This window comes from Pleurodeles waltl, chromosome 1_2 (genome assembly GCF_031143425.1).
Source record: "Pleurodeles waltl isolate 20211129_DDA chromosome 1_2, aPleWal1.hap1.20221129, whole genome shotgun sequence".
NCBI classification, from domain to species: domain Eukaryota; kingdom Metazoa; phylum Chordata; class Amphibia; order Caudata; family Salamandridae; genus Pleurodeles; species Pleurodeles waltl.
The window spans coordinates 584,914,373-585,058,551 of NC_090437.1; positions in this window are offsets into that span (position 1 = coordinate 584,914,373).

Sequence of the window (144,179 nt, forward strand, 5' to 3'; positions counted from 1 at the left end):
GATCATTGCCTGAATTACTGACTGATGCACCAAACAAATGTGGATGTAAACATGGCAATGTGGTGGTCATAATGTTTTCCATGTCTTAACTGGATGTCAGCCAACTCATCTCTGTGCAATGAGAATTTTTTAAGCCCCATTGTGGAATTGCAATTGCTCTGAAAACTGTGGAGTGCCAGTAGGCTTCATTACATGGATTCAGTCTAATTGGCAAGGTGTGCCCAGCTGAACAAACACACTAGTCTGCACATGGATTGGCCTTTAAATGCCAAACCCATGCCCAGTAAATCCCTTATGTCCCATTTCTGGAACACATTCAAACACTGGAAGGTAAATAGTAATGTTGCAGCACTGTGTAAAAGTTGACATGCAGTAATGCACATGATGTTGGGCTAAATGAGACTATGTAGCACCAACATTGTTAACCTGCATCATGGTGCAAGGGTCTCTGCATTATATGCTGCAAAGTTCTTGTTCAGATGACTACTCCAGCATTAATATTCACACTACTGAGATGGATCGTGTAATTTAAAATGTGTGCAAAAGAAGGAAGCCCTGGGATTATGTGTGCACAGAAACATTTTTCAGTAAGATGCAACATGTTTTTGGCTTCAAGTGTGAACCAAAATGTATAAGCCACATGGCAATACATTTGCCTGAAGGTAATTGGTTGGTATGTACCCGAGTCATGTTTTGCAGAGATAAATGACAACCCCCTATCCATGTATTGGCTACCTGACACCAAGTAAGTGAAGTCAGCAATGTGTGCTGCCTTGTGTGACTCCCGATGGGGTATGCAAAGCAGAGGCACATTTCCTGTATCATCTTAACCTCTTTTATGTATGTTGATGAACAGTTCTCAGCCCACTTGCATGATGCAATCCCAACACACACACATGTTCAATTTCTGGACCATGTGGCCTAGTTAAAATCAGCACATCATCATGTGTGTAAATCATTGTTCTGTATGATATGGCTGTAATCTTGTTGTGACAACATTCCATATTGTACACCTACACAGGTGGCACCTGACTCAGTTTTCCATGCTCAAGTAGAGGATGTCTTTATAGTGATGGTATGTTGTTCCTATATCCATCTCAAAATCTGAAATTAGTCTGGAAAGGCACATATGAGTTTGTTACAATGTCACCCTTTTTCACACTCATAATGTACTTATACAGATTGAGCTAAGACTGTTTTCATGTTACTAGCCTAAATAACATGCCAGCTGAAGATGAAGATGTCAAAACATTTGAGGTGCGTGGGAGTCGTTATTGCCATGTCCAGTATGTCTATAAGGCATACAAAAGGTGGGCAAGATGTATGAGCAAGCAAGATTTATGAGAAAGTAAAGTCATTGGGGTCCTGCAATATCCATGGCAAATTGGAGACACCAGGCACTACATCAGCCAAGAAACCATCCAAGGGTGTACAAAGCCAGCAGCGGCCACCTCAACAAGAGGCTGCAGCGGTTACACCGGCAGCCACACAGCCCCCAATTACATGTGCCAGGAGGTGCAGAAGATGCAGGGACTTTGTCTTCCATTAATGCATACTGAGGGAGTTGAGGAAGATAACAAGCTGGATGGCTACCAGCAGGAACAGGCCAGCCTGCATGAACAAGTTGTGAACATGGAGGAGGCCATGGTGCAGGTTTTCCAACTTCTGTAGACTGTCTTTTTGGACATTAGCCTTTCATTCTTTACATTTGCTGTTTGTATTTATAGTTACGTATAGTGTAAGTTAGTGATTAGGATAGGTTTATTATAGTTAAGTTTTCACTTTTATATATTTTAATAGATTGTTGTTTCAAAATCCGTTTTATGCTTTATTTCTTTTTAGTGAGAGGGGGTTTGATGTGTAGTGTTTCTAAAAAATGAGAAAAGAAAATTTCAAAAAAGATATATTTGTTTATCTTTACATGTGTAGTTAGTATATGTTAAGGTGTAGATGCTGTTTGCATTGTGCCAATCTATGTGTATTTAGGGGGTAGAGGATTGATGTTTAACATGTTAATTGTGTTTTATGTTTAAGTCAGTTTAGGTTAAGATAAGTTAGTATAAGGTGGTTTTACAGGTAGTAAGTGTAGCATTGGTAGGTGTAGGTAGTTTAGGATAGGTTTAGATTGTGAATGGTAGTGTAAAGTTTAGTTAGTGTAGGATAGGAAGTTGTAGTTTGTTTAGATAAATGTTATTAGATTAAAATGTTTTGAAAGTATATGTTTCTTTGTGACATCTATGGATAAGAGTAAGTGTACCTTACATTTGATTGACTTAAGGACTCTTTACCATTCTCTAGGCACTATAAGTGATCACCTTTGTGTGATTTCACACGCAGCCCAACACAGATAGTCACCTAGCACTGTGTCAAAGAGATACAGCATGTATAGTCGGGAAGGTTTTGTCAGCTCAAATTACAGATTCCTGGCTGTGTTGGGACACACGCTGGTGCCTTCCACTACCACACACACCCTTGCACCATTGTGCAAGTGGGTCATTGTTGTTGGCTGGTTATAAATAATGAATGTGTCCACACCCACTTGAGGAACCTCCATCATCATTGACATTGACTACTTGCTAAGTATGGCAATTCATGCATGTCACTTTGTTAAACTACTTGTAAAGTTTCAAAAACATAGGTCAACTATTTCCTCTTCCCCTGTGGAGGTGTTGCTTTGTTTCTCGTTCTGTGCTCTTGATCCTTTGCAGTACTATGTGTGTATATTGTACAATAGATATCATACGTGGTTACACGCACACTAAAAACACGTGAAGCCTCTCATTGGCAGTGGAACACATTTTCCCTACTTGTCCTAGTGTAGCTTTTAACACCATTTAACAGTTGACACAGAACCCCAATAATAATTCCTTGCATTTCATGCATACTAACATTCAAGGTATTGGACTTCCCCTGTACATCCTTGTGTGGCATAGATATGATGCAAATTCAGGAGTCTGGGCATGGGTATCTGCCTAGTATTAGTGCAACCATGATAATTGTTGTACTTTAGGGTCTCTTTAGTGTGAGCATTAGATATATGTGGATGAGTGGAACAGTGTTATTGGCTCACATGCCTCTCAGACACCTTTTGTAGCACGCAGGCATTTGTGTGTTTATTAAGGGCTTTTCACTTTGTGTCAGTCAAGTAACTGAATCCTACTGTCACACCCTGATGTTCCATTGGCAGACAAGACATTCTACATAATGCCATCACAGTGGATGTACTTGTTGGTGCATATCCAAAGAGAGCAGGTGATAGTGACCTTAGTTCACTCTCCTTGAGATGCTTAGAAGTAGGACCTGTTATTACACATCCACCATGCTTTAAGTAGTCCTCTCTGCAACAGACATATGACACTCTGGTTTATAAGAGTGAATTTATTTCCAAATGTGGGTGGGTCAGCATGAGCACTTTTTCAGTGTTTTGGGCACCAACAACAACATTGATTGTGAGCAAAGGATGTCCAGACAGAGTCCATTTGGGAGACATGTCATTTGATATGAAAAGGTGGATTTCAGTGAGGAGGTACAAATTGCCATTCTGGAATGTAGGCTGCTTCAACAGTCCACAAGTAGATAATAATAACAGGTGCACAAACAAGAAGGTAAAGTACTGGGTGACAAAGGAGGTGGGATGATGATAGACACAGGAGCACTGGTAAACTGCCCCTGCCAGCATTTGTCTGTACCAGCAATGAAGACAGCACAGCACTGACTAGGGTCTGATGGCTTCTCAACAAAGCAACAATGCCATGATGGAGGGCACCCATTGTTGCTATATAGGTGTCTATCTTGTGCTTCATAGATCCCATGATCCTAATAATGGTCCCCAGTGTGATGGCAACCTCACTAAAGTCAGATGTTGAGGACTGTTGTTCTTGCCTCACAACACTGGCAATGTCAGCTGGGGTGTCATTCATACTATGGAGTCAAGGGTAGGTGCCTTTAATTGCCTCAGATGTATCCTTATTAGTACTGAGCCACCTACAGACTCCTACTAGGATGCCTGCTATGGCCTCCATCCCAGCCCACATCTCATCAACCTTTTGGTAATGGACCGCTACAACTCACCATTGGAAGACAACTTCAGGGTCCTCGGAGTCCACAGATGGACTTAAACTGACAGATGAGGGCATGTCCTGAGGGTGGCCATGCCTCTGGTGACTCTGCATTGCTGTCACACCTTGCCATGACCGGAGAAGGAGATTCTATGGATTTGAGAAATGTTAGAAAGGTGTCATCATCCTTCCGGGGCAGGATGTCACCACCAACAGGTTAGACATCAAGGACAGGCTGTTGGACAAAAGGGAATTGCTTGTCTCCCTGTAATAAATTTGGAATATGTTAAGGATGATCTATGTTAATAATTTGTCTGACAAACAGACTTTATTTTAATTCACTTTGTGTTACACATAGATGCTTTGAAAATGTGTCACTTCAAGTTAATGAGGCCAAATTACACTGTTGTTGCCTTTCACATAGCAATAGCTTTACATTGTTCACACAACCACTATATGACAAGGAGTCCTTTTTGTGTCATACCACACATTGCAACCCAGTTATGCAGCTCGGTGGCCTTCCCTGCCTGACAAGCTGAGTACAGATAAGGGCCCCAATTACCATGGTGCTTAGCTTATATTTTCTTGGTTGTATTGATGCTGAGAACATTGCACAATGTCACCAGGGTGCCTGGATTCCCTATAGGTATCACTTAGTCGACAGCTCCAGAAAAAGTGATGGTATTTTGTCATCTCTTTTAATTTGGTCCTGCACTCTGCCTTTCACACAGTAGACAACTTCAATCTTCCTTGTTGTGTTGTCTTGCATGCAATTTCTACATTTATGTGGCTGAGGGGTCATATTTGACATACATCCACACAACTCCACACAGAAAGCAACCTTGCTACACTGCAGGAATATGTTAGGCCATGCACTTACAAGAGTTAACTTATTTGTGTGAAATGTTGTAGTCGTCAGGCACACACATTCATCTTCAGAGTCCAGAACAATAGGTACCATCAACCATCTCTGAAGGAGATAGGCACAGTCACACTTAGAAATGTGCAGCTACTGAAGTTCACTCCACTTCCTCATTACCCACGTTGCTTATCTGCAGAATAGCACACATCCCTTCACTCAGACCCACTCGCTTGTACCTGTACATGGATCCTCTGGCAGTAATCATTCAGACCCAGGGATTCAATGTACTACTGAACACTGATGACACTCAAATCACACATTGACTCTCAGGAGATAACAACACCACCAACATTAGTTACACTATGATATTGTCCAGCATGCCTACCTGTATGTGAGAGCTATGCCTCATGTTGAAACTCACATGATATTTGAGATAAAGTTCATTAACATGTACCTACCCTGGTTGTTCACATGACTAGACCAATATACCTCACCATACAACCATCCCCAAAGCCTACCTATCATCCTGGACACCTTGCTCACCCTGTCACCTCACAATTCTGTTTCACATCCTCCTGCTTTAACATATGTGGCATAGTCAGACTTTTCTTCTAGTGGCTCCCTCCTGACATCTACTGCAACAACACCCAGGTCCACATCACATGTAAAATGTCCTCTTCTAAGGCATCCCTTCACAGCTATCACACAAGTGTGAAACTATCAAACAGAGCATAGTGTGTCCATCACTCAGTCTACCTTGCAACATACACATCACACCTCACCTCCTTTGGATTCAATGGCTCCACATTCAGACACACTGCTAGATCAATGTGCTCAGCTACTACACTAGCAGGTGTCCATCAAGCTCACAGCCATCTATTCTTCCAACAAACACTCATGGACCTCTGATGTGCATCACTTTCATCCACTCTCACCCCCAATAATGATTTGTATAAGAAAGGAGGTAGGGTTTCCTCTAGCATGGGAGGCAGCACCTGTGACAGCTTACTGAGCACATCAGGACAGCTGTGTGCAGTATGTTTTCATACTAATGACTGTACACATGGCTCTTCACATGATCTGAAGTCCAATGCTTTCCCTAGTGTTGCACAGCCTGGAGTAAGAATAGTACATTTACCCCTCCAAAGTCCAACTCTTTTCCTACTGTTGGACAGACAGGAGTGGGAATAGTAAATGTATTCCCTCTAAAATTTAATGATTTCCCGACTGTTGCACCAACTGGAGAGTGAATAGTAAATATCATCCCTCCGAAGTCCAATGGTTTTCCAAAAGTTACACAGACTGGAGTGGGGATAGTATAGTTTTGCAATTGATTTGTTACTATTTTTTGTTTATCTTTAATATATACATATATATATATATATACATACATACATACAAGAGAGAGTTGTCCTGAACAAAAGTGCACTCCCAACTAGTCATTATAGAATGTAGCAGAGTCTGCAACTTACAGAGAAGTCTTTGGCATTTTCATTATTTCAGGCCTTGTATTCTCAAACATCTCTGGACACGTGTTTCTCAGTCAATCCCTTCATGAGCAGAGAAAAAACATTTCCTTCCTTTTTCAAAGGCCAACTGCCTGGCTGCTCAGCAGATATAATTGCAGGCACCTGATATCAGTTGAATACCAGTTTTGTCCCAGTGGACCTCAAGTGAGCTGCAAAGTGCATCCTGGTATAGGTAGTCCTGCACATTTTAAAATGATATCCCAGGTGGGTTGCTGAAGCCAAACAAAATAATAAAACACACTTCATTACCCCTGTGGGCAAATTCAAAGTGAGAAAATTGTTTTTGCTGCCAATGTTCCAACCTGCTGCTCTGAAAGTGACCATCCATACAGTCACACAAAGAACTGCTCCTTTATGCAGTGGTGCTGCCTTCACGGCTGGACAGGCCATTCAATTTATACAAGATGGAGTTGTCCTGAACAAAAGCGCACTCACAACTGGTTATTATGGAATGTAGCAAAGTCAGCAGCTTACAGAGAATTATTTGGCATTTTAATTATTTCAAGCCTTGTATTCTCAAACATCTCTGGACACGTGTTTCTAGGTTAATTCCTTCATCAGCAGAGAACAAACATTTCCTTCCTTTTTCAAAGGCCAACTGCCTGGCTGCTCTGCAGATTTAATTGCAGGCACCTGATATCAGCTGAATGCCAGTTTTGTCCCTGTGGACCTCATGTGAGCTGCAAAGTGCATCCTGGTAAAGGTAGTCCTGCACATTTTAAAATTGTATCTCACTCACAGACCCATTCAGATACTCACACACCCACTCACAGACCCACTCAGACCCTCATGCCCACTCACAGACCTACTCAGGCACTCATGCACCTACTCACAGACCCACTCAGACCCTCATGGTCTCACTCACCTGCCCACCCAGACACTGATGCATCCACTCACAGACCCACACAGGCACTGACACACCCACTCTCACAACCTAGACAGATACACTCACACCAAGAGACACCCTCTCACACCTATTCTCACACTCAGAGACACACCCTTCTGCAATGTTCGGTGCAAATTTGGGTGGTTATGGGGGTGGGTGGTTATGACATACTTTTGGACAAATTTAAAAGAAAAATGTTTTTATCAATTAAAAATGGTGAGAACTCCTTACAGCATGAACCTTAAACTTTAAAAAAAAATGCAGTAGGGAAATGACTGCAGATACACCTGGGCTAGAACCCTAAACTTTCAGTGTGTGGATCTGTGACCTTAACCATGATGCCACCAGCGGCTTCCTCACTGCCCTTGCTCTCTCTTCCATCCCATTATGGGATGGAATAGCATGAAAGAGAGAGAGAGAGAGAGAGAGAGAGAGAGAGAGAGAGAGAGAGAGAGAGAGAGAGAGAGAGAGAGAGAGGACTGTGGGGGAGCCTAAAGACCCCTGCAGTCCTAGCCAGTTCCCCACAACCTGTGGGCATCAGCATTGCTCCCACAAGCAATGATCTGATTCACATAGGAGGTCCCTGCATGTGGAAGCAATGTTTTTATCTGTCTTCCCTGCACATGTATTTGAATGCATAGCAGACAGATGAAAACTCCACTTTCTGCAAGGGAGAGCTGTTTGACAGCTCTTTCTTTCAGAAACGGACTTTCTTTCCTATTGCTTGCTGGTAGCTGTCAAAGCTCCCACCAAGCAAAAGCAAACATCTATGTCCCAGGGGTTGGCAGCCACTGGACATAGCAGGTCTTAGGGAGTGGTGGTCCCCCAGGCCATCTGTGGCTTCTCGAGGTGGGCTGCCTAACTCCCATCCATATCTGCATTTAGCCCCAGGGAAGTGGTGGTCCCCAGGGCTGTGGGGGTCTGAAATGGACACCCTTACTTTTTTTGAAATAGAGGTGTGCCCCGGGGAGGTGGTGGTCCCTGGGGCTGCGGGGTGGGGCAAGCCGCCTGTATTTGTTTTCAACAAGTGCCCTTGGGAGGTGGTGGTCCCCAAGGCTGCGTGGGTGAAGCTCCTCCCCCACATTTGATTTGATTACAGCCCTGGAAAGGTGGTGGTGCCCAGGACTGTGGGAGAGTGGAGGGCTCTCCAGATTGAAAATAAATATGCCCTTGGGCCTGGTCCACCCAGGGCCTCCTGCGAAACAAGCGTGGGAGCCAGTGTTTTTTTTTTTTTTTAATATTGATGGTTCCATGGATCCGCTGTGACTCCAGCTGAAATAAAAAAAAAAAGCTTTTTTACTCTGGGGGAGCCTCTGAGACCCCAGCACCAGAGTTAGGGGATCAGGGTGACTCTACCCTGTTTTCTTTCTTACTTTTTTCTGGGACTTGCCAAGTCTTGAGATGGCTGCCAGCACTTCCTTGTTGAAGTGCTTGCAGCCAAATAGATCTCAGCATGAGATCGGGAGGGTTTGTGTTAGACCTGGCATCCTTGGTGTGGTTTTCTCTGTCTTTTTGCCTCTGCTTCTTGTGTTTTTGACTGTGTGCTGGACTTTGTTTTTGCTGGTTTTGGTTCTCTGAGCACTTTACCACTGTTGACCATTGCTAAAGTGCAAGTGCCCTCTGTGTAAACTGTATGTGTATTTGGCTTTCCCATGATTGGTAAATGTGATTAACTGGTAAGTCCTTTGCAAAGTGCACTAGAAGTGCCTGGGCCTTTAAATCAAATGCTACTAGTGGGCCTGCAGCACTGATTGCGCCACCCACATGAGTAGCCCTGTAAACGTGGCTCAGACCTACCACTGCAGTGTCTGTGGGTGCAGTTGTAAACTGCCAGTTTAACCTGGCAAGTGTTCCCACTTGATAGTCCAAAACTGTCCCTTTTTGTACATGTAAAGCACCCTTAAGTTAGGCCCGATGTAGCCCCATGGGCAGGGGGCAGTGTATGATAAAGATAGGATATGTAGTGATGTGTTTTACATGTCCTGACAATGAAATACTGCCAAATTCAGTTTTCACTGTTCCAAGGCATATCTCTCTCATAGGTTGACATGGGCAATGCCTTCTGGATCAAGCGGAACCTCTGCCAAGAAAAGCTGAAGAGGTAGAGGAGGGGTACTGCCTCGTTGCCTGTGAATGTGCTTTGCTGGGTGGGGGCTGCAGTTGTGTTTCTGCCTTTGAGAGGACAAAGACTTGACTTTGCTGTGTTTTCCTGCTTGTGAAGTGTCTCCAAGGGCTTGAACTGAGTTTGCCCCTTGTTCTGAAGTCTCAGGACCATCAAAGACTTCCTCTGCCAGCACCTGGACTCTCTTGCTGAGACTCATACCCTAACAAGTGGTGCCTAATCCAGACCCTGGGCCCTTGAAATTAGAAGCTGGTGGAACCAACGCTGAAATCCACATACAGGACCTGTACAGGAGAAAAATCGATATAGCACCTGGTTCGTGGCTGAAAAAGTGACGCACCACCTGCATCGCAGCTGAGAAATCGATGCAACACCCGTGTGTGTCTGCCAAAATCGATGCATCACCCATGCAGGTCGGCTTTTGCCATGATTTCAGATGCATTGTTGGTGGGTGTCAAAATCACAGTAAACCTGCATGGACCCGAGGTTGCCCATCCAGAAATCAATGCATCGCTCTTCTGCGGAAGAGAAAAATGATGCATCGCCAACCCGACCGGAGAAGAAACGACACACGGCCACACTTGCGAGTAAGGAATCGATGCACTGCTGACTTTTCAATGCACGCTCACCCATGCAACTTTATTTTTGATGCAAACCAGGTACTTTGTGTAACACCAATGTTTCAATTGGCTTCTATGGAGTAAGATTCTATTATTTAAAACATTCATATCTTTGCTTGTGTATGTTGGATTTTTTCTCGTTTTGGTCTTTTATGACTTAGATAAATATCGCCAATTTTTCTAAACTTGTGTTGTGTTCATTTTGTAGTCTTTTCACTACCCGACCAGAGAAGAAACAACACAGGGCCTCACTTGCAAGTAAGAAATTGACGCATCACTGACTTTTCAGACGCACTCTCTCCCATGTACCTTTATTTTTGATGCAAACCAGGTACTTTGTGTAAAAACAAAGCATCCATTGATTTCTATGGATTAAGACTTTTTAAATTAAAAACTCATATCTTTGCTTGTGAATATTGGATTTTTGATGTTTTGGTTGTGTGTGATTTAGATAAATAATGGCTATTTTTCTAAACTGGTTTTCTGTCCCATTTGTAGTGTTTTCACTTTATTACTGTGTGTGTTGGTACAAATGCTTTACACATTGCCGTTGAGATGAACCTGACTGCTTCTGCCAAGCTACCAAATGGTGAGCAGTGGTTGTCCTAGGATTGTAACTCCCTTACTCTGGCTAGAGTGAGGGTCCCTGCTTGGACAGAGTGCAAACTGACTGCCAACCAAAGACCCCTTTTCTAACAGTTTGCAAAGCCTTTGCATCCTTGTTATACAAATTTGAATTTTCTTTAATTTGTCTAAAACTACTGAAAGGATTAGCACCAAATAACAAAAAGGTTGCTTTCTGGACTAAGAGCTACCTTTCTGCCAAATTAAGTGCAATTCTGTACAGTGGTTTGGGCGCTATCGCTGTTCAAAATCCCTATGAAAAAATAAATGGTGAAAAAGAGTGTTGGAACTCCCCGTTTTCTCTGCCACCGCTGGACAGATCACCCCGACATTTTGGAGACCGACACTGAAGTGAGCATTGTGTTTTCTTGGTCAATTTTCTGAAGAATCATCATTCAGTGCCAAAGTTATTAGCAAAACAAAACACGTTTTTTCTATAGAAACTAGGGCCAGACTACAACTACCTAGTGGTAGTACTATAACACCCACAGCAAGGATAATATCCTGTAGCAGGTGGAAGGCCCCAAAGTGTGGTGGGTGCAGAAGGTGTAGATGTGGGTGTAACGATCTGTTGTGTACCAATGTGTCTCTAATGTGTTTTTTGCCCTGTTTATAGGAAAAGGGGGGAATATTCCAATCATTTCGCTCTTTGCATAGGATATTCTAGTTTTTAGAGATACTTGTCTTGATTTTGTTTGTGATTGGTGAAAAGGTAGTTACAAATTATAGCCTGTTAGGTTTCTCTCTTGGGTGTACCTCGAATGGTGAATTGCTATTATTGTTGAATGATCGTTTCCTCACCCCTTTTCTGATTTTCTAGGGGTATTTTAGAGCTGTGGGTTTCTCCAGTCTTGGGCATCTGCCTTTACATTAAATATGTAGATGTTGTGGTTTAGCCACAGATATTGCCCGAAACGGAGGATTTCCCAAAGTAATCTAGACCAAACTTATTGGCCAGTGTCTCAAATACTTGTGTTATAAACTTTCCCTTTCTCATCTCTTTGTCAAGGTTTATGAATGTAACTCTGTTTTGACTGGTAGCATGAGTGAATTTAAAAAAAGCATCACGATTATTTATGCAAACGGTAAACTCGAGAGCGGTGGTTTTGCACCTACTCCAGATAATTAACACACCCTCTTACATACTTTTGCCACAATCTGATGTTATTCCTCTATGAATTGTTCTCAGTATGGATGTTGTTATGTTGTAACTGGACATCGAAGTTCGCTGGAATGTATGCGCTCCCTCATAACACTGTCCTATTCAAAGAAGTTTTCAATATGGACTACTCTTGTGCACTCTGTGACAAAGTGAGTGAGTGTGATCGTGTCAACCTCTGTGTCTGTAAGTATGGATTCATTAGCCTCAATTAATACTTTGATACAAAACCAGTTCCTTTTCTCCTTTTAACATAAACTGTTTAATAATAGGAATAAATCAGATGTTCTTCACTACTGCTCCGGATTCCCTAAGAATTGTGCGGCTGGCTTTCAATCGCCCGATCTTTAGTTTTAATTATATTGGACTCTGATGGGAAGTTTAACACTGTTTAGTTATAATTCTTTTGATTTCGCAATTAATTTTACAAGGTGCATGCGTTAGAAGGTGGAGGAGGACGGTTTGTATATGAGTGGCGTGGGTGAATCAATCGGCTTCATGAAGGTTCTTCTTTAGGGGTTTTAAATCTATTTTTAATCAAAGGAGACAGATGTAACTGATAAAAAATATGTTTGCCATATGCTACTGAATCTGGAGTTTTAATAATGTGCAATAAAAACGGTAAACACGGAATCCAATCAAGGTAAAATGTGCTTTAAAATATACTATTTTATTTGAAATACTTTTTTTGCAGAATTGCTTTAGTTTTAGGATGCAGTTTGAAGTTTGGAACATCTCATCAATTAATTTTCAATGATAATTGTCATGTTCTTATTGACTTTCGGCAAAGATTCATATGAGAAGCATTAGACAGCATGCATATTTAAAAAAATATCATTCTGAAACTAGCAGGCCTTCAAAATGAGCCACACATACAGTCGCAAAGTGCTTGTATCTAGCCTGAGAATAAATGAGTGTGTTGGGATGGATCAATTTGTTTGCCGATTACAGAACAGGATAACATTGTTTTATGAGTTGTCACGTGCAGAAGATTGGATTAAATCTGACAAACCATTCCATTCATACTTTTTTCATGGCACAATTTTCTCTGTTGTAAAAATAGAAGTAGTTGAATAATTTTAAGTTTATATAAAAACATTTAAACTTTAGAAAAATGTATTTATTTATTCTTTTACATTACTTTCAGATGCAAGGAAAGGAGAGCCAAATCCACCGACATCATCTGCGGCGTTCCCCAGGGCTCCTCCCTCAGCCCGACACTGTTCAATGTCTACATGGCCCCCCTCGCACAAATGACCCGCCAATACGACCTCAACATAATCTCCTACGCCGATGACACACAGCTCATCCTCTCCCTCACCACAGACCCACACACCGCCAAAACCAACCTCCACGAGGGCATGAAGGCCATCGCCGAAAGGATGAGAAACAGCCGGCTGAAGCTGAATTTGGACCAGACGGAGGTCCTCATCCTCGGACCCACCCCCTCAGCCTGGGACAACTCGAGGTGGCCGACCACACTGGGAACCCCTCCAACTCCCACCCACCATGCACGCAATCTAGGATTCATCCTCGACTCCTCCCTCTCCATGTCCAAACAGCTCAAACACCCTCCGCATGCTCCGCAGGATCTACAAGTGGATCCCGACCGAAACAAGAAGAACCGTGACACAGGCCCTCGTCAGCAGCAAGCTAGACTACGGCAACGCACTATACACAGGCATCCCTGCCAAACACCTATGACGCCTCCAGCGCATCCAAAATGCCTCCGCCCGACTGATCCTCAACGTACCCCGCTGCAACCACATATCCTACCACCTGAGAGACCTTCACTGGCTCCCCGTAGACAGGAGGATCACTTTCAAGCTACTCACCCACGCACACAAGGCCCTCCACAACACCGGACCTGCCTACCTAAACAGCAGGATCAGCTTCTACACCCCCACCCGCCAGCTCCGCTCCTCTAACCTCGCCCTGGCCGCCGTCCCCTGCATCCAGCGAAAGACCTCCAGCGGCAGATCCTTCTCCTACCTCGCAGCCAAGACCTGGAACTCCCTCCCCACCAACCTACACCAGACCCAAGACCTACTCGCCTTCAGAAGACTCCTCAAAACTTCGGTCTTCGATCAGTAGCAGCACGCTTCCCCCCTCCCCCAGCGCCTTGAAACCCTCATGGGTACGTAGTGTGCTTTATAAATTATATGATTGATTGATTGAAATCAATGCCAGAAAGGAAAGCAATTACTAGAAAGTGCATGGACTGAAAATATGAATTTGAGATTTACTAAATGTTATTCTCATGCATGCTGTGGGAGAGCTACTACAAAAGATGATGATGTAATTCATGTAAGGGAATATAACCACCCCTGAAACAGAAGTAAGGGAGGTATTGCAGGATGTAAGAAAGGCAAGCACTAGCTCCTACCAGGAACCCAAAACCAAAATTGTAACGGATATATTGCTTAAAGTATCCTACACTTCAAACACCAATTACCACCTATACCCACTACAAAAAAAAACATTAAATGCATGAACTAAAAAAGCAACTTGAGATACTCCACCTGCCCCTAAAGGTACCACAAAAAAAAAAGAGCAGTTAACAATGAACCAAAATGACTAACCTTTCTGTTTGTATGACACCCTAAACAATGATAAGCAAATCCTAATATTATCTACCTTAAATCACTTACTAAAACAAAGCCATTGTCAAACCTGGATGATGAATGGCACCTTCAAAATGTGTCCCAAACCATTCACACAGATACGGACTATACATGAGGAATATCAAAACACAAATATCCCTTTTATATATGCCCTAATTCCAAGTAAAGAAAGGAACACTTACTACAGCCTCTTAATCCACATTAAACATAAAACAAATAACTACAACCCACAAATAATAATCATGAACTTTGAACAAGCCATGAAGAAAGCTGATTAAAAAAAATACCCCCACACAGCCATGCAACGTTGTTGCTATCATTTCAACCAAAGCACATGAAGACACATCCAACAATCTGTACTAAGAACTTAGCTTGATTAGGAGTTGGGCGGTTGAAGTGCTACAACTCTAATACAACGGAGGTGAGGCAGCTGTCAAGCCAGCGGCCTCACCATCGCCATATTACAATGTTTCTATCAGGCTGACCGATGGAAATGTCCTATTACAATGTTTCCATCTGTCAGACTGGTGGGAACAGTGCAGTGGCATTTGGCTCCCTTAGGGAGCCGATGGCCTATGCCATCGCACACAGCACCTTCGGAATGCACACTGTCTGCCAAACCAGATTTACTAGTTCCAAAGTCAGATTCTACCAACCACATCAAATTGCTCATCAATCATGGTGAAATTGACACAACTGTAGTCATATATCACAAATTATTCATGAACATCAAAAAGGTAAAAAAGTAAAGGCAGGACAATGTGCAGCAAAGCAAGCAACTGGACTTTATTTACAACACTCCAATAATGGAGTAAAGGGCAATGGTCATTCCTTAGTAGAAAGTGTGCTAAACACGCTTCTGTGCCCCACAACTTGCCTCACAAATCACTGCCACAGGAACTTCTACCCAAAAGGATCATCTAGTGGGCATTCTAGGCACCTCAATGACCACCCCTGGGTGGGGTCGGGATTTGTATGAGTGGGTTTGGAAAATGGGGAGGGTCATCAGGAAGGATTAGGGGCTGGGAGGTTGAGGAAGTGCTTGTGTCAGCTGTGGATTTGGGTGTTGTTGGTGCGGGAGTTTGTGGGTCTGAAGTAGGTTTGTGTTTTTTGTGTCTGTTGCATGTGTGAGTGTGAGTATTTGTGTATCTTAGTGGGCTGTGATGTGGATGTGATGGTAATGTGGGAGTGGTATACATGTCTGTGTGGGTGGGGTTGTATCTGAAGGTATGTTGTGAGTGGTGGCTGTGGGCATAGTGGTGGTGTCTGGGGGGATGGTGGCTGAAGTGGCAGTGTCTGGGGTGTTAGGGTGGGGTTGAGGTATGTGGTGGATATGGTTGTTGTGTCTGTGGGTGTTGGGGGTGGTGTCCGGGTGTATGGTGGATATGGTGGATGTGTTTGTGCGTGTTGTAGTAGTGTCTGGGGATAGGGTGGATGTGTGGTGGTGGTGGATGTGAGTGGGTGAGTGACTGTTGAGTGCTTGCATGCTTGTGTGTCTTGTGGAGTTTGTGTTTATGTGTGCGGCTTGTGTTGTTGAGGTATGTGCATGCGAATATGTGTTTGTGCTTTGGACAGGTATGGGAATAGGGAAGTTGGATGGGAAAGAAGGTGGTAGGCGGAGGATTGTCGGGGTGGAAAGCTGCCATGAAGGAGGAGGCCAGAGCCTGAAAAGATCTCTGTAGACCATATTTAGCGCTGTGAATGCCTTCCAGGTATGCAACTATCTATTGGAGCTGGGTGCTCTGTACCAGGTTGACATTCAGAATAGAGGTGGTGAACAACGAAATAGCAGCTGTAGTTTCTGAGTGTTTCGCCACCACTTGAGAGTGTCCACTGGAAGTCGACTCAGAAGAAGATTGTGTGGAGCTGGTCTCCACTTTAGTACTCCGTTCACCCTCTGGGCCACTGGGTCCCTCCATGTCTGATGTTTTGTGACCACATGTACTTTGGCTAGCTGCTTCCCCACTGATGTCGACCCTGTCCCCTCTGCTTGCCTGTGATGATGCTTAAATGATAAATACAGATAGGGTCAGTCCGTGTATCTGAACACACTTAAACAACAGCTTTGATTACAAATCATTACCATAATGTACAGTAGCCCTAGCCACAAAGTCCTACAAAGTGTCTCCAACATTTGTACCACCACATGCATGCTTGCTACATGAAATGTTCACTTTGCACACAGGAATATCAGAATCACAGACAACTTCAATTGCATGAGTGAAGTTGTCCAATCTCAATATCCATGGATCAAGTAGGAGACCTTGTCACCGTGAATGTTTTGGCTCTTGTAGCACCCCTCACTGATCTGTTGGCATCAAATATAATAGCAATGCCAAGGACATTCTCACAGATTCCACACAAGGTCCCGCAGTCAGCAAGTGTTCTTATACACAATACCATGGCATGATGAAATGATGGGCAAATAATCCAGCAATGTTGCATCAAAAAGTACAGTAGTCTGAAGAGGGTTACACGGAGAAACCCATGTCACATTGATAAAGCTCACCAATGGTAACTTCACAATATATACATTGTATAAATAATGTAATTAAAGTTGCACTAATGTTGCTTTGCTAGATAACACATCTTGCACAGAAAAGTACACTGGAGACATTCTGGTCAAAATGTTTGGGAGATTTGTCTACAAATAAACACAGCATAATGAATCTGCTAGGCCTAGGGAAATCACCTGTTTCGATTGGTACTGCTGAGAACACTCTTCTAACATTGCATAATTAAAAGGCAATAGTCCATTTAATGTTGTTGTGGCTCATGGAATCTCCAATATCTGAAGAGGGCCTTTAACATGTTTCTCAATGGGAAAGCACTTCTCTGTACATTTTTGTCATGCAAACACAGATTCCATTGAATTACTGAGTGTACATACTCACAATTGATTCCAACATTTCTGCATGTCACATCCTGATGCATGTCAACAGTCAGGTAATGAACCTTCAACAATTCACATGTGCTAAGCACTTGGCAAAAAAAAAAAAACATCAATGGCATGGAAGTGCACATTGTGAGTAAGTACTGTATGTTCCCTGTCATGTCCTTCATTACTTCTGCAATTGTTCATGATAAATGACATAGAATAATGGGTTAAGGTATGTGTGACGCAAAAATGTTGACACACTTCTGTCTGCGGTACCACATGAACTGTATACCCATCATATGAAACTATTTTCATAGAGATTTTGGCATGCACACATATGTGATGGAATCAGACATCATCCCATGAAGACAGGTAGATCACGTATAAAGCAGTAGTGCAAATAATACTACTAAAGTCCAAGGTACACATGCCAACATGTAGGTACAAATACTGATGCCAACAGTGATGTTACCCTAATCATGTAACCTTCATTATCCCATGAACACTGGTAGATCATGTAAGAAGCAGTAGTAGAAATTATACTTCAAATGTGCAAGATACACATGCTAACAAGTAGGCCCAAATACTTATGCCAACAGTGATGTTACCCAAATCGTTTAACTGTACATTTCCTGCTCACCAAGGGAAAATATTACTCAGAGACTGAACACAAAGGACAATGTATGCTATGTCACATGTATGATGGCCACCACCACATGAGAGACAGTAGTGAGGCACCAGCACTCTTGCCACATTGAAGACAAGTGGTCTGCTGGGTACAGATGCCCATATACTCTCTTGAGCTGACACATGGCTTAGTACAGTGATTATTACCTCATAGTGTTTGATACTGGGGCTGACATACTGAACACAAGTGGACTGTTGGGTACAAATGACACCCACAACATGAAACAACATGAGATGATTGACCACTGCACTCAGCCATGTGCCTGCCCAAGAGAATATAATGGTAGTGGACAGTACTTTATTCTGTCCTGGCACATTACCATGCACCAACTATTATACTTACACAAGCAACAACTCATCTTGTGCATCACACATTGGCCAGCACCAATATTCATGGTGAGATGGTTGCCTTTAACTCATCAACCTGGCAATTTCATGGATATGAATCTGCCCAAGACTCATCCTGTGTAGCTGTTGTGCTCCACTCAAATGCCCATCAAGCTCAGGGTATGCTACCACCAGCAAGCAAGGCATCAGAGGTGTCAGGGTCAGGCATGCACCACACCCACGTTGGGAGGACAGCCCCAGCTAGACGTCTGTCATTTTCCAGTTCCAGCATCTCTGGCTCTTTAACACATATTTAGGTAACACCTAGCTCAAGCATTTTGAAATTGTCAACATGCAGCATGTGTAAAGCACACATGTTGATAAGTACAAGGGCATAAATACACACTTTAGGAGTTATCTGCTGACTATCCTCAAACCTGGCCATGCACTACACTGACTAAGCAAGTCCACTGACATCATGCAGCCCGGGGCCAAGCAACATGTACTGTGAAGTGAGCCACTAGGAAACACAGCACACCATTGTGACCTTCTGAAGGGTAAACTACTTGTGCATGACAGTTCAGACACCTTTACAACCAGGCACATGGACTCGCTGCATAGGTCCATACAGGCGACTTCCATGGTACAGACTTCACCGTAAGACTTAGGTAACAATGAAAAAGCTGGCATGGATATCACTGAAAGCTTCTTCTCTGTGGAGGTGTGGAAATTTGGTCTACATAATGGAATCTCATAGCACATCTCAGTGGGTTTGTGTGGTATTTACTGGTATCACAGGACACACCTCTTACCAATGTGGGGCACTTCTACAGAGATGACCTTCAACATGCTGAGGTATGTTTGGTCTCATTGGTTGCATGTAACAAAGCTAGTGATTCACATGCCATTATCCCCCCTGCATTAACCAACTATCTACACTGTGATTCCTGGAAATGTGACAACAGATGTGTGGGAGTAAGGGGCCTGTCATTAACCAATGACAAATTGATAATGAGGGTCAATGGAAATGAGCACCAGGTCAGGTGATTACCTCAGTTCCTATTCCTAATGTAGTCAATATAAAACCATTCAGGCCAAATATTGCTTCTGAAGACTCATTTTGTTCCCATTCAAGGATCAGAAGGTCTACAGGGAGTGGTCCCAGTGTCTCAGTCGGATAGCCACAGTTACTGTGCACCAGCCTGCGCTATGTTTCATACTGTGAAAATGCTTTGGCCACTCTTTCTCTCTGCAGACAGACCATACATGAATGACACATTTCCATTACTTCCATGCATGACAGTTCATCCTGTGGCCATCCTATATATGAGCTCAGGGTTGTGTGGCACTCTGAAGTTCTCAGTGAGTTTTACATTGGCCTCATTTCACAGTGGGATTAGTGATTTGTGGGACTTTCCACATTGCTAACAACATACTCAAATTACTTAAACAGCAGAGATACACAGCTCATGTTGTAATGCAGATACATTTACTGTGTTTTTACCATCATCAGATCAGCAGAGTTATCATTGATTGGCTGTAAAGTTTACTTGCATTGATATATAAATGTAACACAAGGAGGATCTAGGGTGTTTCACACATCACAAATCACACAACAAAATGGTAATTTGAAATACTCAGAGTAAAGGGCTCCACAATCCACAACCTGTACATCATTTGCATAGACCACAGATTGTGACAACAGGTACCCAAATAACTCACTAGGACACAGAGACACATTTTAGCTTGTGAAGGAGGAAAGGATGGTCTTGAACATAGTCAAATATAGATGTGAGATAGTTACCTGTTCCTCTGGTGAGCCATAGAGTTGGCCTTATAGGAGAATGACCTCTTCAACAACTTTGTACAGCTCCTCTGGAGAGAAGTCAGGGACCCTTTCACTTGCTTGACCTGGCATGATTTCTCCCAGAGGTGGCACACAGCAGCTGAAGTGGTGGAGGTGTTGATGGAAGCAGTGTCAGAAGGCAAGTGGTTATTTTCTAAACCATGGCTTACATATATGCCACATACATGGTCATCACGGTCAACGAGCACAGCTACTGGCCCACAACGATCACAGTCAAAACGTTAGCCTATGTCTGTGTCCACCACAGCTGGAAATGCCCACCGCGCTGTTGACTTCTACAGGCGGAGGGATATTCCTAAAGTCCAATGAACAAGGTCAGACATCCACCATTTTGGCAGTTGAAACTACAGTTTTGGTGTCTGTTAAATGTGTCACAACAACAATTAATGTGTAGTAACATCTCAACAGATGTAAAGCTCCCTTGATATGTAGATGTTTCTATACAATCATCAGTGTAATGCGTTGCTGGTCACAGATGTCATAAAACCATGGTGCGCTGTACCCCGCAGATGGTGGTATTTTTGTTGGTTGGACCATACTTTATAATATCAAGAGGCACAAGAGGAGCAGGTAGGTGTGCTATGTATATTGCTGAAACATGCCTGGAAAACCATGGGGATTATTGCTGGACCTTGATTAGTAGACACTTTTGATGTGTAATGGGTGTGGTGGATTTCTAGTCAGTAATGTTTTGTTACATGACTTTGGTCGTACTCGTCAGATATGTTTTTTCTGGATACAGTGATTGATGCTCCAACTCATTTCATTCCACAAAGAGGTACCCTGGGAGAGGAAGGATACAACAATCTCCAGTCTACTGCCCATTTCCAGACTTCCAGACCATGGAAGAACGTGACACAATAAAGTAGTTCTGTCTGAATAAGCAAACATACAAGATCTATGTCAACAGTTGGAGCCAGATCTCATGCCTCTAAACAACAATCCAACCTGTATACCACCCATTGTGAGACTCATGGCAGTATTACACTTTGTGGCCACAGGGTCATTTCAATATACAGTAGCTATATCTGGTGTTATGTCACAACCTATGTTCAGTGGTGTTTTAAAAGATGTGGCATCAGTAATGATGAAACACATTGACAGCTATATCAGGTTCCCCAGACATGAGGATTTAGCCATTGTGAAGGTTGGCGTCTATGGATTTTGTCACCTCCCATATGTTGTAGGAGCCATTGATGGCACCCATATTGCATAGGTGCCACCACATGCCAGGGAACAAGTCTATCACAATAGGAAGCACTTCCATTTGACCAATATGCAAGTTGTCTCCTTGTCAGTTTTATACATTTCAAACATCTGTGCCTAGTTCCCAGGTTCAGCCCATGATTCCTTTGTTATGCGGAACAGTACCATACCCCAGTTGATGTCAAAACTGCAACCAGAGAGGGCCTGGTTTGTTAGTGAGTTTCATCTGTTGTGATATTATGTGTGCAGTTTCATGGGCTACAATCAGGAAGTGCATGAGTCATTTTGGCACTTATGTCTCATTACAAAACAGGAGACTGAGCATATTCCAACTGTCCTTGGTTGATAACACTGCCGAGAAATCCAACTATGCCAGGGGAAGTCTGAGCCAATGAGGATCATGGAAGAACACCACACCCAATTGAGCAGACTTTTGGGGTCCTGAATTCCAGATTTCGCTGTCTGAATAAGACTAGGGGAGACCTCCTCCACTACCCCGGGAAAATGTGTCAAATCGCTGTGGCATGCTGCATAACATCACACTGCAGAGGAACATCCTTTATGTCCCAGAGGAAAGGGAGCCTGCAGTGCCACTGGGTGAGAATTGGGAAATGGCAAATTAAGCTGATATTGGTGAAGAGGAAGGAACTGACTTGCGACAAGATATTATCAACAGCCGCTGACTTTGACTGTACAATTAACTATTTTGTGAGGATGTGAGGAGTATGTTTGTTCGGAAAGTGTGGAAGCTGAATCCCTGGCAAATCCTGACAAAGTGTGTCTGATGTGGAAACTTTTGACACAACCACATTTTGGAGATGTTCCTTTGTGTGCATGAAATTTATAACATGAACTGTGTTATCCAGATGTTTGCTATCTGAAATGTGTCATATGTATGGTTTCATAACTATGCTTCTTGTTTTTGCATTTGTTCAGGTACCTTCACCATGACATCTTCACTGGATCTTCACTGGGACTTTTCCGAGTTATGACATTGGCTGGTATATGATGCTGTTTGGACAGGACAGCTTGCACAGTGAGAGGATGGAAGTTTTGAAGACTCCATTGGACTTGTTCCTTGTTGTGCGGTGACCCTGATGCATCATGTGTGTCATCATGTGGTGAGAAAATATGTAGTCCGAGGCCTAATTCATGTCAGTCTCCCTTCACATTGGCTTAACACTCTTTTTGTATGAACTATATGTAGTTGTTGATGTGGTTCATCATTGTAGGCCAAAGTGTCTGTGGTACACCAATGACATCAATGACATTTGCTTGTGTCAAACCACCAGATGCAGAAGCACTGGATTGTAATGACCCTGTGATCAGAAACTGTTAAACCTCCATCTGTGTTCGTCCTGCATTGTATGATGTTGAATTCCTTTTGTGAGGTAGGCAATATGGTTCCAGCTTATGACATCAACCAATTTCTTGTTTGCCTATTCTACAGGACAATGTCTGATATATCCCTTCCTTCTATGGTCTGGAGGTCCGTACCTGTAAATTAGATCATTTACAAGTATGATTCATTCATGTATGATTTGCTATGATTCAGACATGTTGACAGCCTATTAGCTGAATAATGTAATACCATGTATTCTTTGACAAGCCACTTGTATGTATATGTTTGTGTGAATGGTTGTAATCCTGAGATGGACACTGTGTACAAGCAACATATCCCTGCTTCCACAAGTAGCTTGTTTTTTCCTTGTATGATTCACATGCTCTCGCAAATCTACATTGTTAAATGTGAAATTTAAGACAGTAGACAATGAGTTTGCGACTGATGAATTTATTATAGTACTAATTGTGAAAACAAACTTGTGACAAAAAGTAACATAATTGAAAAGTGAAGGGGCTCAGTCTTGGTGAATGAAATCATAGGAGTAGATGCCACATTGTTGGAAGTCCAAGGTCCAGAGTACTGCTCCCATCAGAAATGGAATGGGGTTCAGGATCAGTCTACAAAGTGAATGTGTGACACACAAAGGAGAACATTAAGGATGAGGGTTTTTTGCTGGCAGTGATGGGTGTCTTGCCATCCCCACCTCCTGGATTTTTACATGGATGTCCCCGCTTGCGAGGATGGGGGGTTCAGCAGCAGCAGAGGCAGGGGTGTCTGAGGAAGGCTGGTCGTCTGACAGAGCCTCCCTTCCTGTGTCTGCCACCGATGTATTTGGGCTTGATGTTGTTGGCTCTAAGGAAGAGGTAGATGTTGGGGAAAAAGCCCTGCTCAGGGTTCTATGGATATCCCTCAGTACCCTTGTTAGGCTGCCGATGTTAAAATGAAGGTCCTCCATATGTTGGTTCATGTCCCTCTGCAGATGATTGATTTCCCTGAAGTTCGGTTAGCACGTGGCCCATCATGCCTTGAGACTCCTGTTAGACCCCAAGACTTGGCTAATGGTATCCTGGTTGTAAGTGGCCCTAGTGGCCTTACTCTGCTGGCCCACAGCATCCCTCCCACAGACCCTACCTCCATGAGCCTGTGCTCTTGGCCCAGGGTGCACTCTGCAACTGGGTCCTGGACCCTCAGTGTCAGGATTGTTGATTTGCATCTCAGGATCTAGAACTGTGGGATACAAGATGGTAGAAACTCTGCTAGGTATACAGGTTGGGGGGCACATTGTTGTCTGTGATGTAGATGCAACTGGGGTAGAAGGTGTTGTTGTGGGCTCAATGAGACGCGTTGTTGCCATCTGATTAGGCTGCCCAGATGAGCCAGGACCTTCATTCAGGTCCACATGTCCAGGAGTGACTTCATCACCGAGGGCTTCATCCAGAGGTGGTTTGAGAGTGCTTGGTGGACAATGTCTGGCCAGATGCTGGGCCAGCTTGATCTGTTGAGAAACAGAGTACAATGTTATTGGTTGAAGTATGGAATCTACATCCACAGGTTTTGTGTCACTGTAAGTATACATAATCTTAAGTGGTAGGTTTGCTGATTGTGCTATGTTACCATGATATTGAAGTTGATGACATGATGTGTGAAGCTTGCAGAAACTATTAGACTCATCAGCTCATTAGATGTGCTGATCGGTTGCACTTTAGATGAGCGAATTAACATGACATCTTAGAAAGAGTTAAGCCAACACAGTGGAGAGGAGACATTTATATTTGACCATTCCAGGGTGTAGTTATGTGAGGTACAGGCGAACACACAACTTTGTTGCATATGTAGAGGTAGCCATTGTCATAGTTTGACTCTTGCTCTAGGCAAGACTGCTGGTTTATGGATGACAGTACTTATGTTTGTAGGTGACTATGCCAGTCCTACAACATGTTGCAACTGTTGTCCCAACCCTCCCAGCTCACAAGCAGCACCTCCCCAAAAACCCAAACAGTAAGAGGTGATTTGTGGCAGCCTTTACACATGGACTCAAGAGTGTGACATCTCAGGGAGTGTTGTGGTTAAAGGGAGAATACCCTTTTCTCACATGAACAACATGTTTTAATCAAACACAGGCAATGGAGGAGATGCAGTAATGTTTTCAATAGGTTTTATTAACAAAACTGCAATCTACGATAAGTTGCATGGGCTGCATTGATAAGAATAATGGATAATGCAAGAAACAGAATTGTGAACATGGGAGTCATTAATACAATCTTGCAATAACAAAATGACGTGAGATATGAAATATGTGTTCTATTACCCTAACATGATGAACCTAATCTCTAACCTAAAGAGAGATAGGTATGCTAAACTTAATCTGCCAATGCCATGTTCATGAGAAGAGCCCCCCCAACCCTTGTTACCTTGGAATGAGGTCTCTAGCTCAGACTCCTTAAGGACACGAAGACTGGGTCAGCGTCACAGTGATGTGCAGCATGGATAGTGTCAATGGCATCTGGTAGGAATCCCTCTGAATATCTCTGTATGTGAGGTGCATTTATACAGATATGCTCTGACTCCTGACGTTGGGACGTTCCCAAACAATAAATAACAAGACATTCTTGGAGCGGCAATCACACAAACAATTCCTTGAAATCCCAAAGAGGGAAAGTACCTAATGTGAATACCTACACATTATCTATCTTCTGGCGCTGATAGTGACGCCGCAGCAGAGTGGCACTGATTGCACAAAACTAAAACATTGTCCTAACTAAAAACAATGAGCGATCTTAGAAAATATATTAAAATAATTGAGCTAAAACAGAGCAAGCTGAGTCGGGTAAAAGTCACTGGATGACTGGGGCACAGGTCTGTAAGCCAGAAGGTTAAGCTAACTCCTGCTTTCCATTAAACCAATACAGGATTCACTACACTATCATATGGGCAGTGCTGAGTCAATGTGTTAACATCCACTACCAATCTGATGAAGCAGCTTAATACCTTAGGAATACTTGATGTGCAAACTTGGGCAGGTGTAATTCCTGTCCTCAAAAGTTTTATTTTGGGATGCCAGGACATGAGCAAGTTAGGTAGAGAACAACACCTCTCCGTTGAGCATGATATATAAATTGTTCATGCTAGCGCGTCCTTTTATGACTAATTTACTCACTTTGGGACTCGTTTTAGGCCAATGAATCTTTTGACCCTGATTGAAGACACCTTAGGAAGAGATAGCTAATCAGCATGTCAATCAATATGTCAATAATGTCAGCAAAATTCACAGTAATACGACAATTTAGATTAATCAAAGACATTTAATAGAACTTGCAAACCACCATGACCTTTCAGTCATGAATAACCACACCAGTTTAATATGATTTTGTGAAGTTTGTGAAGTTTATTCCCTATTCTACTAGCAAGTTTATTAATCTCAAAGCCAAGAAACACATTAGCATAGTCACAATATGGCAACTCTGATAAGATTTAATCAAAGCATGAATCACGAATATTAGAACATAACACAGCGTCAACATAGATTTTCTTCGGCAGAGTATCATCACGTTATTCAACAAAGCATAGATTCAGTCATTTGTCTATTTGCGTCAGTATAATGAATCCCTCTTCTAACCCCGAATTAGCATTGGCATGTTGGGCTTCATGCAAAACAATTTAGTAACACCAATTTGGAAAACATCTAACTATGGTCTCTGTCAAAAGAAGCAGTTGGTACCAAGAAAGGAAAAGCAAACAGACAATCACAATATCATTGTCATATAGTTACCCTCCGTATTGGGTCAGCACTCAGGTTCAGTCTTCGTCCTCGGGACATCAGTTGATTCGCCATCAGAATTCAGCAATCGGGTAAAAAGGGGCACTTCCCTCATAAGGAGGTAAAATGTAAACGGGCAAAATAAAGACAAGAATGGTTTTAAGAACCAAAAAGCAAAGTCTCTATGCAGAGTGACAAAGTGTCTGTATCATAGCAAATCACATCTACATCTAACTAACTAACTCATTTCCTTGTGTCAAGGGTTTTTATCCCTTTTTCATTGTACATTCCCCTAAAATTTGGTTGGTTTGGTTGCACCCCACTATCTCCCTCCAATAGAATTTCGATTACTTCATCAAATTTGTCACCCTATAACAGTTCTCACGTATTTTATTGGTCCTTCTGATTGACGTCTTTAGCGGGTGGAATGTCCGGTATGATTTCATACTCTCGTGGTCCTTTGCACATCTTCAGTCAGTGGCTCCATTGTCCGTACCGGTTCAGGCGACCTTGTACCTGGTATTAATCTACACTGTTGCATTCAGCTAAAATGTTTCTACAAGCAAGTCGAATTTCATGAGAACGGATCTACTACAGTTACATTCAGCTTCTAGTTTGGAGAAAAACAAGAGTTCATGTCCTTCAGCAAGTCAGCACACTGCACGTTAGAAAAACACATTTAATATGAAAACCAGGCAGCCAGGCCTCGACTCATGCTAACTAAGGCCTAATGATTTATTAGCAAAACTTTAGCATATAGGCTTTTATTATTAGTGCAAAATTATATTCTATCAACATTATTAGTCAGTTTCATTAGTCATTGTATATAGTGACGGCGACTCCCCGTGGGCACATTTCAAGCGCACGTTTTAGCAAAACATAATAATACATTTTCTATGCGGCATTATTACACATTAGTTCATAATCATTTCATGTTAAGATTGATTATATAAGCTACGCTCTCTCAGTCCCTCCTCTGATGACACTTGTCATCACACAAAACCCTTCCCTTCTCAACCTTTCATTTTTCTCAATATATGCATTTCAACATCATCCCCCGTGTGATTTTTCCCAAATTTCTTTGAACATTTTCTCCTTTTCTTTTTCTTCATTTCTTTTGTTTCGTTTTGCCAAATTTCTTTTAATTCTTTCATTAACTTTACATGATAACCATAATTCCAATAAACACATCAGGACAATCAATAGACCCCCTAATATTTTTGCAAGAACCCCGTTCCAAATACTACTAAACCAATTCCCTACTTTTGTAATTCATTTCCCAACTCTTTCCCAAACTCCAGGTTCCTTCAAATCTGCACTATCTCTTGTTAGGTTAGGTTAGTAAACATACCTCTAATCTTTCTACTATTGTCAGCAATGAACGCACAACAATGGCACTCATTAAGCATCTCACAGACTCCGCCACTCTTTGCTAAAAGAATGTCTAAAGCAAGCCGGTTTTGAAGAGTCATAGCTCTTTCTGCAGCAAGTTCAGTATCCATCAGGAGTATAGCCCCTGTGAAGATCGTCAGCATGTTATCCACAATAGTAGACAACTTTTGAATCTTTATGGATATATTTAAGATAACTCCTACTGAAGGAATTATGGCTCCAAATATGTTACCTATGACACCAGCCGCTGTCTCTCTCTTTTGTCTAGTATGTTGTAATTCAGACATTTTAGGAATTTGCAATCTGGTAGATCTTTGGGAAAACTATTCCAAAATTACATGTCCCATACCATCCTTTAGGAAGATGGTAATAGCATTAAGCCCACATATGTAATAGATTCCAGGGATCGCTGGATCCTGTCCATTTAACATGAATGTCCATTTACTCTGAAACAAAAACACATGCCTGCATTCACACGTTCCCACAAATAAAGTGTCGTGCTCAGATTTTGGCCTATATATACAAAGCCTACCTACATGTAATGCATCTATTGCTAATTTACCCTCTGTCTTTATTGCGGTATAAGCATAATCATTTGCAAGCGTGCGTTTTTCGAATCCCTTTTCTAGCCTTTCCTTTAATGGTTTCCGTCTATCATCAGTGTGATCTAAGAAGCTCTTTTCTACAGGTTTTAGTAAGCAAGTTAGATTTTTGCGATGCGCATAAGCTGTCCCAAATGAAAGTGTTGGCTCAAAGAAACCCCTAACTAATTTTATGCTGTGTTCTTTAGCTAATTTATTTAGAAACTCAATCACGGGCACAAAGGAAAACACTACATCTAAGTTAGAATAGAAGTATTGCACATGTTCTTGATCATAGAATCTCGTTAACAGCAAACTACAGCTTATCCCGTATGTTAGTGGCAGACTATGGTAAGTAACCCCTTCTTGTACTGACAAAGGAATCCTTGTGCACACATAACAATTCTTTGCATCCATTGTGTCAACATACTCATTCAGCAAGCGATAGAAGACATTAGTAGATAATTCCCCTTTTGGATTAGTTCCCTCATGCAAGTATTTTGCATCCTGCTCAAACTTCTCCCATGGTGTTAATGTAGCAGTCTCAGGATTTGAAGCATTGTTAGTCACTTTCTTATCCACAAATGGCATTCCCACAATCACACCTATAATTATTATTGCACACACAATAGCCAGAATAGCACTCAACCAACCACACATTCTACCCTTATTACTATTAACTCTAGTGTAACTCATTATCTGTAAAGAATCAGATAGCAGAATAATACAAAACAAACAATCAATTTGAGGACGATATAAAAGCTCTCTTTTTAAAAAAAGAAATTCTCTGTGCAAAAGTCTCTCTCTCTCTGCGAGTATTTACAGTGTTTCCCTCACTCCAGAACCCCTTTGACAAATCAGGTTAACAGCTTGTCATAATTGTTTTTTCAAAAAGTCAATCCAGGTTATCAGTATCACATCCGGTAATTTATCAGTCTCTTTTCTCAGCTTCTCAGCTTTCAATTTTAATTTCAACTTAACACAGTCTCTTTCTAAAGTTGAATTCAGGTGCCGTAGTATTGACCTGGTACCTCCCGATCAAAACAGAACGCCAAGAATTCTTGTTGCCATTCAGCTGATGTTGCATACGCCCATTCAGGACCTGTGTACCTTCTGTTTGCAACTCTCTTTCTTTTAAGTTTACGTTCACTTTGCAACTCTCCTTCACTGAGATCCTCTTTTCGGGTTGTGTCAACTTCTTCCTCTATTGTTTCACTAGGGACCACTTTCTCTCTTGCAGCTTGTGGCTTTGGCCAGTTATCTCCTTTATGTGTTTTCTTCTTGCTTGGCCTTTCAGAATGTTGAACAGCACCCTCCTCTTGTGCTATGGTGCTTTCTCTTGATGGCCCTGCAAGCGGCTCAGGAGGAGTCGGAACACTTTGACCTCCTTCTGCCTCTTCTCCCTCGCCTTCAGGGTGTTACGGGCTCAACTTCAAACCCTAATCCGTCTGCTTCTGGGAGAACCTCTCTTTGTGACGGTTCCCCTGTTACCTCAACTGAGATAGGCTCACTGTCACTCCTCTGGAACTCGCTTTGAGTGACTAAGCCGTCCTCAGCGGGCTCTCCTTCAGTCTCAGTTCCCCTTTGAATACTCTCCGGCCCTGAGACTTCCTTCTCTGTAGCTGTTGTTTTGGACACTTCAAGTTCCTCATCAGTTGGACACGTCACCTTCTTTGTGTGACTGGCATGTATCCAATTCGGAAGGCCTGCACATTTCACAGCAGTAGTTGTTGTCAGTATTACTTGATATGGCCCCTTCCAACACGGCTCCAAACATGACTTCCTCACATGTTTTTTGACAACCACCCAATCACCGGCTTTCAGGGTGTGACCTGGATCACTTATCGGTGGCAATGTGGTAGCCTCCACCTGATGAGAGAAAGAGCGGACTACATCAGTCAGACCCTTGCAGTAGTCCAACACCATATCATCTGTGATATCCACAAGAGCATTTGCAGGCACTGCGGGCAATCGCATAGCTCGACCCATTAGAATTTTGTGTGGAGATAGTCCTGTCTTCTTATCAGGTGTGTTTCTCATTGACATCAGTACTAAGGGTAATGCATCTGGCCATTTCAGATTGGTATCTGCGCACATTTTTGCCATTCTGGACTTCAAGGTACCATTCTTCTGCTCCACTAGTCCTGATGCTTCAGGGCGATAACTACAATGCAGCTTTTGCTCAATGTTTAATGCAGCACAGAAGAGCTTAATCACCTCATTGTCGAAGTGTCTGCCCCTATCTGATTCTAAAGAGATCGGGAATCTGAAACGTGGTATTAACTCCCTAAGCAACAGCTTTGCTACTGTGAAGCTGTCATTTCTATGTGTAGGATAAGCTTCAATCCAGTGACTAAAAATGCACACAATCACCAACACATACCTCAGTCCTCCACACACAGGCATTTCAAAGAAGTCCATCTGCATCCTGCTAAATGGACCACCAACTCTCCCAACGTGGCTCATATTCACCACAGTCCCTTTCCCTGCATTCATCTGTTGACAGATGATGCACCTGTGACAGATAACCTCTGCAGCTTGTCTGAATTTTGGATTGAACCAATCGATTTTGAACAACCTGATCATTGTGTCTCTCCCTACACGGGCTTGGCCATGATAAAACCTCACAAACTGTGACAGAAGACTGTTTGGCAAAATCATTTTTCCCTCCTCTGAGACCCATAAGTCATCAGCTCTCTGTACACATTGCATTCTTTGCCAGGAACGTTTTGCCTCTTTGCTGGCACGTCCCTGCAGTGATCTTAGCTCATCTAATGTGTCAACCACTCGTAATGCAAAGTTTAAGCATGTTTCATTCTCAGTTTCAGGTAACAATTCCCATTGATCTCGGAACGATATACAGTTCAATGCACAAAACCTTACTACTTGATCTGCATATCCGTTTCCCACTGACACAAAGTCTTGTGACTTAACATGAGCATTGCATTTCACCACGCCAATTTCAAGAGGTAACTGAATTGCATGCAACAAATCCTTAATCTTTTCGCCATTTTTCACTGGTGAACCAGAAGAGGTCATGAAACCCCTTTGTGACCATAACTGGCCAAAATCATGTACAATTCCAAATCCGTATCTGCTGTCAGTATGGATATTGACTTTCAAGTTTTCAGCTGCGTGGCAGGCCTTGGTAAGGGCAATTAATTCAGCCACTTGAGCAGAGTACACTCTTTCGTGGCAGGAAGCTTCTAAAATACCGGTGATTGTACACACGGCATATCCAGCTCTCAGTACTCCTACTGAGTCTCTCAAGCATGAACCATCGACAAACATAATGTAGTCAATTTCTTCGAATTGGGTATCTTTGATGTCAGGTCTTGGTTTGGTGCATAGTTCTGTTACCTCAAGACAATCATGTTCTATTTCCTCAGTATTATCAATGTCTGCATTTTCAATAGGAAGTAAAGTTGCTGGGTTCAATACAGTACATCTCTTAAGGGAAACATTAGGTGACCCCAGTATAATTGTCTCGTATTTTGTCAACCTCGCATTTGCCACATGCTGCGTCTTGGTTCGGGTCAACAGAATTTCAACTGAATGAGGGACCATTACTGTTAAGGGATGTCCCATCATTATGCCTTCACACTGATTGAGGCTTTGACCAACTGCTGCAACTGCACGCAAACAACCCGGTAAGGCTGCTGCGACTGGGTCCAAAGTAGCTGAAAAATATGCTACTGGGTGGTTTGCACCACAATGGACCTGTGTCAGGACAGACAAAGAATAAGCATCACGTTCATGACAAAACAATAGGAAAGGCTTTGTGTAATCAGGTATACCTAAAGCTGGTGCCCTGCACATGCTTTCCCTCAATTCCATGTATGCCTCCATCTCTTTCTCGAGCATGGTTATGGTACCCGGGTCATTCTGAATTTCCTTAATTGTCAATTTCACCAATGGTTTAGAGATAATCAAGAAGTTGGGAATCCACTGACGACAGTAGCCCACTATTCCCAAAAACATTCTGACATCTCTCTTGGTTGTCGGGGGATTCATCTGCAGTATGGCTGTCACTCGTTCTTTGGATATTTTTCTTGACCCTTTCTCAATCAGGTGACCTAATTATTTCGCCTCTCTCTGACAGTATTGCAGCTTCTTTGGGGACACTTTATGTCCATTCTTTCCCAGATGATTCAGTAAGGCAATTGTGTCATACCTGCAGTCATCTTTTGTTCTGGACGCAATTAGCAAATCATCAATGTACTGTACTAGAGTTGAACTGAAAGGCAGTTCTAATGATTCCAAATCCTTCTTCAATATCTGATTGAAGATGGAAGGTGACTCAGAAAACCCTTGAGGAATTCTGCACCAACTGTACACCTTATCCAGGAATTTGAAACTGAAGAGAAATTGGCTGTCCTCATGGAGAGGCACCGAAAAGAATGCTTGAGACAGGTCCACAACTGTGAACCACTCTGCATCACACAGAACCTGAAACATGATCACAGCTGGATTTGGCATTATGGGGCAGCATTTTACCACAATCTCATTTATTTTCCTCAAGTCTTGCACAATTCGAACTTTCCCACAAGGTTTTTTCAAACCCATTATTGGTGAACTACACGGGCTACTCAGCACTTCTTTCAAAACCCCTTGCTTCACAAAGTCTGCAATTATTTGCGCTACTTGAATGAGGATATCTTGTGCCATGTGGTATTGCAGTACCTGAGTAAACACTGCATTCAGCTTTACCTGTACTTTGACCGGTTCTACTCCCTTTATCAATCCCACTTCTTTTCCTGTCAGGTCCCACACCTTCTCTGTCACTGTTCCCTGCAGCTCAGGTGGTAGGTCTGTTACTGTAAGCATTGGGAATAGGGTTATCAAAGGGTATTCCTCATTTGCAATATCCATCTCTAACTCTGGAAACTGACCATCGTCCCCTTCATCATCACTGTCTGCACTTCAATCCCTTCATTGGAACAGGTAATCGAACATCTTGTTTTGCACAATAAGTCTCTTCCCAGTAGGGATACGGGACTCGAATCACAGACTACAAATTTATGTAATCCCTGGAAGTTGCCAATTTCAACTTGGACCGGGTCTGTAATCAGATTTGTCAGGAACTGATTTGCTACTCCTACCACTCTTATGGTACGCCCTGAAAGTGGCAATTTCGGAACTTCTGCACTTCTGACTGTAGAGCGTGTAGCTCCTGTATCGACTAGGAATGAAACCTTATGAACCATCACCTTTCCCTTTACATAGGCACCCCTCTGATCTACCTCTAGGGACGCTGCAAGCCTGCACTCCTCACTGTCTGAACAATCATCCGACCATTCATCGTTTATTCCATCCTCACCACACAATGGGAACTGTTGTTCTGTGCTATTTTGACTCATCGTTTGGCCTGTGACCTGTTGAGGAAGCATCACCTGTTGCTGTCCCATTGGAGCTAATGGTATTTGCATTTGCTGTCTAGGCACCATGGGAACCTGCTGTTGTACCTGCTGCATTTGTGCCGGTTGAACACGCGGCATTTGCATTTGCTGCATGGGCTGTAACCCCTGCATCTGAACCATGTTATTCTGGAAGTTCTGATTTTGGCAACTCATCTTTGGACCCCTCACAGTTTGGAATGTACTGACATCATTGCTTTGTTGAACAACACCATCCTGCACCACCATCGGGCATTCCCGCTTCCAATGCCCCACGCCCCCACACGCGTGACATGGTGACATCTTTTTCATCCCCTGCACATCATTTTGAACCACAACAGTATTCAAGTCTGGACCACGGTTCACAAAACCTCCTCGACCTCTCGTTGTGCCTGAAACATGCCATTCCCGTGCGGTTGCTGTTGTACCACCTTCTGTATTCCATTTCCCTGCATCCCTGCTTGCGCTGCCTTAATCAGCATCACCTTCTCTTTCAATTTTCTCTGCTTCAACTCAATTTCGTCACTACAGTATTTTGCATACTGCAACACCTCATCAATCGGCTTTGCTTGCCAACAGATCAAATGATTCTTAATCATCTGGCTAATCTCTGGTCTCAGCCCTTCAACAAACCTGAACACAAGATGATTCATGTCTTTCGGCTCAATGATCTCAGTGCCACTGTAATGTTTGAATGCTTTCAACAATCTCTCATAGTAAGCATGAATTGACTCTTTGGCTTCCTGTGATGTCCGATCGATTTTCTGCCAATCAGTCACTTTTGGCGGCACTTTCTGCTTCAAAAACTCAATCACTTTGTGATAATACCTCATCACTTCTGCAGGTGGTGCTCCAGTCACCTTATCCCTTGCCGGCTCCTCTGTCGGCCAGTCCACACCCCTCTTGCACTCAAGCCAAAAGTCAGGTGGAACTATTATTTCAAACAGGGTATTTAAGTCCTACCAGAGACATTTCGCAAGCTTCACAAACCTGTCCGTCTGCTGATACCACTCTATCAGCTTCTCCCTCAACCTGGGATAGTCATTTGTGAATGACAGGATGTCACCCCTAGACCACGGTACATGAACTAGAACCCCTCCGGCTGTTTCTCTCATTGGTAACATTTTGATTGTCCCCGTGTCCGGTGCGGCTTTAGCTTGTTTTGGTTCCGGACCCTCACCTTTCTCTTAATCTCTCTTCTTTGCCCATCTGCCTTCAATATCTATGCCATATTTATCTGCCAGGTTTGCCAACCTCTGATGCACCTTGCCCACTTCTTTAGTGATTTTTGGGCACAGATACCTCAATTCTGCTTCAGTGTTGGACTCTAATCTGTTCACCCCCATTGTTCCTTCCACTAGTTCCATGGCTTCCACACCCAGTCTCACAAAATGTAGGTATTCATCCCTCTCTGACCTCTCTATGGTCACTGCAGTAGTCTGCGGAGTGTTGAGCTTGTCTAACCACTCATTCAACTGTTGCGCTGTTAAGCCTTGCAACAAAATATTTCCTGACTGCATCATTGGTGTCTGTGTCGTATTTGTGCTCATTACCTGTGTAGTTAGCGTTCCTAACCCTGCTTGCCTCATTGTCTCCAAAGGAACCCCAATCTGACTAAAGTCTAACAAAGATCCGGGTCCTTCCGCTGCCTGTGTCATTCCTTGGTAAGTTCCTGCAAAACCCTCCTCATATCGCCTTTTGGGTCATTACTCCCTGATCGCATACGCCAGGCTTACATTGCGCATACAGCGGTACTGGTGGACCAACGGTAATTGGCAATGATATGGCGGCTGGTGACTGTCCAAGTCCCAAACCCTGTGGAGCATTAACTCCCATAGCTTGATTCATCATTGGTGCTGTAGATACTGGCTGTGGACCTGCAACTGATGTGTAACTCAGAACCAGCTGTTGCTGCAGCTGGGACAGCAATTGCAGGGTTGGCTCAATCTGCACTAACTTTGTTCTCGTATATATCAGATCAGGCGGCACCATCAGACCCGTATTTGTCTCTAGTACTGGGACATCTGGATAAATCCTTTGAATCTGTGGTGGCTGCAACTGTATCTGTGTCTCTGGCGCAGTGGGTACACTGACACCATTCTGTATCAAAACTGTATAATTTGTCTGCACTGTACTTGAGACGCCCTTACTCTGTGCTGATTCTTCAGAACTCACACTAGTGCTCTGCGCGTTATCATTTATGGCATATGGTGGCGGGCGATCATGTAACAACTGATTAAGAAACTCTTCATCGTCTGAGTCATCTTCATCTACCCAAGATCTCTGAGTCTCCTTTGGCTTACTAGAGCCCTTGTCTGTCTTACAGGTGGCTTTCTTTCCCTGTGTCTCATCTTCTTGTGTTATTGGCGGGAACAATTTAAGTCCATCAACTATTCCCCTTCTCCACATTTTGATCTCATTATCCCATCTAGCCTCAGCTAAAGTCTTTTCTGCTCTTTTCATTCTCCTTTCAAATTTCTGCTGTCTTTGTTTTATGGCCATTAAATCCCAAATTGCTAACGCCTCGTACTGAGCTGGTCTCGGAGGCGGTTTTTACACACTTAACATCCACCTCAAGTTCTCTAAAATTCTTATATTAAACGTTCCATACTCTGGAAACGCTAAACATCCCTCCTTCTCTGTTAATTTGTGCCACTGCTTCATCCAAAGACATGGCGCAACTCCCTTTTCCTCCATTACAATATAAGCTGGAGTACCCTCAGGTGGTGTAGGCTCCCCCTCACTCACCATAATATATGTATCTCCCTTCAAAGCACTCTTTAGAGCCTTGAAAACCTTCATTTTTGTGTCTTTTATTTTTCTTTAGAATATAATCAGGAAGTGACTTTAATTCCCAGAACACTCTTCACCCACCTTTCTCAACCTATTGCCTCTTACGGACGGCTGCCAATCCGTGCGCGACCCCTCTCAGTAACTGGCCTATCCCAGCGCGGCACCACTGGCGCCACACTCACACACACTGCAGCTGACAAAGTCTTGCGGCTTGTCCTCTTCACACACAAACTCATGCAATATATTGCGAGCATCTTTAACAACAATAACTTAAATTTGCCGGTTTAATACAGGAAGGGTAACACTATCGCTTCAGAACTTTACAGAGATTTCACTTGAAGCCTTGGCCGCTACTCTCTCCTTCTCATCTCCCGCACTCCCAAGCAGAATTCGACCCGCAAATCCTACTCTCGACTTGTCAATGGTTTGTTCTAGTGCACTTTAGAACTTGCCAAATCTCCATCGAAGGTTTCAATCACACAATTTGACTCAAACTCGACTTGTCAACCACGCCCGATTGACCTATTAAACCGCACAAATTACAACATAAACCCAAGTGTCTCCTACACTTGTCAATATACTCCGGAGTCTTAGACCACGACGGGTCTGTACATCACCAACAACCACGTGGATAATTTTGAGCACAAAGTGCCACACTCACATGAAGCTCGCCGACGTCCCTACTCTCATACTGCAGAGTACGTCCACTCCTATTAAAACAACATTTACTTGCCCAAATTCCACACAAACTTAATAAATCATCTGCAATATGTATAAGCTGAGCAAGTGAAAATTCTACACCGCACATGCTAGAACGCCGAGAATATACCCAACTCACTTAGGTAGGCTCTGAGATTCCGGGAAAGTCATGGGGAATTTAGAAACACATCATACCTCCAATTTGCATTATCTCGAAAAACAATTCAAAACAATAATCCTCCATCCTAAGGCCCCAAAGGGCCTAAACCGTCGCTCTGCTACCAGAACTGCTAACGCGTCCCTTCATGACTAATTTATTCACTTTGAGACTCGTCTTAGGCCAATGAATCTTTTGACTCTGATTGAAGACACCTTAGGACGAGATAGCTAATCAGCATGTCAATCAATATGTCAATAATGTCATAAAAATTCACAGTAATACGACAATTTAGATTAATCAAAGACATTTAATAGAACTCACAAACCACCATGACCTTTCAGTCATGAATAACCACACCAGTTTAATATGATTTTGTGAACTTTATTCCCTATTGATTACAATTCTACTAGCAAGTTTATTAATATCAAAACCAAGAAACACATTAGCATAGTCACAATATGGCAACTCTGATAAGATTTAATCAAAGCAAGAATCACGAATATTAGAACATAACACGGCGTCAACATAGATTTTCTTTAGCAGAGTATCATCAAGTTATTCAACAAAGCATAGATTCAGTCATTTGTCTATTTGCGTCAGTATAATGAATCCCTCTTCTAACCTCGAATTAGCATTGGCATGTTGGGCTTCATGCAAAACAATTTAGTAACACCAATTTGGAAAACATCTAACTATGGTCTCTGTCAAAAGAAGCAGTTGGTACCTAGAAAAGAAAAGCAAACAGACAATCACAATATCATTGTCATATAGTTACCCTCCGTATTGGGTCAGCACTCAGGTTCAGTCTTCGTCCTCAGGACATCAGTTGATTCGCCATCAGAATTCAGCAATTGGGTAAAAAGGGGCACTTCCCTCATAAGGAGGTAAAGTGTAAACGGGCAATATGAAGGCAAGAATGGTTTTAAGAACCAAACAGCAAAGTCTCTATGCAGACTGACAAAGTGTCTGGATCAAAGCAAATCGCATCAACATCTCCCTAACTAACTCATTTCCTTGTGTGAAGGGTTTTTATCCCTTTTTCATTGTACATTCCCCTAAAATTTGGTTGGATCAGGGGTTGCACCCCACTATCTCCCTCCAATAGAATTTTGATTACTTCATCAAATTTGTCACCCTATAACAGTTCTCACGTATTTTATTGGTCCTTATGATTGACGTCTTTAGCGGGTTGAATGTCCGGTATGATTTCATACTCTTGTGGTCCTTTGCACATCTTCAGTCAGTGGCTCCATTGTCTGTATCGGTTCAGGTGACCTTGTACCTGGTATTAATCTACACTGTTGCATTCAGCTAAAATGTTTCTACAAGCAAGTCGAATTTCATGAGAACAGATCTACTACAGTTACATTCAGCTTCTTGTTTGGAGAAAAACAAGAGTTCATGTCCTTCAGCAAGTCAGCACACTGCACGTTAGAAAAGCACATTTAATATGAAAACCAGGCAGCCAGGCCTCCACTCATGCTAACTAAGGCCTAATGATTTATTAGCAAAACTTTAGCATATAGGCTTTTATTATTATTGCAAAATTATATTCTATCATAATATTTCAACATTATTAGTCAGTTTCATTAGTCATTGTATATAGTGGCGGCCACTCCCCGTGGGCACATTTCAAGCGCACGTTTTAGCAAAACATATTAATACATTTTCTATGCGGCATTATTACACATTAGTTCATAATCATTTCATGTTAATATTGATTATATAAGCTACGCTCTCTCACTCACTTCCATGTGAGTGAAAATCATTTGAGAGATGACACACAGGTGTATTTGGGCAAGTACAGAAAGCCCTGTTGATTTGAGGTACAGAAACAGGGCATCAATGTAGTTGTAGTCATGTCACTTGCTGAATCCCCACACTACACAAATGCTAAACTACCAGGGTAGGGTACATCATTTGAGAGATCCCACACAGGTGTATTTGGAGAAGTGCAGAAAGGTCTTTTGGTTTGAGTTACAGAAACAGGGCCTGCGGGTAGTTGTAATCACATCACTTGCTGACTCACCACACTACACAAATGGTAAATTCCCAGTGGAGGGAACATAATCTGAGAGATGGCACATAGTTGTATTTAGACATTTGCAGGCAGGCCTGTTGGTTTGAGGTACAGACACAGGGCCTCCAGGTATCTGTGGTCATGCCTCTTGCTAACTCCCCACATTACAAAAATGCTCAACTCCCAGGGGAGGGTACATCATTTGAGAGATGGCACACAGGTGTATTTGGATAAGTGCACAAAGGCATGTTGGCTTGAGGTACCGAAACAGGGGCTCCTGGTAGTTGTAGTCATGTCACTATCTATAATTCCTAACACTTGATAAATGTTTAATCTTACATAACTGTTGCCACACTGCAGTTAGGTTGGACCTATTTACATGTTGACACAGACCATGGGACCTGGGATGACCTTTTGATACTGAAACACTTACAGACTTCCAACACATGGCCTGTAAAACGATTGATCCATGTGATGTTCTGTATGACAATGCACGTTAACAAGCTTACACCTCTGCAACTCTGGGTATTGTATGTTGGTAAAGTAGATGAACAACACAATGGAAAAAGGTGAGTGGTGGCATTACAGACATTGAAGATTTGTGACCATTTTTGTGTTGGAACTTACCAGACTCTACTCCCCCAGCTATTACTGGGAGGCCCTCAGGGTGTAGGATGGCCAAGACCCATGCAGCTTGAAGATAGCCATTGTTTTGGTGGTCAGCAGTTCAAGCTGTATACATTGCAACATGGAGGTCTGGAGACCGCCGACACAGCAGTGGTTTTTGGACCACAGCATTGGCGGTCTGGTTGTCTGATGGCCAAACTCATAAACAGGCCCAGAGTGTTATGGAGCTGCAGATCTTCTTCCTCCATATCCAATTAGTTAAAATAATATTCCACCAAAATGGGAAAGAGACTTTAAAATGCAAAAATAAAACAAATCCAATAGACATCCGATGAAGTAATCCAAAGTATCAAGGAACAATAAAACACCTGAACATGTGTTTCAAAAAACGCTCATGGAAACCCATCAACAAAAGCAATGTCTTAAAAAATGGTAACTCTTAGTGCACATAGGACACATTTTTTGACAAACACCATTACAGTAAACAATTTTTTTTACCTGCAATACCCATTAGAATCCCCAAAACACATGCAAATTAGACTTTATCATCATAAAATGTTACATAACACAATGTAACATAACATATTGACACATTACTAAAACAGTGTATGAAAACCTAAAATTACAAAATAGTCAAAAATACTACCATTAATACAAGTAATTTTACAAAACCCCCACAAACAACACTATAACTACACTGCCTACACCCCCTCTCAAAACTCTAAAAAGATATTTTACAAAGAGCTTAACTATTCTGGCACAGGGCAGCGCCTTACTGCAACCTGGGTCCCAGAAAATAGACTAAAACTGACACAAATAGACCACAAAATAGAGTGTTAAACAGTTGAAACAAACTAGAAAATGTACAACATGCAATACTATTTAAATATGATTTACATTGTTTATTCAATATTAAAAATGTAGTAACATTGTTTTATTTATGAATAAATAAATGTGCTTAGTAGAAATATATATGTTTAAAATGTAACAATATACATTAAATACACTTTGAAAAAAATAATATTAAAAGATATGTTGTTATTATCATTCTGCTTTTATTTATTTTATGTTATTTATCATTCTGTGACAGTATGTAAATACTAATATTGTTTATTACAAATATGCAACTTACTATTTTTTTAACTATCCTGCTAAACACCAACACACTAAAATGATTAAAATAAATAATCACACCCCAAAGCATATACCGGTTTGAAGAAACTGTTGGACACTAAAGGGGTTACATTTACTATTCCACTCCAATCCATACCAATTTGGGGAAGGTGCTGGACACTAAAGGGGATTCATTTACTATTCCCGCTTCACTTTAAACGTATTTGGAGAAGATGTTGGACACTAAACTGGTGACATTCACTATTTACACTCCAGTATAAACCAATTTGAGGAAGGTGTTGTACAGTAAAGGTGTGACATTTACTAATCCCAATCCAATGTAAACAAATTTGGGTAAGGTGATGGACACTAAAGGGGTGACATTTACTATTCCCATTCTAATATAAACCAATTTCCTGAAGGTGTTGGACAGTAGAGGGGTAACAGTTACTATCCCTACTCTAATTTAAACCAATTTAGGTAAGGTGTTGGACTTTAAAGGAGGAACAGTTACTATTTCCACTCAAATCTAAAACATTTTATGCCAGATGCTGGACACTACATATTTTATATCCTCAAACAAGACTCCATACTCACACAAAAAATGCAATCTAATAAAAAACTTAAAAACACAACAATGCAAAGTAAAAACCTATATATTTATTAGTATTTACTACTATTCCAAAACTTTGAACCATGATATAAAAGTTTAAGAAATGAAAGTAACTCAAATTAAATATTACTGTTTTATCCTAAAATTAACTAATTTTGGAAAATGTATTCCTAAAAAGTGAAACTATTCCAATAATAAACATATTAAAATGTCATTATTAAAGTGTTATCTCATTCTTTATAAATAAAGCAATAACATATAGATACACAGCAAAATATGGATTTCTACATCATAAAAATGCATAATGCTACTTGTTTTTCGATAGTAAACAAAAGAGAATGTGTTTAATTATTCCTTCAGTGGCAGTGTGTTTTGCTGTGTTAAGATACATAGGACCTTATAACGGGTTTGGCGGACGGTTTAGGCCGTGTGCCAACCTTCCACTGTGGAGGTTCTGCCATAGTGGCTACCTTCCCGCCAGGCCCATCAAGAGTTTCCCACTAGGCCAGCGGGCGGAAACCTCTGTTTCCACCCACTGGCCTAGCGGGAAACAGCCTACAACATTGTCTCCAGGTTATAATCGAGCCAGCGGCAATGCTATAGGATGCAGGGTTCACCAGCACCCTTCCAATGTTCACTTTCTGCAAAGCAGATAGTGAACATTGCAAGGGTGCTGGCCAAGGTGACCCATGCACTGCCCATGTCAAGTGCATGGTCAGTGCAGGCCCCCCCTGGAGTCCCCTGCATTCATTCTACCACCATGAAAAGGCTGGCAGAGAATGAGGTCGTCATCCCCAGAGCAGCGCTACCCTGGCAGATTAGGACTGCCGCAACCCCAGACAACAGGGGCTGAGGATGCTGGCAGTGCGGAAGGTCCCACTGTGGCATGACCGCTGTGGTCAAAATGTGGCGCTCGGACCACCTCATTGGCGGCGGTCCAACCACCGTCCACAGGTTTGGTGGTCAACTGACTAGCAGACTTGTGATGAGGCCCATAGTCCCTCTGTAGAGATTCAGGTCATAATTTAGATAGTGGAGGAGGAGTTACACAGCGGTGATGGATATCCCGTCTGCCGAAATCTAAATCCCAAAGGAAATAATGGGATGTAGATTTTGGTGAATGGGATACCTCTCATTGTTGTGATGGAGTAACCCTCCCTCCAATATCTAAATCAGGCTCTAAATGTTTTAATGCTTTACCCTGCAATGTTCAGGTAACACAGAACCTATGCTGCCATAATATTGTTCAAATTGTGGTTACCTTTCATGATGATGATGCTAAATATACAAATAGCTACAGTGCTTTAGTGTTTTCATGATCTAATTACATTGTTACAGTAAGAGACTAATCATGTTGTGTCAAGAAAGCCCGATTGAATCTGGACATCCCATTGTATAACATCTATAATTTCCAGACATATGTAATACACAAATTATGTAAATTTGTTCCTGGATGAAACATCAGTCTTTTGAAAAAGTGTCTTGAATCCATTGATATTTGTGCACTAAATATACCCAAACATGTACTTCTCGTTTATGTATATATAGTCTCTGAAAAAAATCAATGATGTCATGTGAGAGATTTTCAGAGAAGTCCTCAATGTTGCCATGTAACGGGTCATGAATGCTGTTATCTGTAAGGTCATAAGAAGTGTATGTTTAGTTTAGCTAACTGTAACTGGTAAGGTAAGATAAACGTTTATCATTTCAACTTAAAACCATAACAATGTGGAAAATATTATAAAATACATTTGCAACCTTAATAAGTCAACATTGGCAACTTTATTTATTTACATACTTCCTTTACTTATTCATATACTCGTTCTTAATACATGTAAAACACAATATGATAACTCAATTGAGCTGCCTAATCCCCCATAACAATTCATTTGCATCTTAAAAACATTACTCATCCTAATTGTACATAGAAACATCTCTTAATACCATTGGGTACCTCATATCAAGCACTTAAACTAAAAAACGTAATCTTATAATATCACCCAATCTTCCCAGTGCCCTACCCTTTTCTTAATATGCTTCAATAAGTATTACACTTCATCTCATTCTTTAAACAGCACGGACACAGCTGACACTCCACGTTGTTGGGTCAGATGTTCTACCACTCTTCCAATACCCTATGATGTTATTAAACTACAAATATCTAAAAATGGCTACATACATAAAGTTTTAAATACTTGAAATCTGTCCTCTTCAAGGCATTATCTTCAGGTGTTGCCAAAATGTTACAAATAACTAAGGATTTGGCCCACTTAAACATACAACAGTTGAGCTCTAAAGATTCCTAGTCCCTAGCGTGCAAACACCGGTAGCCTCCCAATCACAGTCAGCTGTGATTGGGAGGCTAGATTTGTTAGTAAGGTGCAAATGTCTAAAAAGTGTGGCATGCATAAAAGTTGAATACTTAGAGAAGGTGTGCCGACCTAGTCAGAACTTTGACTGCTTCCTTTGAAAATTTCAAAAATCTTATGGAATACTGTCGAAGATAGAAAGACGGGGGTTGAAGCAATTAATGGTTTCTAAAGACTTTACAAGTAACAAAAGAGAATGTTGGATGACAAGTAAATCATGCTGAATAGCAGTTTACTGTCAACCAACCAGGGATCCCTCAAATCCAGTGGCCACTTGACTACCATTGTTGTAGTTCTGCTCGAGAATATACAGGGACTTAGTGGTTAATTACGAGTTTGGTGGTCTGACTGAGAGACAGCCATGGTGGCGGCCGCCAAAAGACCACCATGTTGGTGGTCAAATAGACAGCTGTATTATCATTTACTCAGCCAAGTCTGCCAAAAGACATCCAAAATCCCAACTCTAACAGGACTCTGGAGGGTAGGAAAGAGGCCCCGGTCCCACCAGCCCAATACCAACCAACAAAGCTATTACAACTCAAAAATCGCCCTGGGGGTTCTCCAATGGAGGTGAGATCCGCTGTGCTTGGTGGTCCCCAGAGTAATACAAAACACCTCAATGGATAGATTTGAAAACAACACAGTTAACAGACATACACACACTCAACCCACCCACCAACACAGTATAAAACACACCCCTTCACACACTACAATCCTTTGCCTCAACAACACAGAACGCAACAACTGTAGTGCAAGCAATAGGATAGGAACAACTCCACCTGACATAAGCCACACATCCCACATCCGTACTAAATCTCCCAAACACATATTTGCACACTATCACGCACTTTACTACATGCCCCCCACTCATCACACAGCACTTACAAATTCATTTCTACTCATTCCCTCACTTTATATACAACATGTCACCACAAAACACCCACAATTCACTGATGAGGAGTTAAAGATTATGGTAGACAAAATCTTTAGAGTAGAGCGACATATATTTGGAGACCAAGTCCAGCAGACCACTATTGCTAGGAAAATGGAAATGTGGCATAGAATAGTCAACAGAGTGAATTCTGTAGGCAGCTACCCACTCACAAGGGATAACATCAAGAAGAGGTGGAATGACCTCAGGGGGAAGGTCCGTTCCCTGGCATGCAGGTACCAGCTGGCAGTACACTAGACTGGTGGTAGTCCCCCACCTCCATCACATAGTTCACATCATGGGAGGAGAAGGTCTTGGACATTCTGCATCCTGGGGGCTCCCCCAGAAATACCTGGGGAAATCGGGTAAGTAACAACTACAAAATGTGTCCCCTAAATGTATTGTCATGCATGCCCACTGCTCACTTTTGCCCACCTTCAATGTCACCCCACTTAAAAGCCCAGTGTCCACCTTTCCAGAGACCCCTGTCTGGCCTCCAACATTTTAATGAGACCCACATGGGGGGATAACATACCACTAAACCGGCTGTACCTAAGGGATTGACAACACCACAAATCCCAGCAGACACAATGCCACTATCACCAATACCAGAACACAGTACCTGTTGAAATAATTGAAATATTTAACAACTCCACATTGGAGTGTACCAACCTGAGGGGCATTGAAATGCATACTGAGTGGGTAGGACAGGCCATGACAGCAATGCTAAGGCCAATATGCACTGGGAATGTCATTTCACTCAGCCACAACTGTATACTCACCTACTATGATCCTCCTTCCTCTACTCAGCTACAGAACTGTACTCACCTGAAGGGATCCCATCTGTATACTGTGTGGGGAAGACAGGCAAAGACAGCAAAGCTAAGGTCAGAAGGCACTGTGTACCCAAAGTAAAATACCTGCCCAATGTACATCTGTACACACATCCTTCCACATCAACTAATAATAACAATTAATGTACCTGAGAGGATGAATTATGAATGCGGTTTACAGTAGTCTGTGATGTGGCAAATCAAGTAGCTCCATATTGAATAAATAAGCCAAGATTAAAAAAGTGTGGACAATAAGGACAGCCCAACCTGAGTGCAAAATCACTGACAGACAAACAAAGGTACCAAGATAGCGCATCGGAATTGTGAGTGGCAGTATACAAATATACAACGTACTGACCGCTTATTGTAAAGTAACATGTTAAATCATCATGGCCCTGGGTCAGCAAGCATGACAGTCTACTATGTCATCATGCCCAGCTATTGATTTCACTGCACTGCTGAAATAATAGGAGTCCATGGACAGTTACCCAAGCACCAAGTTACTCACACAACCTGTAGCAAGATAACCTGACATAGGATTTATCATCACCTCAAATGTCAGGCCCATACAGTTGATAGCAGGTGTGCCTCACACATAAAGGGAGAAAACCATAGCCAATATGTATCTGCCATGTAACAAATGTCACTGTAAACTGTTGGAGGTACATGTCACACTACAAACTGTAACATACTGTCCATCACTTCATCAGGTCTATCTGCGATTGGGAACATGGAGATCCCTCCAGAGACTAGCACAACCCCCCCCTGGATGATTCCCTCAGTGAGGATCCAACTCCTGGATGTGTGGATGCTGAGGACAGTGCTGGCCCATCTGGGGAACCTGGTCAGACAACACAAGTCAGCCTCACACTGACCACAACGACTCCTCCCAGCCCTGTTGCATCAACATCTAAGGCAACTATTCATCCTCAAGCCTATGTCCCAAGAACACCAAGTCTTGTGAGCATTCCAACAGTCACAAAGCTTGACGGGCCAGGTACCTGTTGAACTCAGGGTGATCAAGCAGATGCAGGGTGATTACCACCATGAATACTTACAACAGTGGGAGGCCAACAATGCCACCTTGGCCTCCCTAACAGGGGTGCTGAGGAACATCAACAACACTCTGAGCAGGGAAAGGGGACAACAACATACCCCTTTCACTGCCCCCTAACATCAGCCCCTTCAACATCTGGGGCACCCAGTGGAAGGGAGGCCCTGCCAGGAGGAGAACCCACATCAGACACCCCAGCCTCTGTAGCTAAAGAGCCCCAGCAAGCAGGCATGTCCACCCAAGCATCCAGGACTTTTGGATGCCAAGACCTCAACCACTGCCAGGAAGTAACCTCTTTCTGATGGAACTCCTTTGTGTGCCACAGAATCACTCTGTTGACTGTTCTACATATACTTTCTGTTTCCCAGGATAGTAGGAAACTGGGCTTTAGACTTAATATGCTGTGGCAATTGCCCTAATGTCTATATCCACCATGACTGGTCCCTTCACTGTTTGTGTTTGTTGTTTCTCATTCGTTTGTATCTTTGACTCAAGAACAAATGTAAACAAACATAATGAGCACTCTATGTCCGATAGTGATTGTTTTGGAATGTTTTGGGAGTACAATGTGAAACGCATGTGATGTTAATGAGGTACATAGTAGAATGTCAATGTAAGGAAGGACAGATCACTGGCTAGGTCAGGCTGAGTATCATTACCAGCACAAAAACACATGTGGCCTGTCACCCAAAAACTATTTATTTGCAATGTACAGCCTATAGGCTGCAAATATGTCTGGAGTGTATTAGCCAAGAATGACTGAACATTGATTGACCTGTATAGATATCCCAAGGTAGTGTCCACCTGACCATAGTAAAAAGGGCTATGTCAGATGCAGTACCACATGATAGACAAACATATAGGTAGACACTGGCCCGAGCTTCACCCTTATCCCATACCAAAACCATGTCAATCCAAATTGACATACCCCATGACACGGACAGGGGGCAGTACACCTGTCCCTAGTCTGAGACCAATACTATTATAATGATTAGTCGTTCACTGCCATGTCACTCACCTATGTCAGTGTTATGGCACACCCACTGTGACTTGCAATGAAAAAACACATCAACAGCTACATACAGGGGCATATAGTAGTATTGTCAACATAATGTGAAGGGAAAATACAAGGATTAGCCACAAGGACATGTCACAAGGGCACATCACCACACACATGAGACCATTGGATAAACATACCAGGCCAAATAGGTCCATTCTCAAGTTCAAGAAACTCCCCTCTCAATCGTCCCCCATCCTGGGCTTGGTAACCACACAAACCAAATTTGTACTAAACAGTACCTGAATTCATTTCATGGCCCATTCATATGTCAAACCAGCCACTTCCACCTGCCAATCACACAACTCAGAATTGTCCATTTTAGGATGGCATGGGGATGAGACCTGGAAGGAAAAAAGTCACATGCAAGGAGTTTGGGCAAGCAAAGGCATTCATTAAACTCAAAGATCAGTTATATCTTCTGTAGTATCACTGACAGTGCAATATCACTGCACAGCTTTAAGGAGATGCTCAAGAGAGGGACATCTTCAAGTCTGATGTAGCCAGAAAACCTTTGCTCCAAGATGCATTGCACAAAATGCCCTATCTCACGGTAAGATACATACCCATCACAACATATCATATCATGACCTGTGCAGAACCCCATGGAGTCAGAGTAATCACCGAACATTAGGTACTTACATTCAGGTGAAGTACTGATTAATGAGATCTGCCCACATGCCTCCACCTTCATCCTCATCACTGTCATCCTCACTTGGCATTTCTGTATTGTCACCTGGTGGCACTGCCAGCTCCCCCTCATCAGGAGTGTATGAGATGTTCTTCCTCAGGGCAAGGTTGTGGACCATGCAGCAGGCCACAATGATCTTACAAACTTTTGCGGGTGAGTAGAGGAGGGCTTTGCCTGTGTTGTCAATGCTATGGAATCTCGTCTTCAGGAGCCCTAAAGCCCGCTCCACAAAATGACGTGTTCTCTCTTATTCCTCGCTGAAGCAGACTTCCCCTCGTGTAGCTGGATTTCTCAATGGTGTCAACAACCAGCGATGATTTGGGTACACAGAATCCCCTGTAAGACAAGGCAACGTGTTTGCAACCATGAATACAGAGCAAAGTGTCACTAACAGCAGACATGATACATACATACACACATGACATATATGACTTACCAACTAGCCAGTCCCTCTCTGCGTACAGTCCTGTCATCAGCTGTGGAATAGTGCTGGTCTGCATGATGAAGGAAACATGGAGTGAACCCGGGTACCGAGCACAGACTTGGGAAATGTAGAGGTCCACCAAACACACTACTTGGACATTTGAATGGATGGGTTTCCTGTTTCAATAGACCTGTTTAGTGAGAACTGGTGGAACCAAGGCTACTTGGGTACCATCAGTGGCTCCAACAACATGTGGGATGTGTGCCAAACCATAGAATTCTGCTTTCACTTATGCAAAATCCTCATGTTGAAGAAACCAAATGTAGCTGTCCAGGTTTTTAAACAGTGCTGAGAGGACATTGTTCAAGACCAAACTGAACATAGGCTGGGACATCCCAGCAGATAAGGCCACTGTATTTTGAAGGACCCTGTGGCCAGGGAGTGCAACACTTACATGACTTGTACAATGGGTGGTATGCTATTTGGGTGATGGATGGCTGGCATCAGATCTGCCTCTAACTGATGACATAGATCCTTGATCGTCTGTCTATCCAGGTGGTAGATCTGAATAATTAATCTCTCCTTCCATGGTCTGCAAGTCAGCAGGTGGACGGTACACAGTAGGTTGTCTTATCCGTCTCCTCCCAGGGTTACTATGTGGGTCATAAAACAAACAAAGCATTCACTCACTGTGTCCTTACATGTAAAGTGTGATACATGATATAGCATGTTATGTGTGTCACTGTAAACGTTATGTGCAAACACTCCAGGGCTAAGCCTTGCACTTCCTGGGATGTTTATGCCCTCATAATTAACATATATATTTGGCAATCATCCTTAAGGACAGGAATCTCATGGTCAGATGACTACCTGAACTGCCTGTGATTTAATGTACAACCTCCTAGGTCACACATATGGGAGAGGGTGGTGGCTGTACCTACAAGCATGTTGTCACATCAGCAAGACTACATTCCAATATGGTTGGCAATAGGATTGACTTACATGACATGATTAGGACAGTACTCACTATCCCCCATAACATCACTTATTTTATTAGTGACGCATCAAAATATTTCGTGTAATTGCCTTAAATGGCTCAGAAATGGCAGGTGAATGACTCACTTCACTGGTCATTAGGAATTGCCCACACCGGCCAGCGGAAGCCGCCATGGCAGTAGGCGGATACTACTGTGGCGGACACTGCCATATGATAACATTGCTGCCTGCGGCGTTCTTGATCCAATGGCAGTGTCTGCCGGTGGTGATGGTCGTCTATGTGGCAGGTGTCACCACCATTTCCTGCAGATTCCCTCACTTGACTCCTAACACTGCTGCAGCAAGACCACCATGACCTGAGCTGCTGTGTACCACCTCTGGGAGCAATCAAGCCACACCCAACAGGTGATAGGGCCCCTGGTGAAGCAGGTCGTACCCCTGTATGAACAGCTCTATAGTGCACCAAAGGAGCAGGTAAGGGCACCATGTGCACACTTAACATCTACCTCTACCTATCTCAGCTTTTGTCAGCTTTTGTTAGTCTGTGTTTAAGGCCAGTTAGTCAGATCTAGTACTATACTATGGTGTACCCTCAATATGTTTGACCAGCAGTGAGCACATATGTCAGTGTGAGGTGTCTAGCTACAGGTTGAATGTGACTTTGAACACAGGAACCACTCCAGCAAATGTTACAGTCCAAATATGAGTAGGATGTGGGCCACTGTCCTCTGTCATGTGTTTAGTAATATGTGTAGGTTAACGCCTGCAACCCAGGGTAAAGTTTCCTCTGTGATGCATGGGAGTCCATCATACATGTAACATCACTTACATGGCAAATGTATTAGCAGCTGAAGCAAGGGACTTCCCCTTTTTAAGTGGGGAATGTGCATTGTCATGGGTGATGTGTCATCATTGTAGCCAACATGCCTTGTGGCTACATGCCTACATCTCATCCATTTCCCAGACAGTTCATAACTATGTATGAGATGTAGGCATGTGTTAGCCATGGAGATGGCATGATATCCCAATGCTCTCACATATGTGCCCATGGGGTCCTGTTGTAGTCAGGATACCACCGCATTGGTTGTCCATTTACTGTGATGTCCCAGACAGACAAAAGCATTCATGTCTCATAGTATGTTGTTAGTCATGTGTAACACCAGTAGGCCTGACAGATATGACAGGTAGGGGAACGGTGTTGATCCACTTGATGTTGGTTAGTACTCTTGATGTGGTATGATGTTTGTTGGACCCCAGCACTTGTGTGTTGTTTGGGCATTGTGCCTTGACTGTATGAATGCATCCTAGATTGACTGGTGTGATGTTAGCATGACATGTGTGTTAAGTCAGGGATTTCCGACAGACAAATGCCATGCTTATCATGTATGTGAAGTAGGTAGTGATATTTTTTTATCTTTGTAACACGATATGGTGTGCTCCTGATAGTGATTGCAAGGTCTGTGTCCCTCCTTCCTGCACGGTACAGATACACTCGGAAGTACTGTTGAACATGTGTTGGAGAAATTTGAGGGGCCTATCCTGGGCCTTAATAGATCATTTAGGTGTGTATTCAGGCGACATCTCTGAATGAGAAATGGGACCTGATTTCCATGTAGTTTGTTAAAACTTCAGATGTGTGCCACATCTGTGTGAGCCCTGAAAATATCAGCCTTGACCTATTTTGATAAGGTGTGACTTGTGGAGCTGTAAGTTGTTGTGTTGTGTCCCTAGTGAAATGGATTGTTCCATTTCACCTAATCCAGGCCTGGCATGATTTAAGCATTGTTGATTGCCTTTGCTTAGCACCGTCAGTTGTCCATGAGACATCATATCAGTGCAATTTAGATATGTGTATAGGCAAGTGTCATTTTAATTTTAGGGTACCTTACAGAGTGATCCTTAGTTTGGCTACTGGTTTCATGTGGTGTGCTGGATGTTGCACAAGTCTGCTGTAGAGTGGTCACTTAGTTGTGGTGTGTTTGGTGTATTAGGCAGACGTTATTCATACCATGGTAGTTATGTGACACCAAAAATGATAATGTGTGTATTTTGGAATTCCAGATGGCATGCATATTTTTGTATTGGCACATGATGGTGGCACTTTGCTGTCACTTCATGCGGGTGGTCAGGTGACACAATATATGTTTGTTCCTCTCTGATTTGTTATTGCACTGCCTTCATGTTCGTAACCTTACTTTTTTACTTTTTCTAGCAGCATCAGGTCCACAAGCAAAGGAGACTTAGCTGCACTAAGTTGGGAAGCATCTGACCATGGGACCTCAGGTCACAAAATCACTGACTGCTAGGGATCCAGTGACCCAGAGGGTGCGGGAATGCCAAGGGGCAGACCGGATCAACATCTTCGTATACAGATTCTTTCACCAGTGGCCACTCCCTAGTGGTGGCTGACTTATTAGGGACCATCCCTGCACCACCTGTGTCTGCCATCCCCATTCTATCACCACCCTCTCTGGTGCTCCCCACCCAGTTGGCTGTGCTCGCTCACCCAAGAGGGTGGGAGTTAGACCTGGCATCCTTGGCGTAGTCTCCCCTGTCTTTTTTTCCTCTGCTTCCCATGTTTTGACTGTGTGCCGGACTCTGTTTTTGCTGTTTTTGATACTCTGGGCACTTTACCACTGTTGACCAGTGCTAAGGTGCAAGTGCTCCTGTGTAAATTGTATGTGTAATTAGCTTTTCCATGATTGGCATATTTGATTTACTAGTAGGTTCCCTAGTAAAGTGCAGTAGAGGTGCCCAGGACCTGTACATCAAATGCTATAAGTGGGCTTGCAGCACTGGTTGTGCCACCCACATTAGTGGCCCTGTAAACATGGCTGAGACCTGCCCTGCCACTGCAGTGCCGGTGTGTGCAGTTTTAAACTGCCAATTCGACCTGGCAAGCGTACCTACTTGCCAGGCCCACACCTTCCCTTTTTAAGCATGTAAGGTGCCCCTAAGGTAGGCCCTAAGTAGCCCCAGGGGCAGAGTGCATTGTATGTTAAAGGTGGAACATGTCCTGATGTGTTTTACATGTCCTAACAGTGAAATACTGCCAAATACGTTTTTCACTGTTGCAAGGCCTAACTGTCTCATAGGTTAACATGGGGGGTTCATTTAAATATCCTTAGAGTGCAGTTTCCCTATGAGAGCAGATAGAAATTTGGAGTTTGGGGTCTCTAAACTCACAATTTAAAAATACATATTTTAGTGGAGGTGATATATAGATTGATAGTTTGAAAATGACACTTGTTAAAACCATTCTGTGACTCTACCAGTTTGTGTATTCCCTGTGTGGGTCAGACTGACAGTTGGGCTGTTTGTGAATCCCCTCTAGACAGTGACAGAAAGGGAACTGGGGTGTAGCCTGTATGTCCTGAGGAGCCATCTGAACTAGAGTGGAGGGATGAGTTGTCGCCTACACCTGAATGGGTTGTGCCTGCCCTCGTGCAATGCAGTCCTCAACCCCCTGGGGTGTTTCTGGGGCCTGGTCTTGGCAAAGCAGGATCTTGTGAACAACAAAGACTTTCCTTGAAGTTTGCCTACTTCAACTGCACAAAGGGGTATAAATAGTGGACTTAAAACCACATATTTTTAGATCACCTCTGGACCAAGAGAAACCCCTGAAAAGGAAAAGAGCTGAAGAACTGGAGGAGGAGTACTGCCCCTTTGTCCGTGACTGTGCTTTGCTGTGTTGGCCTGCAGTTGCTGCTTCTGCCTGAGACAGGACAAAGACTGGATTTTGTGGTATATTCTTGCTTGCAAAAAAACTCTTGAACTGAGCTTGCCTCCTATTTTGAAGAATCAGGGCCATCAAAGACTTCCTCTGCCAGCACCTGGACTCTCTGCTGAGACTCCTGCCAGCCAAGTGGTGCCCTATCCAGTCCCTGGGCCCTTGAAAGGTGAAGCTGTTAGATAAAGGATGGAAATCAACGCACAGAAAACCGTGCAGGGAAAAGTTTGATGCATCACTTGCAACGCAACTGAAAAATGACTTGCCACCCTCTTTGCGGCTGAAATTGATTCCCCACTTGCATCGTGGCTGGTAGATCGATGCATTGCGGATGGAGAAATAACTCAACACCCACTTGCAGCTGCTGATAATGACGCAAACCCCACGCAATGTGGTTTTCCAACATCCTGCAACCGGATTTCTCAATCATCATCACTGGGCATCAAAGTGATCGTGAACCTGCATGGATCCGAGGTACTCCGTCCAGAAATTGATCCATTGCTCCCTTGCAGAGGGAGAAAAACTATGCATCGAATACCCGATACACGGCCTCACTTGCGAGCAAGGAATTGACACATCACTGACTTTTCCGACGCACGCTCGCCCGTGAAGCTTTATTTTTGATGCAAACCAGCTACGTTGTGTGCCTACAACATTTCCATTGTTTTCTATTGAGTAAGATTCTTTTTACTTTAAAAATTCATTTCATAACTTTTGTATGTTGTATTTTTGTTGTTTTGGTCTTGTTTGATTTAGATAAATGTTACCTACTTTTGTAAACTGATGTGGTGAACATTTTGTAGTATTTTCACTGTATTACACTATGTGTTGGTACAAATACTTTACACATTGCCTTTGAGACAAGCCTGACTGATTGTACCAAGCTACTAAGGGGCTGAGTAGGGTTTGTCTCAGGAGTGTAACTCCCTTATCCTGACTGGAGTGAGGGTCTCTGCTTGGACAGAGTGCGAACTGACTGCCATCAGAGACCCCATTTCTAATAATTGGTGTCTCCTATGCTGCCGGCACCTCTGCCCCTGTTAACCCTGCTGCTCTCAGTGAAGAGGCTATTGACCTCCTCAAGTCTATCTCTGTGGGTCAGACGACCATAGCGAATGCCATCCAGGGACTGGCAATTCATATCCAACAGAGCAATGCTTTCCTGAAGGGCATTTACGGTGGTATATCTGGCCTACAGAGATCATTTTAGGCTTTGACCTCCCACACTGAAAGGCGGCCAGTCACCCCTTGTGTACCGCCCCCCTCCACCTTCCTCTTCCCAGTCCAAATCCCCCCTTCCTCAACCCATCCAAAGCACAAAGACAGACAGGCATGCATCCACCTAAACATCCAAGGGAAGCACAGACAAACATAAGAAACTCATGACACACCATCGGCTTGCACACAAAGAACATCCACCTACAGACACAGCAACAGTCACAACTTGCCCTGACACCACCATAACCCACAGCATCACAGACAAAACACCTGGCACATCTGCAGACAACACACCAATATTCACTGATACAGCCATCTCACCTATTCTACCCAAAGACAGCATCCCAATAGACCCTGAGACATCCACCCCAGTTACCACAGCCGCAGACATCATAACCACTGACATGCCTACATAAAGCTCATCCACCATCTGTAGTCACCACCCCAACAGTCAGCCACTTGCCCATCACGGTATCCCCCAGGACCTCCACCCCCCTCAGCCTAAGATGATAAATGACTTCACTCACCCACCCAACAGACATCCACTACACACAAGCATACCTCCCACAAACACGCACCCTAGACACCCCCACCCAAACGTTAGACAACCACTCTCACACCCTCCACACCTAAGCCCCTTCTGGTGACCAACCCTAAGTGACTAAAAAGAGTTTCTGTCCAACCTTGACCTTTTCCCTAATGTTCCTCACCCTGTGAAAGCCTCAAAAGATCAGTTTCCCTCCTCAAGTCCATCCCTTCCACCTCTAAGGCCTCCCCTATCCCCCCTGCCAGCACCCATGCCCCTCCCCCATCAAAAAGAGGTCAATTCCTCCCAAAAAGGTTTCCCCTTCCAAGCCTTTGCCAAAACCCACCTCTCCAAACCCCAAACCCAAACCCCCTTCCACATCCCCCTAAATACTCCCTGAGGTGCCTGCCTGCCCCCTTGATGCCCTTACCTGTGGAGGTTACATGGCAGCCAGGAGTCAAGTGGGGCACCATTTTGTGCCTTTGGTGCAAACATTGTTATTATATTGGCCAACGGCCTTGGACTTTCATATATTTTGCACTTTAACATTATTAAAGCCAATCAGTTGTTGGTGTTTCTGGCACATCTTTGTCTTACATTTTCTTTCCTAGGTTTGAATTGTTCCTGGCTGTTTGAGCAGAATGTGAGGTTGTGTGCAGTGCTGTTGTCCCCAGGGGTAGGGTGGATGTTTTGTTATAGGTATGTGTTGTACCATGGTACTGTGTTGTGTTTGTAGTGATATGTGTTTGTTGTAGTGATGTGTGATGTAGTCCTTTAAGATGTATGCCTTGTCTCCTGATGTGGCTATTGTGTACATGTGGTATGTGTTGTGGAGTTTGGTCATTGCAGACATGGAGTATGCTGAGTTGTGAAAGTGTGCTTTGCTTTTGAGTGCACGTGACTATTTAGTTGTGTGTACCTCAGAGCTGTCTGGTATCTTGTATGGTGTTTGGAGTAGTGTATGCTTTGTAGCCTTGCGCTTCACCCATTTGTGTGACTATGCATTACATTTGTTGTTGGTATTGCTTGTCCATGAGATCTGAGTGGGCCTGTTTATGCAGACATTTTTTCAGGACTTGTTCAACATGAGATGTGTCCTAGTACGGCCTCCTTTCAAGTACGGTTTTCCTGGTCCCCTCGCTGCTCTGCCGGTCTTCTTGTGATGTGTTGCTTTGTGTGTTTTGACTGTTTGTGTCTGCGTGTATTGTGCATGGCATGATAGGTTCAATGTGCTGTGTGTGTTTGTGACATGTGTGTTGATTGCTGGGTTGTATGATGGTGTTGTTGTGGTTGTTCCATTACAAATGGATGTACATGTGTGTTTTATGTGTGTCCATTACCTGGCCAGTGTTGGGTGTGAGTATGTGACATGTTTTTGTGGTAGTGCAGTTGTTATGTTGTTGTTACAAGTTTGTATGTTGTATGGGAATCTGTGCACCTAGGCCTGGACTGTGTTGCCGTGCATAAATGTGTGGTATTGATGTGTGGTGTGTATGTTCTGGACAAGGTGTGCATGGTGTGTATGTGGGGATGAGTGTGTGTGTCACTATGCTGAAAGTGTGTGTAGCCCTTCGGACCCCCCAAGTGTTATGTTATGTAACTGTACAAATGTATACATTTCACGTAAGAAACATGTGAGCATGTGTACTTACCGTTGTTGTCGTCCTCATCAGCAATGATGTTGTCTTTCACTGAGCAGGAGCAGTGAGATGATATCTAGTTCTGCTTCCATGATGGATCCGGACATGTATGGCTTCCTGGTGGTGAGTGTCTCATTTTATACTGTTCATTTCCTCCTGGTCCTCCATGGTGGTTAGACTGCAGCGGTCACCCTGGCGGTGTGCAACCTACTAATAGGTCTGGCGGAAACAAAAACTCCACCAATCTGTTTGTGCCTGCAGATGACTGCCTTGGTCTGTCTTGGTTGGCGGTGCTGACAGACCACTGTCAGCTTTCTATGTGCACCACCAACAAACTCATAATTTGGCGGTCCACTCTGCCAGCCTGTTGGCAGTCGGACTGCCAACATGGTGGTCATGGGACTGCCCAAACTCGTAATGAGGCTCTAAGGCCCTGATTTATACTTTTTGGTGCAAAACCGCACTAACGCAGTTTGCACCAAAATGTTTAGCACCGGCTTGCACCATTTCTGTGCCCCAGCCGCGTACCATATTTACGGAATGGTGCAAACTGGTGCAAAGGGTAGGTGGAGTAAAAAAAATTACGTTAGTCGGGTGGTGTTGGAGGTATGGAACAAGGGGATTTGCACCAAAAAACAATGCTAGGCAGGTTAGAGTAAACAAAAAGACTCTAATCTGCCTAGAGTCATTTTCTGATGCAAAACCAGGGTCGCCCGGGCATGGCCATTGCACTCAGTGCCATGTAGAGGGGCCCATTTCAGGGCCCCCAATGGCACGTTAAAAAAAAAAAAAAAAACTTACCTGTACTTTCCTATACTTACCTGGGATGGGGTCCCCTATCCTATGCTGTCCCTCTGGTGTGGGTGGGGTGCCCCTGGGGCCTGGGGAGGGCACCTGTGGGCTTATTCCATGTTGTTCGACAGGTCCCCTAACGCCTGCCCTGATCCAGGCGTGATTTTTGCACGGGAGGGTAAATTTGGCGCTGGGGCCTTAGAGTCATTTTTTGAACGGGAACGCCTCCTTTGCATCCCATTGACGCAAAGTAACTTTCCACATCCAAAAAATTACTTCAACTCCATAAATTTGGGGCTAAACTGGTCTAGCACCCAGCTATAAATATGGAGTTAGTTTTGCACCAAATTTACATCAAAATAATAACGCAAATTCGGGCAAAACAATTATGAATATGCCCCTAAGTTCTTTACTGGACAATGAGGACATACTTCACACCACAAGCAAAAGTGAAATAATCTGCCTCCAGGAAACTTGCCAGTTGTTTCCAACGATATGGCCAGATCATCTTGAATTTTGAGCTCCTGCTGAGCCATCTATGAAAGGTGGCCATCCCTCAGGTGGGGTCTCTGTCTTAATTCACACATCCTTAACTGCAAGTGGGGTTGTTCCGGCCAGTGGCCTGGGTGCTTAATTATAGTCAAATTAGTACCCACTCTCAACGACAATTCGAGGAGCTGGTTGCAAATCATAATTGGGTCAATCTATAATTTGTGGCTTTTCATGTATTTAGGTTTTGATTTATAACCAATAATGCATGTTGTCTGCCCAACCAACAGCACATGTCCAATCCATATATTGCATGGTCTTCAGATATGTGCAGAGTGCTTTGGGGAAGTCAGGAACTGCATCCCGCCTGCCTTGGGCAGTCAACCCTTGTTGCACACTACTTTTTCCCATACTCATTACAAGCTGGCCTCGGCACTTGAACTTTAGCCTGGCCCTCTGCCCAACCTGCCATGGACAGTCATTCAATCTAACAGGTCATGGGCGGCAGAGGTTAGCTCCGGTGCCTCTCTTAAGGCGAGGCTCTGTGCCAAACCAACTGCAAGTGACCATGCTGTCAAATACAGCTGTAGTGCAGAAATCTGAGACCACAGCAAAGTCCACAGGAGCCAGGAAGGGGCTCAGATTAGCAAATAGTGCAGTAAGATATTTTTTTAAATATTAATTTTATTGCAGGGTGTCAATTTGCATCCCCCTCAAATGGGCCAAACTCTCTTCCAAATGGGCCTGGAGGTCAAGGATCCTTGTAATCTCCCCTTGTGCCCCCCCCTAGGCCCATGTTGTTTTTATTTTTCCTAACACAATTCTCAGTGCACTGTCCTGAGTAATTGCAGCTGCAATAGAATATTTTCTGGGTGGACTGCTAGTCAGTGCTTATTGGATCCAAGAATCAGCAGCCAGGTTTGAGAATACACAATGCATTACGGGAGAAAAAGCTCCCAAGTTCAATGTAGTACCTTTAATTTATAGTTGTATGTTGTCTACCCTATTCATCCATCTTTCTCCGTCTGTTGAGTTTTTCCATTGGACTTAATTGTTAGTCCTACATTGCGTAATATTTATGTCACCTCTTGCCAATATAGATAGATCCCATGGTTCAAGCATTACATAATAGTTCCAGATGGCACACAAACAGTGGTACCAAATAAATCAAAATGGGAATCTACCAGATCAAATGTCCAGCAAAGCCTGTCGGACATAGCCAACTAGATGTCCCTTAACTGCCTGAAATTATAATTGGGGAAAAAGCAGAGGTCCTCCTATTTGGTGACTGGATCTGTTTGGATCAATGATCCGCTATCCCTATTAGCTCAGCCAGAAATCTAGGTATCCTGATGGATAGCCAGCTTTCCTTCTCCATGTAATTAAGAAGAATAACAAGATCAATTTGTTATGCTGTATACTGTTTACAGGTTTTCCCAATGTTACCCCAGGCCTCTTGTAAGATGGTGGTAGAATCAGTGACAACTCCTCACATTTAGGGCTTCCCCTGTATCTAAAACAATGCCTGTAGACCATTAAAATCCAGCTGAGAGACTCATTTTAGTTATCCCTAAGCTTTCCTCTGTGACATCCCATGTGAGAAAACTCCACTGGAATCTGGTCCACAAAAGAATTATGTTTAAAGTCCTCTCTTTTACTCACAAGGGTAATCTTAAGACATGTCATACTTATTTTAAAAACAAACTTAACCACCACATACAATTACACCTCCTGTGCTCTTCTACAAAGCATCTATTAGTGGTTTTAAAAGTTAAGTGTGTAAGGCAGGGTGGAAGACCTTTTTCCCTTCATAGCACCAAAACTCTATTCCACTCCCTCTCTAAGAAAAAAACTGCATTTAGCTTGAGTTTCATTGCTTCATTAGGCTGATCAGTTGTTAGCACTTGTATGCCCTATGGTTAACTACTGCACTCTGTGGAACCTGTTTCATTCATTCAGTCATTCATTCAATTGTTTTTAATTAATTCATTCATTATTTCAAATTGCAAATTTGTGGAAGATAGGCAGATTAATGGTTCAGATAACTCTAAAGATTCCCATCAGCCATTTTTTCTACATCAAGGAACAAATAATCCTATGGGAGTTAAAAGGAAAAATTACACTTTTAGTCCCCTTTTCACTTTTTTTATTCCCCTACTTAATGGGTCTGCACAGAACCTGCCCCAAGGAAACCTAAGTGGATGACCTTTTCTTTTGGTAACTTTATTGTAGTTTGATCTAACAGCCCCAACATCATGATGATGACAAAATGCATTTATTGGAAAATCTGACCTAACCGTGCCAACAAAAGCACTATGAGGAGCTGCATTTCATATGTATAATGAATGTGTGGATGTGTGTGTGTGTGTGTGTCGTGGCAGTGAAAATAAATGTAAAAATAAATGTGGCTCTCTAACTTATTTAGAGCAACTGTGCTTATAAATGCACATTCACACATTTATTAATACAATGCGAGGGTCAATCCCAATGTTTTACTACAGTAGAGTGAACTTGACATGAGAAAAACTCTTTTTGGCTTCTCATACTGAAGAGTGCAAATTCTTTACCCATCAAACCAAGACTAATATAGGATGTGTGGTGCACTGTTGGCATAGAATCACTTTGGACACCATATGACAGAAACTAACAATATTTAATTAGCAGTAGTATCTAGCTAAATTAGAAGAATCAGAGATAATTAATGTTCTGAATTGTATGGGCATCATGGCAAGTAAGTATGGTTCCAAACTAAAACTTGTATTAGGCGTAATCTGCCCTATGATTCGATTGATGATTTTCATGAACTAGCGACCCAGGAATTGAAATATCTAAAACAATGCAATTATCATCAGCAGCCAAAGAAAAATCTAAACTGAGCACATATTAATGTTCTTATAAACCCCATATTTTATAATAAAGCGAGAGAAACCCTTCTGATAAGGGTGATAAATGAGTTATCTGGTCTGAAGACAAGTGTATAGAAGAAGCCTAAAAACAACAGACATATGAGAACTGTAACCAAGCAGTTGATAGCTGTTTTTGCAGAACTTTGACTAAAAAATATCAAGATTTATTGACAATGGGGAAAGAATCTGGCAAAGTACTATATGATGAATATCACCTCCTAAAGTGTGACAATCCATGTGTTCCTTTAGTTCATCTCCTAGCAAAGGTTCTTAAGGATTAGAAAAACCTCAACAACTTTATGGTTTGAAACAATGTGTGTTAATCATAAAGTTCAGTGTTGTGGAGTGCAGTGTCATTTCTTGGAGTGACGTATAGTATAGTGGAGGAGAATGTTGTACAGCATACTGTCATAGAGTGGAGTGTTGTACATTAGAGCAGAGAGGAGTAGGATAAAGTGGAGTGGCATTATGTAGGGTGTAATAAAGTATAATGGAGTAGAGTGTTGTTGTATATGGATATATTTACTACTCACAGTAAAAGCTCTCCCGTCCCATCATCCTGCATTGTTTCAAATGCTATCATGAAAAAGTATACAGTTCATCCATCTATCTATCTATCTATCTATCTATCTATCTATCTATCTATCTATCTATCTATCTATCTATCTATCTCATATATAATGTATATATGGCCCAGTCGAAGGCTTTTTGCCAAAACGTATAGGCCGATTTTTGTGGCACCTCGCACTTTGCAGTTTAAAATGAAATAAATAAAAAATCTTTGCATAAATGCATTGTCTCATTGATTTATACCAGTTGTACCATTTGTCCTGGACTCACCCATGGACAAACATATACATATATATATATATATGTATATATCAGAGGCAAGGATAGTTAAGAGAAACAGACTTACTGCCGGATTTGTGTATCTCCCAAGTGAACGTTCTATTTCACTTTTGACTTCAATCCATTATGGTACTTAGTATGAAGGTCAATATTATATCTGGACTCACAGCTCCTTAGCCACTGAACATGATTGCCACCTCTTATACTGCAGGTTACCTATTCAATAACAAAAAATGTTAGCAATTTTTTGTCCCCACAGTGCTTGTCATCAAAGTGACACACAAAAGGGTATTGGAAATCATTGTTATCTATGGCCCTCATGTGTTTCAGCACCCATTGTTTCACACTATGAATGGTGCTCCCCACTTAGTCCAAGTCACAACAGCACAACAGGATATATATCACATTGGTGGAGCTACATGTAAAAAATTGTGGAATTCTTAATTTGCCCTTCTCAAAGGGGACCTTATATTCCTGTTTGCTGGTTCTGCCCCTTCAGGCTTTGCAGTGACCACAGGAAAAAAGCCTTCTAGGCTAGAATCAAGAATTCTACCTTTCTCAGTAATATCATTGTGTTCTAAAATATCCCATAGGGAAAGGCCCTTGCGAAAGCTGACACTTGTTTTTTCAGGGATCTTCTTAGCAACTACGGATCACATTTAAGAATATAACTATTCTTCTGTATGATCCTGTGAAGGTACAAGGCCCTCCATTGAAGGGAGTTATGAGGTGTGTGGTAGACTCCCATGCAGTGGTGTCTGTGTCAATCACAATGTTAAACAACAAGTTGTTATGAACCATATGGGCTACTCTGTTCACATTGTTTGATGAAACCCAACTGGGATAGACTCTTTCTCTGAATCTTTGCATCATTACTAGTTGTTCCTGCAGAAAGGCCTCAGTTGTGATGCAATTTCTTTTGGCCATGAGTAGTTCGCTATAAGAAATACTCAATTTTAATGCAACAAGATGCTTGCTCATTGAGTACAGTAAGCTATTCCCTGCTGTAGGCTTTCTGTACAGTCTGGTTCAACAGCATTGTTAATAATGGTGACATCCACATCTAAAAATTCAACCTTCTCCTTACTACTACTAGCTGTGATCTCCAAATCCAATACATTTTTAATAAATTCCACAGCTGAACTTTCAGTATCCTTCCAGATGATGAACATGCCATCTATGTAACGTAACCACAATATAGTATTGTACCAGTTACTAGTTGTGTGAGGGTCCATGGACACCTGCTCCTCCCACCACATGAAAAAAATACTTGCAAAACTAGGGGCAAAGTAGATGCCATCACAGTCCCAAGACATTGTTAATACAAAGTGCCATTGAATGGAAAAATATTGTTAGACAATATTGTATCCTCTGCATAAGCATATCAGTGTCATCTAAATATCTCAGTGATCTGTCTTTCAAAAAGTGTTTACATGTAGTGATACCCCTTTCATGATCAATAATCATATATAAGGAACTCATATCCAACATTATCAACAGAAAGCTGATAATATAATATAATATAATATAATATAATATAATATAATATAATATAATATAATATGTTTCCATATAATTCCTTCCAATTTACCCAGAAACTCCTTAGTGTCACAGTCATAGGATGGAAGATTCATGACAAAGTCCCTGAGAAATAAATCTACATATTTAGAAACGTTTTCAGATATATTGATCTATGATGACACAATAGGTCTACCTGGGGGTCAACAGCATTCTTGTGGATTTTAGGGAGTAAGTCAATTACCGGTATTTTGGGATGGTCCTGTTTCCAATATAGATATTCTTCTCAATTTAGGAGTCCTTTGTCTTTCCAATTTTTCAAAATTTCGCACAGAGTGGCTACAGTCCTATTATATTCTGTTCGTAATGTGGTAACTTTTGTCATCAATAAATTGTCTCATGGCCTCTTGAATGTACTTGTTTCTGGACAGACTTTCAACAATCCCCCCTTTGTCTGCAGAGCAGATAATGATATTCTTATCCTCAGATAGTTCTTTAATTCCCCACAATTGTTTTTGGGATAGGTTTTTCTTAGTGCAAAATGTACTTTTTCTCCACTCCTTTAAGGTCAGGAATGACTCTTTCATAGAAAGAGTCAATAGAGTCATGAAGTAATTGGGGAAGAAATGTGGAAGACAGTTAAAATGTACTAGGACAGGAACAGTTATACACCACATCCATTTCAGTAAGAATAACTTTCTTATTACCCTCATTGATGTTACAAACCATGTTGTTTTCAAGTTTAGGCCAAGTAATAAGCATACCTATATCACCAATAGTCAAATTAGTCATAGCTGAACTGAGCAATATGTCTGGATCATTGATAGACATCCAACCACCCTGTTTCAGGAGATGCCATTTTTATCCAGTTTCAGCTTTCTAATAAACCAAAAGAGGTCAATACCAGTATCCACATAATTAAAACCAGAGGATTGGCAAATAGAAATACCAAATCTCAACACTGAACACTGATTACTCAATTTCAGTGAATGTTCTGTTAGACAAATTAATGATGGTGCGATTTACCTGTTCTCATCCATTATTGTCCTGTTTAAGAGCTCTGCTACATGCTTCCCACTAGAGCTTGTTCTGATCTTTCTCTGCCTCTTGTTACTTTGTTGGTCCCTCCTCTGCTTCTGTTTCCACAGCTATGCCCTTGTGTTGGTGTTCTTTTTCCATGACCTCTTGTTGTTGGAGTTGTTAAGATTTTCTTGCGTCCTTGCCTCAGCAGTCTGTATTTATCTTAAAAAGTATGAGCCTCGGAGCTTTGAAAACCAGTGTCAGATTCTGAGGTAATCTTACCTTATGTACATCAGTCTCACTTCCTGGCTCTAAACTCAGGTTGGAGCCACTGATATCTTGTACATTCCCATTGTGCTCACTGTACTTTTCAGATGTAGTCCATCACGTTCATGACTGTAAGTCAAAATACACCCTTGCTCATAGTCCTGACACTCCTTGGGTAATTTATGCTGTTTACGGGCCTTCATATCTTCCTCCTGTTTAAAGAAGCATTCTTCCATACCTTTTAGAAATCACTCAGTGATCTTATTTTCAGGCCTCGCATTCAATTCTGTTTGTATGCTATAAATATCCTTCATGTGTTGCTCTCCAACCAACCAGGCATACTTGATGAGTATCTCCATCATCCTTCTGTAGTTGTTAGCTTGTGCCCATTCTTCTAACATGAGTGGGTTGGGGGAATCGTATAGGGGAACTGCATAGATGCGCAGATCTCTGGGGACCATATTTCTGTCTATATAATTGTTAAAAAAGATTGCTTCCCACCATTTGATTGCTCAGCTTTACGTAGTTACTCCAACTTGTGCAACTTTTCCCACAGTTCAGCATTTTAATCAGATGCCCCTATACCAATACCTTTGGGCTGTATTTTCGAAAATAAAGCCTCAGCTTCCTGTGTCTGTCTTACCTCCCAATTGTCAGCCATAGTTTAGCCATAATGAAATCAATGTATGTCTCCTACACCACATTGGTGTGAATCAATGCATCACTGACTCATTTGTCAAAGTTCCTCTACAATATTCAAGTGATAGTTGAATAAATAGTATGAGACCCACAGAGACGTGATGAGCACCCTAGTTAAACTCCATAGGGCCAAAACCCCCACATGTTCTCTAACCTGTGACAGCCCACTCATGTGGATAGATCAGCCCTATATGCACTCACCTCTGATTGCAATGTGCGAGTTGCTCGTTCCTACTGTACAAACGCTGTGTGTGTGAAATACACTAAGGAACAGGTCCTGGAAATCAATTGCCGCTTGGGTTCCCCACCAAACTGCAATCTTTCATAATGGTCCAAACAAGAGCCCGTGCCGTGGAGGGCAGAGCATTCAGGACGGCAGAGCAAGCCATCTGGTGAACATCCAATTGCACAAAATCCTCACAGAAACACTCACACAGGATCTTTAATTACAAACTTCTTTAATGGCAAAAATGAGGACACGTTTTGGTCACACAGTGGTCTTGAACACCTGACTTGGGTGTGATTACCCTTCCCTTACAAAGACAACATTACTAAACAAAGAAAATAGACATAGTGCAAAAAGTGCCAAATAAAACAAAGTTATGAGGGGCACCATATTATACAATGAGAATACTGCAAGGAAATCAATTGTTAGGGTCGAGCGTGCATGCTGCCCCTGGTGTAATTTCTCTGTGGGCTTTTAACCACGCCCATTTCACACCCATCAGTTTGGTTGGTTTGTGGGCTTGCCCTTTAAAATTCGCTTGATTTATTAGTGAAATCATGCACACATCATGCCTTTTCCACTCCCTTGCTCACTGTGCCACTGGATTCAAGCTAGCCTGGCTGGTGAAGGGTGACACCCTGAAACTGGCCCCAGGATGCTTGTGTCCGGTCCAGAGAGGACCTGGCCTAGCAGTTCAGGCTGGACTGTTCCCCTGGGGAACAGGGTCAAGACTGATTTGCATATGGCTGGGTCCAAACTGGGGTCGCATGGTGAGCAAAAGAACGATGGATTAACCCAGATCTGTGACTGGGGGTGAATGTTTGCATTGTTCAGCATTCCGTCTATCATCCTTTTGTGTTTTCCAGTGTTTAGCCCTCTTCGAGTGCACCAGACAACTACTGAAAACATACGAGACTTGATGTTTTCCGTATGGTTTCTGGACTACTGTTCCTCTTTATTTTGTAGGCAGTGCGATCTCAGTGGGCAGTAGTTGAGCGCTTTGCATGACATCGACCATGTTACATGGATAATTGCACTTTTGACGATACGTTTCACTGCGAGCGAACTTCTGTTTTCTTTTGTGTGGCTCGCTTATGTTTTCTATTCCTTTATTAATTTATGTAAGGCTGCTCTGTTTTGTGAAGAATGCAGCGAAGGCCGCTCTGTTTCTGAGATGTCTTGCTCTCTTTGGCACAGGATAGTGCCACGAAGCAGCCCCGATCTGAAGTGCTACGTGTGTGTTAAATTACACATCCACACGTTTCTCCACATTCTGAAAGTCCGGTGTGCATTAAGAATGAGGATTCAAGCTGTAGACCAGCACAAAGGGGTGACAGGTCTGGACATTGTTACATCACACAGACACACCCTGTGACTGAGGTCCGTATGCCACTGAGATGCCATTTTAGCAGTCATTTATTTTCATTACAGAAAAAAAGTTATCACCACTGCAGTTGCAGGACATACTGGCTTGTCTGTTGGCTGTCCACACGGGATGTTATTGTACAACTACTGTCCTCGGACTGTATTAGGTATCTCATGTCTTTGACTTGCACTTTCTAGTGCTTCCTGGGAGCTTCAAAGTCTTAGCATCCAGGGGGTGAGTCAATGTTGCCTTTGGTATTTCATGTGGTTACTACTGGTCACCTTTCATGTGCTTCAAAGATTAAAGGCAGATCATATCCTGCTGGGATTGTCTGTCCTGCAACCACTGCAGCAGTCGCAAACCTCACTGATCTGTCAGCCTACCGAGCTCTCACCCCCATCCCATTTAACACAGAGACACAGAGATGTTTTAAGACCTGGGAAATGTGGCTCAGGCCCGGAGCCCCAGCCTTTCAGGGGCCACCTGATAGAACTTTGAATTGTTTATAAACATCATTGCTTTAAATACAATTTTACTTTAATTTATTTTTAATATGGGTGACATCTCTGCAGACAGGGAAAGAGATAAAACCTCTGCTTCCTGCGGGCAAGAGCACTATGACAGCTCCCACCGACTGGAAGCAGAGTGTTTGCTTTGGCTTGGCAGGAGTGGATGTTTGACGGGGCCACTCACCTGAAAAGCAGGATGTCTGCAGGGGCGATGGTATGCCCCCTGAGCTCCTGGAACACCTCTCAGCACTTCCTGGTGAACACAGAAACCCAGGCAGGTGTCCCAAAAGGAAAGGGGGAGTGGAAGAGAAAGAGACAAAACACTGCCACGTCTTGCCGGTCCAGCCAGGCACCCTGTATCTTCGGGGGGCAGGTCGTTGTTGACAGAGTGATAGTAGAGTTTGTGCACCCAACTTCCTTGAAACTGAATCACTCTTTTCTGATATGGGCACAGGAGGGGTAGAAGAACACCGGGATGCTCCAGCACTTTTCTGGCACAATTACTAACACTGCATTACCAAAAACCCAAACTGAGTACCATAACAATAAGTACTGAAACACTAGCGCTGGCTTCACAGAGATTCACTGTTGCACACTACAATTAGAACTGTGGTTGCACTTATCATGCACAAGAAAGACAAACAAGGGCATTATTATATCACGTATAACTTTCCTGCATGCATAGGGTTAAACTAAAAGGAACAAAAACAATCCAAGAAATACAAATATCCACTCTGGGTTTAAACAGTTAGGGTGGCACGGTTTGGTTTGGTTTCCCTGTGTGTTTGAAAAACCCTTCAAAAGCAAATTCTTCAAACCTGAAACACAGGCATGAATGACACAATTTAAATCCAAGAGTTAAACTATTAGAGAAAGAAAAGTCACGTAAATGCTCTTTTAAAATTGCACTGTCACTTTTTGTAGTACTTGAGCTGCTGCAGATTTCCTGAAGCACATTTAGGCAAGTAAGCACAATAATAATGTAGAATGTTCAGAAATGCATTTGTCTCTTCAAGATAAGCACTCTGCCAAAATACAAGGTTTGAAATACACCAGCTGTTCTAGGAAAGTGTGGCGCTCAAAGAACAATCTCCCTGGAAAATACTAGTCACTTAGCTGCAGTCTTTTCCGGAGTGCTGGAGGAATGCCTAGTGTCCGCTGGTACAGGAACAAAGAAAAGAATAGCATCAAACGTTCTGAATACGAGGATGACAGCAGGGGCTGGACTGCCAAATCAGATGCTGAGATCAGGAAGCAACACAAAGCCAAGCACGGAGGCATGCTTCACTCTGCTATTTATAGCCAATCAGGAAAGCAGTTGAATTTCCAAATGTGGATGAGTCACCAAACCCAATTAGAAGCACATGTCTACACCACAACCAATTAGAAGCACATGTCTACAACTGCTCACATTAGCAAACAAGCATTGACAAAACAAGTGTTGATAAAACCAATTGTGTAACACTGCACATTATGTTTACTTAGAAACATGAAGGTTTAACCAAGAACAGAGATATGATTTAACCCTAATCCCTGGGGATGCTGACAGATAACAGTTCTTCAGCTCTTCTTCCTGGCAGATGTTCCTTTTGAGTCTACAAGTAATCTTTAAATCTGTGGGTTTGCACCCACTACTTATACCCCTTTCTGCCTTTGTAGTTGGAAAATTTCAAAGGAAAGTCTTTGTTGTTCACAAGATTCTGCCTGAAACAGGCCTGGCCCTAAATATGCCAGGGGGTTGGAGACTGCATTGTGTGAGATATGGAGTTTGGGGTCTCTGACCTCACAATTTAAAAATACACCTTTTGGTAAAGTTGGTTTTTAGATTGTCAGTTTGAAACTGCCACTTTTAGAAAGTAAGCATTTTCTTGCTTAGACCATTCTGTGCCTCTGCCTTCTTGTGTATTCCACGTCTGGGTCAGACTGAGAGTTGGGTGGTGTGAATTCCCTCTAGACAATGACATAAAGGGAGCTGGGGTGTAGCCTGCATATCCTGATGAGTCTCCTGGTCTAGAGTAGTGGAGGAGCAGTCACTTACACCTGAAAGGTCTGTGCCTGCCCCTCACACAATGCAGTCTATAAACCCCTTGTGTGCGTCTGGAGCCAGGCCTGGGCAAGGCAGTGTCCTGTAAACAACAGAGATTCTTCTTTGAAGTTGGGCAACTTCAAAGGAAGAAAGGGGTATAAGTAGTAGACCCATAACCCCAGAATTTAGATTACTTCAAGGATTCAAGAGGAACCTTTGCCAAGAAGAAGGACTGAAGAGCTGGGCAAGGAGTACTGCCCCTTTGCCTACGAGGGAGACATACTGTAAACGCATGAACTGCTATGTAGTTCAGTAAAGAATATGAAAACAAGTTTGTGCAACAAGCCAATTAAACAGATTTTTAAACCTAAGCTGGAGTAATAAATTCATTGTTTTGTTTCTTTTCAAGATGTTAAGGATTCTGCTTCTCCTGTTTTTTTTGCCCTACCATTCAAGAACTCGGTTACCGATGTGCATTCAGGTACTCATAGTTTTCACTTTCAGATTAGCTGCAGGTAGAATGATGAGAATCAATGTGGAAAGGCAGGGAATTGCTGGCAAAGAGCAAATAACCCCTGCAACTAAACATTGGTGCTTGTAGGATCATATTTCACCTTAAGAGCCCTGTGTTACGACTTTTTTTAAAGTTATCAAAAGCATGGCTCAGGGAGACCGATATTAAACAAGAGGGTAGCACAGTATGCAATTGTCTGAGGATCAGGAATATGCTCCGTGAGGGCTCAAATTTTGGGCATCTGATGAATTTGAGAGGAAGCAAAAAGTAAAAGTCCTAGCACAAACTCTGACTTCAGTTTTGTTGTCCCCAACTAAATGCCATGCTAAGTGGGCTGCATGTGCTAGGGCTTGATTCAATTAATATTCGTTTTTAATACTTTTCTGGTGTCATCTGTGATCTACATTGACACTTATCACCAACTGGCAAAAAAAATAATAAGAACAAAACAGAGTGATAATTATTTAGAGGAGACAAGTCTAATTCTCAGCCTTTTCGAAATCGTTTGAAATTTTGCTGTGGTCGCAGGTAGAAGTGGAATGGAAGGTGAGCCACAAATAATCAGGAAAAATACCATCTCCTCCCAATTAGTCTCTTGAGTCTGCTCATTAGCTGGAAGGAGCCAAGTGCAAAATATGACTGCATGCTTAGTGCCAAAAAACAGAAATGTACTCACTTATATTAGTTCCCATGTTTGAAGTAAATGTAGGGAATTTGAGTTTTTAAATAATTAGAGTAGTACTCTCAGGAGCTGTAACAGCTAAAGCTTTCTGGCTGGACTCACAACACACAAGAGAAGAAGGGTGTTGATACAAAAACATGCATCCACAAAGAGGGTGGGATTGCGGTAATGAAACTACAACACAGGAGGAGGGTGGGGTGCTGCGATTAAAGAATGGCACTGGAGGAGCGGGGACAATAATTAAACAAAGACTAGGGAAAAATGAAACCCAGGGGAAAAACAACACACAAAGGAGTTGGGGAAAAACAGACAGTGCACAAGGAGGGCAGAGGTTGAGTAACTGCAGACACATGCACTTTTCGCATGTAGAAAAGTGAAACCAGCAAAGAGAAATACAAATAAGATAAGGACATGATTTACAGCCATTGGCAGAGCACGTTCAGAGAGCCAAAAAATAAGATCTGTTGATGAAAAGGAGTACTTGTGACAATAGACACTGATAAGAAAATCACACAGAAGAACAACAGGAAAAAGTATGCTGCAACCAATAGGAATGGAGGAAAAGTAAGTGGCAAGCACAAGAACCAATGAAAAGTGAGGGAGGGATGTAAGCCCCTTTTCAAGATTTATGTTAAATGCAATAGATTTCACAAGTATAGTGCACGTGCTCTGTAGGCTGTGTAGAAACCTAAAAATCAATGTAGGATCACAAATTGAAAACTTTTGAGAAATTTCACAAATTTCAGCTAGAAATATGGGAATTTTGCGAATTCCTCTGGCATATTTACGAGTCCAGGCTTCGTTGAGTTTAATATTTGGAGGCACTCAAGCGCAAATAAAATTAAGCATGGCGAAAGTAGGTTGTTTAATAGTGCTAAATATAAAAAGTACTGTAAATAAATGTGGGTCTTACCATGTGGCAGGTATCAACATGTGTAGCTGTCTTTTATCCAGTCATCTCTGCACATCTAACTCTAGGTGTGTGTCCAATTTTTTTAGTATGGAATCATTCTATGAAGAAATACCTTTTCCATTCACTGCAGTAAGACTGACAGAAACTATACCAAAACATACTGGCACTGGGCATCTTGCCACTGAACCCTCTCTCCATGGTTCCTTCAGATGTGTCTCAACCACCATCACTACTATCTCTTATGTAATTTCAGCTTTGTAGCCCAAACCTCCAACTCCATCCACCCTACTACATCTTAAATATTTGCTCTAATACCATCCGGGCACATAAGACAAGAAGGAAAGCAGCATGAAGTAACGGTAGGAATCATAAGCATAGGCTTTGTGGACCTTTAGGCTGGGGTGGACCTTGTGATCTGAGCTTCAAAAGATGGTGATGAGATGTAGGAACCAACAGCACATCCAACAGAATATGCCACTACTAAATGTATAGCACTGTCCCTGCTCCAGGTAAGCATAACAATGGCTGCCATGGAATCAGGACACGCCACACATCAAGATAACTCATGGCGATTCACAGAAGCAATATATGCAGTTGGGAAGTACCTGGATCACTGATAGAATATATGGAATGGAAATATCATGTGGACAGAATATTGTGTCAAACAAATCGAGGACAAATCGGGAAGGTAATTGCAAATAGTAAGTATAGATTTACTATACTTAATCTCACATCTACATACCTTGCAGATAGATATATATATATATATATATATATATATATATATATATATATATATATATATATATATATATATATATATATACTAGTGGTGCTTGCCACTAGGTAGCTATAGTTAGGACCCAATTTCTATAGAACATGTATTTTTTGATTTGCCTATATCTTTGGAGAGGGTTGACAAATCTTCACCAAATTTTCCAAAATAATTATACGCTCACTTCAGCTGCTGGCTGTAGAGTTTCAGGTGATCCATCAAGCGAGGGTAAAAAAAAAAGATTTTAAGAACCACAGAGCCGAAACCACTGGACAGAATTGCTCCAAAATTAGCAGAAAGGTAGCTTTATATATATAGGGGTGCAAAAAATGTCCAGCCCCTTCCAAACTAGTGGTGAGATTTGATTGGCTGCCAACACTTCAACAAGGAAATATTGGCAGCCATGCTGGGACTCAACTTCAGCCGAGTCCCTGAAAAAAGTGTAAAAAAAAAAGGGGCCAGGGTAGACCCCTTAGCTCTGGGGTCCCAAAGCCCCCCCATTGCAAAAAGGGACTTTGGAAAATAAAGGTGCATATTTACAATTGTTTTGCGCTGAATATGCGTTTTGTTTTGATGCAAATTCGGTGCAAAACTAACTCCATATTTATACTTTAGACCCGTCTAATGCTAAGTATATGGGGTTAAAGTCATGTTTTGGATGCGGAAATCTACTTTGCATCAAAGAGATGCAAAGAAGGCATTCCCGTGCTAAAAATGACTCCAAGACCTTAGCGCCATATTTATCCCCCAGTAATAAAGTCAGGCACGGAGGGAGGAGGGGTCAAATAATGGTGCAAAGCCTGCTTTTTACCATTATTTAACACCAGGTTCAGGGCAGGCGTTAGGGAACCTGTGGCCCTATTTCCATGGTAGAATACCTTGAAATAAGTCCACAGGTGCCCTCCCCAGGTCCCAGGGACACATCCACCCACACCAGAGGGACAGTGGAGGATGGGGGACCCCATCCCAGGTAAGTATAGGTAAGTACAGGTAAGTATTTGTTTTTTTTGTCTTTAAAGTGCCATTGGGGGCTCTGAAGTAAGCCCCCATACATGCCACTGGGTGCAATGGCCATGCCCAGGAGACCCTGGTCCCCTGTGCTGGCCACTGGGATGGTGGACTTGACTCCTGTCTTTTCTAAGACAGGAGTCATGTGGTATGGATTGTTTTGTGTCAGAAAATGACGCTAGGCTGGTGAGAGTCGTTTTTTTTAAACTATAACCTGCCTAACATCATTTTTTGGTGCAAAACCCCCTTCTTCCATACCACCAGCCCCACCCAGCTACAGTCATTTTGTTTTATGCTAGCCTACCCTGTGCACCAGCTTGCACCATTCCATAAATATGGTGCCCAGCTGGTGCTCAGAAATGGTGCAAGTCGGTGCTAAACCTTTTGGTGCAAAACTGTGTTGGTGCAGTTTTGCACCAAAAAGTATAAAACAGGGCCCAAATCTGTGCCGCAATTCACTGCAGATCCACAAATCTGGGGGAAAAAAAAAACCAGAGGGCAGGCTCCTGTGCTTCATTATTCTCAAGCTCCAGGGTGGGCCAAGTTCTGAGGGACCCTGGACTGCCACCTCCCCGGGGTTAAAAACATTATGTGTGCGAGAGGACACCTGCCCCCGCAGCCCTTGGGACTGCCACCTCCCCTGGGCTATTGTCAAATTCAATGCAGGGGGACCATGACCTCCCGCAGCCCTGGGGCCCTCCACCTCCCAGGGATTAAATGCAATTTAACGTGGAGAGCCACGTGGCCCCCCCACAGCCCTAGGGACCCCCACCTCCTCGGGGCACTAAAGACAAACAATTCAGTGGGACTGAGCAGCCTCCCCAGAAACCCCAGGGACCACCCCTCTCATTGGGGCTTTTCTAAAAGAGCGAAGGGGTATGTTTCAGACCCCCCGAAGCCAAAAGGACCACCACCTACCTGGGGCTATGCTTGTTGGATGGGGGTCACTGATGGCCCTTATGACAGCCACTCCCCAGGGCCAGCTTGTGCAATGTCCCGTGGTGACTACCTCTGGGACAACGCTGTTTGCTTTTGGCTTGTGAGAGTTGACAGCTTCTACCAAGGTAAAGCACGCAAAGTCCGCCTTCTGACAGTGTGAGTGAAGATTGCCTTCCCATCATGCAAATGTGGGTGCAGGAGTGACAGGTGAAAACATTGCTCCCACAAGCAGTGAGCTGCTATTAAAAGCTGCTCCCTACTTGGGGGAGCAATGCCAGCTCCCACAGGATGTGGGGAGCCGGCTAGGACCTTGGGGGATTTGAGGCTTCGCCCAGGGTCTTTTCACTCTCTCTCTATTTCTTTTCCACCCCATAATGGGATGGAAGAAAGAAAGAGAAACATGGTAATTGCAATAGTCTCTCCATGCAATGACATGAAAAAAAAAAGTAAAGAGTCACCTGTGGCATAATGGCTAATGTCACGGACCCTCACACTGAATGTTGAGCGTTCTAGTCCAGGTGTTTTTGTTATTTTCCCTACTTTAATTTATTGGCAACATCAATAGTTTAAGGTTAATAATAAAAGGGGATCTCACTCTTTTTAATTGGCAAATATGTTTTTCTTTTCAATTTGTCCAGAAATATCTCATTCTAAATATATCATTCAACATAGCATAAGGAAATGTCTCTGTCCCTTTCACTCTTTCTCTCTCTCTTTCAATCTCTTTTTCCCACTGACACACCCACTTATACCCTTACGCAACCACTCACAGACCCTCTCAGACTTTCACACACCCGCTCAAAGACCCTCTGAAACCCTAATTCACCTACTCACAGACCCACATGGACGCCGACACACCCACTTACAGACCCTCTAAGACACTGACTCTCCCACTCTCACACCCAAACAGACACTTTCTCAGACACTCACACTCCAGATATACCGTCATGCCTATTCTCACATCCAGAGAGACAGACTGCGGCCAACTCCCACTGCACACATCCAAAAGGCAAAGCACAGCGTGGAGATGGCTGCCAACACTTCCTGGGTTGAAGTGTTGGCAGTCAATCAGAGCTGTGCATTTCCCTGCACAAGCTTGTCTTTTTTCTCAAAGTCATCACGGCCAGAGATTTACAAATGTATTTTTTCTTCAATATTTCTATAAGTACTGAATGAATTTACAACAAATAAGAAAACGCACAATCTGTGTACTGAAAGCTAGCTTTCTGCCTAATTTCGGTGTAATTTCGTACAGTGGTTTGGGCTGTAGTCATGTCTAAAGGTACTATGGGAATTAACATGGGAAACCCACGTTTTTTGCCCCCCCCCCTTTTTCTCGGCCACCCACTTGACGCATCACTCCAAAACTTTCCATGTGCAACAAGAATAAAAAAAAATAATTCCAATGGAAACATGGTCCTCACTATAACTTTTTACCAATGGCGACTAGGTAATATATATACATATATATATATATATATATATATATATATATATATATATATATATATATATGTGTGTGTATATATACTGTCAAAGTACTATGTATTAGATATAGTATTGAAACTTATCTTCACAATATTCTTTTTCTGATACTCTGCTTAAACACTGAAAAGGATGAAACAAAATGTATTCCCCTAGAAATAAACTTGGATGCACCCCCAATAATGTCATCTGCCGCCCAACTAATGGTTTAATTTATTATGTCAACATCCACCAGGGGACTGTATCTGTTGTTTGTCTTTGAGCCCTAGCCTTGTCAAACCAGGTGTAGACCTTAAAGCCAATTGACCAAGTGAAATTTCCCAAGACTTCACAGAGTCATATACCATGGTGACCATCTTCATTCTGAAAACAGTATGAAAACCACACCGGGCACATGTGCCAGTTGCTTGGCTTTTGTGTGCTCTAGAAGAAGGTTTCTCACAGTTATACTATGTCTTGCCTGTAACAACAGCCCTCGCTGAATTCCTGATCAGTGCCCCCAACATTGGATCCTCTTCAATCAGTGATGCCTGAAACCTGTGAAAAGAAAACACAGCAAAATATTGTTTAAGAGAATTCCAAGGCAAGAACAGGGTCATAAATAGATTACAGGAAAAGAGCATGAAATAAATGTTTTTTCTCAATGCTGATGCCAGCCTAGGAAATGAACATTACAAAATAAATCATAATGTCAGAAAGGTAAATACAATTCCAATGTATACTATGTGAATATTTTAATGGCTGTGCTAGTATAACGAATTGTACTGTGAGGAAAATGATAACCAAGTAAATACAAAGACAAAGAGAAGCACAGCTTGAATATTTTGGTTATAGAGCTCCAACCTGTGAACTGAAAAAATGGAAACTATAATGCTTGAAAAAGCAGTAGAAAGTAACAGAATACCTCTCCTTTAAATATAATGAAATGGAGTAGGAGACATTAAGAACATTTATGCAGGCTTCTTCTGAAAATGCTAAGGCCCATATTTATGGATTTTGCTGCAAAACTGCGCTAACGCAGTTTTGCGGCAAAATCCATAGCACCTGCTAGTGCCATTCCACAGCGCCAGCTGGGTGCCATATTTATGGAACTGCGCACAGTGGCGCAAAGGACAGGCTAGCATCTTAAGAAAAGATACTAGCCCGGGGGATGGGGAGAGGGGAAAAGGCGTTAGTTGGTCAGAAATGGCGCTAGGCTGGTTAGCTGCAATAAATATGCTGCTAACCAGCCAAGCATCATTTTCTGAGGCACTACCACCCAGAATTGACTCCTATTTTAGTAAAGACAGGAATCATGCCCACCACCCCAGTGGTTAGCCCAGGGGATCAGTGTCCCCTGGGCAAGGCCATAATACCCAGTGCCAGGCATGGGGCCCCATGTAAGGGGCCCCCAAAGGGACAGAACAAAATATATACTGACCTATACTTACCCAGGATGGAGTCCCCCATCCTATGGCATCCCTCTGGTGTGGGTGGGGGTGTTCCTGGGACTTGGGGTGGGCATCTGTGGGCCCATGCCACAGTGTTTAGCCATGGAAGTTAATCCACAGGTCCCCTTACACCTGGTCAGACCCAGGCATTAAATTCCTGTGCTAAGCAGGCTTAGCGCCATTATTAGGATCTACCTACTCCGTGTGTGTCATTTTTGCACCAGAGTATAAATACGGTGGAAGGAGGTTAATGTGATATTGTGGAAGAGAATGCCTACCTTGCATCTACTTAGCACAAGGTAGTTTGCCACATACACAATATGATGCTAAGTCCTGTATTTTGACCCTAGACAGGTTTACTGTAAAAATATTTCAAAAAAATTATGCTAAAACGGGGCAAACCAAGCATAACTATGCCCCTAAATCCCTTTCCTCGAATCATTGATGCATGTTGTGTATGGGTAAATTCAAGAAATATTTCATCAAGAACAGAGTAAGTGTAGTGTGAGGATCTGGGTGGAGATCTGTCGGTTTACCATGTAACCTAATATTATTTGAAATGTGTATTTGTTAACTCTGACCCATCTTTCTAAGGTACTATTCTGGACAAATCAAAGATGTATTTGGTGCAGAGATGAGTGAGAATTTCCAGGCAAGGGAGGGAGAATAATCAAAAAAAGACACTCACCTCTCTCCAAGCTAAGTATCACCCCAAACCCACCTTCTATTTCTCCACAACTATTTCCTCGGTGTGGTGCATTAGCCCATTATTTTCTCATGGATCGACATACATCATAGAGGGGGTAGAAGGATCCATATTGCTCCTGCTATCAAGGAATGAATCATGAGCTGGTTAGTGATCTTGACAGTACCCGTCCTCCCATACAGAAAAAAATTGATGAGTTTATACCCAGTCTACAGAGGCTAATTTAGCCCTTTGAAACTACATCCACATGTGCTGTGGCATGCATACTGAACATGTGTGTTTTGTTTTTTGTTTGGCAGAATTGAAGGCCAACAGAAGGACTGAAGGACATATGCTGTATGTGAACTTACTAGAAAACATTGGAGGGGCATGTAGTCATGGTTGGTCAAATATAGACTTAAAGCTGTGCTTTACAGTACAGTCCCTTGGGACAAATGTCATCCACAGAGGTGCATGACATTTTCTCAATACTATCAGCCATTCTTCACCCCTTCTACCTCCTCACTGTCCAATTCTTCACAAAAAATGGCCAACCTCTAAACTTGGTGGATGTCTGCTTGTACAGTCCAACTACTAGAGGCAGGACACATCTGTCTAAAAAGAATTGGATTGTGAACTCAAAGTCTTTGTTATGTGTTAGGTTTGGGTGGTGAGTGTAATGTACAGAATTCCCATCGATGAGTTATGACTATCAGGGGTTGTGTGGGGATAAGATTACAGTAACTGAGGCTTTGCATAGTATAGTTGTTATATGAGGGTTAGTTAGGGTGTGGATAGGGGTAGGATATAGATGCCAGAGATTAGGAATAGATGGGGTTGATGGGAGCTAGGATGGGGCAGCTTGGTTTTAGTATGGTGTACTTAGAAGTTATTTGGGTTTGGGTGGAAGTTTAAATACATAATGGATTTAATGAATGGGTGATCCAACTTAAATATTTAGAATACTCACTTTGAATGGACCTTCCTTTTCTGATGGTCTTTTACTTTTGCAGTGTTTCTACCTACAATGGTGTGACAGGTGTTCTTTTTGACATTGGCAAATGGGGGACCTGCACACAAACAATGGTGGGAGGAATGCATACACATAGTCTAACTCACTGGCAATAACTCTGGGTAGCATTCCAAACCATTGTTGTTCACCCAGGACACCACGTATGAGGCCAGTACTGACCCTGCTCTTCATGGGAACAACTCATCACCAATTGCCAGACGAGCTTCCTCCAGAAGGGAAACAAGCAACCCAGACCAGTTTTGCACGACAGTCCTCATCAGTGGAGTTTAAATTGGATCCTCTGGCACAGTGAGCAAGATACCGATGTCTGTCTACATCCTTGACTACTTAGGGCATTACAGCAAGCACACAAAGGGTGATGGCAGTAATGGTTGCAAATAGTAGAAACCACTGACAATCACTGAAAAGCTGAAGTTTTTGCAGAATAGAAAGTGCTGTGTGTTGCCTTTGCTTCTTTTTCGAGTCAAGGGCAGTGTTACTGTGGCACCTCCTTGCAAATATTGACGTAGTCAGACCCAGCTTTGCACAAAAAACGAATGACTATTTAAAGCAGGTGCCAATGAGGAGTACATTCAAGTTTCATTACGCTATTGAAATTTGTAATACTATATTTTTGTATTACTCGAAATTCGTGAAAATTAATTTCAGCATGCTTCTCACCAAGAGACATTTTCTGCTCGAAACAGTTTCCTGGCTGAGTCTTACAATATTTATTTTACTCAAGGTATACGCTTGGGGAACAAAGTGATAGGAGATATTGGCAAGCAACATTTCACCTCAAAAGGTATATTTTGTGAATATTTCATGGAACTTCCCAGAATTGTGTATGAAAAGTTTACCAATTTTACAAACTCCTGGGGATTTTAAATTTTAATTATTCATGTATTTATTTGCATGCATATTTATTTTTGTGAATTTTTGTTTATTTAACAAAGAGTGCATAAATACATTCCATTGTTAGTAGGGACAGTAGGAGGACAGAAGTAATTGGTACACATGGACACAGACTGATCGAAAAGGAACTACATTTCTGGTAGGTGAGTACATGGTAAATGGGCAGGCTCATACATAGTAGAATGTAGAAGCGTGTACATTTATTTGTGTATGTGTTTGTTTATTTAACAGACTTAAACCGCGCATAAGCACATTCCGGTGTTAGGAGGGAGATCGAATTGTTGCACATGGTAAATATTTCTGCAGACTGATCAAAAAAAGAGCCGCCTTTCTTTTAGTTTAGCAAATGGTGAATGGACCAGCTCATTCCTACTAGCGTCTGGTAGGTAATTCCATCCCTTTATCGTGAAAAAAGCAAAACACATCACCATTCTCCTACAGTACTAATCCTAGGTATGTGCACAAGGCAGTTAGGGGCATATTTATACTTTGTTTGCGCCGGAATTGCGTAGTTTTTTTTTACGCAATTCTTACGCAAAACTAACTCCATATTTATACTTTGGCGTTAGACGCGTCTAGCGCCAAAGTCCATGGAGTTTGCGTCATTTTTTAGCGTGGACACCTACTTTGCGTTAATGATATGCAAGGTAGGCGTTCCCGTCGAAAAAAATTGACTCCGAGGCATGTGCGCCGTATTTACACTCCTGGGCAAAATTCACGGCCAGGAGTGGGCGGGTCAAAAAAAATGACGTCCGGCTGCTTTTGCGCCGTTTTTTAGCACCTGGTCAGGGCAGGCGTTAAGGGACCTGTGGGCTCGGAAGGAGCCCAGAGGTGCCCTCCCATGCCCCCAGGAACACACCCTGTCACCCTTGCCCACCCCAGGAGGACACCCAAGGCTGGAGGGACCCATCCCAGGGGCATTAAGGTAAGTTCAGGTAAGTGGTTTTTTTTTTTTTTTTTGTGGCATAGGGGGGCCTGATTTGTGCCCCCCTACATGCCACTATGCCCAATGACCATGCCCAGGGGACAGAAGTCCCCTGGGCATGGCCATTGGGCAAGGGGGCATGACTCCTGTCTTTGCTAAGACAGGAGTCATTTCAATGGGGGTTGGGAGTCGAAAAAAATGGCGCAAATCGGGTTGAGGCGAAAAATTTGCCTCAGCCTGACTTGCCCCATTTTTTGGTGCCCAAGCACCATATCCCCCTACGCCGGCGCTGCCTGGTGTATGTCGTTTTTTTTCACGCACACCAGGCAGTGCCGGCGGCTAACGCCGGCTAACGTCATTGAATAAATACGGCACCCGCATGGCACTTCAGAATGGCGTTAGCCGCGCTAGTTTTTTTGACGCAAAACTGCGTTAGCGCAGTTTTGCATCAAAAAGTATAAATATGGCCCTTAGTTTGAAAACTCAGACCTCAGGTGGAAGCTTTCTAAGAAAGATGAAAAGAGGCTGGTCCTTGTTAGAACAGTGTGCTGACCATAACTAACAGATCTTCGAACGAAATCTATGATGAACCCTGGAGGCCCTATTGATTCACCAAATGTGTAGAAATTGAATATTTGTTTAACGTTTAGCAGTAAACTGGTTGCAGCACGGTATGTGACTAAATATATTCTTGCTTCGAGGAAAACCTATATATAAAGAGATACAAACAAGATGAAAATAACATTGATTTGAGATTTAGTCGAAAATAAAGCCGAGGTATTTAACTTCCTTTGTTCCCCTCTCAGATCTTACATCGACTTCAACCATATGTTAGAGAAGTTATCTAATCATCTGCGCTCTAGTCCTAAGATTTTCCGCATTTTGATGTGGGCCATTGTCCTTCATCCCCGGAGCAGTTGCTAGTAAACATGGCTGACAGCACTGTTGAAAATATTCTGTATCACAATGTAACCAGGCAATTATTTGTATGTCAAAATTATCTCTATAAAATAAAAATCCCAAATATCATATGAGCCAAGTTAGATGGTGAACACATATATTAAAATCGCTGAGGCCAATATGAGGCCATAAAGTACCACACATATTATAATATTAAAGGAGGTTCTGCAAGGACTAAAAAGTACCAATGGGTTCTTCTTTCCTGCAAGACTGATTTAAGCTAACTCTTAAACACAGCTCCCCAAACCTATGTCCAATAATCTATATAAATATAGGGTAACAGACTGATTAAAAAGCCACTATTAAGTCCTATTGTCATTTTCCAGTCTGCCTATGCTCTATGTTCCCCACTGTCATCACTTTAAAAAAAAATACAATTAGACAGATGCAATGTACTTTGAGAAAAGTGGTGCTGCACTTAGTGCAGCACCACTTTCCTTGCGCCCCTTAGCGCCCCCCTACCGCCACCATGTGTGCGCCGTATTTAAAATACGGTGCACCATGGCACAGGGTAGGGAGCAATAGGGTCATTTTTTTACGCGCTATTGATGTACTCTGCACGAGTAGCGCCAACATTTTAGCACTACTCCTGCACAGTACATAGGGGCCCATTATAAATAATGGTATGCCCCCTTTTAATGCCTGCTCTGGGCATTCATAGCACCGCTTTGTAAATATGGCATGGGGAAAATGCCATTTAGCGCCACCTAAGTGAAATAAAATGGTGCTATGGCGGTGCTAAGGTGGCGCTAGGGACTCTTAAATCTCCCCCTTTATTTTGCATGCTCTGCTGATTGTTTATTTAAAAAGAAATGTTAGGCACTTTAGCTTGTTTGTACTGTAAACAAGTCTTATTTAATGAAGCACAATGCCAATATATTTTTGTTAAAGCAACACACACTGTTGTCTTTTTTCCTACCCCAATGTCTAGTAGTTTTTTGTGCAGTGGCTAATGATCATTTATATACTGATAAGCAAATAAAAACCCCAATTTCCTATGCTCTCTTTTCTTGCCAGAATGTCTGGTATTTTGATTTCATTTCTACCACAGCCACTGAATAATTATATACTGCTGAACAATTAAGGACCTCTGTTTCCTGCTGGCCTCATTTCCTCCTTTCAGTCTTGTCGGTGTTCCGCTTTAGACAGTTGGTCATCATCCAGTGGGTGATTTGAGTCATGGAGGAGAGAATGAGTTGCACATACCCTCACTGGCGATTGAGATGTATGGTGCCAAGCTGACTAACTGAGTCTTTCCAGTCATAAAGCAGCAGATCCATTAGAGTGTGTGTCCTTTGATTCCACTAATGTGTAGGCATTGGATGATGAAGGGGTGGGAGAATGTGTCAAATTCTGTGGAGAGGTCCAGGAGGGTGAGGTAGACATGTCTCATTTGTCAAGATTTCTGCGTACATCATCCATGGCAGCGATGAAGGCAGATTCCATACTGTAGTTGGATCTGAAATCAGAATGATTAGAGTCAAGTAGTTGGTGATTCTTGAGGAATTCAGTGAGGTGTCTTTTGATTATGTTTTCTAAGACCTTGGCCGAGCATGTTGGTAGGGGGATCACATGGTCTTACACTGGAGCTACCAATACACTAGATCCCTGCATCATGGTTTGGAACTAACAAACCTCATACATATATGAAGACTTCACTTATTGTGTGATAACATGCCCTATAGTCTGTCATAACAAGCCCTGAAGATACCCAGAAGAGACTTATTGAGCTACTCAAGAAGCAGATTTAGCTCCTTGTGGCTCATGATAGTACACAAAAAGGCGAACTGCATGCTCCTATTTCCACCACCAATATTCCCTGGTGAACATGGAGAAGGTGCAAGAAGACCTGATGAAGTTCATCAGTGAAATATTGGGTTAATATGAAGGTGGTGTTAATGCAGGGGCTCAAGAGGCTGAAACAAAAATGCTGCTAGGAGAAAAACATAAGTCATTGAGATAAATAGGCAGGAAAGTTAGCATATCAACCTCTTTGTGCCTGTAGATGAAGGTTCTGGTTCACTGCCCTGCCAGTCTACCAATTGTTCAAAATGCATAACTACTACAGTCACAGGACCAACAACTTTCTCCAGGCTGTCAAATGCTCAAGCATTCCCCCCCTTTTTCCATCACTCAACCGCTCAATTAACCCCTTATGCAGACACTTTTACACCCAACACAAATAAGCATACACACATGCACTTATTCTATTTCCGTATCTTTCTTTCTCTCCCTTTCTATTTCTGCGCTGTACAATCAGAATAAAATGCACCCAACTTTACATGTAGTTTTTAAGTGCATATTTGTTCAGAGGCAATGAGGGAGAATAAGAAATTGTAGTGCGAGAAAAGCGATTCTAATTTCTGGCTTTCTTCTTTAATAGTGAGGGTGTTGCAATGCAATATTTACTGTACATTTCTGGTAGTCATTTGCAGATGTGTTTTCGGGCTGTTCTTGAACGATTAAGCCAGGCTCTTTTACCAGCATCAATAAGGAAGGAATGAACATTAGTTTAATTGAATGCTAAAGGAGTGTAATGACATTGCTTTCCCTGATAATGGAATAATTACGGAGATAGATCAATATATTCCATAAAGAAAGCTTGATGGAATCTATTTATTGCAGCATCATTTTGGTCTGTGGTTGAATTTGTTGTACTTATCTGCGAACTAATGACCACCAATTGAATACTGTTTTTCAGTGCTGGATGCAAGAATCGCAAAGCACCCTCCAAAATGTAACAATTTACCAGAATAGGTCAACCACATTTGTAAGAAAATAATTCTGTGTTGTTCACCACTCGGAAAAATATTTGACAAGTTCTGTTAGAATAAACCTAACTTGTAAATTAAGTGAAGCGAACTACGTGTTAAAAAAAAGTCTGAAAGCAATCTGGGTATTGGTTGAAAGGGTGGCAATAGCTACAGTCCATGTCAGCATGTCACTAACTGTCACTAAATTAAAATGTGCTTAACCCTCTGGTAACTCCACACAAAAGCAGTCAGACTTTAACTTAGAGGCAATGTGTAAACTATTTTTTGCAGCACACAAACAGTTATAAAGTGGAAACATAGCACAAGACAAATCCCAAGCCAATTTCGAAAAATAGCTGATATTTTCATAAATAAAATGATAGAACATCAAAAATCCAATCATTTGAACCAGAGATATTGAATTCGATTTAAAAAAAAATGTTTTAGGGGAAATAGTTATAAGAAGTAAAATCACCACTTACAGCAAGACTGTGATAATGTCACACGTACAGGCCAACCGTGATGGAGCACAGGTCGACTACAGGAACAAGGTTAGTCCCACCATGGTGAAAGGATTCCTGCATGGTGGGGATGATTGTGTTTTTTGTAGGAAAGGACATCTGGCTGCACAGAAAACAATCACAAGAGGTGTTTTCATCTTTCTATGTGTGCTGCAGGATCCAGCACAAATAGAAAGAGAAGAAATGGGGAGAAATAAAGATATTTCTCCCTGTTGCATCATTCATGTGCCACCCCTGAGGTGGAGTAGAAATCTGATGCATTCCCAGACTTGTAAATCTGGGAATGCATCAGATTCCTTCAGGTTCCATGGGTGTTGTTTGGGAAGACCCTAAGCAACGCCCATGGAATGACCCTTTGAAGCAGTGTTATGCGTAAAAAGGGTCCATATTTACAAGGCCATGAAGAGCCACACAAAGTGGCTTTGCTTTTCCTTGTAAATATAGCATTGTATACTGCACCACCAAACTGTCAAAAAACATGATGCTCTGGTGGCGCAGTGTGCCACTAGGGCCTCGCACATTATGCCCTGTATATATGAAAATATGCCTCCCGAGAGACTGCAGACCGTACTCACAGATGGCAAAGTTTACTGGCTCACCTAACATACACAGACAATTATTAGCATTCTTGTACTAGCACAAATGAGCACCCAGATTAAGAAAGTTCCTCTGTGCTGTGGTAGTGATAGTAAGGGGCATATTTATACTTTTTTTGCGCCAAATTTGCCTCATTTTTTTTTACACTAATTCAGCGCAAACCTAACTCCATATTTTTACTTTGGTGCTAGACACGTCTGGATGTGAAACTTTCCTTGCGTCAATGAGATGCACGGTAGGCGCTCCCATCCAGAAAATGACAATATGGCCTTAGCACCCTATTTATCCCCCATGCTAAAATCTAGCACGGGGGGATGGGGGCCTTAAATAATGGCACTAAGCTTGCTTAGTGCCAATAACGCCTGGGTCAGGGCAGGCATTAGGGGACCTGTGGGCCTTTTTCCATTATCAAAGACCATAGAGCCCACAGGTGCCCTTCATTTGCCCCAGGGACACCCCCACCCACACTAGAGGGACACCACAGGATGGGGGACCCATCCCAGGTAAGTCCCGGTAAGTATAAAAAAAAAATTCACCCACTCGGGGGCCCTGACTTGGGGCCCCCTGCATGGCGCAGGCCCCAGTGACCATGCCCAGGGGATATTTGGCCACTTGGCATGGCCATTGGGGTAGTGGGCATGGCTCCTGTCTTTACTAAGATATGTCCATGGGGGTTGTGCACCAGGAAATGGCGTTAAACTGCTTAGAGGCATTTGTTTGCCTCTAAACAGTGTAGTACCATTATTTGGCGCACAAGCCCCGGTTTCCCCTACGTCTCCCCCACCCGGTTAGCATCCTGTACAAGGACGATAACAGGGCATTAGCGTCAGCTACCGCGATTCCGTAATCCAGATCGCTGCCGCTATACTTTTAAACGCAAAACTGTAAAAGTATAAATATGGGCCTAAGTGCTATACAAATGACGACAATGTGGTATGCTAGGAAAGGCCAGTGTCCATAACACTGCCACTTTACAATGGGTCACATGGGCTGTATCCCTCGCAGTTACCTCCACAAGGAAGACACATGATTGTTAACTCAGTGCTGCTACTCGAAGAAAAGTTGGCTAATCTGGCATGTGGCTGACCGAGGTCTGTTGGCCATTCTGGAACCTCACAATATACTGTAGACCATAAAAGGGGGAGGGCAAAACTATGTACAAAAGCATCTCACACAATAAGACAAGCATGTGCAATGCGATGGGTCTCGTGTTTGCTCGAGTTAGAGCTCTCAACGTTGTAAATTCCAGATTTACAGACACTGCAGACATTCCTCCGGCACCACAAGAATTATATCATAGTACTGCAGAACAGATATTTCAGCGTATAATTGGTGTGAGCAATTGCAAATGCAAACCAAATGGTCATATGCTCATGTTGCACTAAATCAAACACAGGTAACATTAAAATGCACTTTGAACAAGTACAATGTTTTTATGTTAACAGAATGAAATGTCTTGCAAGCATTTTTGCCTTAGCATTTCAACAAAGGTCTAATGAAGTGAGCAGAGCAGCCTGAGAAGATGTATGGCCTCCAATAAAGATATGAATGTCCTGTGCAAAGTGCTATGAGTGCTAGCAGCGAGAGGCCCTAGAGAAAGAGTCTCTCCGTGATGCAATGCGAGGGCATGTGGTGTTTGTTTAGTAAAATAAGCTTATTTAAGGAACAGTGTTTGTTTAGTTAAATAAGAATTTTTTTAGGAGCCAAGTAAAGAGGACAGCACTGCCGTAAAACCAAAACAAATGTCAGCGAAGGGGTGGGAGGAACTGAATGCTGCAATAAAACACAGGCAGCAACCAGCCTAAAACACAACCACAAACAGTGAAAGGGGACCAGCAAAAAAATGTAAAAAAAATAGTCAGTCACAGCAACAGATAAAGAAACCAAAATGGAACAATACAGCAGTTGGTCACTGCTCTCAAACAGAAAAAGGAGGGAGGAAAAGGCAGAACTGACCACTAGTGAGCAAGAATGTTTAAAGGACACTCCAACCAACAAATGAAATTGCTTTAATCCACAGTATAAATGTAGTTAAGTATGCACCAGGTCTAATGCTTAACCCCTTAGCTGCTGGGCCTTTTCCCCCCCAGTGCTGAGCCCTTTTTTGGCTATTTGGGGTAGTTCGCGCTTAGGGCTTCATAACTTTTTGTCCACATAAGCTAACCACACCAAATTTGCGTCCTTTTTTTCCAACATCCTAGGGATTCTAATGGTACCCAGAGTTGGTGGTTTCCCCGGGAGGAGACCAAGAAAATAACCAAAATACAGTGAAAATGTTGTTTTTTCCAAAAAAATGGGAAAAAAGGGCTGCCGAAGAAGGCTTGTGGTTTTTTCCCTGAAAATGCCATCAACAAAGGGTTTCTGGTGCTGAAATCACTGTCTTCCCACCTTTCAGGAACGGACAGACTTGAATCAGAAAACCAAATTTTTCAACATAAATTTGGCATTTTCCTGGGACATACCCCATTTCCACTATATTTGGTGCTTTCAGCCTCCTTCCAGTTAGTGACAGGAATGGGTGTGAAACCAATGCTGGATCCCAGAATGCTAAACATTTCTGAAAACTAGACAAAATTCTGAATTCAGCAAGGGGTCATTTGTGTAGATCCTACAAGGTTTTCCTACAGAAAATAACAGCTGAAATAAAAAAATATTGAAATTGAGCTGAAAACAACAGCCATTTTTCTTTATGTTTTACTCTGTAACTTTTTCCTGCGATGTCAGATTTCTGAAAGCAATATACCGTTTTGTCTGCTGGACTCTTATGGTTGCGGGCATATAAAGGGCTTGTAGGTTCATCAAGAACCCTAGGTACCCAGAGCCAATAAATGAGCTTCACCCTGCAGTTGTTTTTTATTCTATACTGGGTATACAGCAATTCATTTGCTGAAATATGAAGAGTGAAAAAGAGGTATCAAGAAAACCTTTGCATTTCCAAAATGGGATCAAGATAAGGTTTTGAGGAGCAGTGGTAATTTGCACATCGCTGAATTCCGAGGTGCAGATACTAGCATGTGAATTGCAGGGCATTTCTCAAATAGACGTCTTTTTTACACACTCTCTTATATTTGGAAGGAAAAAATGTAGAGAAAGATAAGGGGCAATAACACTTATTTTGCTATTCTATGTTCCCCCAAGTCTCCCGATAAAAATGATACCTCACTTGTGTGGGTAGGCCTAGTGCCCGCGACAGGAAATGCCCCAAAGCGCAACATGGACACATCCTATTTTTTTTATAGAAAAAACAGCTGTTTTTTCCAAAGTGCCTACCTGTAGATTTTGACCTCTAGTTCAGCCGGCACATAGGGAAACCTACCAAACCTGTGCATTTCTGAAAACTAGAGACCTGGGGGAATCCAAGGAGGGGTGACTTGCGGGGCTTAGACCAGGTTCTGTTACCCAGAATCCTTTGCAAACCTCAAAAAGTGGCTAAAAAAACAAGTTTTCCTAACATTTCGGTGACAGAAAGTTCTGGAATCTGAGAGGAGCCTCAAATTTCCTTCCACCAAGCGTTCCCCCAAGTCTCCCGATAAAAATGATACCTCACTTGTGTGGGTAGGCCTAGCGCCCACGACAGGAAACGCCCCAAAGCGCAACGTTGACACATCCAAAGTTTTGGAAGAAAACAGAGGTGTTTTTTGCGAAGTGCCTACCTGTAGATTTTGGCTTCTAGCTCAGCCGGCACCTAGGGAAACCTACCAAACCTGTGCATTTCTGAAAACTAGAGACCTAGGGGAATCCAAGGAGGGGTGACTTGCGGGGCTCGGACCAGGTTCTGTTACCCAGAATCCTTTGCAAACCTCAAAAAGTGGCTAAAAAAACAAGTTTTCCTCACATTTCGGTGACAGAAAGTTCTGGAATCTGAGAGGAGCCACAAATTTCCTTCCACCCGGCGTTCCCCCAAGTCTCCCGATAAAAATGATACCTCACTTGTGTGGGTAGGCCTAGCGCCTGCGGCAGGAAACGCCCCAAAGCGCAACGTGGACACATCCACATTTTTGGAAGAAAACAGAGGTGTTTTTTGAGAAGTGCCTACCTGTAGATTTTGGCCTCTAGCTCAGCCAGCACCTAGGGAAACCTACCACGCCTGTGCATTTCTGAAAACTAGAGACCGAGGGGAATCCAAGGAGGGGTGACTTGCGGGGCTCGGGCCAGGTTCTGTTACCCAGAATCCTTTGCATACCTCAAAAAGTGGCTAAAAAAACAAGTTTTCCTAACATTTCGGTGACAGAAAGTTCTGGAATCTGAGAGGAGCCTCAAATTTCCTTCCACCCAGCGTTCCCCCAAGTCTCCCGATAAAAATGATACCTCACTTGTGTGGGTTGGCCTAGCGCCCGCGACAGGAAACGCCCCAAAGCGCAACGTGCACACATCCAAATTTTTGGAAGAAAACAGAGGTGTTTTTTGCGAAGTGCCTACCTGTAGATTTTGGCCTCTAGCTCAGCCGGCACCTAGGGAAACCTACCAAACCTGTGCATTTCTGAAAACTAGAGACCTAGGGGAATCCAAGGAGGGGTGACTTGCGGGGCTCGGACCAGGTTCTGTTACCCAGAATCCTTTGCAAACCTCAAAAAGTGGCAAAAAAAACAGGTTTTCCTCACATTTCGGTGACAGAAAGTTCTGGAATCTGAGAGGAGCCACAAATTTCCTTCCACCCGGCGTTCCCCCAAGTCTCTCGATAAAAATGATACCTCACTTGTGTGGGTAGGCCTAGCGCCTGCGACAGGAAACGCCCCAAAGCGCAACGTGGACACATCCAAATTTTTGGAAGAAAACAGAGGTGTTTTTTGCGAAGTGCCTACCTGTAGATTTTGGCCTCTAGCTCAGCCGGAACCTAGGAAAACCTACCAAACCTGTGCATTTCTGAGAACTAGAGACCTAGGGGAATCCAAGGAGGGGTGACTTGTGGGGCTCAGACCAGGTTCTGTTACCCAGAATCCTTTGCAAACCTCAAAAAGTGGCTAAAAAAACAAGTTTTCCTCACATTTCGGTGACAGAAAGTTCTGGAATGTGAGAGGAGCCACAAATGTCCTTCCATCCAGCGTTCCCCCAAGTCTCCCGATAAAAATGATACCTCACTTGTGTGGGTAGGCCTAGCGCCCGCGACGGGAAATGCCCCAAAACACAACGTGGACACATCAAATTTTTTCACAGAAAACAGTGCCTACCTGTGGATTTTGGCCTCTAGCTCAACCGGCACCTGGGGAAACCTAGCAAACCAGCACATTTTTGAAAACTAGAAACCCAGGGGAATCCAAGATGAGGTGACTTGTGGGGCTCGGACCAGGTTCTGTTACCCAGAATCCTTTGCAAACCTCAAAATGTGGCTAAAATAACACGTTTTCCTCACATTTCGGTGACAGAAAGTTCTGGAATCTGAGAGGAGCCACAAATTTCCTTCCACCCAGCGTTCCCCCTAGTCTCCCAATAAATATGATACCTCACTCGTGTGGTTAGGCCTGGTGCCTGCGTCAGGAATAGATCACACAACGGTCAATGTTGGTCCTTACGTGAGGCAGCTGTTGACCCTGGGGTGATCCATTCGTGACACAGGCACTAGGTGTAGGCACTCAAGTGGGGTAGTGTTTTTATCAGGACAGGTGAGGAGTCACTGGGTGGTAGGAATGTTGTGGATCCCAGCATATTCCTGTAGTTTGTGTGACAGAAATGCGAGAAAAATTGAGGTTTTTTTCAACATTTCAGCTTTGCAGGGTATTCTGGGTAAGAAAACTTTGGGGAATCCACACAAGTCACACCTCTGTGGACTCCCCCGAATGTCTAGTTTCCAGAAATGTTTGGGTTTAGTGTGTTTCTCTATATGGCCGCCGAATCCAGGACCAAAAACACAGGTGCCTGCCTTACAAAACCAGTTTGTTTTGAGATAGACAATTTTGATGTCTCCACAATATGATTTGGGTGGTGGAATTTGGGGCTGAACTAAATTGGGGAGCTCCCAAGAGAGCACTCTCTCTCTGCTTGCCGCCGCATTCACCTGCTCTCTGGGTTGGCCTAACCCACTATTACCCAGTTGCACGAACAGCTTGCGAAGGGACAGCAGGACTGTCCTCATCACCTCCCTCATAATGTACTGGAAGAGGAGTTTTCGAATGGGACTCCTCTGACTGAAATATCACTCCCAGAGTCTGCGCCATTGTCCTATCCCTCAGATGCTGTCTCAGTATCTGATGTCTCAGTCTCTGATCCTATGTCAGAGCGGTCCTCTATAACCCGAGTGCAGGCAGCAGTCATCCATCAAGATGCCATCTCTGCTATTGGCTAAACTGTTGCTCTAAAACACTAGCCTACGTAGACAGTCACAAAATCGATGGTGTGTGTGAGATACGTGCAACAGTAGAGGCCACCTTACCTGCGCTTCTTCCCTCAATCAGCACGTACTTTTAAGACACTCAAAAAACACCTTGTCACATACCATTCGTCACAGTCTTTAGCACCTCCTGCGCCCAGTCCAACAATCATTATTGGTGCTCCCACTCCCTCCTCCTCGGATTCCCTCATTACCACCCAGCAAAAGTGCCCTTCATCTCTCCATAGACTTTACTAATGTACTCAGCTATTTACATAAAATACAGATGTGCTCTTTGCAGTAGGCATATAAACCGTCTGCGCTTCTTTATGGCACTAAAACTGCCACTAGACAAGTCGGACCCTTTTCCCCCCAGGGAAACCACACACATATTGACAAAAGTGATATATATATGACAGCCAACCACCTGAAACTCAACTCAAGCAAAACCGAAAGAATCCTCTTTGGCCCACACAAAAACACCTGGGACCCCCCATGGTGGCCCACCACGCTAGGCCCTGCACCCACCGCCGACAACCACGCACGCAACCTCAGCATCATCCTAGACTCCTCCCTCTCGATGACCCAACAAATCAACGCTCTTACCTCCTCATGCTTCAAAACGTTCAAATGGATCCCCACAGAGACCAGAAAAACTGTCACTCACGCACTCATCAGCAGCAGGCTTGATTACAGAAACGCCCTCTACGCCGGCACCACTCTAAAACTCAAGCGCAAACTACACGCATCCAGAACTCAGCAGCACGACTCATCCTCGACCTCCGCCGACACGAACACATCTCTCCACACCTCAAATCCCTCCACTGGCTCCCCATTGACAAAAGGATCACCTTCAAGATCCTCATCCTCGCACACAAATCACTCCACAACACAGGCCCTGCCTACCTCAACGAGAGTCACCTTCCACACCCCCACACGAAACGTCCGCTCAGCTGACCTCTCTCTCGCCTCTGTCCCCCGCATCAAACACACCACCACCGGGGGCAGATCCTTCTCCTACCTTGCACCCAAAACCTGGAACGCCTTCACAACCCACCTTCGCAAGACCCAAAACCTACTTCTTTTCAGGAAGGGCCTCAAAACCTGGCTTTTCGAACAGTGAACCTCCCAGTCCCTTTCCCTCCCCCCCCCCCCAGCGCCTTGAGACCCTCACAGGTGAGTAGTGCGCTTTATAAATCTCTTTGATATAGATCTACCTCTATATATATATATATATATATATATATATATCTATCTACATAGATATATCTATAGATATATCCATGTACCTAGATATATCTATCTACATAGATATATATAGATCTATATATACATATATATTTTTTTAGTTGTTGTATGGTTTCCTTGGGGGCCAAAATGGCCCCCAGGGAAACCCTACAACATCTAAAAAAAAATATTGCCCCCACAGGGGGTCACCCTGCCCACGGGCGACCCCCTGTCATTTCATTTTATTTTTTTATTATTTAAAAAAAAAAAAAAAAATCCCCTGGGGGGGGCCAGATCGCACCCCCCCCCCCCCAGGGGGCACCTACCTTTTAAAAAAAAAAAAATTATGCCGGGATGGGGCGGCCCGTTTTCCGGGGGGGCCGCCCCCCAAAAGTGAAATCCCTGGTGTCTAGTGGTGTTTCCTGGCCCCCGATCGCAGCTGTGCTGCGATCGGGGGCCAGGAAATAGTTTCAGAAGGCCTCGTAAGAAAGGGGAGAGTCTCCCCTTTCTTACGAGGCCTTTTCAAAGTGTTTCCTGGCCCCCCCGACCGCAGCTGTGCTGCGATCGGGGGTGCCAAGAAACCTGAAAGTGTTTCCTGGCCCCCGATCGCAGCACAGCTGCGACCGGGGGCCAGGAAACACTTTCAGGAAGGCCTCGTTAGAAAGGGGAGTGTCTCCCCTTTCTTACGAGGCCTTCCCGAACGTGGAAAAGGCCGTTTTCCCCATCAAAGCAGGAAGCGGCCGCAAGGCTGCTTCCTGCTTTGATGGGGAAAACACCTTTGAAACGTCAGCGCGCCGGGGCGGGTGGGGGGCGGGGGAGACACGGAAGCTTCTGTGTCTCCTGAGGGAAGTTAAAAAAAAAAATAATAATCCTCGGGTGCGACGCACCTGAGGATTTATTAATACCCTTCCTGGTGTCGGCCACTGGTCGTGACCCGCACCAGGGAGGGTGTGTGGGCGTCGGCCAGTGGCCGACGCCCGTACTCAACAGGTTAAACGTGACCTAAGAAGTAGCAGATTAACTAGCATAAATCAGGCAGCAGGGGGTGGCAGTGATCAAGCTGGACAGGAGACTGTCACAGGGGAGCTGGCACGAGGGCCTGCTCCAGTCAAAATAAGAGCAAGTGAAGCCAACATGCACAGGTAAATTAGAGGCAGCAAATAAGAGTGACAATAAAGCCTACAAATGTTAAGCAATTGGTGAGCTGCAGGTCCCTTATGGTATACAATATCTCTCACAAACGAGAACGTATGTAGCACATGTGCTGACACAGCTGACACCGAAAAAGGAAGGTTTAACTCTGGCAAAGGTTTATTTTGTCAGGACGAAATAGCAGTTACAAAACTGCACGACATGCTATAATGGCAGGCCTGAGACATATTCTAAAGGGCTATTGAAGTGAGTGCCACAATAAGTGCTATAGGCTCATGAGTAGCATTTAACTTACAACACTTGGGTACATGTAGTACCACTTTACTCAGGACTTATAGGTAAATTAAAGTAAATTGTACCATGTTTACAGGTGAGAGCACAAGCACTTTAACACTGGTTAGCAGTGGTAAAGTACGCAGAGTCCTAGTGCAAACAAAAACAGAATCCGAAAAATGAGAGGAGAGCAGGCAAAGAGTTTGGGGAAGACCACACCAAAGATGTCAGGTATAACAGTCTGGCTTTCAAGAACTGTTGTATGGTAATGTGAAGCATTACAAGTAAATAGCATGGGTATTTATATGTATTTGTGTTCAAGCAAAGAACTGTAGAATAATATTGGTGTACGTTAAAAAAGTTATGTGACATTTGCACTGGTAATCCAGGCCTAACCATCCATGTAGGTTAATGACTGGTGTCCTCAGCTCCATGCTGCTGCCAGTGGAAAGCAACATAAATTATCTATTTATCCAAGACACTTCAATAGCATTCCAGTGTCATGTGTGTACCCCTGAAAGTTCAAACTTAGAAAGCTGAATAAATAAGAAAATTATCACAGCTGTGTGAAGGGTAAGCACTTTTTGTTTGTGGAAGCCACAATTTCCACTCAATCAAAACATGTACTCCTGGCTCCTAACAAGTGGGTGGGGCCAAAGCCCCTCTCTAGTGATGCTCACTTAATTGTCTGGTGACAGCTTCACTGGTAATTCAAACCATAAAAGGGGACTACTGTCTACAACACGTAGCAGATACAGTGGTGTAAGTTGAAATGAGACCCCCCTTCCGCAGATTTAAAAATATGTTGCTGTATTGTCAGTGCTGATAGTTGATTTTGTCATACTTGTATTCTTCTGAAATGAGGTGAAAGTTAAAAAAGGTTGTCAAAAATGTCCCATTTTTCAGCACAACATCTTTAAAAATTGCTAAAAAGTCATAGGACGATACAGGAAGTTATGAAAATCCAATTTGTAATAGAATATATATTTTTTGCAAACTTTTTTCTTTTTTCATGTCACTTTCTTTAATTTCACCATGCTGTTGGTTTGAAATCAAGTTGCTGTCCTTTGAAGGAGCATGGTGGAAAGATACAAAAAAACACAAGTCTCAGACATAAGGCAGAAGAGCTATATAGACTTTTCTGCTTCTGCTGGAAGTAGAGGATCACAGGCTCCATCCCTTTGAAAAAACTGTACTGGAGTGATGGGTCATGCAACCTTTTACACATGCGCAAATTGAATCTTTTACCTTTTCACTTGATGGTGATGCTTGTGCACAGCATAAGACCGGCAACTCACCACCACCACTACCTTACAGCATTTCCATTCCTGGTAATAAAAATATAGAAGAAAAATACTCTGCTTGCCTGCTGGGAAAGGCCCAAGAACTCCTGCCTTTGGGTGGGGACTGAAACTGTTTCCAAGAGTCGAATGGTTCACCTCTGTTTATCTGCTAGAGGACACTAATAGCAGAAGCACTCCTGAATCCCAAAATTTCCAGCTAACCATTGTGGACTGAACTCTACTGAAGACCTGGCTGTATAGAGAGAGACCTGGTACATGCACTCAGCAAGACAGATTATCTTCAGTGAGATTCATAAGGTATCCGGTCTCGTAGAACCCCTTTCCACCTATAGATTCCTTCTTTTGGCACCAAAACTGAACGTTTCAACAGGAGATTGATGGCAACATATCCAGCTTCGAGTGGAGCTGCTTGCATTAGTTTCATGCTATGTCATGGAGCTCCAAAAAGCAGACTAAGGAATAAGTTAAAATCTTTGACAGGTGTAACCTGCTTGGCATACCTGGACACCACTCCATCATGGTCAGTCTAAAATTGTGCCTAGGTCCGGTCAATTGCCAGCTGTGAATTCTGACCGGCAATCTGCATTTCCTAGGCATTTTCTGCATTGAAAAAATCAAACCTTCAGATCTCAAACGTCTATTTATTCAAAAACATTTTTTTTTTGTGTTTTTGCTTATACAATATTTCTTGATTGATCTAAATTTAGTTGTAAAGAAGATATTGTACTTTCTTGACTTTAGTATTGATTGGTGCTGATTGCATTTAACAAGCATTTCTTTGGATAATTTGATGCCACGTGTCATTGCTAACATGGTTGAGCAGTGATTCCCTTACAACTACTTTGTGATGTTATCAGATTGTGTTTATTAAAGTGGTACAGGTCCTCTTTCCATGATTAATAATCTCATTTCTGATATTACTGATAAATCCCTAAATTATATTGTTTCCTGATTTTGTGGTTTTTATCCTGCTAAAGCCACTAACCACTGGGCTGAAAACAAAACTGTAGAATTGGCTAGAATCAAAGAAAATCAACAAATTCCTTGAAAGGTGACAACCACAGAAAGGCAAGTATTTTTGCTGTGGAGTCAGTCAAAATCACTGGAAATGTGACAGTTTTGAAAGTCATTGATTTCCCTGCAGGCCAGTCCACCTACATGTACTGTACATGCTCATAGCATGTGTGGTGCATGCCCAGACTGAATGAACACTAAAAGCTATTGTTAGAGAACAGTCTGAACTTCTCAAAGTCGGGCAGTCAGGGTCGTACTGGCATATAGAGGAATCAGGCAGTGCCCTATGGGCAGGTCTGACAGATGAGCTTGTGGGCTGGTTTTGTAGAAGTTTGTTGGCTGCTTTATGGCCAAGTGCACCTGTGTTTACTGTTGGTTTCCCTAATATCACCACATGCATTGCCTGCTGCAAGCACAAAATGCATGCAGTGTCCAATACCTTGCATAATACCCATACAGCGTGTCTTTACAGATTCAAAACTGGCCTGATTTACAAATGTGGAGCACTTTTATAGCTATCTGGTTCTCTAATGAGGGGCATATTTATCTTGGTGCCCGGGCCCTGTTTTTGTCCCAACCTCTAACTGATTGGTTGACAAGTTTCTTGAATTCCCTATAGAGAAGAGTGTTTTATGGTCACGAGTGTTCAGTGTTTATTTTGAAGTCCTATTAAGGCTTAAAACTTTATTGAGGTAAGATTTGGTTATATGCAAGAATTCACCCTTACAAGAACAGATCTGATCAGATGGGTGGAGGGACATTTACATATATTTTGGTGTGGTGAAGAAAATAGCTGCAAACTGTATGCCAGGAAACAAATGGAACACTCTGCCTCACACTCCAGCCTGCAGTCAGCCTCATTGCATCATGGTAAATGTAGTACAAGTTTGTTCTTACTTTATTAAGTAGTCTGTATTGTTTCATCTTAGTAGGTGCAGGTAGTGAAGTATATCTCTGGACACATGTTTTGAGGTTTAGCCCTTCATCAGCAGAGAACAGCAGGTTTATCTCTGGGGTTGCTGGAAATGCTGCTACAAGTCAGCTCAGGTTTCACTACCACTCACTGGCACACAGGTGCTTCAATCGGAGCTCATCAGCTCGCTGGCTCAAGGGAGTCTTTTAAAACAGGAAACAGTTGGGAGCACCCTGCTTCACACTCCAGCATGAAGTCACCCCCATTGCATTATGGTAAATGTAGTACAAGTTTGTCCTTCATTAAGGGGTCTTCAGTTTTTCACCCTAGTAAGTGTAGCTAGTGTTGTATATCTCTGGACAGGTATTTCTGTGTTTAGCCCTTTATCAGCAGATCAGCAGAGAGCAGCAGGTTCATCTCTGGGGTTGCTGGGAATGCTGCCAAAAGTCCTCTCAGGTTTCAGTACCACTCACTGGCAAGCAGGTACTGCAACCAGAGCTGGTCATCTCACTGGCTCAAGGTAGCCTTTTCAGACAGGAAGCAGTTAGGAGCGTAAGAACAAACTTGTACTACATTTACCATGGTGCAATGGGGCTGACTGCAAACTGCATGCCAGCTGCAATACTTGAAGACAAATCACTGTATTTATGCAGCCAACTGCAGTCAGATACTAGGAAAGGCATTAATGGCTGTGGTAGTCGCATGTCAAGTATTGACTGACCAGTCTTTAGAGAGACTGATTCCTAAGTCACTAAGGACAAGATGTAGAAAGCTTTTTGCAAAGCACAAAGCCCATTTTGCGATTCGGTAACCTGGTTACCGAATCGCAAAATGGGTTTGCGAGTCGCAATTAGGAAGGGGTGTTCCCTTCCTAATTCCGAGTGGCAGTGCAATGCAGGGTTGCTTTGTGACCGCGAACGCGGTCGCAAACCAATCACAGCTTGCACCCTTTTGTAATGGGTAGTAACCCATTCCCCATGCGACCCCTTCCCCGTTGTGAAGGGCACTGCAAACGAAGGAAAACGGGCTGCATTAAAAAAAAAAAAAAAACTGCTTTATTAAAAAGCAGTCACAGGCATCGTGGTCTGCTGTCCGCAGCAGGCCACTATCCCTGTCAATGCCGCCACCTCATGATTATGATGGATGGATTATGACACCATCTTGTGAGTCGCAGATGGTGTCAGGGACACAATCCAACATTCTGAATTGTGAGTCGCTCTGACTCGCAATTTGCGGGTCACAATTCAGAATCTTCCTACATCTGGCCCCTAATCCCTATTTTCTTTTTACAACAGTTTTTGCTGACTACACTGTTCTCACACGTTGAGGCACAAGGCACGTCCTGATCCAAAACACAATCATTTGTAGAAATGAATGGCTGCAAACGCTTTCCAGTCTCACTTGTAGTCATCATTTCACAGCTATCTGGCCCATGCAAAGGTTAGTGGACAAACAAGGGGGCTGAGGCAGAGTCTGTAATTCCTTTGCGTCAAGAGCGCCCCCTATCTGAAGAAGACAGAAGGAGCACAAAACCTCGTCAGAGCGGGAAGCTGGCCTTTGGAGTTCTCAGACAGGATGCTTGGGGTGCAAACAGGTTTGATCCTATGTGTTTTGGCTCACTAACACTCAGAATACCTCAGAAAAGAAAGATACAGCTCAAACTGTTCATTTCTAAATAGGACAATAAAATTAACTTCAGAATCAATGAAAATTACAATTAAGTAACTCTGAAAAACAGATTTTAATTATATATATTTTTTTTTCATGCATGTGCCTCACGCTTTCAAGAGAGCGGAGCCAACAATAATAGCTGCAGTTAAAAATAAAGATTTGTTTGGATTTCAGAAGGCGACGTCCTTGTTTCACCAGCTGCTGACAAATAAGATATCTGACGTCAAACTAAACAAAAGGTAGGATTTAACACCTGGAAACCTAAAGTTATTTTGTGCAATGTGCCTGTGGTGTTCTGCAATTCTGCCACTTGCTATATTTTCTGCATATTTATGGATTTACAATACTTGCCACTTATTCCGTTAGCTCCTCCATAATTTGCAGATTTCAATACAAAAATTATAAGTCAAAGAGATCAAACATTAAGCACCAGTCACTTCAGATAGTCGAAAAAAGGTACCCTGACACTTTTCAGATTTTGATTGCTTTCGTCAAACATTAATCTGTGATATCTTTGCCCAGATGATGTTAATAGCCCCATTTGATAAACTGGGGACAGGATTTGTTTGCATCAGAAAACGAAGGCTCCTCATAATTGAATCCCATGCAGAATGGGTGGAACGAATGATACTTTGTCACAAAAAAGGGGTTTTCCTCTATGGATACAATCCATTTGGTTTGGCAGCTCCACTGCACTTTAATCAAGTGGGTGCCATGTTTGTTGCCACTGATCAGCAAAGGTTTTTCATGTTAATGGAAAAAAGATCTCAAAGTGTTACTTTGTTCCACGAAAACAGAAAAATACCACCCCTTTCTGCCTGTGCGTCAGTGTTTGATGTCCCTGTAAGGGACCCTTGTTTCTCACGTGGTAGTTCCCGTCATTAAATGTGGTAAGGGCCAGTGAGAGATGGGCCAGCAGATCAGCTGAGGTTCTGACTGTGTAAACTTGGCTCTGTCCCCACCTCTGACTGTTTGTGGAGCCCTCCTCATTTACACTGTGTTTGTTCTGCAGAGCTGGCTATAAATAGAAATACTAAACTCGAAAATGAAGCTGTATAAATACCACTGGGAGGTGCTGAATAAAAGAGGCACAACTTTTATTACAAGGAACAAACACTTATAGTCATACTTTCAATTTGTTTTATATAAATATAATTCTGTGAAGGTAGAAAGAACGGTTACATTAAAACTGGGTTTCTGTTCTTTTATGCAAGGCAAGTCCTCCTGAGTGTATGCGTTTTTTCTTCACAAATTATGCATTTTATAAAACTTTGCGATCCAAATTGTGTCTACGTATGTTGCAAGTTCCAGTAGACAGATAATGATTTCACAGGATGTGCAACATTTTTACTCCTAAGCCAAATATTGGAAAGACAGCCTTTTGTGATGGTAAGGGGTCGTCTGGGTTCCGAAAAGAGACAAGCAAACAAAACCATGGCCGTCAATTCACCAAAATACCAGAGGTAGCGTAAGTGACATCACGTGCCCTTTGACCTCCACTTTCATGCAGACACACATACAAATGCCCACAGTATGAAATTGGGTCTCTAGTTGACAGAGGTATACTCCCTTGTCCAAGTAGGGACCACAACACAACCCAAATCATCCTGTACTCACCCTCTGGTACCTTGGCACAGAGCAGGCAGGCTTAACTTAGAAAGCAATGTGTAAAGTATTTGTGCAATAAATCATACAGTTACACAGTGAAAGCACCATAAAAACACACCACACAGGTTTAGAAAAATAGATAATATTTATCTGAACAAAATAAGGTCAACACAATGAAAAGCCAATGTACACAAGCAAAGTTATGAATTTTTAAAGATTAAATCCCACTAAAGCACTTAGAAACACAATAGCTCCTAGTGATGTCATTGTCGGAGCCGTTCCCGATAATCCGACATCCCAGGCACTGGTCAGAGAGTCGCATGGACCTCCAGGTACAGTACCTTTTGAAAACAAAGAAGCAAAGATGTTGCACTTGGTCGGGGAGGTGAGGCCTTGCTGGGGCGAGTGCGTCAGTAGTCCCTTATGGTGTCTGGAGAGATACATTAATTACAAGCCCTTGATCCCACAAGGCTAGTGTTGACGCGTTTAGGCCTCTAAACTCTTGGCCTCTTCAGGACAGTCGAAGGACACTGGCACCTCTTTCTTTAATCAACGTAGTCACATATTGAATACAATCATCAGGCCAAATTGCCTATTTGTCTATTAGTATTATCCTGACACTTCTGGTTTTACAGGGCGGTAATGGCACCATGCAGTCAAAAGCCCGTATCAATTTTCAGAAGTTCGCTTAATTAAGGTATTGAGAGGTTAAAAAATTCAGAAGCACTACATAAATACCTTAAAAAATTGCTAGGTGTTTTCAGCTGGGTGCTAACCCCTTGGTCATCTTTATAAGGCAGGATCACAATGAGAATTGAGCTATAGTGACCTTAATGAGTTATTTCGTTGGGCATTTCCCATTTTGATGTTTTGGTTGTGCTTAGTTTTAAGTAAATTGTGTTGTGTAATTTATGTAATAGTTATTGATATGATGTGTAACTGCTGATGTCTATATATATGTTTTCATGATGAGGTATACATTGCTATCTGTAAATAAATAAATAAATATATATTGGAAAGTAATTGACCCTATTAACCAAAAGTGAGTTTATTGGTTAGCTTAATTAATTAATAGATTTGTCCCTGCCTGCTAATTTTTTGTGTATATGTCAAAGCCAATAGGCGGCTAAACTGAATACAGAAAGTAATGGCTAATGCCATGTTAAAGCCAATAGGCGGCTAAACTGAACAAAACATATAGGGGCATATTTATACTCTGTTTGCGCCAAATTTGCGTCGTTTTTTTCGACGCAAATTCGGCGCAAAACTAACGCCATATTTATACTTTGGCGTTAGACGCGTCTAGCGCCAAAGTATGAGGAATGAGCGTCATTTTTTTGCGTGAACGCCTTCCTTGCGTTAATGAGATGCAAGGTAGGCGTTCCCGTCTAAAAAAATGACTGCGACGCAAATGCGTCGTATTTATACTCCCGGGCAAAAATCACGCCCGGGAGTGGGCGGGGCAAAAAACCCCGCATTTGCGCCTCTTTTTAGCGCCTGGGTCAGGGCAGGCGTTAAGGGACCTGTGGGCTCAAAATGAGCCCACAGCTGCCCTCCCATGCCCCCAGGGACCCCCCCTGCCACCCTTGCCCACCCCAGGAGGACACCCAAGGATGGAGGGACCCATCCCAGGGACATTCAGGTAAGTTCAGGTAAGTATAATTATTATTTTTTTAAATATTTTTTTTGGCATAGGGGGGCCTGATTTGTGCCCCCCTACATGCCACAATGCCCAATGACCATGCCCAGGGGACAGAAGTCCCCTGGGCATGGCCATTGGGCAAGGGGGCATGACTCCTGTCTTTACTAAGACAGGAGTCATGTAAATGGCGCCTGGGCGTCGTTAAAAATGGCGCAAATCGGGTGGAGGCGATTTTTTGGCGTCAACCTGACTTGCCCCATTTTAAGACGCCCTAACGCCATTTTCCCCAACGCCGGCGCTGCCTGGTGTACGTGGTTTTTTTCCACGCACACCAGGCAGCGCCGGTCTGCTAGCGCCGGCTAACGCCATTGAATAAATACGGCGCCCGCATGGCGCTTCAGAATGGCGTTAGCCGGCGCTAATCTTTTTGGCGCAAAACTGCGATAGCGCAGTTTTGCGTCAAAAAGTATAAATATGGCCCATAATGTGCTACTGGTGAACATTGAGCAACTAATATGCGCAGTGGTGAAACACAAAGTCATTGGTCAAACACAATTAATAGCATCACACCTCCCTAGCAGACTTCAGAAGGAGACTCAAGACATGGCTTTTCGATGGAGACACAGAATCCTCACTGCCCAGATACACTTAGGACTGATAGTGCTGCACTTTACAAATGCTATGATTGGTTGATTGTGTAGGCGGAGAGAGTTGCTTAGCTAATTAGAGTTGTTTAGATAGATGGAGCTATATAGATAGATGGAGTTATACAGATAGATACATTTGTTTATCTATAAATACAGTTGCATGGATAAAAAGAATTGTAATGATAGGGTTCTATAGCTAAACAGATGGGGTTGTGTAGCTAGATAGAGTTGCATAGCTAGCTAGATAGGGCTGTATAGATAGAGTGGTACTGATAGATAGAGTTGTATAGCTTAATAGATAAATAGGGCTTTATAGACAAATAGATAGGGGTCTATAGGTAGGTGGATAGGATTGTATAGATAGGGCTTTATAGATTGATTGGGTTTTATAGATGGATAAAGAGGGCTCTAGAAAAAGAAAGGATTGTACAGACAGATAGGGTTTTACAGATAGATAGATAGATAGATAGATAGATAGATAGATAGATAGATAGATAGATAGATAGACTTGCAAGTGCAGATATATAGACAAGACGATTGATAGGGCAGGAAACTGGGATATGTAGCAGAGCTTTAATTAGTGATATTATTGTTAAATGTCTTTTGTAACACAACATCTGAAAGCACTTAAAACAGGCTAGAAAGCCATGTAATCAGGACATACAAACTGAATTTGTTTGCAAACATAACAACATAGGAAACTAGGAAACTATATAACCAGGACATACAGACTGCTTCACTATATAACTGTAGTTCTCAATTAAAATACATAGCAACATGAAATAAGGGAGTGCAGTTATAAATGCACTTTAGAGTAAGCATACTAAAACAAGCATTTGCAATGCAACGGGTCTCGCGTTTGCTCACATTAGCGCTATTAGCATTGTAAACTCCTACCGGGACTTTTCTTACCACATAAACTAATAAGAAAATAAGGGAAAGTAAAACAGTTTTACATATGCAAGCTGATGGTCGCCATGACATGCAAAACGCTCAACTTCTGCCCAGCGAGATCGCGCTGCCCAGGAAATGAAAAAATAAAATAGCCCTGAAAGCTACTGAAAACACAGAGCCTCAAATGTTTTCAGTAGTTTACCGGTGCACTGGAGCACGCCTTTCACAAACAGAATCAATTAATTTTTGAAAGGGAAGCCCATAACCTAATGAAAGTGATGGGCATGACATGGGCATGGCTAGAAGCCCACAGAGAGATTACAACATGGTCCAGAGCGCTTGCACATGCTTGACCCTGAAAAAGCAGTTAATTGTTTTAACTTTAAAACGGCAATTGGTTTGGTGGGAAAAGACATTCCAATACAAACTAATAAAACATTTTTTTTTTAAATACTCTTCTAGGAAGTGCTGGTGCTAGGAATAATAATGGACACCATTTAGATAGAGCGCACCTCAAGTTTAATTTCCTCCAGGTGGACAAATGAAAAGCTTTGTGATTGCTCAACTCAAGAGCACTCTTTTAATCGATGGTGGGTAGATGAAAAGGTTGAGTTGTCCTTGGTGGGATTCACACATCTGACATACACAATCCATAGAGATCTCTGCAGCAGTAGGCACTTAACCCGCTGAGCTGTTCTACTGCCACAGCAGTCATTTCTGCAGCTGGTTTCTCATCTGTATAAGTGACATGGAAGTTTGGGATGTCCTAAAGTACAGTGAAAAAGGACAAACTGTAAGCTGTTTAAAAAGCTGAAAGATATAAAATGCATTTTCAGCGGAGGATAGAAAAGGCTGGGTCAGTCCCATTGAGCCCCTTTCCGCACAGGGACTTATACAGTTTATGTTTCAAACTTGCTTTGGTACTACCAGTGTGGGAAGACTGGAACATGAAATTTCATTTTAAGTAAAAAACCACACGTGACTTAATAACACAACATCACTGTTATATTAAAGTGCCTAGAAACTGATGCAAAATATTGTGAACCAGTGCACTTGCTGGCTCTTAATGTTCTTTCCTGCAGTAGAGGGCAGGGCTGCTGATTCCCTGAATCTGTCTCCAGAAAAGGAAAGATTCTGAAATCTGAACTGCTGGTAGCCAAGGAAAGTCCGAGTCTGTGTCAGAAGGTAAGAAAGCACAATTGGGGCTGCATTTCAGAAATAGATTGTAGGCTGCAGCTTTCCTTGATGGGGTGGTTATGGAAGTGAAATCCGTGGCATGTTATTGCACACTCATACTAGTATTATTCTCCGTAGTCAGATCCCAGCACACCTGGCAGTAATCACAGAGAACCATCTGCTCGCCACTTCATTCAAGGGCCACACTCGCCACGCTCCCTCGTGGACCACATTTGCCTCAGAGAAGGGAGCCAAAAAAGTATCATATTTTTCCATTTGTTGAAAGCAGCCCTTCGCCTCTTGTTTGGGGGGTGCTACAACGGATGAAATATAGGGCCACATGCACCATACTTTTTTGGGGTCACAAACATCCCAATCCGGCCATGTACCAGAACAAAAATGCATTTTGGTATCTATGAATTCCAATTTGTGATTCAGTAACGTGTTATCCAATCTCAATTTAAATTGTGAATACATAACAGTTCCGTATTAGGAGGGGCATATTCAGGGTGTCCCCTCCTGATACCACGTCATTGATGTATATAGGAATGTATTGTGACAGAAATGCCATTGCAAAACATTAGCATTTTAGGTGGTAACCCATTCGTAAACATGAAGGGGTCCCCAACGAACACCTTACCCTTTGTGAATGGTAGCAAACATTTTTTGAAGAGCGGGCAGTGATCCCATGGACCACTGCCTACTCTGGAAAAAAATAAAAGAAAACTTGTAATTGTTCTTTTTATAACACACCCTTTTTTATTAATAAGGAAAACTGGCTGTTTTTAAAAATAAAGATTGCTTTATTATAAACAATCACAGACATGGTGGTCTGCTGACCTGAGCAGGCTACCATCCCTGTGATTTTAGTATTTTCTAATAGGTCGCAAATTGCAAACTGCCTCATTAATATTAATGAGGTATGTCGAATTGCGACCCATTAGGAAATGCTAAATGAAATTCATGAAGTTTCATACATTCAAATAGTGAATATGTAATTGTGTTTCGTAGAGAAGTACAATTAGGTAATTGCTATTTGAAATAATGATACATCTGGCCCTAGTTCAGTATGACTGAAATGCACAAAAGTTGCATTCCAGTTGCAGAAAATGGAATAATGATGGTTTTCTCCCACCCCTGGATTTCTCACCCTCTGCCGAGGATGTGCTCTATGACTGTTATAGCTGTTCTATTCCGATCAAAAGAACTGATAACAGGGAAACAAGAAACAAGAGAAAAACCACAAAAAAAAACACAATGGAAGGCACAGCATGCAGGGGGAGATGGAGGGGAAAATTGAATAGTTTCCCAATTTATGTTGGGAGCAGCGGACAGGCACTGATTAAGTTGAATCAATCAATGCTTCGTCCGTGTGCCACATAAAGGATTGGAAGTGATGCTTGTCCTGCACTGGACAATCAAGGAGGCTGAAAAAAACAGTGACACTGAAGCCAGCAAATGGTAAGTAAGAGGCAGGCTCCAAGCCCTTTTTGTAAACAATAGTGCATCGCAAGTGGAGCATGTGCTAGCGCATGTACTTGCAGGCTGGACCCTAAAAATGGGACCAATCCTGACAAATCCCAGAAATTTGGACAGCCTACTTATTTGGCAGAAGGAGGAGCAATGGGTGCTTAGAACAGGGCACAGGATATAGCTACCAAAGCGAGCAGTAGTTCTACTTCCAGCGTGGCCTTATACAGCACTGAGAACAATTTACAGCTGCTACAAAATATCACTACAACTCTCTGTTCTTTTAATAAAGCAAATCCTCACAAGCTTCACATTTTGGAAAGCATGTACTTTAAAAAGAAATTGCAAATTTTTATGTCTTGGAACATCATAAATTTGTATCAATGTTCAGTATTTGTATAGTGATTCACCTAGAACTGGAATGCAAGTTGTTTCTTGACGGGTTTTGTTCTGTGGAAAACACAAAGGGCCTGATTTAAGGAAGTGGGGCTGCACCCAGTACAGCTCCACTTTTCTTGTTCCCCTAAGTGCTCCTTACCGCCACCTTGGGTGCACCATTTTTAAAATAAAAGGCACCATGGAGCAGGGTAGGGAGCAAAGGAGTCAGAGTTCCCGATGCTACTGATGTACTCAGCAGGAGTAGCGCTATTTATTCAGAACCTCTAATGGGGGGATGCCCCCTTTGTATACATTATGCCTGGCGCAGGCATAATGTCACGCAAAGGGTTACAACGTTGTGCAATGCATGCATTGTGACACTTTGTAAATATGGTGCAGCGTTTTTGCCCATCTAACCCCACATTAGCATAAAACAAAATTATGTTAATGTGTTGTTAGGATAGCTCCAGGGGTTCCCAAATCAGCTCCCAAATCTTACCTATGCACAAGACCTTAAAGCTTCCATTGTATTTTATTACTAATACTAGCATTAAACTTTTCTTCTTATAACTAATACATTGTTCCATGAAAATGTGGAATCCCCTGATTCATTATATCGAACCATGTACTGCTTACAAACCCAAACAAGTCTTCTTTGACAAACAATACACGTGTATTACATAAATAAAATTACAAAATCAGATTTTCATAGGCCTTACACTGGCAGAATGATACAACAAACAAAAACACACCACCAGGGAGGAAATTAGAAACCACCTTAACAGATTCCCCTACTGCAAATGTTAATTTCCACTAATAAATGCAAGCTCTCTCACAGGCTAACCACTACAGGCCTGTCCTACCTTTTTATGTGTGGAGTTTTCCATCCTGAATATGGAGTCTCTGCAGTCTTAAACTTACAATTAAATCATTTTGTTTGGGAATATGAAAAAAGAGTAAACTTACAGAAAAGTGTAAGTTTACTTTTGTGAATCAGGCCCTTATTTTATTACAGCGATTTAAAAACAAAAACTAAACAACCATTTAGGAAATCTTGCTACAAAATAGTATCAGAGATCTTTAAAAATGGAATTGACCTGATTTCTAATATAATCCGATCAGTGGAATCAGACATATTAATCTCCCTATACTAAACGAGCCTACCAAACACTAACTCGAATCAGTGATTAAGTAGTGACTTAAAAGAAGTATGCAATAAACCACAAATGGATACAGGTTAGCCCTTCTCCAGCAACCAGCCTTCCGAAAACTCAACTATCTACCAAGGCATCACACTTATCAACCCAACACAGAAGAAAAAGTCCACTGAACAATAAAAACAGAAGTAGGAAAACAGAAGTATGCAATGGACCAAGACTAAATGCAAATCAGCCCTTATCGAGTACCTAGCTCTTCTAAAACTCAACTATCTACCAATGCATCAAAATTATAATAAAGGCACTGCAGGGATGCAATTCCGCTGAATGATAAAAGCGTGTTTATTAAAAGGAAGCCTTAATACCAGAAAACATGAACTACCAGGAACAAGTTGCGCCAGAAATTGATGCAAAGACTCATCTTGCAGTAAAATATAATGCCAAATATAATGCCACATGATGACTTTGCATTTAATGTAATTACACATACTTTTGTGCAATTTTACTGTAATTTCACATAATTATTCAAAAGCAAATTATGTAAATGTTGCAATCCCCTAAATGAAATATGAGAAAGGGCACCAAAATGCTCAAATATTTACTCAGTATTTACAACTAATGATTGCAAAAATCTGGTCGCTATTTACTACCTGTAATTTCTAGGACTGGGCTGAGTTTGTGTAGCCGCGCTATTTGGAACTCCACAAAGTCGCAAGACAACTTTGTAGTGATATGAGGAGTTCTGCTAGCGGCAGAGTTTCTTGCCATGCCCGTTTGTGTGACATTTAAAATCACTGACAATGTGAAGTACTTCCTTGCATTGGAATTCTCTCTCAAATGGCACCATGCGGTTCGCATGGGTGTGCCCATCCTGTTTTATTTGTTGTTGTTATGGTGCTGGGGCCTACTTTTATATCCCTCTATATCTATCCCATCTCACACTTTTAAAACCTATTTTTCCCTAGTTTCTGTTTAATATATTACTGTTGGACCTGGCCTTTGTGGAAGGTTCATCCCCTGGCTTTTTGCCTCCTTCCTCCTGTTTTTTCAGACCTCTCGTTGTTGGCTCTAGGACTCTGAGCACTTTATCACTGCTGATCAGTGTTAAAGTGCAGGTGCTCTCCAATCTAAAGTTAGTATGATTGGCTTATACCTAATTGGCCTTTTTAATTTACCTATAAGTCCCTTGTACAGTGGTATCTCCATACCCAGTGCATGTAAATTAAATGCTACGAGTGGGCCTGCAGCTCTGCTTGCACCACTCACTGAAGTAGCCTTTCAAACCTGTCTCAGGACTGCTAGCGCAGGGCCTGTGTGCACAGTTTTCTGCCACACGGACCAGACATCTAAATTTACTTGTCAGGCCCAGAACTCCCTTTTTACTACATGTGAGTCACCCTAAGGTAGGCCCTAGCTAGCCTTATGGGCAGGGTGCTATGTATGTAGAAGGTAGGACATGTGCCAGGTTGCATGGCCTGTCCTGGTAGTGACATATAGCCTAACTTGGTGTCTCACTGCTGTGAGTGCTGCCTTCTCATAGGACTGCATTAGAAATGTCCAGCCTTATGTGTACGGGGTATTGTCTGATTTATGAGGGGTAGTGTAGGCATGTTTGGTATGGTTGTAATGGTTATGAGAAATGCTGCTTACTGGATTTTTTATTACTATTACAGAAATGCCACTTCTAGGAAGTAAGCATTCCTCTGTGCTATGACTCTGGTGTTTTGCAGCTTGACCCCAGTCCACGTCTGGTCAGAGTGACAGTTGGGCTTTGTGCATACTTTTCAGACACTCTGTACACAGGGAGGGTGAAGGTGTCACAGAGGTGCAGCTGCATACTGAACAGTCTTCCTAGGCTGAGAGAAGGTAGAGGCAGGGCACATCTGCATTTGTAAAGGCTGTGCCCTGGCCTCACACAATAGGGTTGTTTACCCCCAACTGATGTTTGGAGCCTGTGCTGGAGGAGAGAAGGGACACTCCCAGAACTAGGTGCAACTGGTTGGAACCTCCTCCCCCCTTCCTTTGTAACACACTGTAAAAACTGAGTATAAGTACAGGGGAATTTCCCCACAATTTGGAGACACTTGGGAACTCTTGGAACTTACCTGGAACTGGACACAGACTGCTGGAGGGACTCACCAGGAATAACCATGAACTGCTGCTGCTGTGCTGACCTGCTTGGTCACAGTAAGGAACTGCTACTTGCTTGCATTCATCTTGTGCTGGCCTGCTGCTGGGACCTGTCGCCCTGTGCTACTTGAGTATTTTGTCCCCCAGGGGCAGGGTTCCGTGGTCCCTGACTACTGGAACAACCAGAAGCGCATGAGGATCACTTCTTAATCAGGACCCTAGGCTTCGAGGAGCGCTCATCTATTGAGTTAAAGAGCGCTGTGAAAGCGCTTGTTGTTGCAAGAATCACCGCCATGACCCAGGCTCATGGGAGGGCCCTAGCGCTTTGAAAAGCATGTTGCTGTGTCCCGTTTCACCGCCACAACCTGGGCTCTCTAATTATCCCAGCATGTCAGCGATGTGCTGCTTCTGTGCCCCCGGGGCATGAGGAAAATCCAAAGAAAGGAACTCAGAGCAAGCATGCTCCTATCAGTGCCTCCAGGGCAAGGTTCGCTCAGAGAAGCACCCCCGGGGCACCAGCAGGCCCTGACTTAGGCCTAATCACAGCTGCAACCCGGCTGGGAGCTTAAACACTCGCGCACCAGGTGTGGGCGAGTGCTCCGTGATGGCCCCAGGAGGGAGGAAGACCTCATCAGAGGTCTCCCCCAGATCCCTGGGCCACCTGGACAGCAGGACGTCAAGGAGTTAAGGGAAGGACCCCTCCTCCCCTGGTCGCTGCCAGAGGAGCATGAGGCTCCAGTGATTGGTGGGCACGGTGAAGGGTGGGCGGGTTGGAAGCCTCATCAGAGGCTTCCTGCACCGCCGGGCCCCCTTTGTGTACTTTTGGGCATTATTGTGATCCCCCCCATGTGGAAGGGCCAGTGGAGGCCCAGGGGGCCCCTAGAGATTGCAGGCCCCAGGAGGGGCCCATTATGAACTGGAGGGGATGGGTGGCACCCCCCTCGTTCCCTTCTTGTTTTGGCTGACTTTGGCCCCCCTTGTGGGGGCCGGTTGAGGCCAAAGGTGGCCCCCCCAGAGATTGTCATAATCCAGAGGGGAGGCGTGCTGCCTCCCTATTCCTCCAAATCACTGAAGGGCCCCCGTTTTGCACAGTGGAGCACCAGGGGCCCCTTTTGATCTTTTCATGGCACTGGAGGTGCCTTCATCATAAAACCAGGTACTTTTAAAAGGACAATATATATATATCATAGGTTCTCTATATAGACATTATGTTGCCTACCTATGTTTATGATGTTTCATTTATGTATGCAAATGTTCCTTTTATGGGCATGACATGCTAATATGGTTTCCTGACTTGCCATAAGTTTTATAATGTTCCTGATTTGGGCATTTATGATTTTTCTATGACAAGTACTTTTATTTAGTAATGTGATTCCTGACTACTGCTTATGTTGAAGAATACTAGGTAACCTGTGTGTTATATGTGACTACTGCTAGTTCTGTAAAGTAACTAATGTGTAACGTTTTGACCACTGCTAAGGTAGCAGGAATTTACTGATATGTTGTGTTTGGTCTAAGAATTGCGTTGTGTACAATACAGTATATTTTCATATAACTTGGTGTTGTGTTTACTTTGTGGTGGGGATAGTGCATCACATGTGTTGTGTGTGTTGTGCACACGATTTACACATTGCTTCTGGGATAGGCTTCACTGCTCGTGCCTAGCTACCAAGGGGGTGAGAAGGGACGTGTAACTTTCTTGCCCTGACTACAGTGGGGGGGGTTCTGCCTGGCTTAGGTGCATACCGTAGCCAACCAGAAACCCATTTCAAACAATTACCATTTCTCTTTGTGTTTTTATATTTTTACTTTTCTTCTTTTTTTGTGTTTTTTGTGACTTTTTTACTTTTTTTGTGCTTTACTTTATTTTTTTCCCTTCCTTCTTCCTTATCTCCTCTTCCTCCAAGTCCCCAGTGCCATGGCAAAGAAGGGGGGCTGCAGCACTAGGTGCCCAACCACTACCGTCATCCACCTTCCTTGTGGGTGGCAGCAACGTGAAGCGATGCAGCCCAGCTCCATTTTTTCCAAGGGGAAGGTGGCTATCTAGGTGTTTTATGTGCCTCACCACTTACCCTCCAACTTGGCAGCAGACGGCAGGCCCAGGTCTGGGAATGGCCTCCCGGAGCACCAGCAATGCTGGGAGAGGGTGCTCCAGACTGTGTGCTGCAGCTCTGGGGCCCGGCGAACCCAACAACAGCTTACGCACTGGTGGCGTCAATATCCTAGACTGTGAAACAGACCTGCTTGACCTGCTAGGCATAGAGGTTGCCGGGCTCAAGTGAGTCATATTAATTATTAGTTGTGTTCTACGCTAATAGTTTCTTCCCAAATAGTAAGCATGTTGCTCACATGCAGATAAATTAACTTTATGTTACAAATATAATGTTATGTGATCATCATCTAGACAGGTGTTCGACGCTACCTAATTGTACTTGTTTTTGACACTTGCTTGGGCTGATTAAGCAATAATTCAGAGACTCCTCCTGTGCCCTATCTAAGGTATTCATAGTTAATATCGATATTAGTGAGGTAGCACTTTCTCTCACTTCTCTATGCCTTTATTTGTTGCAGCTCATACAGTGCAAACTGCCAGGTACTATCCCAGTGATGTGTAGTATGCATGCATGCATCCAATCTGTGCACTGAGAGATTGATAATGAGATGAGAAATCATTCATTGTAATTTATTAGTAATTCCAAAATGTAGTTTAGGAAATTTGGAATAAAGTTAGGAAAATTGGAATAGGACGGTCCATGATACTAATATTACTAGTATTATTATACAGGCGCTCTGAACCTCTGACATAGAAATGTTATTGTATTTGCCTTTGCCTTTAAAAAATAATATTCTTGGAGAGATTATTCATTAACAGTACCACTGGGGGGCGTGGAAAACATGGCGATCGGAGCTGCGGCATAAACCGCAGCTCCGCACCGGCCCACTAAATTCATCCTGTTCAAGGCACCTATCATTCTTCCCGAGTGAGGTGCCGTCCGCCCAGCTGCCCGGGAGCCCTGCCTGCGGCGGCGGCTTCGCTCCGGACGCTGTTGCTGCCTTCTTCGCGGTTGGAGAGCTGCCGTGCCGCCGGGCCGACGCCTGCGGCCTCGGCTGGGCTGGGCGCTGTCTGGCGACGCGGGCCGGCTCCGCCGCTGCTCTGCTGTGACGCGGCGCTGCCCTGGGGGACCGCGCCTGGATCTCCCGTGGCGCTTGGGGGGTCCGTGCCTAGGAGCCCGCTTGCTGCCGATCTCCCCTGGAGGAGGGTTGACGCTGCGGCACCGGGTCCGGCGCTGTGCCGCGCCCCACCCACCGTTGAAGGTCGCCGCTGCCTGCGGCCCTCGGGCAGCGGAGCTGCTTGCCGGCTTGGGCCCAAACTCCCCTTACTAAAGGGGAGAGCTCTATCAACATCGGATCGGGCCCGTGGTGCCTGGGCGCCGTGTCTTGCCTGGGGGCGGCCCACGAGTGCAGGGGCCTGGGGACTCCACACACGGCCTGACAACAAGATGTCCGATGTTGCCAGCGGGGTAACACAGGCCTGACACTTCATTCAGAGGACCCCCTGCCAGGCCCCATGTGCCCACACAGGATCAACGCTGTGATAGAAGATGTGCCCTTCGGCAACACAAACCGAGTCGCGGTGAGTACACAGGACTCTGACCCCCCCTGGCCAGCTCACGCTGAGCAGTCTTCCTCGCTCGGCATTAATGGAATATTGAAGTAATGTGCTGGTGCGCCCACTGCCTTGTCCGCACAGCGCACTCCTCACATCCTGGTCACATCGTCGCCCAGGCATTGAGTTCATCATTGAGGCTCCGCTAGCGTGGAGGTTGGGGGCGAAGTCGCAGCTCCCCGGCAGAACCAGTGCTCCTATCAGACCGCGTCTCGCGAGCCCGCAGCGATCTTCACCAGACCTTCGGTGTCACTAATGGTACTCTCATTGCTTGCAACTGGGGAATCGCCGGGAGTACTGAATTTTGGGCTGCCCCCTATGGCGAGGGGCGTCGCGCATAGTACCAAGCCCAATTAGGTCCTGCTTGCTATTTGGGGCGGTGGCTGCTATGCGACGAGGAGCAGCTAAGTACCAGACTGGCCCCAAACCTACAGGGACGGAGTAAGAAAATGGAGGAACTAAAATAGACATCAACACCAGAACGGGACACGCAATTCCCTCCTGAACTTCAAGCCAGGAGTGCTGGGGGACGTGCCGAGGGGAGACCGAAGGCGGGGACGGACGCTCCCAGCAAACAGTTGGCTGGTAGCCCTGGCTGAACGATCGGGGCAGGACAGCAAGAAAATAATGGTCAAACCAAAACACCCCAAAACGGGGTCTATGGGAGAAGGAGACCTCCCCCAACCGACTGGCCATGCGGATACGCAATCGTCCACACTGCTACAGCTGAATGAAACATTACGCACGCATTCCCTCCAATTTGATAAAATTATGCAAGCAATAACGGACACTAAATCCTCGCTAGAAGGGAAAATTGACACTGCAGTACTGGAAGTCTCATTGCTGCGCGCTGACCACCGCAAATTAACTAGAAGGGTCCACGACACTGAAACGTCACTGAAAACTATCCAGCCAGAAGTAGTGGATATGAGAATTAAAATGCAAAAAATGGAACTGGACATAACTCAGCTACAACGTAGGGCTGAGGAAGCTGAAGGACGGTCCAGACGAAATAACATCAGATTCCTTGGAATCCCTGAGAGAATCGAACACCCTAAGGCAGAGGTGTTCTTAGAGACCTGGCTGAGGAACACACTTAAAGAGCAGTACCCTACTACAATACCAGTGATCGAAAGAGCACACAGAATACCGAGCAGACCACCTTGTCCGGGAGCGTCGCCCCGACCACTAATAGCCCGCTTCCTAAATTATAGGGACAGAGACTTGGTCCTTCAGCACTTCAGAACGTCTGACCAGATCATGCTGGAGAACAGCAGAGTAACTGCCTACCCTGACTACACAATGGAGGCACAAAGCAAGAGAGTTGCGTATAACAAGATCAAGCAGTTGCTCCGAGAAAAAGGCATCACTTATTCCCTTATGTTCCTGGCACGACTACGCATCGTCATAGACGAGAAAACCCTAATGTTTCCCACCCCTGAAGATGCATGGACATGGATCCACGCTAAAGGATTGGTTGATCCTGCCAAGGAAGACACATTATCCGAAGAATGGTCTACCGCTAGCTCCAGAAAGAAGAAAAAAAATACTAAAACATCCTCCCGCCCCACAAAAGCGCAAATATTAAAAGACACTAACTCATTTGCTCGTGGGACGCTGGATACCAGGAGCGAAATGAACACCAATGACACCGCCTCACACGGGGTAGACACAAGCCCATCCTCCTCCCCGTTGCTGACGGGCCCGGACCTCACGCCGCGTTCGGCGGACGAGCTTTAAAAGTGAAGAGCTGCCGTCCATGGCACCTCCCCAGCGGCGGCAGCGGCAGCGACCCTCTCATCGAGATCCGCAGTGAATAACAGCCATCAATATGAGAAGCAATGACTGAATCCTCGAAAGCTGCACTGGGGCGCATGGGACAGCACAGGTGTGAAGTATCCTGTAGGTGGGCCACCCAATGGCCCGATATCGAGTAACCCACGTCCCCCTACACCTGAAAGGTATCCGAATGGAACTGACTTCCCTGGAAGCCACGTTAGGCACCGGTTCTGCCACTTTGTTTAATGGATGTATACAGTCCGCAATATCCTTTTGGTTGTTATATCTGTCTTTTTCTTTTCTACCCTTAGCCCACTATGGGCTTATTATTCACTTCTCGGAGCACGGGGCGGAGCGGGCGGGTGGGGGACTCGGGGTGGATTGATGGGGGAGCGGCCAGGGGGTGCGGGGGGGGTGGATGGGGCGGGAACAGATCAGATAGCTCTCTACGCCACTACACAACATAATGAATAAGGAACCCAGATATAATATCATAACTTGGAATGTGAAGGGCATGGCCGGTACTAGCAAACGTCATAGAATACATGCGTACTTAAAACACCACCACATACATATAGCAATATTACAGGAAACACACATTAGGTCTGCAGAGGCCGCTCGGTTAGAAAAGTGCTGGACGGGCTCAATATACAGCGCTGGCGACTCTTCCTTCGCCAGAGGGGTGCTGATCTGGATAGCGCCGGGTGTCCCTTACACAGTACAACACAGCACAAAAGACAAGGAGGGCAGGTTTATACAATTAAAGGGGCTGTTGGACGGGGAGGAACTCGTGATAAACGGGCTATATGTACCGAATATCAAACAAGGCGAATTTTTACATACTAAGGTTTCACAATTAGCCAACGACCTAACTACATCATGCGTATGGGGAGGGGACATGAACTGTGTTCCACAAATAGATAATGATAGATCACACCCTCCGCTTGTGGCCGCCTCAACAATGAAAAATTCCCTAATACTGGGCGCGTGGATGGAGGAACAACGACTGATCGACATATGGAGGCACATGCATCCACTTGAAAGAGCGTATTCCTACTGTTCCCCAGTACACCTATTACATACTCGAATAGACCTCATCCTCACCTCACAGAACCTAACACATAAAATAATGAGAGCGGAGTATTCTGCTAGGGTAATCTCAGACCACTGCCCACTCATAGTACAAATAAGATGGGGCAGACCTCGCTCATGTATTCCTACCTGGCGACTGAAAACGCAACTATTACAAGACCCCCCTTTTAGGAAGGATATTGCTACACACATCTCAGCATATTTCACGTTAAATAATGGGACGTCCAGTTCAAGGGCCATTGAATGGGATGCACATAAGACAGTCATAAGAGGGGTATGCATATCAACCACAGTAGGAGTGCGGCAAGCATTGATGCGCGAACTTCGAGTATTAGAACAAGAAATTCAGTCAGCTGAATGCGAATTCGCTAAAGGCTCAATAACATCAGCGATACTCACTAACATGCGCTCCAAATGGACCGAAACAGACAGCCGCCTCAGACACTTCGACTATCGACATTACATGGCGCGTACGCATGCAGAAGGCGACAGATCCGGTAAATTATTAGCGTGGCTTATAAATAACGAATGCCGGAACACCCCCATAGGCGCTATCCGCCTGTAAACAGGGCGGATAGTTAACACACAGGCAGAGATAAATAATGCTTTCAGGGAGTATTATAGCTCGCTGTACCAGGCACGGCCTCTGCCCACCAATACCCAATTAAACAACTTCTTCGGCAGCATCACCCTGAACCACCTGACCGCTGCTCAAACTGCAGAGTTAGATAATCCGATAGAGACTGCCGAAATCCAACGAGCATTGCTGCAGTTAGCACACGGCAAAGCGCCCGGCAGCAATGGCATTCCTATAGAATACTACAGCACGTTTCAATCTCAGATTTTAGCCCCATGTCTGGTAATGCTGAAGGAAGCTCTGGAACTGGGCCAGCTCCCTGATGCATGCCGTGAAGCATTGATAGCAGTATTGCCGAAGGCAGGCCGAGACCCATTGGATGTTCGCTCATATAGGCCATTATCATTACTAAATACAGATTGCAAACTACTCTGCAAAATACTAGCCAACCGTCTGCTCCCATACGTATCAGAGTTGGTACATCAAGATCAGGCAGGCTTCATAGCCGGTCGCAGCACATTCAGCAACATCAGGAACCTACTACGCCTAATGAAAAATTCCCCGGTAGAAGGTGAGCAGCAGGTGGCAGTTTCATTGGACATAGAGAAAGCGTTTGATACGCTGGGATGGCCTTTCCTAACAGAGACACTCAAACGGATGGGCTTCGGGCAAACATACATTGGCTGGGTGAGAACATTATACACTGACCCAACAGCTAGGGTTAAGACGGGGGACACTATCTCTGAAAAATTCAACATTGGTAGAGGCACCAGACAGGGATGTCCGCTATCTCCATTGTTATTTGCTTTAACTATTGAACCTCTGGCCGCCCGCCTTCGCATAATGGCCCCCACATGGGGTGTTTTGGATGGCCAGACGCACCAGATAGTCCCCTTATATGCAGATGATGCGCTGATCTTTCTACGAGATCATTCGGGAGCCCACCCGGGCCTGCTGGAACTTTTAGAAAAATTTAGCTCAGTGGCCGGGTTAACAGTGAACTGGGCAAAATCCTGCATATTCCCTATGCGCCCGGTCCCTGAGGCACTCAGAACACTATCGGGTCCGGGTGGCTTGAAATTGTGCTATACAACATTTAAATATCTAGGTGTAAATATATACCATGATAGTCAAGATCTTAGAGATGGTAACCTTGGCCAAGTGATCAGATCAACGAGGGGCTCCTTATCCTTCTGGTGCTCACTCCCATTGTCCCCTATGGGCAGAGTAGCCATTGCAAAGATGATAGTGCTGTCACGACTCCTCTATTATTTTATGGCATTACCCTTGGTACTCCTGGGCTCCTTTTTCAAACTATTGAATAGCTTACTAACGGACCTAATATGGGGCAACGGCCACAGACGCGTCGCATTAACAAAAGTGCTCCAACAGCTCAAACTGGGGGGGATGGGCGCCCCCAAATTTGAAGCATACTACGCAGCTGCTCAGATACAATGGGTATCCACTTGGGTTGGAAACTCCGCAGGGGCCGAAACTCAGAGAGTGTTGTTAGATCTCGGCAGTACAGAAGTAATGCAATACCTCATGAATCGGACCGATCCAGTACACACTAGTAATGTACTGCTGTACACCGCACACTGTGCTTGGGGCCGGTACGCTCTGAAACGCGCAAAAGATCCGCAGTACTCACCGAGGATCCCACTGTTGGCTCAACCGACATTAGCAAAAATAGCAGCCAAAGTGGGCCTGAACACATGGGGTAGCAGGGGCATACATACACTAGGGGACATTTACCAGGATGGGCAACTTCAAACTAACGAGGCATTAGCCGATAAGCATGCGCTGGGTCGGGGTGGATTCATAGCTTACGGGGCAGTCCGGCAGGTAATGCAAGAGTGCTGGAGAAGCGGTAATTCGGAACCAGATGTCTCACCTTTGCTTCAGGAGCTGCTGGGGAGCACTAACGCCCCATCAAGTATATCGAATATATACAACATCCTCGCTGCCCAGTCTGAACACAAACAGGAACATGCAAAAAATAAATGGGATTGTGTGTTACCGGAACCATTAACACACAATTCATGGGAACAGGTGATGAAAATGACTCGCGAGGTCTCACGTAACCCCCGCTTCCGTTACACACAGTTTAACTATGTGCATCAGACTTACTTATCACCACACTGCATAACGCGCATGTATCCCCGATCACTGCAGACATGCCCCAGATGCGACACAGAAGAGGCCACTTTCTATCACATGACATGGGAATGCCTCCCGGTCCGAAACACATGGATTGATATAATAAAGTTGTTAGCTGAATGGGCAAACACCACATTATCTCCTACTCCCGAGGTGTGCCTACTGGGTATAACACCCCTTTCCAAAAAACGCAAACGTACATATAAATGCATTGCCCTGGCATTGGTGCTGTATAGGCGCCTTATTGCCATGAAGTGGAAAGCCCTGGCCGCTCCCAGTGTTGCCCAGTGGCGAGAGGAGGTAATACGGTGGGCCAAAGCAGAGACACACACCCTACAGATTTTACTGGATAAAGGTATACTAGTTAAAGGCCTAGAGGTATGGAATTCATTTGTGATAGCTGCAGAAAACAAAGACGATGAACGCCCTCCCTAAATAAACGAGAAAGAGATAATTGCCGTCACCTCAGCGGCCACAGCAAAACATTATCCTAGAGGCTGAGGGATGCGCATGGGGGAAGTAATGAACCAATACAAAACCGCAACACCCTTCGCATGAACAGGCCAGCTGTCAGGGCACTCATGATTAAAAGTTAATACGGTATAGAGACTTTAGCTTTGGAATGGCAATAACACCATAGAGAGTTCATACACCATTTATTTTTGCAGTACAAAGTTCGCCATCAATATAAAACAAATCATCCTTAAATTCGGATATTCATGCAGTAGCCAAAGCTTTAATGTTCATGTAGCAACCATAGCCAACACGTGTTTCATCCTATGAGAGAGTATTCTCACGGACTTCATCAGGGCTTGATTCAAAATAAGTTTTATATAGGAAATCAGTCCTAGTAAGACTCTGTAGAAAATCCAAACTGGCCACTGAGTGGTTTGTATCAACTATACGTTGAAACACAGTTACAATTCTGTTACCTAAAACACTGCACAACTAGTGGAGAGTTCCTCTCTTCCCTCCAGCACCTGGTTCTTCTTTTCCTGGGCCTTCCCCCCCTCCCCTGCTGGTCTCCCTCCCCCCCCCCCTCTGCCCGTGACCGCCGGAACCGCCTCAACCCCTATCTTACTCTCTCTTACTATGTTGCTTGTTTCTTTAATAACCTTGCACAGGTCGAATACACCTTGTGTGTAAAGATACAACTCGTAAGGCCCAAGCTGGGTAATGGTGGACCCACACAGGATTTGCAGAATGTGCAAGCAAAATAATTGACATGAACAATGCATTATGTAACCTCTTGTATTTCATTTAAATGTTGCCAATTGGCTGGTAAAACAATAAAAACATATTAAAAAAAAAAAAACAGTACCACTAATCTTTTCTATTTTTTTCTTGCATCATCCAGCATCCAGGGTCAGGAAAAGGGCTGGTGAGGTGGGTGAGGTAGCTGAAGGTGGCCCCTCCACAAGTGCTGGTGCAGATGGCTCTGCTGGCCCCAGTAAGTTCTCCTGTTGTTGTTAATATTAATATTCTTTCCAAACTTTTTACTGCTCCACATTTAGAATTATTTTCTACCTTTTGATTGTGTCTTTTCTTAGAATTGTTTTCCAACTCCACTTCAATTTATCTGCTTTGTAAATTCTTCTTATCCCTGCATTATCCTATTTACTTATTTTCTATATTTCAAGTTTCTTTACTTCATACTGTCTTGCTGTACTAGTCTGTCTGTAGCTTTCTTTCTTCTGCTTTGTCAGTGATCTTTACCTCTCCCCTTATGTATCTTATCTTGTGGAGTGGTGGTAAGGCTCGGAGAACCCATATACTGAAGAATGCATGCCCATATTTCAAGAGAAGGCTCTTTTTCTTGCTCCAGCTCAATCATTAAAAAAAGGAAAAACTTGTTTTTTCAACATGGTCATATAATTGTCTGTACCCTCCAATGTTGTGTATTAGTATGCTAGCAGTTGATGACCCCTCACCATGGTTGTACGTATGAGGAGGATGGCCAAATTGCATTAGCCAGCCAATACCATATGTCCTTCATTAACCAATTCTTACACACTTTTATTTCTCTTGAAAACTCAGATCCAATTCAAAAGATTTTTTTTTTACTCAAATACCTGGCTTTTAAAAAATTGCTAACCAATAAAATGCCCACCTGATATTTGATAGAAGAGAAGTCTGGAACTGAAATATATTGATGTATTGGGGTTGAATTTTTCTATTACAAAATAAAAAAGGGGGAGGCGTATCTGGTATCTAATTGTGTAATGTTTTTTTCTAGCCACACCCACTACCAGTGCTGGAGCCAGCAACAACAGCGCCAGTGCAGACACAGCTGCAGAAGTGGATGAGGAGGGAATCTCGGCAGCAGCAGTGGCGGGCGGAGGTAAGTCCTTTTTCTTGCTTATTGACAATTAGTAATATAGTCAATACAAGGGTTCACTAGTGTTGTAGACTCACTCATGAACACCCTGTTTTCGCAGATGCAGCAGGAGTTAAGTATTAATGTCCCCTTTTATCTGCAACTCAGCACGCTAAGGTTCATAACATGAACTTGAACTATGATGTGTTTTGGAAAATTGAAAGAAGGATAGAAGGAGAAAGGATGGGCGAAATATAATATGAGTGAAAGGATGTGTGGATGAATGCGTACATAACAATCATATATGTGGGTGATGATGAGGATGATAGGATGCATGGGTGGGTGAAGGATGGATGAAAGGGTATACATCTGAAAGGATGCCAGCCCAGGTGGGTGCAAGGGTATGAGTAAAATAATTCTATGAAAGATTCCTTTCCTTACTGCAAAGCCAATGTATTTTGGGAAAAGTAGTTTTGCATAGTGTGGCAGAGGAGGGGCATAAGGATCGTGAGTAAAATGGTACTAAGTAGGTGCCTTGATTTTCCTGAACAGGATAGGCTGTGACGATGCGAATGTGCCAAATACCATCTATATCTCAAATTCCTTAATCCTTTCCCTGTACTGCAGTGCATCTCTTTTACCACTTCCAACTTATGGCAGAGAGAATGTCTACATGATTGATGTTATTATACTACATAGCGTCTTTCATTTTTAGTATGTTTCAGACTTGTATTCCAGGTACAAAGAAGAAGAGGGTCATTGGAATTAGAAAATGTTTTAGTGCAGCAGCAGCAGCAGCAGCTGCAGACAATAATGAATATGACAAGGGCAACTGCTGAGCTGGCAATGCCACCATTAATTTAGCACACAAGGAGAGAAAAGAAGTATTGTACTTCATAGTGCATAATGCCTGTGATTCTTATCACCTTGAAATTAAATAGCCTGAGGTGACCACCAAATGTACTGCTACTGTGCAATTATACTGCATGATTTTAGGGAAGATGTTTTTGTCGAAGCATTGCTTTCAATTTCTCTTTTTTCTTTCTTGATACAGCTATTCCTTCTGGTATACCATCACAGCAGGAAATAGCTGTCCGGCTGTTGCAGCAGAAGCTGGAGGCCATATGAGTCGAGTACCAGTGGCTGGTGGTCCTCAAGGAAGAGGAGAAGGAGGCAGCAGCAGCAGTCACTGCCAGTACTCAGGGCCCCAGGCAGGCCCCAGTGCCTCCAGCCTAGCAACACTGGTGCCACAATGCCAGGGCAGCCGCCTGCTGCCATATCATCCCTGCTGCCTTCCCCAGACACCATTTTCCAAAACAGCGTTCTTTGTCAGGCATGCATGGAGGGGCTCCTCAAACGAATCCTGGCCTACCTTTAGGGACTTCTTCTGCCCCTATCTTAACCTTTTATTTTGGTAGGTGGGTCTCGTTATAGATGGAGAGGGTGAGAATGGTTTTTTGCTGGACTTTTCTACTTTGTTTTGTGTTACACTTATATCATGGACAGTTTTTTATGGACATTATATAGGGAAAGGGACATTTATTTTGGAATAGAGGTGGGCCAGTTGTGGGTGGAAGAGGTGGGTATTTATTCTTTTTGTCAGTGATGGGGAAAATAAATATATTTTTACAGTTGTATATGACTAAAATCTTTTTTGCGTGTTTTACTTCGCCCTGCTGCCTTTCTGCATTGTGTTTTTCAAATCTGCTGACAGTGTATTCCTTTTAGCCCAGCATGTTTTAAAATCTGCTGATAGTGTATAAGAATTATTTATGTGGTTAGGTAACCTTGTCCTAATACTCTCCTAGTCTCTGCAGTGCATTCTGCAAAATGGGACCCATAGGAGTGGGGAAGAGAGATTTGCCATTGACAATTATGTTGCCTAAACTGAAAGTACAGCAATGCTCCATAATTCCCTTATCTGAATGGATGAAGCAAGGGTTGCATGGTTTCTCAAGGTAACATGGTGGGGTAGTCATAGCATGCTAGAGTACTAACAGTGAAGGCATCGGAAGTGAGGTCACATTTCACCTAGGTGAACCTAAATGAAGATCCTTTACACTAAGTTGAAGTTGCTTCTACCACACCCACCCCACCAAATCTGTGATTAATAAATGATGTCAAATATTGACTAATACCTCAATAAGTCACACAGACCTGGGGAAAAGGGTTAATGATTTGATGAATGGATGGGAAAGGGATCTGGTGAAAAGTGTGGCAAAAAACACTACACAAAACAAATATTAATCTAGGAAATGATCAGCAGCCTGCTGTAGGAGGAATAGAAAAACTGAATATGTATGACGCAGATAACTTTACACTCCTTCAGTCACAGTGAGACCATAGTTGTTATAATATATATCTAAAAATGTTTGGTAACATATGTTTGCAAAATATTACATATAATTAATATTGGAGTGAAGTTAACACCCAGAGTTCTAGAAAAATATTATTGAAAGAAAAATGGTATTAGTCTGTATTGCCAAATTGGTTGGTGCATCTGCAATCTTCTTGGATTGCTCCGTCATTCTTCTTGGGTACCTGCCTGAAGCGGTCCAATAAGGTAAGCATGAGTGTTATGGAGCAGGAGAAGAGAAGGCCTGCGGATTGTGAAACAGAAGTGATTATCATGATATTGTAAAATCAAGAAGGATGGAATTGAAGGTAAGGTTCATGAGGTGTAGTGTACCAAGACTCAAAGGTGGCAGAGCAAGAGCAAATACCTTTGAGATTTTATGACTGATGTATGATCAATTAAGTGAGAGCAATTACAGAAATCACAGATAAGTGGCAGCTGTCATGATCATCATAACGTTTAGCCTAGAGCACATTCATAATGTAACATTATCATCCATCACGTCTGTCTCCTCCAGCTTCCTACAACAGGCCCCCCCACCCAACCACATAGCTTCAAGTTTGAGCCAGCCAGCAGACACACGCATCAGCATTGCATTTCCATAATCAAGTAATCAACACACCTCTCACCACCAGTCCACAGATTGGAGTAGGCCTCTTAGACTCATCATTATCCATGTTGATTTCCATGAGGTTAATAACTTCCTTCCTCTGGCAGTTGTTTAAGTTGGCAATTCACGCTCTGATTCCTTCCATCATTCTCCAGACTCTGATTAAAGATTATTATGTCTAACTCCTTACCAACTGCTCCCCAGAGCCACAATCTCCCGACCCAATTGAGATATAGCAACCTGTAGCACATAGCTGTGTTTAACAAGAGATCCAGGCACAGATTGGAGATAAGGATTGTCTCTCAAATCTCCTTGAAGTGATTTTGAGGGGTTTGGGGGCTTCTTCAATGCACATTGGTCCAACTCCAATCCAGCCATAATTGTGTCAAAAACAGTTGTGGTTCACTAGTCATTTGGACAGAAACAAACAACATAAATTAATAAGGTCCCCCCAGCTAGCTATATTCTGTTTTTTTTCTCAAAGCAGTTTATCAATAGTAGAAAGTGGGAAATTCTATGGTGCCCCAGGTCAGGTCAAGTAAGTAGAGTTTGTCCTCAAACTCAGGTGCTTCACCCAGAAGTTGATCTGCTAACACACTTCCATGACCTGAGTCTGACCAATCACCCTCTTCCACCTCCTGTTGTACTTCAGGTATGCTGTTATTTGGGTGTATAAAGTTCTGATTCGTTTTGGTCATAGTTAATCTCTCAATGTTTTGGGCGAGAGACTGGCCCTTCTCACTATGGTAACCGCACCAGTTGCACTGAACACATGCTCAGCAGACACACTGGCTACAGGGCAAGCCAAATACTTTATTGTTAGCCTCCTCTTCTCATACTAATACACCAACGAGTTTTGATCCAGATAGACCTCCGTTGGTTCATCCAGGCAGGCTTGGACCTTCCACTGATTAGTAATTGGTGCTTCACCTTGCTCGAGCTCTTTTGCCTTTCCCTCTGAAGTGGACTCAAGCCCTGCCTTTAGAAACCAATCGAATGCAGATTTTGGGGCTGCTGCTCATGTTCCTGTTGTTATTGCTGGTGTTGATTTTGGCTGCTGTGAGCAAACAACACTGTCCGCAGGCTCTATGAAAGTTGTAGGCTGCACCACAGAACTTCTGCTCAGGAGCAGGCCTCTGATTTCTAGCCGTTCTTTTTCTAGGCCTCTGGCTTATTCAGAAGGATAAGAAAGAGCCACACTACAACATAAAGAAGGGGACTATTAGCTTTATCTGCTTCAAGTTGGCATGTGGCCTCAAGGAGGTGTTGGTGACAAATGGAATCATAATTCTTGACTAACGTAATGTAGTGTAACTATACACCTATGGCAGAAAAGGGGCGAATGGGGAAAATTGAAAAAAATGTTTTAAACAATTGTAATTTATTTAAAAAAATCTAAAATTAAGAAAAAAATATTTAAAAAAATATATTATTATTATACTGTTATTATAAAATTAAATAATAAAGATTGTGAAACAAATTACAGAAAAATAATTTTAAAAAAATAGAATTCAATTGCTGATGTACTAGGGGAAGGGGACTACCAGGGATTTGGGAGACAAGAAGTGGTGGAGATAAAAAATGCAAAAAAGTATATAATTAAATATAAAACACGGGTCAGACAGTACATTTAGTAATAAGCATTGACCTAATATGCCTAAATAACACACGAAATGTCCACTAGCCACATGGTCAAACAACTACCAGGAAAGGGGCATGGCCACCAGAACAAGGAAGAACACATGCAGACCTACAAGCACACTGGCTGCCTATACAAAATGACTGCCAGCCAAATGGTGAAACAACAACCAGCAAGGAGGCATGGCCACCACAACAAAGAAGAACACATGCACGCCTAATAGCACACTGGCTGCCTACACAAAAGGGCCAACAGCCACATGGTCAAACAACAACCAGCAAGAAGGCACAGCCACCACAATAAAGAAAAACACATGCAAGCCTAATAGCACACTGGATGCCTACACAAAATGACCACCAGACACATGGTCAAACAACAAGCAGGATGAATGGAAAACAAAAACCGCAGGTAGGTATAGGACTACAATCAATTGACTTTGCAAAAAGGTCCGCTGGCACATGGCATGTGGAACAAAGACAAATGGTGGCCTATAACAAACACTCTTATGCACTGACCAGACAAAGAACAAATTGGTATATGAAAACAAAATCCAGCATTGTCAGTAATTCCAAAAATGAAAAATTAAGAGTCTAAAATTCATCACACATCATACAAAGTATTCAAGTACTATTACACCACTAAAAACAGTTTGCAGAAAAAAAAGTTAAATACGCCAAACACATTTTTTTTATCTTTAATCCAATGCCATGCACAGTGTTTCATTTCAACAGAAACCACAAACAGTTGTTTCATCATGCACCCATGACTAGTACTGGGCCTACAGCTGGAAGACCTAGAGAATTACGACCCGTAAATTGTGAGTCAGAGCGACTCGCAATTTGCAAGTCACAATTCAGAATGTAGGATGGTGTCCCTGACACTATCTGCGACTCGCAAGGGGGTCGCAAAGGCCTTCCTCATTAATATTAATGAGGTGGGCCGCAATTTATGACTCCCTTGAGACTCGCGGCACTCACAGGGATGGTGGCCTGCTGGAGACAGCAGACCACCATGTCTGTGACTGCTTTTAAATAAAGCTTTTTTTTTTTTTTGTAATGCAGCCCATTTTCCTTCAAGGAAAACGAGATGCATTACAAAACTAAAAAATTGGTTTTTGTTTAATTTTTTCAGAGCAGACCACTGCCTGCTCTGGAAAAATGTTTTCAATGCCATTCACAAAGGGGAAGGGGTCCCAAGGGGACCCCTTCCATTTTGTGAATGGGTGCTAACTGCGATTGCTTTGCGACCGCATTTGCTGTCACAAAGGAATCTGGCATTGCACTGCGACTCACAATTAGGAAGGGGACTCCCCTTACTAATTGCGACTCGCAAACCTGTTTTGCGATTCGGTAACCAGGTTACCGAATCGGAAAAGGGGTTTTGTGCATTGGCAAGTGCAGTTTGCTTGTTGCAAACAGCATAATTCGCTGTTTGCGACGTGCAAACTGTGTGCTACATCTGGCCCCTATTCCATTAGCAGACTAGGCCACTTATTCGTAACATAGTGAATTACATGAATATTGCAAATTTGCAAAACAAAACATGGAGAAAATGTAGTGAACTGTAAAATATTTTTCCTTTATAGAACAAAAATTACAAGTAAAACTAAAACTTGACCCCAAATGCAGGCAACTCACCACAATAAAAGTACAGCTACATCCTGGTGCATGCCTTATATCAAACAAACAAATTGTACAACACCGTTATACAAGTCTTTTGTTAAATCTGAAATACAACAAATGTGGTCATTATGTACATGGTGGTAAACCCCGGCCCGCCGGGGGTGGCGGTAACTACCGCCAACAGGCTGGCAGTCCGGACTGCCGAATAATGAAGCCAATAAGAATCAAGTAGAGGTCCATCCACACACCGCCATCTTTGTAGTCCCGATGAGAACGGAGCAGGCCACCCACAGGCTGGTGGAAAAGTCCTACCAGCCCACCAAATAATGAAACACAAGACCTCCATCAGTTCCGGGGCGGGAACCACCGCCAATCAAAATAAAAGAACACACTCACCGGAGGTACACACAACACGCCGACGCAGACATGGAGAGAGAGTTAGAAATCATGCCTGTGCTGATTCTTGCCATATGCCTCCACGACTGTGACCGCCGACGAAGATGACGACGGTAAGTACTGCTGCCTAGTACACATGGAAGAAAGGGCACAGTTACACACTCACCCCACCCACCCTGCAACGCACTCCCAACCCTTCCCATATCCCAAGCCATACATACCAAAACAAGATGTACTTACCAGACTCAAGGCAACAAAGACCTGCTCCAAATTACACACATGTGCACACCACACCACCACAGTGAAACGCTGAACAATGTCACTAGATTGTGCCAACAGCACTACTGGGCACTAACATTTTATTGAACAAAAAACAAACTTGTAAATAGGCCGAACTTGACTCCACATGTGCAAAGGGTACTCCACTTGAAAGGGTCATCAAAGGGACAGCCAGGGAAAACAGGAACCAGGGGTAGGGGGTGGTGGGGGTGGGGACTAACGTTAGTAAGAGGGGGCTTGGGCTTAGGTTTAGGAGGTGGAGAGGGTTAGGGCTTGCCCTTGAAAGGAGGAGGGTGGGCTTGGACTGGGGGGTATTAGAGGGACCTGGGGCAACACAAGACTTCTGTAGGAGGCTGGCCTGGCTTGTACTGGGTACCAGAGGTGCTTACCCCTTGTGCCAGGTCCAGTTATCCCTTATTAGTGTAGAAGAGGTGTTTCTTAGGCTGAACTTGGAGACATGTAAAGCTCCTACCATACCACTGGTGTCATATGCACAATATCATAAGAAAACACAATACACAGAAGTACTAAAAAATAAATGTACTTTATTTTTATGACAATATGCCAAAAGTATCTCAGTGAGTACCCTCAGTATGAGGATAAGATATATACACAAGCTATATGTACACAAACCAAAATTATGCAGGTAATATCAAGAAAAGTAATGCAAGCAATGTAAAGTTACAATAGATTGCAATAGGAGCACAGAGGTTTAGGGGCAACACAAACCATATACTCCAAAAGTGGAATGCGAACCACAAATGGACCCCAAACCTATGTGAGCTTGTAGAGGGTCGCTGGGACTGTAAGAAAACAGTGAGGGTTAGAAAAATAACCCACCCCAAGACCCTGAAAGGTAGGTGTAAAGTGCACCTACTACCCCCAGAGAGCACAAAAGTCGTGATAGGGGGGTTCTGCAGGAAGAACAAACACCAGCAATGCAACAACAGTGGATTTCCGGACCTGAGTACCTGTAAGACAAGGGGACCAAGTCCAATAGTCGCAACAGTGTCGAGAGTGGGCAGGAGCCCAGGAAATGCCAGCTGAGGGTGCAATGAAGCTGCCACCTGTTGGAAGAAGCTTGGAGTTCTGCAAGAAAGAAGAGGACTAGGGACGGCCCCTTTGGAGGATGGATGTCCCACGTAGCGATGAAGCTTGCAGAGGTGTTCCCACGCAGAAAGACCACAAACAAGCCTTGCTAGCTGCAAGGGTCGCGGTTAGGGTTTTTGGATGCTGCTGTGGCCCAGGAGGGACCAGGATGTCGCCACTTGGATGAGGAGACAGAGGGGGCATCCAGCAATGTAGGGAGCCCTCACAGAAGCAGGAATCTCCTGCAGAAGTACCTGACATGGCACTTGGAAGAAAAGTGAACTGGAGTCCACCCGAAGTCACACAAGGGAGTCCCACGATGCCGGAGGACAAATTAGAAGGTTGTGCACTGCAGGTTAGAGTGTCGGGGACCCAGGCTTGGCTGTGCACGAAGGAAATCCTGGAAGAGTGCACAGGAGCCGGAGCAGCTGCAAATCACACGGTACCCAGCAATGCAGTCTAGCGTGGGGAGACAAGGACTTACCTCCACCAAGCTTGCACTGAAGAGTCACTGGACTCCGGGAGTCACTTGGACAGAGTTGCTGAGTTCCAGGGACCATGCTCGTCATGCTGAGAGGGGACCCAGAGGACCGGTGATGCAGTCTTTTGTTGCCTGCGGTTGCAGGGGGAAGATTCCGTTGACCCACTGGAGATTTCTTCAGAGCTCCTGGTGCAGAGAGGAGGCAGGCTACCCCCAGAGCATGTACCACCTGGAAACAGTCGAGAAAGCCGGCAGGATGAAGCGATACAAGGTTGCTACTAGTCGTCTTGCTACTTTGTTGCGGTTTTGCAGAGGTCCTGAGCAGTCAGCGGTCGATTCTTTGGCAGAAGGTGAAGAGTGAGATGCAGAGGAACTCTGGTGAGCTCTTGCATTCGTTATCTGGTGAGATCCCCAAAGCAGAGACCCTAAATAGCCAGAAAAGGAGGTTTGGCTACCTAGGAAGGAGGATTGGCTAACAAGAGAGGTAAGAGCCTATCAGAAGGAGCCTCTGACGTCACCTGCTGGCACTGGCCACTCAGAGCAGTCCAGTGTGCCACAAACACCTCTGTTTCCTAGATGGCAGAGGTCTGGGACACACTGGAAGAGCTCTGGGCACCTCCGCTGGGAGGTGCAGGGGAGTGGTCACTCCCCTTTCCTTTGTCCAGTTTTGTGCCAGAGCAGGGCTGGGGGATCCCTGAACCGGTGTAGACTGGCTTATGCAGAGATAGGCACCATCTGTGCCCATCAAAGCATTTCCAGAGGCTGGGGGAGGCTACACCTCCCCAGCCTTCACACCTATTTCCAAACGGAGAGGGTGTTACATCCTCTCTCAGAGGAAGACCTTTGCTCTGCCTTCCTGGGCCTGGGCTGCCTGGACCCCAGGAGGGCATAAACCTGTCTGAGGGGTTGGCAGCAGCAGCAGCTGCAGTGGAGACCCCGGAAAGGCAGTTTGGCTGTACCCGGTTTCTGTGCTAGAAACCCGGGGGATCATGGAATTGTCCCCCCAATGCCAGAATGGCTTTGGGGGGACAATTCCATGATTTTAGACATGTTACGTGGCCATGCTCGGAGTTACCATTGTGACGCTGTACATAGGTAGTGACCTATGTACAGTGCGCGCGTGTAATGGTGTCCCTGCACTCACAAAGTCCGGGGAATTTGCCCTGAACGATGTGGGAGCGCCTTGGCTAGTGCCAGGGTGCCCACACACTAAGTAACTTTGCATCCAACCTTCACTAGGTGAAGGTTAGACATATAGGTGACTTATAAGTTACTTAAGTGCAGTGGTGAATGGCTGTGAAATAACGTAGACGTTATTTCACTCAGGCTGCACTGGCAGGCCTGAGTAAGAATTGTCAGAGATCCCTATGGGTGGTAAAAGAAATGCTGCAGCCCATAGGGATCTCCTGGAACCCCAATACCCTGGGTACCTCAGTACCATATACTAGGGAATTATATGGGTGTACCAGTATGCCAATGTGAATTGGTAAATTTAGTCACTAGCCTGTTAGTAACAAAGTTGTAAAGCAGAGAGAGCATAACAACTGAGGTTTTGGTTATCAGAGCCTCAGTGAGACAGTTAGGCATCACACAGGGAACACACATAGGCCACAAACTTATGAGCACTGGGGTCCTGGCTAGCAGGGTCCCAGTGACACATAACAAACATACTGACAACATAGGGTTTTCACCATGAGCACTGGGCCCTGGCTAGCAGGATCCCAGTGAGACAGTGAAAACACCCTGACATATACTCACAAACAGGCCAAAAGTGGGGGTAACAAGGCTAGAAAGGGGCTACTTTCTCACACAACCCCCCCCAAATGAAGGACAATAAGGCTAACCTTGGCCAGTTGAGTCTTTATTGTCTAAGTGGTGATAAGTGGAGATTAGCTCTGCAATAGACTGGTTACTCCCTTTATCATCAACTATATGGTTACTTCCCTGTGGGGATGTAAACCACCCTGTTTGAAGTTTTGTAGCTAACCAACAATGTGAAGATATATTTTCAGAGTTCCTATCAGTAAGTTTTAGTTTAGTAGAGTGGGAATTGTCCACTGCACCTATTTCTAGTGATGAGAATGCCAGACAGGGATGCATTCTCAGTAAAGCCATAGCTGGGCAAAAACCTTGTCCATATGGCAGTAAGAGAGAACAGGGATGCTGTTTCTCTTGTTTTGGAGCAGGGCAGGGATGCTGTCCTATGAGCTCCACACTAGGGCAGGGCTCCTGTCCTAAATGTTTTGAGGTAGTGCAGGGTTGCTGCACTAAAGTTTCTCTGGGAGGGTTGGAGGGATGCTCCATGTTAACTACAATGGTGGACTTTTTCTCACCAATATTAGTTATCCCACAGAGAGGTACTTCCACCTCAGGGAGCACAGCTGTGCCAGCTGATGGTTCCCTTGGTACAGGTGCCACCCCAGGAGAGGTTTCTCCCACCACAGGAATGCTATCCTGAATGGCAAGGTGGGTAGGGGATACTTTGATACCCTTTTTACCTGTTGTTGGAGAGGGATCCTGAGTTTTCAGGCCTCTTTCTCTCCTTTGCTTTTTCATTTCAGTAGAAATGAGAGGGAGCAATTCCTCAGGGATACCCAGCATGGCTCCATGGGTATAAAACTCTACCTCAGCCCAACCTGAGGTCTCTAGGTCATTACCTAAGAGACAGTCTACAGGTAAGCTAGGTGACACTTCCACCTGCTTAGGGCCAGCAACTCCACCCCAACTAAGCTGAACTATAGCTAAGGGAAGAAACATAGTGGAGTTATGGACATCAATAATCTTGTACTGTTGTCCAATGATGTATTGTTCAGGAGGCACTAGGTTTTCAGTCACCAAAGTGATACTGGCACCTGTGTCCCTGTAGGCCTGGGCCTCAACATCATTTATTGAAACTGTCTGCCTGTACTTATCCATTGTAAGGGGACAAGCAGCCAGTGTGGCAAGGCCAATGCCACTAGGTGTGACAGAAACTGTCTTGGGACTGACTACCCCAGTTTCTATGATGGACCCATAAGTGAACCCAACTACACCCTTACTTTGACTGTTGCCAGCAGTCCCACCACTATTACCACTACTGCTAGGGGCACTAGAGTTTGATGTATTAGTGGTGGTTGGCTCAGGGGGTTTATCTGGACAGGATTTATCCCCTTGCCAATTGCCTTTATTTTTATGCACATAGCACCAAGGCTTTGTAATGTGTGTATGTTGTGAAGAAGAGGAAGAATTTGATTTATCCCCATCCCCTGAAGAATGTTTAGGATTTGAAGAAGGATCTTTGGTTTTACCCTTATCCCCATGCTTATCCTGAGATTTCTCACCATCTTTCTTCTTGCCATCCTTGTCACCCCCTGTATGAACTTTTCTGTTCACTCTTGCTCTGACCCATTTGTCTGCCTTCTTTTCTCAATTCTTGGGGAGAGGTCAGATCTGAGTCCACTAGACATTGGTGTAACAAGTCAGACACACAGTTATTCAGAATATGCTCTCTCAGAATAAGATTATACAGGCTTTCATAGTCAGAAACTTTACCGCCATGTAACCACCCCTCAAAGGCCTTCACTGAACAGTCAACAAAGTCTATCCAGTCTTGTGAGGACTCTTTTCTGGTGTCTCTGAACTTAATCCTGTATTGTTCAGTGGTTAAGCCAAATCCACCCAAGAGTGCATCCTTCAAAACTGCAAAATTGTTAGCATCACTTTCTCTAACAGTAAGGAGCCTATCCCTGCCCTTTCCATTGAAAGATAGCCACAATATAGCAGCCCACTGCCTTTGAGTGACCGCCTGTACCATACAGGCCCTCTCAAGTGCAGCAAACCACTTGTTGATGTCATCCCCCTCCTTGTAAGGGGGGACTATCTTGTGCAGATTCCTGCAATCATGCTCTCTAACAGAATTACTATTAGGAATACTGCTGTTGCTGCCACCATGGGGTCCTAACTCCAATCTCTGTCTCTCCTTCTCCAGGTCTAGGGATTCCCTATCTAAAGCCAGCTGTTGCTGTTTAAGCTTCACTCTGGTCTCTTCCACTCTCAACTTTGTGAGTTCCCTTTCTAACATGTTGTCTTCAGGGTGGGTGGGTTGGGAATGCTTGGACACAGAAGATACATTGGAAACAACAGAAGGAGATCTGTCCCTAACTGACTGGACTCTAATAACCTGGCCTCCAGGAATAAAGATACCCCTACTATGATGGGAATCTCTATTACTACCAGCAATACAAGGTGGTCTGCTAAGGGGCAGATTTGGAACAGAACCCTCCCCACCTCCCTCAAGGTGATCCCCTGAGTCAGAATGGGAGCCATCTATTAACTTCTCATTTAAAGTGCCTCCTAGAGACTCATCATTCACAATAAGCATGTTTTATAGAAACTCTTTTGTAGGGTTCTTTCCTATCACTAAACCTCTATCTAAGCAGAGACTCCTTAGGCTCTTGTAATTTAAATTGTCATAAGTAGTATTGACCATTTTAAGAGCAGACTCTACATCAGACATGGTAGAAGAAGGTTTAGAGACAGTGAGAAGAAAGAAAAAGTTTCAGAACTTTTTAAAGAACAGAGAAAAAAACTTTTTCTAACTTTTAGAAACTTTTAGAAGTTTAGAGAAACTTTTCAGAATTTTGTAAAAAGTTTGAGAGAAGAAAAGCAAAACTTTTTGGTTAGGTGTACATACACTTAACTTGTTTTGTATATTATTCTCTTATGAAAAGTACACAATAACAAAGTGGTAAGTAGTTACAAGTACTTATCCCACCGCTGCACAACCAATGTAGGAGGCTGGCCTGGCTTGTAGTGGGTACCAGAGGTACTTACACCTTGTGCCAGGTCCAGTTATCCCTTATTAGTGTAGAAGAGGTGTTTCTAGCAGCTTAGGCTGATAGAAGGTAGCTATGGCAAAGCAGCTTAGGCTGAACTAGGAGACATGTAAAGCTCCTACTATACCACTGGTGTCATATGCACAATATCATAAGAAAACACAATACACAGGAGTACTAAAAAATAAAAGTACTTTATTTTTATGACAATATGCCAAAAGTATCTCAGTGAGTACCCTCAGTATGATGATAAGATATATACCCAAGATATATGTACACAAACCAAAATTATGCAGGTAATAGCAAGAAAAGTAATGCAAGTAGTGTAAAGTTGCAATAGATTGCAATAGGAGCACATTGGTATAGGGGCAACACAAACCATATACTCCAAAAGTGGAATGCGAACCACGAATGGACCCCAAACCTATGTGAGCTTGTAGAGGGTCGCTGGGACTGTAAGAAAACAGTGAGGGTTAGAAAAATAGCCCACCCAATACCCTTAAAGGTAGGTGTAAAGTGCACCTACTACCCCCAGAGAGCACAGAAGTCGTGATAGAGGGGTTCTGCAGGAAGAAGAAACACCAGCAATGCAACACCAGTGGATTTCCAGACCTGAGTACCTGTAAGATAAGGGGACCAAGTCCAATAGTCGCGACAGTGTCGAGAGTGGGCAGGAGCCCAGGAAATGCCAGCTGAGGGTGCAAGGAAGCTGCCACCTGTTGGAAGAAGCTTGGAGTTCTGCAAGAAAGAAGAGGACTAGGGACTTCCCCTTCAGAGGATGCTTGTCCCACGTCGCAATGAAGCTTGCAGAGGTGTTCCCATGCAGAAAGACAACAAATAAGCCTTGCTAGCTGCAAGGGTCGCGGTTAGGGTTTTTGGATGCTGCTGTGGCCCAGGAGGGACCAGTATTTCGCCACTTGGATGAGGAGACAGAGGGGACGCCCAGCAATGTAGCGAGCCCTCACAGAAGCAGGCAGCACATGCAGAAGTACCTGAACAGGCACTTGGAAGAAAAGTGAACCGGAGTCCACCAGAAGTTACACAAGGGAATCCCACGATGCCGGAGGACAACTCTGAAGGTTATGCACTGCAAGTTAGAGTGTCGGGGACCCGGGCTTGGCTGTGCATGAAGGAAATCCTGGAAGAGTGCACAGGAGCCCGAGCAGCTGCAAATCATGTGGTACCCAGCAATGCAGTCTAGCATGGGGAGGAAAGGACTTACCTCCACCAAACTTGGACTGAAGAGTCACTGGATTGTGGGAGTCACTTGGACAGAGTTGCTGAGTTCCAGGGACCACGCTCGTTGTGCTGAGAGGGGACCCAGAGGACTGGTGATGCAGTCTTTTGTTGCCTGCGGTTGCAGGGGGAAGATTCCGTCGACCCACTGGAGATTTCTTCAGAGATCCTGGTGCAGAGAGGAGGCAGGCTACCCCCACAGCATGCACCACCTGGAAACAGTCGAGAAAGCCGGCAGGATGAAGCGATATAAGGTTGCTACTAGTCATCTTGCTACTTTGTTGCGGTTTTGCAGGCATCCTGAGCAGTCAGCGGTCGATCCTTTGGCAGAAGGTGAAGAGGGAGATGCAAAGGAACTCTGGTGAGCTCTTGCATTCGTTATCTGGTGAGATCCCCAAAGCAGAGACCCTAAATAGCCAGAAAAGGAGGTTTGGCTACCTAGGAAGGAGGATTGGCTACCAAGAGAGGTAAGAGCCTATCAGAAGAAGCCTCTGACGTCACCTGCTGGCACTGGCCACTCAGAGCAGTCCAGTGTGCCACAAACACCTCTGTTTCCAAGATGGCAGAGGTCTGGGACACACTGGAGGAGCTCTGGGCACCTCGCCTGGGAGGTACAGGTCAGGGGAGTGGTCACGCCCCTTTCATTTGTCCAGTTATGCGCCAGAGCAGGGCTGAGGGATTCCTGAATCGGTGTAGACTGGCTTATGCAGAGATGGGCACCATATGTGCCCATCAAAGCATTTCCAGAGGCTGGGGGAGGCTACTCCTCCCCAGCCTTCACACCTATTTCCAAAGGGAGAGGGTGTTACACCCTCTCTCAGAGGAAGTCCTTTGTTCTGCCTTCCTGGGCCAGGGCTGCCTGGACCCCAGGAGGGCAGAAACCTGTCTGAGGGGTTGGCAGCAGCTGCAGTGGAGATCCCGGAAAGGCAGTTTGGCTGTACCCGGGTTCTGTGCTAGAGACCCGGGGGATCATGGAATTGTCCCCCCATGTGGGAGCGCCTTGGCTGGTGCCAGGGTGCCCACACACTAAGTAACTTTGCATCCAACCTTCACTAGGTGAAGGTTAGACATATAGGTGACTTATAAGTTACTTAAGTGCAGTGGTAAATGGCTGTGAAATAACGTGGACGTTATTTCACTCAGGCTGCACTGGCAGGCCTGAGTAAGAATTGTCAGAGCTCCCTATGGGTGGCAAAAGAAATGCTGCAGCCCATAGGTATCTCCTGGAACCCTAATACCCTGGGTACCTCAGTGCCATATACTAGGGAATTATATGGGTGTACCAGTATGCCAATGTGATTTGGCAAACTTAGTCACTAGCCTGTTAGTGACAAATTTGGAAAGCAGAGAGAGCATAACCACTGAGGTTCTGGTTAGCAGAGCCTCAGTGAGACAGTTAGGCATCACACAGGGAACACATATAGGCCACAAACTTATGAGCACTGGGGTCCTGGCTAGCAGGGTCCCAGTGACACATAACAAACATACTGACAACATAGGGTCTTCACTATGAGCACTGGGCCCTGGCTAGCAGGATCCCAGTGAGACAGTGAAAACACCCCGACATATACTCACAAACAGGCCAAAAGTGGGGGTAACAAGGCTGGAAAGGGGCTACTTTCTCACAACTTCTTCCTCCCTGGGGAAGGGGCACGGGAATGGGAAGGGTGGACTGCTGAGGACTTGGACGTGGAAGGAGTGGACAGGGCAAGGAGATGGGCATGTTTAGGGACGAGACAGGGTGGGCCAGTGGGTTTGGACAGGTCAATACAGGAAAGGAAAAGCTTCTTAGGGGCAGTTGGAGGGTATTTGGAGGTAGGTCTGGGGGTGGAGGTAGAGGGAGTGTTTGTATCAGGTTTAGGTGAGCCGGACATTGATGCAGGTGCCTGTAAAGTATGCTGACATGTGGTGGATGTGTCTGGTGTGCATGTCTGAGAATGTTTGAGTGTTTTGGGAGGAGTAGGGGTGGACAGAGTGGGACAAGACAGGCTGCCTGTGTACATTTATGTTGTCTGGGTGTCTGTAGGTCTGGTGAGTGTGCTGCAAGTGTCTGTCACTGTAGTTGTGGTGAGTGCAGATGTGATGTTTGGGGTGCATGTCTGAAAGTCAGATGTTGTGGTGACTGCATGAATGGGGGCAGCAGTAGTGACTGATGATGCAGTGCATGTGGGTGTGCATGGTGAGGTGACAGACAAGGTGGCGGGGGAGGATGACACACTGGGGGAAGTGGATGTTGTTGTGTGTGCTTTTGCATGTTGGGTGTGTGCCTGCCTTTGGTGGGAAAGTGTGGTGCTTGTGTTTGTCTGTGTGCTTCTTGTGTGTTGACGTGTGTGTATGGCTGTCTGTATGTGTGCTTGGGATGGGTGAAGGGAGTGGGGTGCTGGACGGGGTAGAGGTGGTGGGAGGGGGCATGGAAAGACCAGGGACAATGGCTGCCATCAAAGAGGAGGCAATAGCCTGAAAAGATGTCTGTAGGCCAGACATGACACCGTGCATGCCTTCCAGGTATGCATTACATTGCTGCATCTGGGATGCTAGCCTCTGGATGGCATTCATGATGGTTGTCTGCCCTACAGAGATGGTCTTCAGGAGGTAAATAGCCTCCTCCGTGAGGCTGCAGAGCTTTCTGGGACCGGGGATGATGTGCCTGGGGTGAAGGAGATGCCCAGCCTCCTGGGTGTGTGGGCGCGGGCAACTGGGTGGGGAGCAACTGGGAGGGCGGTGATGGCCTGGGGGGTGGACGGAAGATGGCAGAGAATGAGTGTGCCGTGTAGGGTGTGCCACCACCAGGAAGCTCCCATCGGAGGAGGTATCAGGGTCACTACCTCCAGTGGCAGTTGCCTCCCCCGTTGTGCTCCCCTCGCCCTCCAACCCACTGGTCCTCTTGGCGTCCATCGACTCTGCCTCCTTGGAACCGTGGGCTGCTGCATCCCTTCTCGCGGGTGCCACTGCTCCCTTACCACATGATGCTGGTGTCAACCAAGGACACAAGAGCACAGGGGTGGGGAGACAAACTAATGGAGAACTTTGTCCAAACCTGAATATATGTACATCTCTGGCTCACAGACACTCCCATCCAGGTCACACACTAACATGCAGCACATACAACATACCTCATGAATGTGCCCCTGACTAGTGGCCATTACCCGCAGAATACAACACATTAACCTCAGAAAACACGGACCTGATACACTGTTTGGAGTATACACAAAAGAGACCATGCCCAGCCAATGCACTTACAAATCCATGAGGCCAGAAAGCATAACAGATTAAAGAAAGGGGACCCCCCATGGGCCTATAGAGACTGCCCAAACTAGCCCTCACACTATTCCAGGGACTTTGAGGGGGCAGGACTGCAGGAACACACCTGTCCAAGTGCCTGACACTAGAATGCATACATACCACCCCACCAACATACATACATCAAAGCAGTATCACAACAGTGTTGGTACTCACCCCCTTGTGGCTGCTGTGCTGCCTTCAAGCGCCCACCCAAATCCAGATAGGCCACCGCCAGATTACGGGCCATTAGGGGGGTCAGGGTCCGACGGATACCCTTCCTCGTTGGGAGGTCTTCCCCAGCTAGGCCTCTCTGATCTTCCTGGCCCAGTGCCTCAGGTCCTCCCATTGCTTCCTGCAGTGGATGCTCTGCCGGTTGTAGGCCCCCAGGGTCAACACTTGGCGATGGCTTGCCACAGGCCTTTCTTTTGATGAGCGATGACCTGCATGGGACACACAGGGCAAAGAAACAGACGTCAGTATGTGTGCACCGAATACAGATGACATGTCGTTCTCTATGGAATGGTCATTGTTGAAAGCAATGTTATCAACTCACATACAGTACATGCCAGTCAGCCCACGGCTGGGCTGTCACACATTGAACCCACTTGCATACAGGCATCCACCACAATCACACACATCTAAGGATGACAGACACCAACTCCCCTGCTCCCCTGGTCGTCCATACATCTTGGCATACAGGGGTAGGACCCCGTCCACCAGCTTCTCCAGCTCCTCCGCGGTAAAGGCCAGGGCCTGATCCCCTGTGACCCGCGCCATCTCAGGGACCAGAGTCAGGGCACAACAGCACACGCAGTGGAGTACTACCCTGCACTTGAATCAGGAGTCATGTGTCAAGGGTCTGACGAAATGGCATAGGTACCACAGCGGTGTGCTCTGTCACCGCCAGCGGTGATCGTGTTTAGCCCAGGTTTCTCATTGACAACAATGTAAACCAATGATCAGGTGCACAGCGGTGTACACCACCTTCCGTCATGATGACTAATGCCAGCGGAATGAACTCACTTCCACTCCCTAATACCTAGATGGCAGGAGGCTGCCATTTTGCTACCACCATGTCACCATAGCCTGGCCAGGGGCCTCATCCAGGGCCTCAAAATCTCTGACCATTGTCACTTGCTGACATGAGTCTAGGCTCCTCATATGCACACATCTTTGGAATTGTGTCCACACTGGGATGCCACTACTACAGTTAACTCAGCACACATATGCCTGACGGTGTACCTCATACGTTGCGTCTGTGTGTGTTACCTATGTGTTGCACTTACAAAGATACAGTGACATCATGTGATGCAGGTGTATATTTACACTCAATATGTGTTCTTTCCTCCACCATAGGTCCAGACCCGTGTGGTAAGGGAGGGCCCCATCTGTTTACAGACCTCTGGTTGATTTGGAAACTTTGAAGGAACGTCACATCATTGTCACCTACAGACTCAATAGAGCTACTATCCATGACCTCAGTGCATTAATGGATCCTGTGCTGAAACTGTAAAATCGGAATCAGCATGCCATCCCTACAACTGTATAAGTGCTATGTGTACTCCATATTTTGGCTACAGGCTCATTTCAGATGACAGTGGGCATGGGTGCAGAGGTCTCACAGCCAATCTTCAGCCTCATCCTGTCAAAATTCCTGGATGCATTCGTACAACACCTGCAAACATATGTCCAATTTCCCCAAAGGGCTGAACTTCCTGCCATCTAATCTGGATTTTATGCCTTTACCAACATCTCACATGAGATGGATGCCATTGATGGAACCCACATAGCTCTCAGAACCAGAGTGAATGAACAGGTGTACAGGAATCAAAAGAACTATCACTCCATGAATATACAATTGGTGTGTCCTGCTGACCAGCACATTTCACATGTCAATGCCAGGTTTCCAGGCTCAGTCCATGATTCCTTTGTCCTGAGAAACACCAGTGTACCACATTTGATGGGACAACTACAAGGGGACAGAGGATGGCTCATAGGTGAGTGTGTCTGACAATTGTTCTGTACATAGTTGACAGCCAGCCAATGTGCATGTGAAGTCAGATTCTTAAGGTCCTGTTTCACCCACGTCTGTAGGTGATTCTGGCTACCCCAACTTGCAATGGCTTCTGACACCTGTGAGGAATCCCAGGACAGATGTAGAGAGGAATTATATTGAGGCCCATGGACGTACTAGGAGGGTGATTGAGTACACCATAGGTCTCCTGAAGGCTAGATTTTGTTGCCTCCATCTCTCTGGGGGATCCCAGTGCTATGTCCCTGACAAGGTGTGTAAGATAGTGGTGGCCTGCTGCATGCTGCACAATGTGGCTGTGAGGAAAGCTATCCCCCTTCTGGAAGAGGAGGGTGTTGTCCAATCAGCCCTGCAACCTCAGAGAGGGCATGAGAATTATGGTGAGGAAGAAGAGGGGGAGTATCTCAACTCCAGGAACCACCTATACTTCCAGTAACTATGAGGTACTGTTCACTGATGTCTTCACTGCATGGTTTCAGTCTGACTCATTTAATTGGTACTGTGGTGTCTATAGTCATTGACACTGTTAACTGATGACTGAAGTGGCATGTGCCAGTGAACCCAATAGTAGGTACAGTGTGGCATACTTCAGACACTACAGTGCGTTGGATCACCTCCTGCAATAAAGGTATGATTATGAAATTGACTGGCTAATGCATACACGCTCACAATTGATATCTCATATTGATGAGGGACATACGATTTGAGTGCATAGGTGTTTTTATTAAGTGACAAAACATACATATTTCGTGGAACAGTTATAGGGAGTGGGCACATGGTGCATATCCATACTCAGGTACATATGCTCAGCTGTGGGTAGCAATGGGTTTTGTTCCATGTGGGAATTGGTAGATGGTGTGATGGCAGTGGCAAGTCAACCAGGGAGCACAGTGGCACATAAGAGAGACAGTTCGGGGCACAGTCACTTTCTAGTGCTGGGCTTGGTCTTGGCTTGTGTTTCAGTTGTGTGTCTGGTTCTAAGGGCACTTTTGTGAAGCTAGGCTGCAGGAGAAGGGGTGCTGATTTCCTAGGTGTCCTCTGGCAATGACCCAGGTCCAGTAGCTTCTGCAGATGTATATGGCAAGGCAGTGTCCTGGCTAGTAGTAGGGGCTTGCAGGTGGGTGGAGGTCTCAGACTGGCTGTGGTAGTGGTGCTGCAGCACCCCTGCAATGGTGGCCATGGTGGCATTGAGCTGTTTCCATTGCTCCATGGCCTCCTGGTGGTGTGCTACCTGCAGCTTCTGATTCTGCTCCAAGGTGGCCAGGATCTGGCCTATCCTGTCCTGGGTTTGGTGGTATGCTTCCAGGACCTCAGATATCATCCCCCGGGCTGCTGCATCCATCCCTTGGCTACCCCCCTGGGCCACTGATGTCCTCCCACTGGCCCTTACCCCCTGCGCCTGTGTCTCCTGCGGCTGGGTGGTAGGGCTGTCAGTGGTATCTTGGGTGGAGCTACTGGAGGGTGACAGTCCAGGACTGTGTGATGGGCCAGGGTATTCCTCACTTTCCATACATCCCTCTCCACTCTCCTGAGTGGGGCCTCTTTCTTCGTGTGAGGCGCTGGCACTCCTTGGCATTTCCGTCTGGGTGGCATGGG